Source organism: Idiotropiscis lumnitzeri, chromosome 4, assembly GCF_059441095.1.
Source record: "Idiotropiscis lumnitzeri isolate Australia: NSW breed Sydney's pygmy pipehorse chromosome 4, RoL_Ilum_1.0, whole genome shotgun sequence".
Classification (NCBI taxonomy): Eukaryota; Metazoa; Chordata; class Actinopteri; order Syngnathiformes; family Syngnathidae; genus Idiotropiscis; species Idiotropiscis lumnitzeri.
This window is the reverse complement of record NC_142394.1, coordinates 10,556,615-10,700,793: the sequence shown is the minus strand read 5'-3', so window position 1 is coordinate 10,700,793 and position 144,179 is coordinate 10,556,615. Positions and strand designations below refer to the sequence as shown.

General features: G+C 40.0%; 6 protein-coding genes across 9 annotated transcripts in view; 5 read left to right on the top strand and 1 right to left on the bottom strand.

The window, feature by feature from the left end:
• LOC148338068 (neuronal acetylcholine receptor subunit alpha-7-like) overlaps nt 1-24,157 on the top strand; it is a 26,614-nt gene extending 2,457 nt beyond the window's left edge. Inside the window, exons 2-9 of the mRNA XM_088292726.1 lie at nt 5,733-5,872; nt 7,696-7,740; nt 8,205-8,314; nt 15,401-15,648; nt 16,409-16,603; nt 18,151-18,237; nt 20,452-20,561; nt 22,299-24,157. Coding sequence (XP_088148852.1) covers nt 5,733-5,872; nt 7,696-7,740; nt 8,205-8,314; nt 15,401-15,648; nt 16,409-16,603; nt 18,151-18,237; nt 20,452-20,561; nt 22,299-22,895 — 1,532 coding nt within the window. The 3' untranslated portion in view covers nt 22,896-24,157. The remainder of the gene's footprint in view (nt 1-5,732; nt 5,873-7,695; nt 7,741-8,204; nt 8,315-15,400; nt 15,649-16,408; nt 16,604-18,150; nt 18,238-20,451; nt 20,562-22,298) is intronic.
• A 7,595-nt stretch (nt 24,158-31,752) lies between these two features.
• Nucleotides 31,753-35,354, bottom strand: LOC148338067 (uncharacterized). Of its 3 annotated transcripts, none has more exons than XM_088294242.1 (5): nt 34,936-35,354; nt 34,661-34,859; nt 34,518-34,589; nt 33,588-33,718; nt 31,753-32,198 (listed from the first exon to the last, which is right to left on the bottom strand). In XM_088294242.1, exons 1-5 carry the CDS (start codon nt 34,981-34,983, stop codon nt 31,908-31,910), a joined length of 741 nt encoding a protein of 246 aa, XP_088150368.1. In that variant the 5' UTR covers nt 34,984-35,354; the 3' UTR covers nt 31,753-31,907. The 3 variants fall into 3 exon arrangements, with proteins under 3 accessions (XP_088150368.1, XP_088150367.1, XP_088150371.1); XM_088294241.1 differs by having other exon boundaries at nt 34,518-34,617; nt 34,689-34,859; XM_088294245.1 differs by having other exon boundaries at nt 34,518-34,617; nt 34,689-34,859; nt 35,125-35,354.
• A 1,832-nt stretch (nt 35,355-37,186) lies between these two features.
• On the top strand, nt 37,187-46,728 carry polr2g (RNA polymerase II subunit G). Its single transcript, XM_088294414.1, has 8 exons — nt 37,187-38,730; nt 38,916-39,025; nt 41,470-41,629; nt 43,560-43,610; nt 43,695-43,760; nt 45,694-45,765; nt 45,880-45,913; nt 46,428-46,728. The coding sequence occupies exons 1-8, from the start codon at nt 38,719-38,721 to the stop codon at nt 46,439-46,441; spliced, it is 519 nt and encodes a 172-aa protein (XP_088150540.1). The 5' UTR covers nt 37,187-38,718; the 3' UTR covers nt 46,442-46,728.
• Nucleotides 46,729-47,064: 336 nt separating this feature from the next.
• Nucleotides 47,065-58,159, top strand: eef1g (eukaryotic translation elongation factor 1 gamma). 2 transcript variants are annotated; one of them, XM_088294050.1, is made up of 10 exons: nt 47,065-47,358; nt 48,589-48,747; nt 48,889-48,952; nt 52,064-52,206; nt 53,414-53,557; nt 53,645-53,774; nt 54,386-54,587; nt 54,928-55,100; nt 56,995-57,119; nt 57,829-58,159. In XM_088294050.1, exons 1-10 carry the CDS (start codon nt 47,320-47,322, stop codon nt 57,985-57,987), a joined length of 1,338 nt encoding a protein of 445 aa, XP_088150176.1. In that variant the 5' UTR covers nt 47,065-47,319; the 3' UTR covers nt 57,988-58,159. The 2 variants fall into 2 exon arrangements, with proteins under 2 accessions (XP_088150176.1, XP_088150177.1); XM_088294051.1 differs by lacking the exon at nt 47,065-47,358 and adding an exon at nt 47,689-47,808.
• Nucleotides 58,160-74,437: 16,278 nt separating this feature from the next.
• ahnak (AHNAK nucleoprotein) lies at nt 74,438-105,093 on the top strand. Its single transcript, XM_088293331.1, has 6 exons — nt 74,438-74,619; nt 81,102-81,165; nt 86,392-86,451; nt 86,534-86,690; nt 86,798-87,015; nt 87,313-105,093. The coding sequence occupies exons 4-6, from the start codon at nt 86,534-86,536 to the stop codon at nt 104,272-104,274; spliced, it is 17,337 nt and encodes a 5,778-aa protein (XP_088149457.1). The 5' UTR covers nt 74,438-74,619; nt 81,102-81,165; nt 86,392-86,451; the 3' UTR covers nt 104,275-105,093.
• A 9,393-nt stretch (nt 105,094-114,486) lies between these two features.
• On the top strand, nt 114,487-142,146 carry klhl4 (kelch-like family member 4). Its single transcript, XM_088294732.1, has 11 exons — nt 114,487-115,417; nt 125,207-125,374; nt 126,916-127,052; nt 127,485-127,681; nt 132,903-133,115; nt 134,081-134,267; nt 134,338-134,562; nt 137,583-137,745; nt 139,611-139,823; nt 141,074-141,245; nt 141,478-142,146. Exons 1-11 carry the CDS (start codon nt 114,966-114,968, stop codon nt 141,535-141,537), a joined length of 2,187 nt encoding a protein of 728 aa, XP_088150858.1. The 5' UTR covers nt 114,487-114,965; the 3' UTR covers nt 141,538-142,146.
• The last annotated feature ends 2,033 nt before the right edge of the window (nt 142,147-144,179 follow it).

Here is a 144,179-nt window from a genome sequence, read left to right as displayed (position 1 = left end):
TCCCGGATTAGGATTAAACGCCAAATGGTTTTAGGGCTCTGATCCCTTACCATAGATTATAAAACTCTCCTATATGATTCGATCGAGCTCGAGGGCCATTAAGACACTTGTCCATATGTTCTGCTCGTCACGTGTTTCAATGCCCAACATTCTTCCTGAGTTAAATATTCTTAAATGGGGAGTTAACCCAAAAATGTCTTTACAATACTATGTTTTATGCCACTGCGCTAGTCTAAATGTTTTCTGAACCATGCTTGGTCGTTACGTGAGCTGCAAGCAAACTGTGATGTCACTTTTAGTCGTCAGCATGTGGCAAAATGGCTGCTCAATGAGATGGAAAAAAAACTGGAGTATTTTTCTGTTTAACTCATATTCAACCAACGCAATATTAATCAGAATGCCGTGTTTGGACTAGTGGGGCTGCATTGAACATAATATTGTATAGACATTTTGGGGGTTGACTTCCAACTTTAAATAATAATAGAACACTACCAGAAATACATTTAAAATCTTGACTCCGGAAAATAATTGTCATATCTTACTTTGCTGATGCAATTTGAACAAATGTATTGTATTTGTAATTATGATTTTCAGGGGCAGTAGTAAGTATTAAGCAAGAAGCAGTAACCAGATATTTGAAGGTTTTAATGGGGCGACACCTTCATATAATAGATTGCCCCAAAACCTTGCCTTCAACTCTGACTTTTTTGAAAATTATTTTTTATCGATCACTTGTGGATTATCTAACAGGATGACCTCCTGGGTTTTAGCTCTCAGCTCACCTGGGAGCATCACTGCAGAACTCCCCCGATCTTCTTTTGACCTCATTTTTCCAACAGTGTTCCCAATAGAGGGTCCAGTGCATATATTTTACCTTAATTGGTCAAGGTATTTAAGTGCAAATGAGAGGTTATTTTAGGTTCCTCTCTGTTTCTGCGACAAAAGTGTGTCACAATTATTTGGTAAAAAACAAAAGCTGCTTTAGGAGTTTGTTTTTCAGACCTTTTTCACACGGGATTGTAATATTTGCATTACTTTTTTTTACACACTTACACACAAGCCAACACATTTTTGCAACAAAGTAGCTTTAGATGTGTAGAGTTGTCATTTTGTTGACTCACCAGCAGCCCCTGAAGGAGGGGTGGGCTGTCAGCGCTTATCTGTGCAGAACCCGTCCCGCTTGCAGGTCTAGAATACTGCCCCAAAACACTGAGGGATCAATGCTCTTTCATGTTTCTCAAATGTGACATCATGTTTTGGGTTGATCCGAACAAACCCGTTTCGTGTTTGTATGCTTTTGTCTCCTAAGAGCATCCGACTTTGTGTCTTTAATTAAAGTTGATTTAACCTAATGCAACTAATTGGATGACTCTTTTTTTAGTCTGTTTTTCGTGCAGATTGTTTACCACTTTGTTAATTTGTCATGATTCATGTGACCCTCGTGAGTTCCAAGCTTTGCTTTACTTATACAGTGCGTTTTTTTTGCAGATATACACAATTTAGGTGCGTCAAAGCCTGAGTAGATGGAGTATATGTACATATGATGAAGAGTAGTTGTAGGTTGTAGAGAGGGGTTTAAGTGTTTCAAGAACTGTGTTGGATCAGAAACGCTTCTTCTAGAATGTAATTCAGACTATATTTTTCCACACCATGTTGCAATGAATTCCTAAACAACAGGCTTAAATTACACCGCAATAATTTACATCAGCTAATTTACAATCAGCAAGTAAATGTGTAGGAGTCAGACGCTGACGCCTGAGCCGGTTTAGCGCAACTAAGCGGAGACAAATACATCAGACAAAACTGTGTCTTTGCGTGTGTTCATGAGATATGAGTGTGTGAGAGGCTGTGAAAGGGAAAAAGGGTCCCTGTGGCAGTCTGTTTTTGAATAGGACGGTTCTGATGAGTGTGGCTCAAAGTCAGACACGCCGAGCTGTTTGACAGCAGCAGAGAATAATGGACAGATTAACCCCAAACAAATGCGCGTACATTCAGGAAGGCACACACCCCACACACACAATAAAAGATCCTGCTAAATTTATTCCACCCATTTTTGGGGGGGTGATGTGGACTAATTGGAAACGGTGCCAATGATGTTTTTCTAGGCTTGTTGTTCCTTTCAATCCAAAACCCAATTGGCTGCGGAATTTATTCCACAAAAAAAGCAAGTGGATTCAGGACAGCCAGAAAGACGAGGAGAGGAGAGAAGGAGATCAAAAGAGAGGATGCTCGTACAAAATATACTAAAAATTAGGTTGCATAAATTAGAGCTTCATGAGCAACAGTAATGGTGTATAGAGCATTGGGTTGGGACAAAAACAGATGGGGAGATTAGGGAAGATAAAATCAAGCTTCTGATTTTTCCAATTTAAATTTTCTTGTGGCATTTAAAAGCTTTATGATTCCAACGATGCTTATCATGTGCAATATAGGTGGTCTGTTATCTGCTGTAGTCAAGAAAATTGAGAAGCATAATGAAATGACACTAAAAGTCATTGTGCACCGAAAGACTTTATTTGCATGTATTTTTTCATTTATAAGTACAAGTGTGTATGTATTAATTAATCTGTTTTTGAATAAAAGTGGGGCCATGTCATCCATTACAGTGTTTTACTTTTAACCCCAAGTAGGAGTACCACCAAAAATTCTACATACCACCACTATGACCACTGATAAAATGCAGCAGCGTCGTCTGCATGTGAAAATGATACGAGCACTAAAATTCACCCCATGAACAGCCAGCTCAGAATTGTTTTAATGCATTTTTATATTCCTACATTCAGCACATCTTAATGACAGCTATTATTTATGGGTGGGCAGTCAGACTACGTCTTTGACGGAAGGAGGCAAGCATTGTTATATTGTTTCCTGGCTTGTTTCGTCATACTCTGTTGTCCTCTAATGAATCACAGCGAAAACGGTGAACAATCATCACCAATATTCATATGCACATCCCTACTCATGTCCACTTCAACTTGGAAAATTAGAAAAGCAATCAGCACATTATTTTTTATTTTATTGACTTTAAATATGACCTTCAGCGAGGAAATGCCATTGTAACTTCCACAAAATTGAAAATATTTTCCAGATCATGTTTATAGGTTGAAGTTGACAATATCGTAGTTGTTTTCTGATCTCCCCGAAACAAATTGATAAAATACAAAATGCAAACTAACTCAACATGGCATGTAGATGCAGGAGAAAGGAGCATGCGAAGTGTAACAATATGATATGTTGTTGTTATCAATCACGCCAATCTTGCACTGTCATGGGCAGTTGAAGCCGAAATGAAGCTGCATATTTTAATTAATGCCGACGAGTTGGGCCTGAGCAAAGAAGGTGGAATTAGTTTTATTATGAAGACCAATACTTTAACATGGTGGCGGCGGGGGAGGATTTTGCCCCAGTTTTTTTTTTTTTTTTTTGTGAGAAGTTACTTCAACCAGCGTTTTAACTTTATGTTTGTTTCACAGTTGACAAGAAAACGCAAGTAAGGCCCTTCGTTTATCTGTTCGGGGAGAGTGGCAGAGAGCTGCTTGATACGCTAGAGGACATGACTGAGCGGTTCGACACCTACTGCAGAGAGAGATATAAATTCTTAAAAAGAAACCAAGGAACCAGTGAGTCAATTGACAGCTCTGTTACAGAAGTGAAGCTACTAAAACATGTAACTATTCCACTTTGAGAGGCTCCCTCATTCGAGACAGAATTGTGTGCGGCATTAATAACGCCAACATACGTGAAAGACTGCTGAGGGAAAAGGCCTTGACTTTGGATTTGTGCCTTCAACACTGCAGAGAAGCGGAGTTGTCCCGGGAAAACTGCAGGGCCAAAGCAGGGCAAGTGGAGGAAGTTCACGCGGCATACGGAGTTTCCCGCCAGCATCAAAGAGACTAAGAAAAAATATGTTGGACTGCAAGTACTGCGGTAGGACACATGAGAGAATCAAACAAGAAATGTAAAAAAGTGTGGTAAGGACAACCACTTTGCGGCGAAATGTAAACGCTCGACCAGAAGTCAAGAGAAAGACACTTGTTCACTGTGTAGCAGACTGCGAAAGTGAAGCGAAGGGATGTGACACAAATTGAACATATAGGCTCTAAAAAGGAAAAGTGAAGCTGAGGGAGCCTAGATAGGTGCTAAAAAGAGCAAGGGATGAAATAACTACAAATCCAATACTTCCTTCTACTGCAGGAATTTCTGTAATGAGACTCCTCTTTCTGTTTTTCCTATCAGCTTCATTAATGAGATGATTCAGTTAAAAAAAGAAATGAACTGAGATGCCTTCCTTCCTGCCTGGCCGCACATGGTTTGTGTCTTCAAGCCTTGAACTTTGTGATTATTTTATCCCTCGTGAGCACAATTTCACGAGGCAGGCATCATCAGAGGCACCAATACCCCCCACTACTGGTCTGCATTGATTTTTTTTCCATGTTTGTGTGAACCACAGTTCCCACTGTGACAAAACACACATGCTCATTATTCGGTGTCTGAATACACAGTACAAAAGAAACAAACACAGATTTATGAATTTTCTTGCACTCTTTGTTTCTCCCGAGTCTTTGTGCCGCCATTAAATAACCTGCAGTTTAGTATTTCTTGTACAATGATACAGGATAACAAAAACTGTAAAAATGTGTGTTACATCTTATGATCTTATTCTCAGCAGGCTCCTGGACATAGAAGCAGAATGCCTGGGGGCTACCGTTTGCTTTGAGGCACAGTGGCCTTGTTGTTTAGCAACCGAAGTAATGATCTGAGAAGATGCGATGATTGGCTTGACAAAATGATTTGGGAAATGTTTTGACGATTATGAATTTGGGCAGCGCAGAAGAGTTGTTGTTTGTCTGTCTGCCTCATAGCCAACAAATTCTAGGTTTTGAATCTTGGCATAGGTGTGAAGCACATCCCTCTCATGCTTTCATCCATCTAGTTCATTCTTCAAACAGACCCCTGTAGAAATAGAAATGGAAAGTAAACCTGTACAAGAAACGGAGCTTGGTGTGGACCCTTTATGAGGGGGAAAAAACAAACAGCTCATTGTAAATGTTGAAATACTGTGTAGAAATACTGCTCAGACTGGTAGAAAGTGAAAGTCACATTGCTCAGAATGGTAAAGTCAATACGCTTTAGCTCTTATTATCTTTGGAAGCGGTGTTTTTTAGTCATGAGTCCCTTAGCACACACATGGTTATGCTCCAATGTTCTGAAATTCCTTTCATTTTGTTTTACTTATTCCATTCATTAACTCTGAATGCAGGATCTGCAGCTCTGCTTATTATTACTTTATTATTACTGCAAATTATTTCTGCCACCCAAAAATTAACATTAAATCTATATGTTTCATTGATGAGTAATTTAAGACTTTTTCTCAAAAGCCAATCTCTATTATGGCGTGCTGAGTTCCTTGTCGCAGCTTGCTTTGTTTTGCATGACCTCAAACGCTAACCTGCCATAACGTTTCCCATTTTGGCATTAATGGGCCGATCAACACCCTGCCAGGCTGGAGGCATACTCCTTTACTCTTCACAGAGCTGAGATTGACTTGATCTCTTTGTGATCAAGCTGGGGAGAAGTGCGATTTGGATGACAGCTGAATGGAAGAATTGATGGATGGACGAGATGAACTGTACTGTGCTCCTGTCTCAGTGCCACTGTAAAAAAAAATGCTTTACTGTATTATGGAAATGAGCCACTTTGTGTAACTTTGCTCTTGCTACTTTGGTCCCTAGGATCTCTTCAAGGAGAGTACCAGAGGAGACTTTACAAGGAGTTGCTTGCTAACTACAACCGACTGGAAAGACCGGTGGTCAATGACTCAGCTGCCATCCTGGTGGAACTGGGCTTCACTCTTCTGCAGATAATAGATGTGGTGAGCAGGCTGTGCAGTTCATGTTAATAAGTTGTACAAGGATGCAAGAACTTGTTCTGTGCATGTTCTCAAAAAAATCAGCCTTAAAATTTCAATATTATACTCTAATATGTTTTTGTAGTTATTTGAAGCCCCTAATCAATAGCTAACACACATGTGTGAAGAGTGAAGTGACCGTTGCCGCTCACGTCAGTTTACCCACAACGTTAATTTTCCGGCCACCATATTCCAGGGTACGGACACAAAAGGAAAACGTCAAGAAAAATCGTATCCATTGTTACCATTATCATCATTGGTTTACCCATGTCTAGTTTGGTGAACAAGGTCCATATTAGGACACCTGTCCATTGACAAATTCCAACGTGTAGTTTATGGAGGACTGAAAGTGTCAAAAGGAAATAAATAAATAGACCACAATTAATTAAATATGGAATTAAATAAATAAATGTGTCATTAATTAATTTTAAAAAATCTATATAATTGTGTATGTTTTTAATTAATTATTCATGTGTTTAATTAATTATTTATGTATTTCAATAAATATTCATGTATTTTATTAATTATTTCATGGTCCTGCGTTCCAGTGTTTCATTAATTAATTTTCTCTGTCAAACAAAGATTTTTTTTTTCTCTGAGGGGCAATAATATTGAATTTATTTTCATTTTTTTAGTGTAATGCGTTTATGCCTGAAGCTGTATGCGTCCATGTGACATAATGTGCTGCCCTGTGGTGCTTATATAGCACTGTTAAATGCTGGCGGAAGTAATGCAGCGCTGCTGTTTGACTTTACACATTTGCTGATGCAAAAACACACACATGCATCCACGTACGTGCGCACACATGCATGAACACACGCATACTGTATGTTCATGCATCACTGATTAGTGAGCTCTTAGAATCCTCCATTAAAGTCTAATTTAATTCAAAGTTCTTGGAATTTTCGATTTGCTGTTCAGACTTTCAGAGCTTCTTGCAAAAAAAAAAGAATAATAGCCGTTCTTTTCTTGTTTTTCAAATGAAATAGAAAAAGCAGTTTTTCTTTTGTGGAGTTTTTTTCAACCCCGACTGAGCTTCTTTTATTTAGGAAATTGCATTGGTTATTTTGCTCACCATTATCTTCTACTAGGTGGCTAGACTCTTGATTTTATTTTATTTTTTTGCATTAGTTCCTATAAGTTTAAAAACAAATTGTGAAATTGACAGCTATGTTGATTTTATTTGTGCATTAGTGCATAGTGTGAGAAAGTGCCACGCAGTAAAAAATTAGATACAGTGGCAGTCTGCACTGTCAGAAAAAAGCCTACTGTAGGCGTCTGTTTTTATTCTTCAAGGTATAATTTGTTTGTGACATAGTCAACAGAATTGCCCTCCTTCTTATACAATACAATTAATCTTATTTTGAGTTAAAAATTAAAGTATGCTCAGAATTTCTGTTTTTGATAGGATAAGATTTTTGTTGTCGTTCTCGAAAGTGGACTGATTATATTTGTGTTGAATCCAATTCAAAATAACATTATAATTTATATTGACTTTGGATCAACATTTTTTTCCTATTTTCTGACATGCTACAGACCAAACGAGTAACTGAATCATAGTTAATTTATGTTTGGGCATTTTCGGCAGTGTCCATTTGAAATAATGTCCCATTTTTCAATACAGGGATGGAAATTAAAATGTGTTTTTAGTCGATTTTGAAGGAATAAAACAATGTTGAATGAACACAATTTGAAAGTGTGAAATTTGACCGATTCATAGGATGATATATATATCTATTTTTGTGTGTAAAAGTGCATTTTTATTTTTGATATCTTTCTGGCATTAGGATGAGAAGAACCAAGTGTTGATGACCAATGCCTGGCTGCAGCTGGTGAGTCACTGGCAAGCTTTTCTTTTGTCCGTCCATCCAGAGGAACATCACAAATACTTCAGTTTGTCCATAAATTGGAGCATCACACATTTCAAAGTGTCTTGACTGTTTAATTATTATTTCCAATAAAAATGAGCCTCAGGGAGTTACGCAGTTCTCATCCCAATAGGCTTTACAATCAGTCGAAGTCTTAAATACAAAAAGTTACAATATCAGTGTATAAAATAAAAGCAACAGAGCATACATTTTCAGCTTTAAGAAAAGCATGTGAGCATTAAAAAAACAGTATTTGGAATTTTTATAACCCCTCACAAGATTGTGTACTGTCAGCATCTTTTCCAGAATGAAAGATCACAAAAACACTCCCTTAGAAAGATATGACCCTTCCTATTTGCTTAAGTAAGCATTTCTACAACAGTGCAGATAAATGTCATATAGCACTTGAATATCTCACTGTCTCTCAGTACTGGACTGATATATACCTGAGCTGGAATCCAGAAAGCTACCCTGGTGTCCAGAACCTTCGATTCCCTTCAGACCAGATCTGGACTCCAGACATCCTTCTCTACAACAGGTTTGAGTTCTTGCTTGCTCCTGCAGGCTCATTTACATGCTGCAGCGTCATGGATGCTTATGTTCAAAGTTCTGCGTTAAACAGGCTCATTTAAACCGTTCATCATTGCTGTGCTGTGCTGCGTCTCTTTTCATGGGTGTTACATGACAATATTGCAAACACCAATGATTGTAAAGCATAATGTATATGACAGTGAATTGAAGTCGTACAGTGCCATAATTACCCCCAGCATAAAATTAAAGGAGGAAACGTATGAAGAACCTCTTAATGTTGATTATACTGTGTGAAAATGGACTTGTTTTCGGTCAATGATGACTCGAGCTGCCGTTGAACTTTTGCGTAGACACAACCAGGGTACTGAAGATTAATGTGTGGACATGTTTGTCCAAATCCCTCTGAGACGTTCATTAAATCCTCTAATCCTAAATGGATTTTCAGGCCATAATAGGCTGACTTCGTAATTATCCTAATGTATTGTTCAAATTCTCTTAAATTGTTCTTCCTTGTTCCCCTCCACAGCATCTTTATCTTGTTTAAAATCAAGGGGATTGAAGCAAAAACAAATATCTGATGCAAATTTCTATCTTTACGAAGTGTTTTCCAATCTGAAGGGATTTGTTTTTTCAAATTGATGTGAATGTGAACATCTTGTGTTTTCTCTGTTGTAAAAATTGGTGGTTTTTTTTTCCAATTGCAGTCTAATCCATTTTATCCTGCATGATTTTACTAGGCATAATCGCTATGTAGAAATAGAAATATCTATGAAATAATCTCACTCATTAAGAATGTGTATTTTATTCGGATCATTCTGGATAAGATTATTAAAAAGTGTTAATGTTCAGAATTGTAGTTTCTCATCTGAGAGAAATCAGGACCAAGGTTTGATATTTTATGTTGTCTTCCCTCCCGTGACAAAAAACTCAGCAGACAAACCAGCTCAAACGCCTCACAATGTATATTATTAAAACTTCCGAACGATTATTGCTTTAACATTGAACAATAAACCTGAAATCCAGAATGCTTTCACACACAATAAAAAAAGAAATTACCTTTAGGTCTGTAATCAGTCATTTTAATTCACCAACACTGTCACGACAGTGTATTTAAAGACCAGGTTGATTTCACACTTGCATGCAAAAAGAGCATGAGGACGAAACAAAGGTTTGGATGTATTAACCCAAATATTCAAAGCATAGCTTTTAGACCTGCCGGATTAGCCATCCTAATCCTGCTGCTCTTTTTCCCTATCTCAAGCCTTTTTCCCCTCAACCTCCCTTTCCTGCCTCATTCCCTCGATCATCCATTCAAATTCAACACTTCTACGCGCATTCACCATTTCTCTTTCATAACTCACCTTCTTGTCATTATTCATTCTATTATATGTTATCATCAATCATAACCTCCCCAGAACATTTGTTCAGTATGAATGTTCAGATTTTCATCCACTTTGTTGACTTCCAGGTTTACCAACTCTTCTGCTTGGAAATGTGTGAAAATATTTTGATTTTTTTTTACTTATTTTCTTTGAATAGCAAATTTTACATGACAATAATTTTTATTATTATTATTATCATGTTTTTTTTATTAGCATGGCCTCCACCAAGGAGAATGTGATTTTATTGTTTTCTTTTATTTGTTGATTAATCATCAATCATGAGTATAGAAAGACTATTGTTTATATTTTGCTCATGGCTCAATTTTGCTTGATTCCTAAGGAGGAATTTAAACAGTGCAGGGTTCAGCCATATCATGTAATGCCATTTCAGATATCCTCTACAGTGGTGCTTTTGATGAGCTGGTCATTCGATAAAGTTCAGGTGTGCAGTGTGTTGAGGGCACGAGGTGCGATAAAAATCAGGCAGGTAATTGTTGCACTAGTGGCACCATGGCCATAACACACACCATTACTCAGTATGCCATCAGAGAGAATTCAGTTGTCATTTTAAATGGTGGATGTGCTCATTCGCATGCCGCTCAGATGGGAGAACGTTTAAGTCATATCCCATATGAAATTGTTCCTGATGAGCCATCCACCTCCTGTCATCACATTTTTAGATCAATGAGCCGGCTAGACAACCCTCAACCAAATACTTACACGGTTCTAAACAAACATAATCGTAAACCAGTTTATTTGTCTGGCACTGTGAAAGCTTAATATTGTGTCCTGACTAGTTTTCAATTGTCTTCTTGGTATACATTTCCAGTGATTTGGAACAACCACCACATCCAGTCTCTTAATGTGTTAATAACTGATTTTCATGAGATGTCAAAGAAATGCATTACTGACCATAGTAACTCTTTGAAGGCTTCACATTTCAAGAACTCAAGTGATGAGTGATAATTTGAATGTGAGGTGGCTCCCATCCCTCAACCAATTACTGTTGCCTCTTTAGTGTCCAACTGTTTATACTAGTGTTGAAATGGAACAGCCCCTCTATTGCATCAAATACTTTTATGGCATGCAACTCATAACAGGTCTTTGGCAAACTCCCAGTTATGCTTGGCAATGTGAGATTTCTCTTTCATGATCACTGCACCGCGTCTTTCTCATAAGTGACCTATGGAGAGAATGCAAAATGTTGGTTGGTACCGGTGAGAACAACAAACCATCCCAACAATAGATATGTCTTTTGGATTAAAGTTGAAACTTCTTTAGTAGCTAAGGAGAGAACATCAACTACTTAAAACATCATGATAATGCCGAATATAAGTCTAGCACAAAGTGGATTCTAGCTGTGTGCATGGGGGGTGTGTTCTTTCATTTGGTATTTTTTTAGATGGGCGAAGTTAAAAATCGGCATTCACGCAGACGTGGGCGTGAACACAGTTGATTTGATTGCCGGACAATCAAAGCGGCTCCTCTCATTCCCTTTAAATTTAGCGGAGGTGAGAGGTGCCAGAGCAGAAACAGACTCGCTGAAGTCCATGCAACGGATTGCCACGCGCAACAGCAACTGCAAGAAGGTCTCCACTTTCGGATGATGTAAAGGCGGCCCTTGGAGACCATTTTTCTACAAGTCGCCCGTCTGTGTGTGCCAACCCCGCCTCCACAGACGCACACACCAGGTGTGTCGCAGTCAGGGGTGTCCTTTTAAAATTATGTTAAAGATATTAATGTATTCAGCAAACTTATTTTTACAATGATTCAGAGGGTTCAACAGTGTGCCGTAATGTCATAATTCTGAATTAAATCTGATTAAATCCACCACACATATCACCAGAGCACAGAATCTGTCTGTCTGTGCTCCAATAAAACCCATTAAAATTGGTTACACAACCTGCGCCACAACTTAGACCTGCTTTAAGATGGCTTTGCTTAGCTGCCTTGGAACAAAAAAAAAAATGCGCCAGTTTTTACACTGAGCCCATGTGCACCTGTCAACAAAAATAGTTTTTTCTTTCCAGTGTGACAGGCAGACTCTGTTGACCAATCAGTGAACAGCTATGTGTTTAGCTCCAAACTGCTCGATAATACAAGTGTAGCACTGGACCTGGCCATCCTAAAAAGGCTACTGAAACGTAGGACTGTTGGGTTGGATATTTTCAAAGTGTTCAAAAATATTTGATCCAAATTTTCTGATGCTATGAGGGTTAGGACATCTGACATTGTGGTGTGGTGTCTAGCCGGGAAAACTGCACTGCTAATTGAGCTGATGGTGCACTGAGAAAAGGGTTCGAGCCGCCATGTGTGAGGAAACAAGTCAAGTACATGAGAAACTCTACTCAATGGAGGTGGGAGCGAGAGGCTTTTATTAATTTTTATTTTTCAGTAGTTGAAATGCTTTCTTCTTAGTGGGGAGTCGTAACAGATAATAACTGAGAAGCACTTTCAGTTCACCCCGGTTTGGAGCTGTGACTACTGACACAAGCCTGATCGAGGAAGGTAACGCACTGCTGTATGGCCAACATAAGAGTGAGGCACTTTTTCTTCTCACAATGAGTGGAAACCTTTGTACAAAATAAACACAACAAGCAGCACAGTTTTTTTCTTTTTTTTTTTTGCTGTTTACCTCCAACAATGCTGTGCAATAGAACCGCACCCTCCTTTGGCGATTAACTGGACATGAATGGACTCCTTGGTTCTGGCTCATGACCCATAACAGATTTTTTTTGTACCTCTCATCTGCACTTCTTGCATTTGCCAGACAAGATGGCCCATGTGGGAGTTTACAAAACGAACACACAGACTGAAAATGACTACTTCACCGTATATGGTCTCCTTTCTTGACTTCTTTCCTTTATTGAAGGAAGAAGACCACCTCACTTGACTGATGATCCATCTGTTGCATGATGGACGCCAAGCTCAAGTTTGATTAAGTGAGCTCTCTCAGGAAGGTGCAGAAAATTTGTAAATGCATTCAGAGTACCATATGAATCTGTTGTTGTTGTTTTATTATGCATTTAGTATATTACACAAATGGACTAACCGGAAAAATATTATTTAACTGAAAAATGTTGATAGTAAACTGTTAAGAGAATTATTTTATAGTCCATATCAACAAATGTGCAGCACAGACCCTAACGAGGACAAGTAGTGCACAAAATGGAAATTAGATGTACGTACTCATTTGAATTATTAACCAGAAAAAGGTATACACTTGAAAGATAATTCATCCTGCTGGGAACTTAACACATTTAAACATAATACTGGAAGAGCTTTAAGTTCACATTTTTTTACAATGAAAAATGTGTGATGCACAGTTTCAGTCATGCAACTTCATAATAAAAGTACAAAATACATGGTCAAAAATTAAAATTATATTAGACCCCGTGAAAACGCATTTGCGTCTGACAAATCCTAGAATTTTCCGTGATCCAACTAGGAACTATTAACAATGAATGAACACATGCAAGCACGCATGAAATTAATTTTTTATCATTTGGCATATTCACGCAAAACATGCTGCAACAGTTATGTAATGCAACATTATTTCAGCTAAATGATCCCACGCTGTATGTTTCCACATTTCTTACAGTTGATGACTGAAGGAAGATGCGTGAAAAAATCAATTTGACGCGTTTCATTTGCTGTATATGCTCTCCGCATACGATAAATATGCCCATCTTTAAACTCGAGGATCACTGGGCTGTACTATTTGCCTGTAGACTTCTTGGACCTTTGCACTAACCACTGAGCCCAGACACAACGCCTGATGTTAGGATTTCATGACTGACTACTTCATTTCTAAACTGTGAAAGCATGAACTTGAATTATCTTTATTGCATAGGTGTGTGGCATAGCTCTGCAGGGGTGTTGAGGGTGTCATACTGGATGGTCTACACTTCACAGTGGTGATCTGCGATCACCCTGGCCAACATTACACTACTACTTTTTTCAGAGGCTGACAATTTTCTTTTGGATTAAGGCCGGAGGGACGAGGTCGGAAGGTTACTCAGATTGCGGCCAGAGGGCCGAGGACTGACCGGCAATTAAGGGTCAAGCGCCCAGCTGTGCTATTTCTTCTTCTGCAATGCCAATGCTCTGGCTAGCTGATTTTAAAGGGAAGGAAAGGGCCGTTGTCCAGCGCGCTATGACTCCCACAACAGCGCAAATGTCACTTTCTAATCGCCGCCGTCTACGAAAATACCAAATGAAAGAAAACTCTCCCCATGCGCACAGCTAGACTGTGCTTTACTAAACATGCCCCGAGCACAAAAACATGGCCCACGTAGTGATTGTGCAGTCTCAGTGTGCAGGAAATCAGGCCTTGTGAGTCATAAAAGAGTGGACAGTACATGTCTGACTTTGCATCTTAAACGTCCTCCTCTGAGGTGATCGTAAAATCACAGGTGCTTTTCAATCCAGATGATTTATTGACCGTAATGTTTTCTGTCACCTGTACTATCCTATACAAAGCTGCTATTTTTAGGTTTGAGACAACATTTATGTTTAAAGTTGTCTTTACTACAGTACGTATGCTCTCCGACACAGCACATTGCCTGGATTGCAAGAGTGTTGACACCTTTGGTTTAAATAAGTCTTTGAATGATAAAAGCTTGAATAATTTATGACGGGCTTTGCTTCTGCCGCCCCTTCTTTTCTATCTCCTAAACCTGCCTGAAGCCACAGCTGATAGTGGCACACGTAGGAGAATAATAAATCAAAAACACATTTATATGACTCATTTTGACTGGAGGCAGGATCAAAGAAAAGAGTGTCCATCCAGATATTTTCCCCAGATACAGGTCATATGTTCTTTTGTCGGGGCTTTGAATGAAGTTTAAGCCGGGTCCACACAAATGGATATTATCTCTCAAGTTTGGGTTTAGATTGTGGTTGCAATGGAGCTATTGTCTGTGCTTTCATGTATTTCACATTAACAGCTAACAGTAGATGGGAGTCTTAGAGTTATGGGAAAAGGCTTGTCAGCTGTGTGTTGAACCATTCTCAAACGTTGGTTTTTGACTAATCTTTTTTTTTTTTTGGGTTAAACACACCTTTTATTTCTTCCCCCCAAAAATATTTTTGGAGACACCAGCAATATACTCAAACACAGTAGGAGAGGCATGGCTCAGGCGTAGAGCTTCTGTCTCCTAATTTGGAGTTTGAGCATTCGATCCGCGACCACATCGAGTAACCTATGTGCTATGTCAAAAAAAAAAAAGAAGTAAAAACTGCCTTCCCTTGAACGACTTTTCATTAATTCAATAAACTAGTACTCAAAAACTGTTCCTGCACAAATTAATTTGAGAAAGTCTGAGTGAAAAAACGTGACTTTTTTTTCTAGTAGATTCTTTCATTTTTTTTACAGTAGTTGACATCTTTACCACTTCCTAGTTCAATACTATAAATGCCGGACTAAAATATCAAACGTATCAATGTTTAAGTCTGAGGATTGATCTTGGTGTCAGAGTCATCGATGGCTTAAACAGTATCAATCCCCAGCGGCCTTCTAGCAGGAATAATGGTCATCTTGTCACAACACACTCGGTGCTCTTTTGTATCTTGGAGACACTACTTCATGTTAGGCAAAGCCTACGTATCGTCGTCAGGAGTTTAGCAATCAATTAAATGAAGCGCTTATTTTGATGTATCCATGGAGTCTACATTGTACAGATAAATGTCTCTTGTTCCTCTCTTTCCAGTGCGGATGATCGCTTTGATGCCACCTTCCACACCAATGTTCTGGTGAATGCGTCGGGTTACTGCCAATACATCCCGCCTGGCATCTTGAAGAGTACTTGCTACATCGATGTGCGTTGGTTCCCCTTCGATGTCCAGAAGTGTGACTTAAAGTTTGGCTCCTGGACACACAATGGCTGGCTGCTGGACCTCCAGATGCTGGATGTGGACACATCCACCTACATACCCAATGGCGAGTGGGATCTTGTGGGTAAGTAATTAGCAGATCAGCAATCTAGTTTGTTCCCACTTTTGAGTCTGTATCTAGAATGCATATTTTGGGGCTGTGAAATGAATCCCGACTCGAGAGAAATGAAGCTCAATTGACCCCCAGTTCTGCAATTGCCGCGAAGGTACTGGAAATGAGGGCTTGTGGATGTATTGTAATATTTTTTATTTTTATCCACTATTACAATAATAACAACCTTTCTAAGGGAACTGTTTGAGACATCATATTAATTTGGTCTGAATCATTAAAAGAGCGGAACAGTGGTTTGCTCGTTAGCACGTCAGCCTCACAGTACAGAGGTGAAGTGTTCGATTCCGGCTCCGGCCTTCCTGGGTGGAGTTTGCATGTCCTTCGAGTGCATGCCTGGGTTTTCTCAGGGTACTCCGGTTTCCTCCCACAATTCAAAAACACGCATGATCGGTTGTTTGAACACTCTAAATTGTCAGATAGGAACAATCGTCATGGCCTACTGTTTGACTTAATGAAAGGCATGCAGTTTGTAAGATCAAACAGAAACATCTCAAAGATTATTAGCTTCTATGATGATATATCCCTATGTTTGACTTCATTCCAGTGTTTCATCAGTCAGGCTGTTGCAATGCAGGCAATGTGATATATTTCCGAAACTGTGTGACCCATCTCTCCATTCATCCTTCTTCCGCCCATATGGCTGTTTACACAGACAGATGGGAGGATTGTATTCATGTTTTTTTGTACCCTCGCATCTCCCTATGTCCCTCAGGTGTCCCAGTGAAGCGCAATGAGCTGTACTACGACTGTTGCAAGGAGCCCTACCCTGACGTGACCTTCACAGTCACCATGCGCCGCAGAACGCTTTATTACGGCCTCAATTTGCTCATTCCCTGCGTGCTGATATCTGGCTTGGCTCTCTTGGTCTTCCTCCTGCCTGCTGACTCAGGAGAAAAGATCTCTCTCGGTGAGATGATGCGCAGATGTAAACAATTAAGGATTTTTGCGTTGGCATGCCTTTGTAGATGTAACCTTGTCTTTTATGGGAAGACTCTACAAGATTTAGGAGTGTATCGCTGGGAATTTCGGTCCACATTTGTGAGCGTGTAACTGTTTTGTGTATTTCACTCAATTCTATGAACCTACCTATAAATACAAAAAGAAATACTTGGAAACATATTTCACTTTACCTGGGCACCAATCTATTTTTGTAATGTAGACGGGACTGAAATCATATGAATACATTTAAATGTACTGTGCTAAAAGAAAAAAAACTAAAATAAACACTTGAATTAATTTAAAATTTTGTTTTTATTTAACCTTAGTGCAACATTTTTTTTGCCTCTCAACTATGCATAATATATTCTATACATACAAAATATGTGTAGACATGTGCCTGAACTGCCTCCCCCTGAAAAATGTAATCATATTTTAGCACTGTACCTTAGTCTGACAATATAAGTAGGTTTATGTTGTACTTTTAGGTGTTACTGTTTAGGGCCTGTGACAAATGGGTCATGTGTGCTTCCTTTTTAGATACTTGTTTATCACCGCTGTGCTGCTATGAAAGGAATGTTTACACTGTGTTAAGTATTTTTTCTCTAATTATTGCATATTAAATCTACTGGGCCGTCCCACTTGAGATCAAATTTGTGTGAGTGTGAGTGTAGCCGCTGAAGGAAGAGTTTGACATTCGATGACAGTCGATTTTAAAATTGTAATATTAATTTATAAAATCAATAATTATTATTATAATTGATTTGAAAAACAAATAATGAATATGAATGAAAGAAAATAAATGGCACTGGACCTTGAGGACTAAAAGCTCACACGCATATGGGAATGGAGTTTAAGTTATGATACTTTATCAGCGTCAAGATGAGAGTCTGTTTAATGGCGCAAACATTGCATTTCTGGGGTATTTTGATAAATGATTTGTAATAACAGTGCAACTCTTATTACATAGTAGTAATTCTGGGATAGAAACTTCTACCTCACAAAGGCAGAATTATTAAATAATCCTTCTCATTTAGAACATCGAAATGAGCTTTCAGTCCATATTTGCACAAATCAGAGTGGGAATATAGGTCTCTTTTTTTTTACCCTGCTTTTTTGGGGAAGGAATGCTGACAGTAGTGAATATTTCCAGCCTGTAGCATTGCATGTAGCATGCAATACTCTGTGAGCACGTGTATGCAAAAATTCTCATAAATCATGTAGCGAGTCATGAATACATGCATGTAAAATCGCTCGAAATAATTGAATTTCTGAGTGGAGTTCAATCAGCCCTTTGGTTTTTGATGGATATCCAACATGTGGATGAGCAGTCACCAGTTAACTTGAATTTGACAGATTTCTGGAGCGCCCTTGAGTGTTCCACCTGACAAATTACTGTGGTTTTGAGATGATAAGTGATTACTTCCATATGTAATTACAGGAATAATTTAACACAACAGTGATTCCACTCACACAAATCATTTTATTATATTCTGCCTTGTCTCTGTTTTTTCTAAGGAATCACCGTGCTGCTTTCTCTAACGGTCTTCATGCTACTGGTGGCTGAGATCATGCCGGCCACCTCTGACTCAGTTCCGCTCATCGGTGAGTTCTATTGATGTGTGCCTATGTTTCATATTCCTCCACAAAATCACCCTCAGGAAGAGAACCTGACACATCCTAAAGTTGAATTATGTTGTTGAGCTTTTTAGATTAGTGTGAATGCTGTCGCAATGGCAAACCAAAGTGACTGTAATATAAATTCTGTCAGTCAACACACTGACATGAATGACCACATCATAATATCAACTTGACTGTCCTTTTGATTGTTGTTTGACTATTATTTTTTTAATTTGAGGCAAATTGATGCACTTAAAATATTTTCTGATACAGACTAATAAACAATGTTTATAGGGTTATTCTTGTAAGTTGAACTATAGCTTCCTTTTTTTTCTTTTATTTTAACAGGGATTCGGTGTTATGCAGAACTGACTATTTTATAGACAAATACTATTATTTATAGTTGTGGCTGAGAGTGGGTGGTGGCACGAATTGTTTCTACTGGGGATGTAACAGAAAATAATTGAGAAGCACTGCATTATTGCATGCTTCCTGACCTCTAGCTATGGTCACCTGGTGAAGGATGAATTCCAAGGGTGATTCAGTTAGCATAACCCAGGGATGTCCAAACATCATTGCCGTACAGCCCCAGAAGGGGTTTTATGGTAAAATTGTGCGACCCAGGTGAAAGGTGTCAGCACCACCAAGAAACTCTTAAATGGGGAGGAAGAATAAATAAAGGATGAATGGAAGATGAAAAGGACAAGGTAGGAAATCAGATGTTTTTGTGTTAAGAAACTACAGTATATCCTATAATAATCACACTGGACTATCACATCAATTGTATTGGTTTTAAGTTCTAAACACACAAATCAGACATGTTAAAAAAAAAAAAAGAGTCAGCCTTGAACTGACCAAGTCCTTTCAAAGATTTCTACCCATCTGAGTAATTCAGGTGCACTCCTCAGCCAATGAATGAAATCCAATACAACAGCCTTATCAGTGTAATCTAATTTTTAGAACTTAGAAACTTTCCATCAGGAATAATAGTCCTCAAAGGGAATTCCCAATACATTGTAAATGTGTTTGATTATAGATTAGTATACAACACGGAAGGTAAATGTATTTCACACTGTGCAGCATCATATTACGGTGTAGTTAAAATAACCAGATTTCACGGATATTTTGTATCAATGCACAACCCACATATTTACGGTAATGCTATTACTGGGTGGCACGGTGGACGACTGGTTAGCACGATGGCCTCACAGTGAGAGACAGCATCGGGCGTGGGTTCGATCCCGGCTCCGGCCATCCTGTGTGGAGTTTGCATGTTCTCCCCGTGCTTGCGTGGGTTTCCTCCGGGTACTCCGGTTTCCTCCCACATTCCAAAAACATGCATGACAGGCCGATTGAACACTCTAGATTGCCCCTAGGTATGAGTGTGAGCGCGGATGGTTGTTTGTCGTGCCCTGCAATTGGCTGGAAACCAGTTCAGGGTGTCCCCCGCCTACTGCCCGAAGATAGCTGGGATAGGCTCCAGCACCCCCCGCGACCCTAGTGAGGAGAAGCGGTACAGAAGATGGATGGATGGATGCTATTACTGGGATATTTTTTTCCATTGTAAGTGACATTAAGTTAACCTACTGCCCAAAGACAGCTGGAATAGTCTCTCGCACGCCCCCGACCTTCGTGAGGACATGCCGTTGGGATTGTGGAATGGATATATTTATACAGATAAATGGCTACCCAGCCGAACATAACATTTATTTCATATGACTGGAGGACAAGCCCAACTGTCCTCATAATTAAAATGATTCATCTTTACCACATTGTGACTGAATGTGGCTGTTAATTATTTTCAACACCGCTGCCTGAAATAGATGATACGTCTTTTATGATTAGCCTTGAATCACCAGAAAGTAATTTTTTCCCTCACATTTATTTTCTTATGAGTAGAAACCACTGCTGCCTCCCTCAATTACTTTCCTAATCTTTTGACCTCTGGGCTTTAATAAAACCAACATGGATGTTTTTGGAAGTGAGAGGAACCCAGCGTACTTGGAGAAAACCCACACAGGTCACAGGAAGAACATGGAAACCACACAGGAAGTTCAGAACCAAGATTTGAACGTTTGACCTGGGAACTGTGACACAGTTCAAACCACTAGTCCACGGTGCTGCTACTTTATGCAACCGGTCAACTAAACATACCCATGCGAAGCACTTTGATGCTCATGTTTGATTTGTGTCTTTCAGCTCAGTACTTTGCCAGCACCATGATGATCGTGGGAATGTCCGTAGTGGTGACGGTCATCGTTCTCCAGTTTCATCACCATGACCCTCAAGGAGGCAAGATGCCCAAGTGGGTGAGTGATGGAACTCTGTTTTTATTTTTTCGTGATTAGGTGTAGGACTTAAGAATGTCCTTGTCACGTTCCAGTATGTATTTTGTATTTTATACAGAATAGCAATAAATTTGGGAAATAATTGTTTGTACATAATTGTGTACACTCAATCAATTCAATTGTATTTTTAAAGCACCAAATCACGACAGTAGTTGTCCCATGACACTTGACAGATAGATCATATCAAAGACCACACTCCCTAAAAGAGTTGTATGAAATTCAATATTAACTAGAGAATGACCTCTAAATTCCAATGCAATTCTTGAATTTGAATTTGAATTGAGGTGTCAAACAGGAAGCAGCATTGCAAATGAGATTTGAATTGCAGGAAGGCGGGTCACCAGATTGGTTGTGTCATCACACTTGCGCCCGTATTTCTTGGTCACCCGGGTGAATAGAGGGGCGGAGCTTTAAACTGATCACCACATAGTGGTGTGTTGTTTCCGATGATGGGGGAAGAGGGTGGTAGGACCTTCTGGGAAAATCAGTCACAATCCCCTGCCAGTAGGAGTTTCATCTCCCACCTCCGGCAGAATTTTACCCACATCAAGAGGGGAAGTGGGGAAATTGAGTCAGAGTGGACCATATTCTGTGCCTCTATTGTTGAGGAGGCCCACTGGAGCTGTGGCCGTAAGGTGGTCAGTGCCTGTTGTTGCGGTTATCCCCAAACCTGATGATGGACACTCGTGGTAAGGGATGCCGTCAAGTTAAAGAAGGAATCCACCTTTTTGGCCTGTGGTACTCCTGAGGCAGCTGATGGGTACCAGCTGGCCAAGCGGAACAAATCTTCAGCGGTTGCCATGGCCATGGGAAAAGTTCTGTGAGGCTGTGGAAAATGATTTCCGCATGACATTTTGGTCCGCCATCCGGAGTTTCAGAAGAGGAAAGCAGTCCACCATTAACACTGTGTGCAACGGGGACGGGTCTTGCTGACCTCAAGTCAGGACGTTGTGAGTCAGTGGAGAAAATACCTCTTGAATTCCACTTACACACCTTCCTTTGGGGCTTCTATCTCTGGAGTTCAAGTCACAAAGGTGATTAAAAAGCTCCATGGTGGCAAGGCTCTGGTGGGTGGATGACATCTGAGTTCCTAAAGTCTCTGGATGTTTTGGGGCTGTCCTTGTTGACACGCCTCTGCAACATCGGGAAGGAATCAGGGACAGTGCCTCTGGATTGGCAGACTGGGGTGGTTGTCCTTTAATTCTTTTTTTTTCTTCTTTTTTTTAAGATCACTTTTTGCAGATGATGCGGTCCTGTTAGCCAGAACGCAGATTTGAACCCACGACCTCTGCGCTGTGCGGCAGATGTGCTAACCAGTCACCCACCACGCGTCATCAAATTATGTTCAAATGAACTTTTTCAGTATATGAAAATGATTGCTTCCTGTTTTTCCAAGCCTCATTTTTGTCATTAGCAAGAATTCTTTCACCACATAAATCTGGCGTCATCATCAAAATCTTTGATAGTTTACATAAAAATCCATCTCAATAATAGTTTGGCAAATTTGATTGCTCGATTTTTACGAAGAAGCACCATTTGGATGCGGCTCGGTGAAAATGGATTTTTATTTTTTAGTTGTCAAAATGGAACTGCTCCATGAGTTGGAGTGATAGTGATTGGTTGCTGTAGAAACATAGTGAATGAGTTAAAAACTGGCCACCGAAAACGTAAACACAATTACCCATGCTACATTTTCAGGTTCGGGTGGTCCTGTTGAACTGGTGTGCTTGGTTTCTACGCATGAAGCAACCGGGCGATGAGCGCAGACGTCCCGGCTACAAACACCGCCATATTACCCAGCACCAGTCCAGCACCAACTCTATTGAGATGGGCCCCATTCCAAGCCTCTCCATTCCTCTCTCCCAAACTTCCTGCCCACCGTGCACCTCAGGCACCTCCAATGGTTCAATGAGCCTCTACTTTGGCAGCTACCACCCAGTGGAGAGTCCACACTGCCCACCTTCCAGCGACTCTGGTGTAGCACTGGGGGGTCGTGCTCATTGCTCCCCCGGTGAAGAGGCTGAGCCCGCCGGCGTTTGCAGTAATGTTTTGGGAATGGGAGTCAGAATCCCGCCACCAGAGATTCAGCGCATCTTGGAGGAGGTGACCTACATTGCCCAACGCTTCCGGGATCAGGATGATGCTGAGGCCATTAGCAGTGAGTGGAAGTTTGCAGCAGCAGTTGTGGACCGTCTGTGCCTGGTGGCCTTCTCGCTCTTCTCCATTATTTGTACCTTCACCATCCTCATGTCAGCGCCCAATTTCATAGAGGCTGTCTCCAAGGACTTCACATAGTTGGATGGAGAAAAAAATCATTTATGGCTCTTCGTGGGCTATTAATGCAAATAATGCTTGTAATGTATTGTATTTTTCTTATGTAAATATAATTATTTTATGTCTCAGCTCTTGCTAACTTCTATGTGCATAGAATGTTTCAAACACATCCATATAAGCTCACTTGCCATCAGGATTTACATCCAGTGGATACAAAAAGTCAACACCCCCACACTTTTGTTCAAATGACTAGTTATTGTGAGATTAAAAAAAAATAAGATACACAACTAAACTGGGAAAACAATCCTTTTTAGTGGAGAAACAAAAATAAACGACTGAAATATGTGCTTGTATAAGTGTACACACCCTCTTATGTTTATAATTGTATAGAGATGTACATTTTGAAAATGAATATTACTGTTACTAACAATCACACTTCACATCTAAGTCTCTTTATTTTAAGTGATCACATGAACTGTATTCAAATCCTTTGTGAACGTTTAGTGTATTGTGCAATAATGCTTTGTGCGGACTGATTGGAGTGGACCAATAACACAGATGCAAAGGTGTCATTCAAATGTAGTTTATGTTTAACATCCTAAACCATATGCTTGGAAACTACAGTAAACTACTATGAAAAAAATAGCTCAGAGTTGCTTGTCTTAAAATGTTCATTGACGATGAAGGTTTTTGTGTCTTGTGAAGCTGGCCATATGGTCTCAAAAGAGTTTGTGGTGGAAAAGTAAACCATGTAAAAATGAAAAAATAATTACAGAAAATATTTGAAGGGATTTAATATACCCTAAGCCTAAACTCACAAAGCTAACTGCTTTGAAATCCGGGAAAATAATAGCGTATCTGCGGGATACCTATATGTTGTAGCAAGATTGTTTTGGGGGTGCATAGCTTTGTACTGTACACAAGAGAATTCACAGCATTCACGCAGGCTCTTGCAATGCCCATTTTGCTGCAAATTATTCAAGTACACATAAAGTACTTTCGTTTCAGTCTGATATTCCAACACAATTCTCATGATGTCACCCTCTGACATCAAGGATGATTACAAAAGGCTTGAAAATATGAGAAAAATTTAAAATCATTCACGTCAGTGCAAAATAGTAAACATTTATAAAAGCTGTCTGTCAATATAGGTTTTGTGGGTGTTTATATACATAACAGGTGACCTGAGTTTTCATCTTTGGTGTAGTCATTTTCCTCTGTGTCCTTTTAAGTGTATATTTTCAACCTTAGCCATAATAAAAGTATATTTATTCTCTGTATAAGTATCTCTTTTTAGAACTTCGAGGTGATAATCATTGAAAGTGGATCAGAGTAAATATTGATATTTTAGGTTTAGAATTGTGCCCCAGCTTTCTTTCTGTAAGTAAACTGATGGCCAAATGCTGAATTTTCTATGCTCACCCAAATGCAAATATCGCTATCCTGAAATAATGAAAAATTGGATGGCTGACCATTTTAAAGCTTCATACATTCAGGAAACAAATAAGCACAAATTATGTTTCAATACATGAATATAGCAAACCACATTAGCTTCAGTGAGCATGGACGTTTTTGAAATACCACGTAAAGTAATCATCAATATATTTAACATGCCACATTATATTGGAATAACTGGTGTGCTAATTAATTTCCACACAATTTGCTTTGTATGAGACCAAAATGGGAATAGCAGAGAAAATAAAATATCCCACAAGTAATGTGGAACATGGATTTTTTTAATTCCCATTTTTTATTTATTTGTTTTTTTTTTTCTTAAACTCCCAAATAAAATGGGATTTCTGATTGCCAGTTAAAATTTTATTGAATCGTGTGTATTCTTAGCAATATTATATCATTATACTTGGTCTGAGTTTTAAATTGAAACGATTATTTTTCTACTGCCGCGATTAGCTGGCAACCAGTCAGGGGTGTACCACGCCTCCTGTCCGTTGACAGCTGGTATAGGCGGCAGCACCCCTGCGACTCTTGAGAGCTTAAGCAGCTCAGATAATGGAGGGATGGATGGGATTCTACTTTTATAATTGCTCATTTTTTACTTCTGCATAGTGTCACTATTAAAAAAAGACTTGTTTTAGTTGAAGTTGGGCATTGTGTAAGATTTTAAACAAAAAGTGTAATGGATGCAGCATAGAATTAATAAATAACAAGTAATAAGTGAATGGCAGATTAGTTTTCAATGATAATAGAAAACTAATAATATTTGTTTTGACCTGACATCTGTTATGTTAAATCTCAGTCAAACGAGAGAACGATTGAATTGGCGCATCAACTTTTACAGTACATTAGTTTGAAGCTTGTCAGATAACAGAGAATACCAGACAGATAAGAGTGTTAAGAGTGAAAAGGAGAGATTATGTTAAGAGTGAAAGAATAAAATCATAATGAGGTAGTTGGGAAACATGTACTCTGACACTGTTTTGGTTAGGGTGTCACTTTTAGTTACAGTCAATGAACGCTAATGTGAGTGGATCCAACTAAGCACATCACACATAAACACGGCACATATGTTTCGAATGATTTGCGATGTACTTGATCATCAACCTCATTGCTCGTTTTGCCTCAGGTCACCTAATTGTCCATTGACTATGGCAACCCCTCCCCCAACTGGAACTGGAGCGTAGATTTCCACTGATAGCTTGGAAGCAAATGTAGACTGGATGGGATTTCCACCTGATTTAACGCCACACTGTTTTTATACACAGATGTGGAATAGAAAAAAATACTTGTATTCATTGTACAGTCCTATTCTGGGACATTGTGTTCGGTGAGTTCAGGCCCATAGCCTATATGGACAAAAGTGTCATACTGTATAACCGATTGGGTTTTTATGCTATTGTTCCCAGTAAATATCAATTCCTCATCCTTTCATGACATTTTGTAGGATTCCTTGCTTCCAACTGGTGTGATGAAAAAAAAACAGACAACAAAGTATGAAGACTTTGGTGAAAAAAAAAAAATTAAAAAATGAGAAAATTGTGGGTGGAGGCACGGTAGCCGACTGGTTAACAAGATAGCTTCACAGTTCAGAGGCGCAGGGTTCAATTCCGGCTCCGGCCTTTCCGTGTGGAGTTTGTATGATCTCCCTGTGCCTGCATATGTTTTCTCCAGGTACTCCGGTTTCCTCCTACATTCCAAAGACATGCATGGCAGGTTTATTGAACACTCTAAATTGTCCCTAGGTACGAGTGTGAGCGCGGATGGTTGTTTGTCTTTGTGTGCCATGCAACCAGTCCAGGGTGTAACTCGCCTACTGCCCGAAGATAGCTCGGATAGGCTCCAGCACTACCCCACAACCCTTGTGAGGAGAAGCAGTACAGATAATGGATGGATGGATGGAAAACTCTGGGTTGAAATAGAAATTGGCAAACATTTATACACGCACACTGCAATCTCATTTGAAATGTCTTCACAGAAAATTTGAAGCGAGGCTCCCCAATTAACAAAAATTAGTCCCCACCATTTCCAAAAACTTCTTCAAAAGTTGCTAATACACTGCAGGGGATGCACTGTGATTTTGGAACATTTGTAATTTTCTGGGAATGAACATATCTTCAAAACTGTCCTTCTGTCCCGGGGGGAGCACTGCCCTCACTTTTTGAACAGTCCTGGGTTCATTTCAGGTCGGTAAAACAGACATTCTTCCAGAATAATCATTCCTTGAGATAAATCTTTTAATTTGGGCTAGCTCATGCAGCACAACCATTATGCATTCATATGCCATCTTCAGTACAATATGTCACCCTATATGAACCATATTTGAAGTAGCCTGCCAATTTTGTGTTGCACATAACACAGCCAAATGCTGGTTTGTCGTAGTTATTACAGAAATTAAATCATTATATATAATAATATATCATTAATACGTTTAAAATGGCCCACATGGACAGTTTGACTTTAGGATTATGTTTTTACAAGTCTTTATATTGATGGCAATACAGAGGTTTGTTCCAACAATTTCTGTATCCTATTAGAAGACTGCGGATCTTTACAGTACATATAGTGGGCCTTACAGTACACATTAGGCAGCATATCAAATAAACATTCCATTTAGTGTAGAATGCTTTTGAACATATTCAAATGCATCATTATCTCTCCTTGTGATGCAAAGTGCTGATTTCCCCTTTCCAACAATTTGGGCGGTTGTGGGGCCATTAGATTGTGGCGCCATGCGCCATGCACACCATTACCTTTGTGATATATTGACAAAAAACAAGCGAATACTAGAAGTGAGATTGTATGATTTGGGAAGATAAATCACACCAGACACTGTAAAAATATGTTCATGAAAACCCTAACCTGAAATCAAGCCCAAGTCATCATACACACTCAGACACACAGGTGATTACTTTCTTATAATCTGCAGTTTAATCAAATACTGCTGTGAAGCTGAACACATTTGTCATGAGAAACATGGTCTTTCATCACCTTGTAATTACTCAAAAAACCGAGAATTAAATAGAACCTTCCAGGCCCATTACACGTGACATGATTATAAATAGGCAGAGAGAAAACTGGGGAGGTCTACAGTCATAGATGCAGCTCAGAAAAAGTGCAAACATCTTTTGGAAGTTTTTGTGGGAACTTTTCCCTCCTGCAGACTTGCATTGTTTGACAATAAGATGCTGGTCATACGGGAACGATTGTAACACATGGGACTCCCTCAATGTCATCAACATTGCAAACTTCCTGAGAGGATGCATTTTCTCTGCGTCTGTAACACCTTCAAGTGGCTAGAGTATATGATGACAACATATGTTGTTGACTTTCGTCCTTGTTTGTTTTGAGTGTCAGTCGTGAAACAGGGCCTTGTGTGGTGTGACAGCAAGGTAGGGTGTAAAAGCAGGCAGGGAGGCTGCAGCCTTGAGACGCTCCTCATAAACAGTTTCTGTGGATATAAACACTGTCGTGCAGACTGCGCGCAGCAGGGGTGTGGGTGAAAGCAGATTGTGTGTTCACGTCGTGTCAAATGGTCTGACTGCTGAGCTCAGTGTGAAGCTGATGTTAACTTCATGGGGTAAAAAGTTACAAAACAAAGCAGACACTTTTGGAGGCAATTAAGCTTCAATCATAATTCTTGAGCAACAAAACTGCACTCTAATGGAATAGAGTTGTCACCACGCACATCATTAGGTATAGGATCGTTTTGTGCATCTAATGAACTGGCGAAAGTGAATTACATTTTTTTTTGTTTGTTTGCATTTGAATCCCATTGCGGACAAACAGGCCAAAGTCTTAACCATCATGGCCCAATAAGGCTATTACCTCTGATTTGATTTGTGTATTATTCATTTCAATCAATATAAACCACTTGAAACATACAGTAGAATGGTGTTTCCTGCAATTTTTACTCAGCAGATTTTCTCAATTGATAAAACACTAAATCCTATTGTCTGAACCAAATGCTCAACGGCCTGAACTCACAGATTGAATCAGTGACTCTTTGGGCAAAATCTTAAGCACTTATGGCAAATAGTCTTTCACTTAACGTGTTAGTGCTTTTCCAGCCATTAAGGCACTCAAAGTGCTTCCACTGACTTTGCATTCTCTTTCTGCTGACACAGCATCAGGAGCAACTGGGGTTTCCATATCTTGCTCAAATCCATTTTGGCAAGGTCACAAGGGCCAGAAATCAAACCCACAACCTTTGGGTTGGGAGACCTCCACTCTACCACAGAGCCGTCACCTGTTCAGTCACAATTTAGCAACACAAAAACCAAACCGGTTTGTTTGTTGTTGAAAACTTTGAATTCAGTCGGTTGCATTTGTGGTGTTCATCCATCCGCCCATTTTCCAAACCGCTTATCCTTACTAGCGTCATCATCCATAATTCCAAGATTTCCAGACTTTGTTGTAATGCAGCTAGCATTTGCTTGACTGGGATATACAAATGGAAAGTCATTCAATTTAGCACTATCATATATCATGTACCCCCCTCAAACAACAGTATGTGCTTTGAAGAGCCATTAACTTGAATTATAGATAAGTACATAATAGCCTTGTAATTAGGATTTTTGCACTTCATATGCCATCATGTGCAGCATATACAAACTTTATGAAACATTCAGTATGTCTCGTTTCAGAGGCCAAATCAGTCCATATTTTATTTATGATCATGTCTCAACTGATTGTGCTGTCCAATTTCCACTTAAATTGATGAATTTATTATATCAAAGCAAGAATACAATTGACTGAACGGAGGTTGGTTAACCAAAGTTAGGTGTTTCGCCAAGCGCCACTGATTTAGGCTAAGAAACACATTTTGTGCCCCCAATGTAAATTGAAAGAACCGGTCCTACTGTCTAGGGCAGGGGTTGGCAAACTTTTTGATTGCTGGGCCACAATGGGTTCTAAAATTTGACTGAGGGGCCGGACCTCAGTGTTTTGGTAACCTCACCTCATTGGAGAAAAAAAAATTCATCTAATTTTAAATGATAATGAACAAAAGCCTTCCAACAAATATATGTCCCTGACACATCACCGTATTTAAAAAATAAAACATTAACGAGGTTTATTTATTTCATTTTTTTTTTAAGTTCGGCGGGCCGGATTCAAGCCTTTAATGGGCCGCATGTGGCCCCTGGGCCATAGTTTGCCCACACCTCGTCTAGGGTGACTTCAAATCCCGCCACCCCTCACTCCACAATGCAGTGTCCTTGGCCCACAGTTTAAGGAGAAATTTGTGGATGCGCTTTAGCAAGCACAATTTGTCGAAGACTTTCCAGTGTCCTACATCCTAATATTTCAATAAGATGCTATCTGATTAATACCATCATGGCATATTTATTGCTGTCATAAATTACTGTTTCGTTCAGTATAGCACAACAACTTGAATGCCAATGTGATACATCACCAAATGAAAGATCATTCGAGACGTTGGCTCAATTCAGACTGTTTTTTCACTTTTCAGTTCCACTTCAACATAGTACAGTGTTAAACTGCTAAAACCAAGCACTGAGACAAACCGAGATCTGATAACAAACGACAACAATGGAGATCAACTGGCAAGGCGGCAAATTCAATCCAAGAGGTCAGGAACAAAATTTTAAAAATCAATACACAGTAATAACTGGAAGTTCCTTTTTTTTGCAAAAAGAAAAGCGTCAGCAGAGGATATAAAGCCATGTCGAGATGAGTAAATATCATGTAATGCAAAAGGGAGAAAAGTGTCCCAACATCCACCTGTAACATTGTCATTCATCAGTTTGTTGAGCTCGGAAGGATGCTCGAAAAAGAATTTCCAGAGACACAAGCAGCAAGAGGGAGTGAAATGATATTCATATTCATGGCACACACAAGCAAAATGAGCAAAACATCTGAGTCTGCCAAAAAGTGGTCTCGCCAGTCTTCAAGGACAAAGAAACTTCTGAGATTGGTTTGAGTCATCCACTCAATCTTCACGTCAAACTAATGTGCTGTGAATGTGTCGAAATTGCGTGCATTGATGCCAAATCTTAAACAATATCACTGCGTAAAAACAACCTTCCTTGTCTAATATCAATGCCATCCACCCCAGGGTGCTCAGAGACACTGAAAATCAGGCCATATTATGAGAGGGAAAAAATAAACCGACAAAACAAGACACAAATAGAACACATCCATGCACATATAAGCAAAAATAGTAAAACCCTAAATCGTTCTCTCTGAGCAAATATGAGTGGGCACATGACCCGTAATCCACAGTGATGAAGTAATCTGAGTGAATGTGCATTTGGATTATCAATCTGGGCCCCTCTAATCTGAAATGAGAGCATGTGGAAGAGCCTCTGCATTTCTGTCAGAATGCAGCAGTAATCCATAGATGATCATGCCTAGGAATAGTGTAGTTTTCCCAATCTTTGAATCCAAGTTATCAGTTAGAATGTAACCCAACATGTTTCTACAGACAAGTCATCATTAGCTCCTCCTAGAAAACAACTGCCTGAGAAAAAAAAATGAACCAATGGTGCCCTATACAGAATATGACAGTTGACAATTAACAACAATAAAGTAAAATATTTGTGATAGTATTTTTAATGACATTTAAGAATGTACAGTCTGACCCAACACCAACACATTATATTAAGACCTTTGCAACCTAAAGCGACAGGACCTGTGAACATGTGTACTCATATTTTATCCACAGCCTCAATAAGTCACTTTATTATCCTCTTTATCAACCTCCAAATTCGACTCATTTTGGCATCAGGTTATATGAGACTCACGAGAATTAACTAGCCACATGCAATATCCACTTATAGTTAAGCAAAGATAAAGTTGTATTGATTCATCCCTCAGTGTAAAAAGCAGCAATAAGAAATGGATGAATGCTTCCTTCTGAAAGCAATTCATCTCATCTTGATCGATCTCATTAAGTGCATGCAATGTGGAGTAAAATTATTTTCTATATTGTGTTCAATTTAAAATAAATGGATTGATGGATATTGACTTATATTAGAAAGCAGTAGTTTTCCTTATCTTAGTAAACAGGACTGGCATCTCTATTTCAATAAACATGCTCTCGTGTTTGAAATAACTTACATATATATATATGCGTGTGTGTGTGGGTGTGTGCGTGCGTGCGTGCGTGTATGTGTAAATTATATTCACACTGTAATTTTAAATCACTCCAACAATGTGATGTTCTGGTGCCACCTAGTGCTGACAAAAATAAATATGTTGCAGTACAGTGACAAGGAGATATCTGTACTTTATATTTTATTCAGCACAGTTCACTGGAAAAACCTGCATGAAAAAACAAATCCACACATTTTAAATGTTTTTTAGGTAAAGTTCATAACTTTCATATGCTCATATGAATTTATATAATGTGGCACAGCACCAAAATAAGAAAAGGAACTCAAGACTATGCATCATGAAATCAAGAATAAACCAAAGCTTTAATGTTTTTCATCCCAAACAATGATAGCCAAAAGTGATAATTTCACCATTGTATTCCAAGTATGGATCATAGCCCTAATTGATTTACATTTCCGTAAAAACTATAAATCGCCTAAATTAAAATAGTCTCTTAAATCACTTGCTCTCTTTTCCCTCCTTATCTTTGCTCTTGTCCCGTGGTATGCGGCCCATGTTGTAAAACTCCTTGTTTGGTCGCATGTCAGTGAGGTGGGCGAGCCGGTTCGACATGGCGAAGAAGGCGGCGATGGCGGCAATGTCCCAGGCGTCCTCGTTGTCAAAGCCCACTTCCTCTAAGGACTTAAAGTGCTGCTCAGTGATGGTGTCTGCGCGGCACACGGCCATCGCAAAGTCCAACATGGCGCGCTCTCGCGGTTGCAGCTCTGCATTCTCATAGTTGACCACCACCTGAGGGAGAAGTCAGAGGGACATCATGAGGATATTCTCATGTGACGCAATATCAGCAGAAAACTTATTTTAGAGTGAAACATGCTTTATAATTACAATATATGAATTGGGATTTATCAGGTAAATATTAACAACAATGGCATTTATATTCCCCCTTCTAACACACCCTGAGAGAAACAAATTTGGACAGAGCTAAGAGAAGTATGTACACTACGGTTTCTGACTCTGCTCCTTACAAAGTAGAGTCTAGGGCTGGGCGATAAACCGAAAATTTACCGTTACCGAAATTTATTACAATGACCGAAATCATTTTGCCCATGTCGGTAAATTCGGTGTTTAAAAAAAAAAGAAAAGCCTTTTCTGTCTGCGGCAATGTTCATGCCCCTTTAAGACCGCTACAGCGCCTCTAGTCACGTGACTCCACCCGTCTGATCGAGAAAGAAAACAGACGTCGCTGTCGTAGCCGGCGATTCAAATCCAGAAGCTTTTTCACCACCCACAACACAACCATGCTGTGCTGAAAGTTCAAAGTGAGAAGCAAGGTTCCACAAGTGACAACAGCCCATTAACGGAGGCGACACCATACGAGAGAACGTCTCAGAGGTGGACGCGATAGCCTAGCACATAGCTAAAGATAAAGCTCCTCTAGTTACAGTGGCGCGCACAGGATTTAAACGCGTCATGAAAGCCGTATTTCCCGATATGGAATACATCGGGCCGGGAGCTTAGACATGTCAAGCATTTTGCATCTACATCCGACTTGTGGTCGGGTCGCAACATGGATCCCAGATTGAGCCTGACTGTGCATTACATAGACGACAAGTGGTGACTGCGCACCAGAGTACTCGAGACAGCACATTTTCCCCGATGATGCACACTTGTTTATTTGGCTTGCGTTGACATTTCCTTTCATTTTATTTAGCATTTTTTTGTTTGGCATTATTTACATCATGACAGCATCTTGGCGCAATCTATTTGCAGAAAAAGATTTTGCAAGAGGTACCCTTTTTCTTTGTGACATTGTTCAAGTCATGCAAAGCAAGGTATTTGGAATGTTTATACAAATGATTTTTGTACTTTTATTTTTCATAGAAAGTAATGTGTACCAATTGGTCAATTAAAAAGAAACGGTCAATATGCATTTCCTGCATTTATTTTGATTTTCGTCCACGGGGAGGGGGGGGGGGATTTATCGTACATTTATCGTTATTGAGGTAAAATTGCTCAATTTCTCGCGATATTGATTTGAGGTCATATCGCCCAGCCCTAGTAGAGTCCATCTAATTGTCAATGTTTGATTTTGTGTTCCATAATATACAAATAGATCTGTCTTAAAAAATAATAATAACACTTCAATTATCACAAACAATAGACTGCTACTGGTGCTACCTGGTCTGAGAGGGTCGGGTTCTTTGAGTAGATGCGGTGAAGTGCACTGTGAGAAACCACACAGTAAAGACACTTATTATGGATGCTGGTGGCCACCACAATTAGCTCACGATCTGCCTTGGTTAGACCACCTGGAAGACAAAACAATCTCAGTATAATACTGATCAAAACAAAATGTGACTGCATTAGAATCATAAGTGTGCAATTCAGAGATATAGGAGGGCAACATACTTTAGTTTTTTCCCCCGCCTGATTTTGTACATTGTAATTAGTTTTAAGGTATATATCTGATACCTAAAGAAAGGTATGTACAGTATCTGTTTTTCTCAATCACAACCAAAAATTTAGATTTTCTTTAATTAAAAAAGAAAACAGTAGAACCACATATTTTGGGACAGTGACAATTGTGCACCAACTGTGTGACCACTGGTTGATTTCATGGATAAAATAATATTTCTAATTTAACAAAAGATAGTCGTAATAGAATGAAGTTAAAAGTGCAAAAAACATTTTGTTTACAGAAAAATGCATGCAAACTAATCATAAGAAGCTTCATCATGCAACAAGATAATGAAGAAATCAAAAAAAGAACAAAAGAAACACTGCCAAAACAACAAAAGACTTAATCAGGGGGACAAAATGTAAGGTCTTAGACTGACCAAGTCAAACACCAGACCTTAACCCAATAGAGTCTGCATTTTATCTCCTGATGAAGAGACTGAAGGGACCCCCCCCTCCAGGGAACTCCCCCCCCCCCCCCAAAAACAAAACAAGAACTGAAACAGAGTGCAGTAAATCCAAGACGTAGTTGTAAGGCAAATCTTGTATACTATCTGTATACAAGACTAGTTAGTACATTTTCACTTAATGTCCACTTTATATCGTGTATATGCAAATACTGTATTTCCCATTATTAGAACATGCACACACCTGTCTCCTTGCTCATGAGTTCATTGTAGTAAGAGAAGAAAGCTCGAAACTCTGCAGGTCTGTGAGAGAGGGCTTTGAAGACATTTGGTAAGAATCCGCCCTGTAAACAAACGTGTTACAGTGAAAAGAAATAATGCACTTACATAACGTGGCGCGGGTTTTTTTGTCTACCTTGGACTCTACTTCATCCATAAGTTCTACTATATCATAAGGCAAGTCTTTTTTGTAAGGAACTGGATAGCGGCTGATTCTCTCGGGAGGATCACTTGAGAAAGGTCTTGCCCCGGTGGTGGTCTCCTCCGCTCGCTTGGCCAAAAGCATACAGCCCAACCGCGGAGATTTCTGGACGCAATCAAGCACGGTTACAAGAAACACCGAAATATTACACGTGGAACAGATTATTTGACTGACAACCTACAATATGACTGGATACCAGTAAGAGCCTTCGGACGAAGATACTCGCCATTAGATCCTGTTTTTATTTATACCAAGCAAATAGAATGAGGGGGTTGACGAAGGCAGATCGACTTTCCACTCAGTCGCTAGTCAACAGTTTCAGTACATATATTTTAATGTTGGTCGATGCAATATGCCTTACAGTCCATACCTCTAAAAGTGTTACTTTTTTCAAGAGTCAACCCAGCCAATCGCAGTAGCGTGTTATGGGTACGCCTGTGGTTTCGCACGCTCATGCTGGTGAAACAAAGGTGCGGACTAAAAAAAACTAATTAAAAAACAGAGGGGTGTTCTAAACATTTAATTTATTTGAATGTACGTGAACACTCTGACATTACTGTTTTATTTTGTTTTCCCCTTGACACTATCATAGTTCCAGTTTGTCCATTTCTGTAATTGTTTTTGTCTCAATAAAGATATGGGGGTCAAAGGGGCGGTCTCGCCGTGCGTCACTTGCATATCGTGCGCTGTGTTTACGTCTTTCAGTCTTGCTTTACGGTACTTGCTGGCGGCGTCAAATGTTTTTTTTTAACATATCTTTATTTAGAGACAGCCATGATACAAGAACAACAGCACTGGGTAGACAAAGTTAAGAAAATTACACTACGAAAACATAAAGAGTTCATAAATAGTAATACAGAGTCTTCTGTCCTTTCACATTTGCGGATTGTTTAATCGTTTTAATAGATCGTTTGACTTAATTTACAAACAAAAAGTAGGACTCTGGTTTATACATCTACATTCATATGTCCTTTAGTCAATAATATAATAAGATTGATTATGTAAAATGTTTTTATTCACAGCTGGGTAGTCATTAAAGCCAAACTATACCCCCGCCCCTCCCAAAAAAAAAATAAAGGGAAAGACGTGGCTCTGAAATAGCGAAAATAAATTTAGAAATTTCTAACATTTCACCGAAATTGCGCAATTCTGAAGCTAATTCAACACACCTCGGGAGATTCTTCCCAAAAAGAGCAAATAGTGTCAATTTACCCCAAATCGTGGAATACTTCAAGGCTGTCCGGCCTTACCATATGTTTTTATTTGGTGTACTCAACTCCTCACCTGTTATGTAAAGAAAAGTGCTCTTCAAGGGATATCTATTGCAGGCAGAGAAATCTTAGTTTGTCACCCTGCGGATGACAATACCTTGTTCCTGAAGAATTCCAGCCAAGTCTCGGTTGCCATTAAAACTGTAGAAGTATTCTCAGCTGCTTCTGGTCTTTACCTGAATTTAAACAAATGTGAACTAGTTTCTATTCATGATTGTACTGAGATATATATTCTTTTGAATTATACAGAATTTCTTAACATATTTAATGTCCCTGTTACTCCAAAGGAGTTTGATGTGGTCATGGATGCTATTCCTTCTGGAATCTTGGCTCTCTTAAAAGGGGAACAAAGTACAGCCTGTTTGAGGTTTGGACCCAAAGATGACTTCTATAGGCAAGATCTGTTTGTCTATGTCGGAAGCAACAATCATAATGTACATTCCTTGTTTCAAAAAGATATATCTTCAATGCCAAATGTTATTTCTTACTGGTCTGGTTCTGTTGATGTTAAACTGGGAAAAAATTGGTCCCTTCCATATAAATACCTTCTGACAAATAAAGTAAGGGAAATGTCTTTTAAGATTTTTCACAGGTACTATCCCACCAACCATTATATTCTTAAATTCAAGAATGACATTTGAGTTAATTGTTTATTTTGCATGATGTCTCCTGAAACATTGATTCACCTGTTCTGGCAATGTCCGTAACCCATTAAAATTGGGAAAGATATATCAAAATTTATCATTGATAATATTGACTCTGCCTTTATTTTTTGTTGGAAAAAACGTACTGTTTGGTTTCTTCAATAACTATGGTAAAACAGCGAAGCGACTATTTATTATAAATGTGATCATTATTCTAGCAAGATTCCATATCCACAAATCCGAAAATTAGTCACTCAAAACCTCTCCGTGATTTTTTAGGCTGAAACAGACAATACATAAATTCTCTTCTTGACTCTAAAAAGATGAAAGCGATTAAAACTGTTGCTTTATGTTTTTGTTGATTTTTTGTTTTTAATCCCCCTGGCTCTTCTTTTTGTCTTTTCTATGTGTATTATGTACGTGTTAAAACTGTGTTTGGTTTGTTAATGTTAATAAAGTTAAAAAAAAAAAGTTCGTGTAGGACGTGTGAGCGTGTGTGCGCAATAGCGCATGCGCGAAAAGAGTGCAGTGGAGGAGAAGTGCAGTTGTGTTGGCGTGACGAGCGAGGAAAGAGACGAGTATAAAGGATAGGTTGAGAGTATATAAAATAAAGCGAGGCTACAGTTACACCTATATCTCCCGGCTGATTTTAAGGGCTCCACCTTACGACGAGGTGCGCCGGCCGCGATCCCAGCGCAACTCCGGCCTTGGAGACGGATCTTCCCTGCGCCCCCCGCCCACGGTCAGGAGAGACGAAGCAGGAACGGATGACAATTTGGAATAGGAGCAACGTCTTTCTGGAAAAGACTTTGAATTATTGTTACTTTTAGGATAAAAACAAATCCTCCCAATTTCACTTTTGTTGGATAAGTGGGTAATAAATTAAGGCTGAAGTTTCATGGTAACACCAACATAGATAGCACAAACAACATATCAAATTCAGTAACAGAAATAATTACACGATATTTTGATACAAACTCTCGGTTCAAATCAAACAACTCACCAACCAAAAGAATGTTATGCGAAAACCAAGTGGGGGAAAATAAAGATTTACGTTTGTACACGATATCATAGTTGTTCCGTATATATTATCCATGTAGCTACAAATTGTGTTTATAAATTAAAGACCAGTAAAGAAGCACCTGTTTATGAAAATGAGAGAGTTTAATGGGGAGCTTTAGGATATTATAATTCCAAAATAAAAGGAAGTTGAGACCACCTAGTTTGGAAAAAAATATATTTCGGATAAAATTCTAGACTGAGAATGGGTTCTTTAAAAAAAATAGCCAATTTATTTTAAAGATATTGTTTACAGAACTCCCAAAGAACTCCCAAAAATGTAGGCCACCCCTGTCATAGTGGTTCATTATTACTAACTTTTAATATAATGAGTTCTGTTCTGTTGTCAAGTGAAATACGTTCGCATTTCCGAACGATCTTCTGGACAATTCATAAATAACCCATTTCCAGTCTGGAATTTTAACCCCATTTTTTTTCTAAATTTGGCAGTCTCAACTTCCTTTTATTTTGTAATTACGGTATGTTTGTAAATTAAATTAAACAATATATTAAAAGTATTGGAACAATCCACAAATGCGAATGGATAGAAAACCATGTGTACACATTTTCGTAGTGTAATTTTCTTTGTCGAACTTTGTCTCCCCCTAGCTGTAGTTGTATAAATGTCGTTTCTAAGTAAAGGGAAGTTAAAAAAAAGATCTTCTTCCGGGTCACACTCTACTTTCATTTTCAACAAAATGCAGTTTATCAAAATAACATATATGTCACCCTAAAAACACCGAAGAAAATGTCCTATTCTTGTTTGGTTGCATTTTTTTCCTCACCTGCTGTCCCAGTAAATGAGTTTATTCCGAGATATGTTGCCACCTAAAAGGCACTACGCTGGGGAAGCACATCCGCAAAACCTCTACGGTTGATACTTAGGAGCAGTATCGCACACAATTTTTCAGGTGGCACAGTAATTATCTGTTGTCGTTTATGTAACTAAATTACTTGCATCCAGAACAGACTGAACACGAAAGGGACGAAATGTTTTACCATGTAAGTGTGGTTCTTATTCTCGTCACAGTATCTCGGCAGTTTGAAAGGCTCATATAATGGTGGCCTTTGTGCTACACAGCTCACGATGCGAAACGTCCAGAGCATTGTCAAATATAGTGACAAAATGCTCTACAGCAAGCCAGAGTCAAATTTGATTCATTTGTGATGCTCTTTTATGTTCGCAGATATCTTTGGAACATGAAATCTTACTTCACCCCAGGTATTTTGGTCCCAATCTGTTAAATACCGTGAAACAGAAGCTTTTTACTGAAGTGGAGGGCACGTGTACTGGAAAGTAAGTATTTGAACTGCATTCTGTAGACCTGTAAAAACCGACGGACCTCGCCGACACGCGTGCGGTCTGATAAGGGGCCCACGCATGTGTTTACGGTGGAATCCCGGTATAATTCCCCCAAAGCCTCATGCGGCTCAGTTGACCCGTCCGAGTTTCAAGCGGCGCAGTTCCACGCCACAGAAGCTACAGCAGCGCTATTAAACATGGTTTATTAACATCCCCCGAAAGTATAATTTGACATTTTTACCTCTGATACTTTATCAATCATGCTTTGACTGCGTTTCAATAAGTCCGCGCTTGCTCAAAACATTAAGAATTCTATAGATTTTGATTAAGGATGCGTATTTGCTCGATATCTCTTGTGGTTTATGGGTAAAGACAAAGATGCATATTTTCCACTGCGCTTATCCTCACAATGGTTTCGGGTGAGTTTATCCAGAATGACTTTGAGTGAAAGGTGGGTTTACTCGTGACTGGTGATGGCAGAGTTCAAATACACAAAGAACCATTCACACGTCAAGTCAACCCTATGGGCAATTTACGGTTATCAATTAAACTAAGTAGCATGTTTTTGGAAATTGGAGGTAGATAAATTGGAGAAAACCCACCCCATGTGAGCACAGGGGGGGGGGGCATGCACGCTAGGCAGGAAGACCTGAGCTGAGTCCATACCAACTTTGAGACAAACATGCGAACCAATGAGATAGTGTGCTGCACTAAATGAAAAACTGAACTTTTTCATTGCTTGAAAGATTGCATGGTGGCCTAGTGGTTATCTTGCCTTCCTCAAAAATCTGGGTTTTGGCTTAAAAATATGTGTTCTGCATTAGAGCTGGGCTGATAATTCAATATCAATATGTATTGCGATAGGTGATCGATAGCAATAGAAAATGGTATTGATAAATTATCAATCTAATAAAATAAAACAACGGAGCAGAAGGACCCTCAGCCTTTTGACCGATCATGGCCCAATTAAGTAAATGTAACACTTACGTTATCAAATATCAACATTTTGTACTAAGTACATTGCAAATTATGTTTAACTAAAAGTGCATTTGATCTACACTAAACAGAGTGTTAGACTTTATGTTTGTGTTGCCCTCATTTTGGAGGTTTGTTACATTTAAAAATAAGAAAAATCTGGATTCATTCTTTTTTCCCCTCTGATTTTTACTTTCAATAGTCCCAAAAAATAATTCAATATATATTGATATCGACCAATATGACTTTACTATATATGACGATAATTGTATCGCAATAGATTTTTCAGCCATATCGCCCAGCCCTATTCTGCATTACTTTGTGAAGTTTGCATGTTGACCAAATTGTCCATAGTTGTGAATGTGCATTGAATGGATGGCTACTAGCCAATTACAGAGCATCAACAGATAAACAAGCATGCCTCTCGCCCAAAGTCAGTCGTGTTTGGCTCCTCACCCTCATGAGAGGGAAAAAAACACATTAATGACTCATAGAAAAGAAACCCATCCCTTATCTGAGACGCAGAGGCAATGCCGTTTTTTGGACTTAAGTGTCAGACACAACTTAACTACTACTAGCTTCATGTAAGACAATACTTGGTGTGAGCTGGAAGCTCTTGTTTGCACTGACTTTTTTTCCACACTTTCTTAAAGAGACAGCGTACCACTAAACTGAATCTTAAAGGGGGACTGCACCAAACAGCCTCTTAAATCATAACAACTGAAATTGCCACGATAGTTTTTTTGTGTGGAGCATTTCAGAAATGTTAACGTGAGCTGAAAACATCCCCCTGCTGTCTCTCATTTGGCCTATGCTACGCTAGCACCACTTTGCTCCTGCTTTGCACTTGCCTTTCAGATGTGCTATTTTAAGACACAAAATCATCCAGCACAATTTGTCTCAGGTTTGATAAATCATATTGCACATATTAAATTAATTATCATATTTTCCGGACTATAAGCCGCTACCTTTTTCCAAGATTTTGAACCATGCGGCTAATACAGCGGTGCGGCTTTCCTGTGGATTTTTATTTCACCGGTAGGGGCACTGTATAGTTCAGAAAATACACTAAATAAATCTCAATTTTTTTTTTCTCTTGCGTCTGTTCTATTTTAATTAGCAAAGATGATGCCATGTCAAAAGGCACTCTTTTAAGAATCTATTTATGTGACTTTATGTGCATTCACAGTACAAAATTGTTCTGTACATGCAGTAAACAACTTGTTTGAACATAGAAAACTGCGGCTTATAGTCTGGTGCGGCTCTTTTTTTTCTCTTATTTTCCAATCATTGCTTCAAGATAGTACCAATCACAATCAATGCTTAGCACAACATACTTGGACTTACTGGTCACCATTCAGTTGCCAGACAATTATAAATAGGACATTGAGTGTAAATTGATTCAGCTACAAAATAGTCCCACTACACTACCAAAGGACCATTTACTTATTCTTCTCTTTCAGGTATGGTTTTGTCATCGCAGTCACTACCATTGACAATATTGGGGCAGGAGTAATCCAGCCAGGCAGAGGGTTTGTTTTGTATCCAGTCAAGTACAAGGCAATTGTGTTCCGGCCATTTAAAGGGGAGGTTGTCGATGCTGTTGTGACTCAGGTTAACAAGGTGAGATTTATTATGTTATTGTGCAGTGTAAAAACACAACAGTAACACAAAGCAATGAAAATCTTAATTTGCTAATCTTCCTCCTCCTCCTATGCAAATAAAAGTAAAAAACAAATAGAAATAATGAATGATGAATAACCTTTTTTTTTAAATGACTAATTAAAAAGGGCAGTGTATGCAAGTTCAGTAGTTTAGTTGTGAATGTATTGTGTGAACAAATGATTCCGCTATTCGAGTGGAACAGGTTGCTGAAGTTTTTGCACAGCGTAAAAGGTCAAGAGTGAGCCTGATTACAAAAAACATTACATTGTTGTTCACAGCTCTGAATTGTGATGGCATTTGTTCAGGACTTTAATGGCGTTTGGGTAGAACGTTTTTTAAGCCTTGTTGTTCTGTTGCGACACTCTTGTAGCATCTGCCAGATGGTGTAAAAGTGAGAATATTTCATGGGTAATAATGTTCACTCGCATCTTTCATTAGATTGTAACATTTTCCGACACCATCATCTTGGCCGTGGAAGAATGTACCAGCTCTATACTCTAGGCAGTGTCCACGAGGGTGCGTGGAGGTTAGCCCAAATAGTCTACATGTGTTTTGTGGACTTGGGCAAGGCATTTGACCATTGTCACTTGGGGAATTCGGTGCAGGTTGCTCCAGAAGTCAAGGGTATCATACCTCTTGATATGGGTAACAGGCTGTTCAGTCAGTCACCTTATGACCAGTGTCAGTTTGACCCCCGTTGCCAGCAGGAAGTCAGCTTTGTTTCCAGTTAAGTTGGACTCCACCTTGGCATCCTTTGTCACAGATTTTCTAGATGCATGCAAGGAATAGAGGAGGCTGTGTTTGATGGCCTCAGTATTGCATCTCTGCTTTTTGTTGATGTGGTTCTGTTGGCTTCATCAAGCTGCGATCACCAACTCTCACTGGAGCTGTTCGCAGCCGAGTGTGAAGTGGCTAGGTTGAAAATCATCCATCCAGTAGGCGGGGTACACCCTGAAGTGGTTGCCAGCCAATCGCAGGGCACACATTGACAAACAACCATCCGCACTCACACTCATCCCTAGTGGGAATTTAGAGTGTCCAATCAGCCTGCCATGCATGTTTTGGAATGTGGGAGGAAACCCACGCAGGCACGGGGAAAACATGCAAACTTCACACAGGAAGTCTGTAGCCGGAATTGAACCCAGGGCCTCTGCACTGTGAGCCCATCGTGCTAACCAGTCGCCCACCGTGCCGCCAGGTTGAAAATCAGCACTTACAAATCTGAGACCATGGTTCTCAGTTGGAAAAGCGTGGCAAGTGTAACTAATGAGGGAAGGATGGAGCAGGTGATCAACAGGCGGTGCAGTGTCTGGAGTAGCGACTATATTGGTTAGTTGTGGTCAAGAAGGAGCTGAGCTCAAATTCAAACTGCTCAATTTACCGATCAATCTACGTTCTCACCCTGAACTATAGTCAGGAGATATGGCTCCCCCTTAGAGATAGGGTGAGAAACTTGGTCATTTGGGAGGGGGTCAGAATATAGTCACTGCTCTTCCGCTTCTGGATGAGGTGACTAAGGCATCTAATCAACATGTCTCCTGGATATCTCCTTGATGAGGTTATTCTGGGGACTTCCCAGGACTGGCTGGAGAGACTGTCTCCTGGTTGGCCTGGAAATGCCTCAGGCTCCCTGTGGAAGATCTGGAAGAAATGGTTGGGGATGAGAGGGATGTCCCTTGTGACCCTACAACAGATAAGCAGAAGAAAATGTTGTCACTGCATTATTAAGATGGCTATGTAGATTTAGGGTTTTGTTTTCAAATGAATTGGTTTGCTGAAGTGTATGAATAAAATGTTGGCAGGGTGTTTTGTGTTTGTATACATCACATGCTCAAGTTTAGTTTCTCTTAGTCATGTGTGAAGTGTTTGTTTTGTTCTGCTTCTGCAGGTCGGTTTGTTCACAGAAATTGGACCCATGTCATGTTTCATCTCCCGTCACGTGAGTCAGCTTCCACTTTTACGTACCGCCGTTTGCCCACCAAACATTCTCCCATCCACTCTTAACAGCTGTTTCTTTTTGCAGTCCATCCCTTCAGAAATGGAGTTTGATCCCAATTCCAACCCACCATGCTATAAGACTGTCGATGAGGTAAAATATATACTGTATGTTGTGATGAAGAGAAAAGGAAAACTGCTACATGTGGACAAACAAGTTTTTATTTATTTATTTACAGGCTGTCATTTGTGACATCTCAGCAACTAGTTTTGTGGTTTTTACCTGAACTGTTGTGTAATTGGTCAGGAGGATTTAGGAACACTGGACAACAGACGAGTATTGTATTTTCATAACCATGAGGCAGACCTAAAAATCCTACATTTTCTCCAAAATCGCTCATGTGTGGACCGAGTTCCAAATATCTACAACAGTTGTGGGACTTTCATGAGCGCTCTGCTCGAGTGATTGGGAGCATTTCGCAAGCAGACCGCGTTGCACCTTTCTGGGCGTTCCGGCCGACCGAGGGCTTTTTTAAAAAAAAATGTATTTATTATTTTTTTTTTTTATTATACGCCCCGTAGGTAGGAGACGCACATGCAGTCGGTGTAAAAACAGGTGCAGCTTCATTTTTGTGCCGGGGCAAGTCTAGTTTACTGTGGTTGTAAATTTGGTCGACCACATTTCACGGCGATAGGTGTATTCTATTGCATTTGGCAATTTGTTGACCAAAGTTAGACACGATTTTAGACCAGCTAAAAGCAGGTCTAAGTTTTGTTGAAGGTGATGTAATGCTATTTAGATGGATCTGATTGAAGCACAAGTAAACAAATTCTGAGCTCCATGGAAGTCTTTGTATTTCAGTCATATGACTAGAGCATTGGATAATCTCTCAGAATCATTGTAGATATCAAATCGTAGAGTAATTATGATCATTATCATCTTAAAATATTTTTTAATAGCACCCCTCTGACGCACACAGCACAACTATGGGTAGAGGGGTTGTGGTGGGAGTGATTGTCACACGTATATAAGATCAGGGGTTGAAGGTGTTTTCCAAGTACCTATCCACCGCGGCAACTTACATCATCTGCAAGTGGAGATCTTCCTTGAGTTTCTTTTAAATGTACTTTGCGTGTGCCAGTCTCCAGCATCTATATGCCTTGTAGATTGTGTGCCTATCTGGTGCGCTGAATTTAATCGGAGTGATGTTTAGTTGGTTAGAAGTCGGCAATGTTCCTTCCCCAACGCATACGTCTACCTACGCCAGTGGTGGAAAATATTAAAGAAAGAAAACTTGACTCACGCTTACAGTTAGAAACAATTTGGCGCCGGCAATGAAAATAAGGCCCTTTAGTTCATTTGACTTTTTTTCTGCTCTTTAGTGAAGTATAAGAGATGTGGAAAGTCTGTTTCTTTTAGCATTTGTTAGGTCACTGTTTTTTATGAAATGTGCACGCGTGTGATGTGTTTGCAAGGTCCACTTCCTTTTCACGTGGAGAATTTCTTTTTCTGACATGTAGCCCAGTATGGTGTAAGTAGCATCATTAAGACACAACAGTGTCAAGAATATTTGCTTAAAACAATAAAATGTCATGTTTAAACATTAAATATCTTATCTCTTGTAGTGTATTAAATTAATTATTTTATATACATTCTACTCATCCTAACTTAAATGGCATTTGGGTTGTGTCTTGCTGTGTCTTAATAATGCTACTTATACCTTAGCGGGCTATTTAAAAGAAATTCTGCAAGTGAAAAGGTGGGGGTTTCTTTTTTGTGATAATGCGCACTTTAAACAGGCTTTATTTTGTTTCTGTTGCAAAGGTTTTTGTTATAAGTTAATTGAAAGTTGTCTTTTTTTTGTTCTTTGTAGTAATTATTGTGTGTTTGTATTTGTTGGTTTTAGTTTTCAAAGTGGATATAGCGTTTCTCAAGAGAAAAATAAATTCAGCAGTCAAAGAAAACCACCTGTGTCTGCATAAGTGCTACCAACCTATGCCATGTCACTTTCCGACTTGGGAATCTCTCAGTCAAAAGTTTTCAAGCTATTTGAAGTTATATCCATTTTTGTTTGCTTGTTTTCAAGGACATTGTGATCCAGCAAGATGATGAAATCAGATTAAAGATTGTAGGAACAAGAGTCGACAAAAATGACATTGTACGTATTTTTATTATTATTATTATTAATTTTAATTGCAATGTAAACCATACCAGACCATGTGATATTTGCATATCCGTATAAAGCTAGTAAGCAAAATGTTATGTTTTTCAGTTTGCCATTGGATCTCTCATGGATGACTATCTGGGTGAGTGTTACTCTACATTGTCATTTTAATAGAATCCCTAAATTTCAGTGAATATAAAGTATGTGTTTGTGTATTTTTTTATTTATTTGAATTATTGTACATTATACATCTTTATCGATGTAGCGTTTTCACAACAGTTGTAGCTGTAACAAAGTGCTTTACATTATGATCTACTGTATTAAAGTAAGAGCACTAGTAATAGTTGTATTAGTTAAGTTCTTCTCGTTTCTTTATCGGTACTTCAGCAAAGTTGCTTCACCAATGGTAGTAGTAGTAATAATAATAATAATGATACATTCAATTTGCAAGCGCTTTTCAAGACCCTCAAGGACACTGTACATAAATAAAAGCAGCTGCTCAATGATTTAGAAAATAAAATAATAATAAAAGATAATAAAAATAAGGAAATAAATAAAATAGAATAGAGAAGAGGAATTAAAATGACATGGTGCTGTCAGAGAGCGTGGTACTATTACATTAATAATGAATACAAGTCTCTTGCTTCTTTTCTTAGGTCTTGTGAGCTGATCTGTATTGGAGGCAAACTTTGTCATCTTGGTGTCATCTCTCATTTTAAGGGGCGATTGAGCCTCATTAAAATGTTAAGTGTTTTTTTGTATTATGTATGGTTTAATCAGTTTTTTAGCATTTTGTGTTGATTTTATATTATTGGCAAGGTATACTGGTATTATTTACTACTTATTTCTGTGATACATCACTTGTTTTCAGGAGTACTCTCGATTGTTTAGCTGTGTATTACATGACTCATTTTTTGTAAAATAACCCACGGGCCATAATAAAGTCATTTTGTTATATTTGTGAGTTTTGTTTTCATTATAATGTACATTTTTGTTTTTGTTTTTGTGACAATCGTATTTTGTACATAAATGATTGTGCGTTGCGCTTTTTCAATAGTTGCATGTTGAATTTGACTGTGCATTGCTTATGCCAGGCAGGTGCAGCTCTGGTCCTCAAGGGCTGCAGTCCTGCCTCTCTGTCATCTCTCCCTGCTGCAGCGCACCAGATTCAAATGATCAGATCATCAGTGAGCTCTGGAGAAGTATGATAACAATCATAATAACGATCCTCATCATTTGATTCAGGTGTGTTGCAGCAGGGAGAGATTCGAAGGACTGAGTTTAAACACCCCTGGTTTAGGCACTGTCGCACGTTTTAAAATATTCTGAAACATCTTGTTTTTCTTATTTCAGTATATGCTTTCTAAGCAACTAAGCAACAATAGTTTGCCTGTCTTGTGATCATTGCACCTCAAGAAGTGGAAAAGGAAGGAAAGTCTTTTTACCCCCCCTTCATCTGAGACAACTTCCACTCTTCTGATGATGAAGTGTCTGTGAGAATTTCTATTTATTTATGAAGAGCATCATTTGTTAGGCCCAAGGACATGGATGATGGGCCTGAGAGTGTTCCGTAGCTCATCTCTTAGGGTTTGTCTAAAAGTTGCCTGTAAGGCCCACCGTGTGTCAATTCTTCCAAACCAAAATAAATCTCAGAATCCATCCATGGACGGTGGCACAGTATTATAGAAAAGGTTAATTCCTAAGCATAATTCAAATGTCTTAAAATGTAAAAATGAAGAATAATGTCGGATGTTAGTCAACATGTAGGCTATGGGCTTATTTAAAATCTTAATGTAAAATGTGCGAAAAAATATTCCAACAAAACGTGAATAAGGGGCAATTACAATCAGAACTTTAAACGAATTTTTTTTTCAGTAAATTGTTTCAACCCCCAGTTTTGTTATGTTTGTTATTTGCGTCAACAAATTATAGTTCGAAAGTAAAACCCCTCTCATACGCACACGTCTTGTAGCGTAAATACGTCATCAGGGTGCGCCGTCGTTCTTTCTTTCTCTCGTCCTGAAGATGGCGGCAGGGGTGAGTAAAATGGAGAGTGTCTCCAAAATTTTTCATTCATGTGGCATTCATCTTCTCGATCTGACCTAAATCTTCTCAATCATAGTTGTTACACGGCATCATTGAACGCCGTCCCCGTTCTATGTTATTTACGTCACGGTATCAAAGTGTATTTGCCACGGATAATTAATTGAGGAGGCACTGTACGACTGTAACGTATGTTACCTCTGTGCTACACTGACGTTGCAGTTAGCTTATGACGCCCATCTCCCGGTCCAGGCTTGTGCCACGTTAGTTGCTTATATGTTGCGAAAACAAAGGTGTGCTTATTTCTCCGTTAAACCTACGTTTGTTTGAAACTGGTATTTTCAACGCGCACCCATATTTAGTCGGGCTTTTTTTTTTTTTAAATATACGTTTTTGTGCGTGATTGATAGCTAGTACCCATCACACCTGAAGACACGAGGATGCAAGGCGTTGAGTAAGCGTTTTTGTACGTTTTTGTTGTAAATGTACCTGGAAAAACTTAAATGATGACCCGCCCTACTTGCTGGTTAAATAGTTTAGCGTAAAGTGATGGTAGAACTTGATTTTGTGTGCTGATTGACACGGAAGCTCGCCACAACGTTACAATGCTTAAATTCAGACTGACGAGGAAATGCAAATATGTTCAGATTGTTTAGCAAATTATTGTTCGGGTAAAGAACAAAGTAAATCAAACTTAAAAACAACATTTGATGTTTATTTCAGCTTTGTCAAATAAGGTCAAATAATGCTTATCTGTTTGCCCTATCTTTCCAGACTCTGTACACATATCCAGAGAACTGGAGGGCCTTCAAGGCTCAGATTGCTGCCCAGTACAGCGGTGCTGCCCTGAAAGTGGCCAGCAGCGCCCCTGCCTTTACCTTCGGGCAGACGAACCGCACCCCTGCCTTCCTTAACAACTTCCCCCAGGGCAAGGTTTGTTATGATACTTGGGGAAACGCTTGAGATTAGTGTGGTGCAGGTTAAATGGTGGTTTGATGAATTGCCTGGGCCATTTCTATGTAGTCAAATTGGTCCTGTGTTTTTAAAATGTTCCTTTAACCGATTGCTTGTTAGGTACCTGCCTACCAGGGTGATGACGGTTTCTGTCTGTTTGAGAGCAACGCCATTGCTCATTACTGTGAGTATCTTGATGTTGTTTTCTTTTGAACTAAAGCAGTTATCATGGCCCGCACTCCTTAAAACATCAACAAAAAAACTTTAATGGACACGCACCACTTAAAAAGTAAATGTATTTGAAGATTTATACTAACGTATAATGAAAAGCTCATTGATATACTAAACAACGAAACATTATCTAGACAAGCCCATGTCTTCGTTATGAAGTAGTCTCTTAGTTGATATTTAACCCTCTTTTGATATCTTGTGCTTTACTCTTGGCAACTGAAGAATATATAGCTTGTCGCCATTTCCACATGTTTTGTAATTGTAAAATTTTCCGCTAGATCTCAACAGTACCGACGTTTTCTGGGAGGGTTAAGACTCATCAAACCTGCATAATTACTAGGGCTGTTAAGATTAGTCAACTAGTCACGCCGACGATGTCGGCGATCAAAATAGTCGACAAATGTTGGCAGTTTGTTTTTGTAGTGAAACATCCTCACCTGCGGCGCGCATGTGCAGTATTGTTAATCAGGGTTGTCCGTGATGTTAAAAAAATTATGGGAAATGCAGTGTCATGGCTTGCCAGTGTTGGCAACAAAGTCTTAAGTTGGGGCGTGTTTAACTCAAAATAGCAGTGGAGCACTTGAGCACTCAAGTAAAAAATGAAAAATGCATACATTATACATTTATTTATATGGTTTGAACAGCTTCACTACCATCATACTGAAATCTAAGGTTGAGAAGCAGCTACGATTGACCAATTGTATGTTGATAATTAACTCTGAATGATGAACATTTCCGCAGTGTAACTTATGAGAAAAGGTCGACACCAACAAATGATCACCGTGCGCGTCGCAAAATACATAATGTCTGGTGGTGAATTGTGCGCCCTAAAAATCCTACCGACTGATGTGCAAGAATACACTAAAGAGATGGTGCAAGCAACTAGCGTGAAATAATTTTTATTTAATGTGCGTTACAGATAAAAAGGAACCCATGCTTGACACGTAGATAACTTGGACGTATTTTTGAAGCAAACCCATTGAACTTCCGATACAACTTACTAAAGTTGTTCTGGTGGAAGTATACAGTAAATTACAATAGTACATCTCGAATGGCACCCTGCGCAAATGAGGTAACGAACCTTACCTATTTTTTTCTGGCGATGTATTATCAAATTACATACAGTGCAGGACTCGATTAAATAGTATTGTTGCCTTAACATTCCACCATTTTATTGGAAACAACAGTTTTTGAATCAATTGCATGAGTGTGGTGTTGTCACAAAGAGGAAGTGACCGTGATGGATATTTTTCACCACTTAAATTTCACACCCAAATGGCAGCGCAAATACCAGTCAAGTTGTTCATATAATCTCTATAATGCAATATTGTAAGCAGTGAGATCTGGTGATAGTAGAGAGAAGTAAATAATGACTTGGTAATGTCAGTTAGCGTTTGACCCGCCTGTTGGACTAAACTTTCTCAGAACATCCCATTTACAAGTATTTGATTTTTTTTTTTATTTATAGTATCATAGTATTAGTGTAAATTAGCATCATGTATAGTTTTTGGTTCCAACACATTTACAGCTAAAAAAAATTAATAAGACGCCAGTCTAGCCTTCAATTTAGTTTGCTCCTTATTTCTAAACATGTCGAGAATGCTGGTATAAGTGCAAATTTTAAAGAAAGTTGAATGTACCATCATATTAATTTTTATCTATTTCTACATGCGTTCAAGAATTCAAGCGGCAAGCTATTGTTGGTTACAAGATTTCCTGCTTGCTCGTGAGATATATGCCGAAATTTACTTATGAACCAATTCGTCCAGTGGTCCTCAACCACCGGTACCGGTCCACCGGACACTTTGGACCGGAAAGAAAAAAAAAACTGAAACAAACTTGGAGCACCTCGGGTTTACTTATTGTTCAAAGCTGAAAAACATTTCATTTTGAAATTGACAGTCTTCTCTCCGTTCCATCCTTCTGTGATAGACTCTTGAAACGTCAAGATGGTAATTGTCTCAGTCGCATTACGCTCATATAAAATCCAGAAGGAGCAAAATGAGTTTTTTAATAATTAAAAAAAAATAAAGAACTCATCCGAATCCCGCTATGCCCAATATGCGGTGTACGTCTTATTCTGGTGAGTTATACATGTTCATATACTTGTTTTGTGGTTCCTTTATGTTGGCACATTTTAGTAGGGCGCTGCTAATTTAGTTACATTAAAATGTTGCTTCAAGTTTTATATCTACAAAATAAAGCCACTTTTTGTATTGCTTGTTTTTGCACGTTTTAGTTGTTCAGTTGTGTTATAGTGTCCATGTTAAGGCACATAAAAATACACAGTAGATTTGCGTTTATTTTTATAGCATTTTATTAGTGAATGGAAACCCTGCCCCCGCATTTGCTTTCCACAAAAGCAATAGACTTGTATAAACCGGTCCGCTGCAGAAAAAAGGTTGGGGACCACAGAATTTGTAAATAATCGCGACTAGCAAAATTGTATGTGGCACTCCTAATAACTTCACAGACAAATGCCTATTTTTAAACGCACATGCAATTACTGAAATGAAACTTATCAACAGACCTACAACAAATGCCAAACTGTTGACATGCATATTGGCATTGCCTCATTCATAGACATGGGGCACCACTGCGGATGAGCGCATTATTGGCGCCCCACAAGTGTAGGGTTGATTGTAATCAAGTAATAAAAGCGAAGCGCTTCCACATCAGTGAACCAAAACCATCAAGGCGTTTAATCAATTGTATGCTACCTTTAAATTGCTCTGTTAATTACTTTAATCAAATATAGACTTGCAGTATAGCTAGGTACAGTATGTGCAGTTTCTTGTTGGCACATCACAAGTATCATCCCCTGTCTTTGGGCAAGGCAGTGCTCAGCCATGGCATGTTGTCTTAATCTGACGGGGGAAGAGTAAATGGGTCATATTCATCCCAGTCATCTCTGTTTCCGTGAGTTAAAAAGGCTGGTTCATGCTGTGGTCACATTTGCTGATTGGATGGGGAATAGAATAATAAGTGGTGGTCGAGAAAGTATTCGGTATGCAGTATAGACTTGTTCATCGTCTCACAATAGCTTTTCCACCCTCAATTACAGTGGGCAATGATGTCCTTCGTGGTGCCACACCCCAAGCTTCAGCTCAGGTCCTCCAGTGGGTGAGCTTTGCTGACTCAGAGATTGTCCCTCCAGCCAGCACATGGGTCTTCCCCACTCTGGGAATCATGCAGTTCAACAAGCAGGTGCGTAGCATGTTCAAAAAGTACCATTACAGAGTCTCCCTCCATTGCTCTGTTCAGCTTGTCTTGCAATGTTTTGTGTGTGAGTTAGCATAATGTTAGGTTGGCGAAAATTGAGATGATAATTCAACTCTGTTCTACAAAAAAATATTCTCACTTCACAGAACAATTATGGATAGACTGTGCTTGTGAACAGTAGCTCTTGTTTGTATTTTAAATAGCTTTAAACATCTGCAAAACATTGGTATTCTATGTAATATAGTGAGTTATAATAATAAAGAACTTCAAATTATGTCTAGACTTAAGTTGATTTTTGAGAACTGATTTGCTACATTGTTTTTCACCCCTTCCTCCTTTTGTGGCCATTGACAATCTTGTTTGTCTCTCCTATTTTAGGCAGTATAAATACGCGATGATGCAGATTTGCACTTTTCTCAATTGGCAAAATAATTTAACTGTAAAATGTGTAGCCTTTATAAGCACTTGGTTAAAACATACTTATATTGGGTGGTGCATTTAAATTTTAAAGTTAGAAATAGGGTTGTCTACATGACTGGAAAATGGGGCCCATCACATGATTTTTGGATGATCTGTATTGGCTGAAAAATATGTTTTTTTTTTTTAAATCACATTAATTTCTATAGGCAATCAAATATTTTTTTCCCTACATGATTTGAACCTATGCTGATTTACAGTCAAGTACAAAAGTATCATCTTGGATACCTTTATTCAAATAATAAAACATTTTTAGATAATTTGAATATGGTCTTCCTTTTCTTCATTGCATTACAAATGTATTGGATTGGGACTCAAGATCTAAATCTTGTGACTTGGACTCAGCATCATACCCCCAAAAATGTGATGGGATTTGAATAATCTAAACATGAACTGGTTGAATTGGCTTCATCGTTTTAGGCAGTCCCTCATCATTGGGCAAGGCTGTGTCCTTTCCATGGCACAATGTCTTAATCTGCCAGGGGTAGATGAAATGTTTTGTCCATATTCATCCCAGTCATCTCTTGATTCAGTGAGTTAAAGGCTGGTTCATGCGGTGGTCACAGGTGATTTGATGGCACTTTATGTTCTTAAAGACAATCTCCTTCACTGATTGCTCGATCATTTTAATAGATTCATCTTTTTTTCTTTTTTTTTTTTTTTTTTTTTTTAGTAATTGTCCTGCATAATCATTCTTCCGTCTGGGTGTGCCCAGGCCACAGAGCAGGCAAAGGAGGATGTGAAGAAGGTGCTCGGGGTGCTCAATCAACACCTGAATACTCGTACCTTCCTGGTTGGGGAGAGGATCAGCCTTGCAGACATCACTGTGGCCTGCTCCATGCTGTGGCTGTACAAGCAGGTTAGCCATATACAATCGATCAGAACAGCTTGTAATGCCCATTTTGTATATTGTAGGATCTTATCGCCCCTTTTTCACCTTGTTTAGGTTCTTGAACCATCTTTCCGTCAGCCTTATCCCAACGTGACCCGTTGGTTCGTCACGTGTGTTAACCAGCCCCAGTTCAAGACTGTCCTTGGGGAGGTCAAGCTGTGTGAAAAAATGGCTCAGTTTGATGGTGCGTCACTTCCTCCCTGGTACCACATTTACAGATGTTAATTTCAGATGAAATCTGGATAAGTACACAATCATTTCAATTGGTCAACTATTTTAATTGGTAAAGAAATGTAAGCTCTTGCTACTTTAGGTTAATATATTATCCGACGATGGCTCCTACTAAATTTGGAAATATGTACAGATGTAACTTTTCTTTTTTTAATTAAAGGCAGACAATTTTAAGGCACACATTTTTCATAAAAATGTAATAATTGGTTGACTGTGTGAACTTAATGTCTGTCAGGAATCATTTTAATTTACGTTATGTTAATTGCATGGGACCACGGATGCAATGAGTTTTGGTGTTTTCCTGGTCCAAGATTACAGTGCCAGTGAAATACAAATTGTGTCATTTGTTAAATATAGGTATGATTGCTATTCATTCAGGTCTGATAATACTTAACCTGGCCGAATAAATGTGCCCGTGTGCTACCTCAAGACTGAACACTCAAACTATGCCCGACTTAATTTAATTTTCATTTTATCATGGCCTGCTAATGAACCCAAGGTGTATTAGCAAAGTTTATTGGTCTCTTTGTCAGAAAACGTTACCCGTTTTGTTTTTCCCTGTAGCGAAGAAGTTTGCTGAGATGCAGCCCAAGAAAGATGCACCTCCCAAGAAAGAGAAGGTTGCAAAAGAGGCGGCCAAGCCTCAGGAGAAGAAAGAGAAGAAAAAAGAGGAGAAGAAGCCTGAACCAGAAGAGATGGATGACTGTGATGCCGCCTTGGCTGCCGAGCCAAAAACCAAGGACCCCTTTGCAGAGCTACCCAAGAGGTAGAGAGTACAACTTGAATCTTTACTTGGGTCCAACCAATGTATTGACATGGTTGTGTACTGTGTTGATAGTTTGGAAATGTGCTTGTCCCCTGTCAATGGGCAAGGTGGTGTCTGGTTGTGACACAAAATCTTAATCTGATGGGGGAAGAGAAAACATTAGTCCATAATAGTTCATCCCAGTCGCCTCTGGTTCAGTGAGTTAAAGGCTGGTTCATGCTGTGGTCACACTTGAAATCTCAACATCAAGATGCACACTAGACATGCAAAGCACTTGACATTGGAAAAAAGTCAGAATAATCTGCATTTAAATATTACTAACGTGTCTTGTTGGTTCCAGCACGTTTGTCATGGACGAGTTTAAGAGGAAGTACTCCAATGAGGACACCTTAAAAGTAGCCATTCCCTATTTCTGGGAAAACTTTGATACAGAAGGGTACTCAATCTGGTATGCAGAGTACAAATATCCAACAGAGCTTCAAGAGGTCTTCAAAAGCTGCAACCTTATCTCAGGTGAGCTGAACCGAACTAACAAATTGTTTTGTTTTTTGCTGCTCTTTTTTCTACCCGCGGAGCAACGTTAATTTAGAAACTTTTAGATTTATTTCAGAATAATCCATGTAATTTATAGTTAAAACATTACATACCGTATTTTTCCGGCCATAGAACGCGCTGCATCAAAGGGCGCAACACCAGTCGAAGGTGCTATTTCCGTATTTAATGCATATACTAGGCGCGCCGCACTACAAGGCGCGAGCTCGCGCTAGCTGGAGCCAGCTCACCAGGATTCAATCCCTTAAGGGATCGCTGCCAGAGGTATCACCCCAAGTCAATGTCAGATGTCCTTAAACTATAAGGAAGCACTGCCAATAACATTGACTCTAATCAATAGGTGTCATGGCAATAAGTCTACTAGACAACATCAGGGGAGGGACTTCACTGGTCAGCACACTCCTTAGAGTCACTGTTTCAAATCAAAACCAAAAAAACTCAGCATACAAGCAAACAATGAAACAAAGAAATAAGATCAACACAAAACGTGCATCTCTCATGCCATCTATATACCCAAAAGAAATAAAAATAACACAAAAAGATTATAGCAATGGCTTCTTGGGAGCCACTCAGCCTTAGCCAATCACATGGCTGTTTAGAGAGATGTGCATGTTGTGCTTTGGGCTTTTTGCAGTGTGTTGTCTAAACCTGGGACGTTTCTTGCTTGCAATAACATAAATGATAAGACAGACTACAACATTGTGGACAGCTGCCCTTTTGTCCAGCTTTCTCCTACACCATCACCCAAACACCATAGTCACATAATGTATAAGTCACAGTCAATTCGAAGCATAGATGACTCAGACTTTGACCAGCAGGGTGTGCTAACATGCACTCCGAATAGCCCAATGAGTAAAAGGGTTGATGGTCGAGAGTGATGCTCAGTCCATATAATGGGCGCGTCCCTTTACAAGGCTCCTCGTTTGTTTTGGGGTAGATTTTGGGACTTTAAAGTGCGCCCTATGGTCTGGAAAATACTGTAATATGTATTCTGTATAATTCCGTTTAAATGTACTTTTACCATAAAAGAAAATGTACACTATTTTCACGACTATAAGGCGCATGTATTGAAAGGCTTAGACTCAATTACCGGTGATATTTCCGTATTTAACGCATACATATGGCACACCATATTATTGGGCGCAAGCATGTCAAAACGTACGTTATCTTAAATAGGTAGCAGGAGAAAAACTGAGTTTGGTTGTACTTTACTTTAGTATTTAATGCACCAGGTTAACCTCGTCATTGTCGGTCAGTCTTGTGACTGTGCGGCCCCTCACAAATGTGTTTTGGAACAGCTTTGTTGATTTTTGGTAGCTACTATGAAATGGCAAAAAAGTGTGACAAGGCAAGCCGAAATCTCCAACACGTCAAGCTTGCTGTCATGTCTTGCTTTTATGAGGACGAAGCATCACCCTCTCATCTAAACCAACTTCCATCACTTTAGTTATGCTCATTGGAGTTTTTGTTTTAACCCAAAAGCATTCATCAAGGGTAAATTGTTTTTATTTTCGATCGCTACTGTGACCTCTTGATACTCTCCAGTTTGTACACATCCATAACTCTTACCCAACATCCCTCCCCCACTACAATGCACTTCTGCAGCATCAACCAGGAGGATCTCTTGCACACCCTTCACCTCCTGCTCGATTTTTACATGATTTACAATGCAGACAAGGCTGATTCTCAGTCACAGGCTGTGCAAGTGCCTGCTGCATGCTATGACGCAATAAAGGGCTAAGACGTTTAAATACGTCTTTGTGAGGCTGAGACTACGTTTTTGAAAACGTATGTGTATATATACGTCTTATGGGTTGAATGAATTAAGTAATGATAACCCCGTTGTCGCCTTCAGGGATGTTCCAGCGCCTTGACAAACTCCGAAAGAATGCCTTTGCTAGTGTTCTTTTGTTTGGTACTGGCAACAACAGCTGCATCTCTGGAATCTGGATCTTCAGAGGCCAAAACCTGGCATTCACTGTGAGTGCTCCTAATTCTGCAGAATCTGTTGCTGTCATTGTCCTGTCATGTTTTGTTATTGTATGACACTTCAACTCATCTGTGAATTTCAGGGAGCGTTGAAAATGTCAACAAACCTGCAAAGCTTCTCAGAATCACCTTTATATTTAAACGTGAATACAGTTCAGCGAAATAAAAGGACTTCTATAAGTACAATACTGTCAATCACATTAAATTGCCACATACATTAACTCACTGCACGCCTCGGTATGTGAGCTTTGTTGGCACTCCAGTGTCCTCCCCTGTCAGTGAGCATGGCAGTGCCCAGCCATGGCATGTAGTCTTAATCTGACTTGGGGAAGAGTAAATTGAGATCATAATCATCCCAGTCGTCTCTGAATCAGTGAGTTAAAAAGGCTGGTTCATGCTGTGGTCACATTTGAACACAAAGATTGAAATGGAACTGAGTGTCCAGGTTAAGAATGCTAAACAATGCGTATATCAAATGAGTGGCCTGAAAGAACATGAGGCTTGGTTAACTTTTTCAGAAACTTAGTGCAGTGGCTTCCTTGTTTCCCCCCCCCCCCCTCACCCCAAAAGCTGTTGTGCATAGTTATGCTGTTGGACCAACCAGCTCATCTGAAACTGTAGTGCAAAACAAGATTTGCAAAACCCGAGGCTAGATCACTGTCATTCAAAAGCTCGCTTTGTTTTTCTTTCCCCTCCCCAGCTTTCTCCCGACTGGCAAATCGACTATGAGTCATATGACTGGCGCAAGCTGGATCCAAACAGTGAGGAGTGCAAAACCATGGTGAAGGAATACTTCGCTTGGGAGGGAGAATTCAAGCATGTAGGCAAAAATGTCAACCAGGGCAAAATCTTTAAATGAGAGGACAGTGGGACAGTTTGAATGAAAGCACTTTGCTTCTGCTTACGACGCTTCCCATCCTACAGACTTCGAGCAGCCAGGTTGTAACAACTGAAACTGATGATGTTTTGGATTTCTGTGGCCCCAAACTTGTTTTGTCGTCACCTTCAAAATAAAAGTGTTTTCCACAATGCTTTTGGAGTTTGATTTGTTGTCTGACTTTAAACCAGACACCCTGGCTTCATCCTTGCTAGTGCGGTCCTGTTCACCCATTTGCTTGCACTTGTGAAGCCTGTTTGGATATGAGGTGGAACGTCTTGCAACCCAACCAGAACTGTCAGTTTGCAAATGATGCAAAGGTCGTGAGCATTAACCAATATTCACAATTCAAATAGTGTTGTATTTAATGGCAATGCTTGGATTGGAGAGATTTCTATGTTGATGAGAATTTTCAATTTCTGTTTGTCATTCTGTATCCAAAATGTGCTCTATGGTATGTATGCAGGGCAACTTTGCACAAACTAACCGCTTGCCACTCCGCGGTTAGTTTTGCGTCCAATGCGTTGTGGGGATATCAAAAAGTACTCATAGAAAAATACAAATGCAGCCGATGTTATCCACAGCACTCATACAGGGCTTGGTTCCCAGGCGCAAGATTGACCAATAAGAGCAGGAATGGATTTATCTTGTGAGCTAATTGGCTTTGATGACCCAGAATCGTCACTTGTTGAAGCTTGCCAGTCTCGCAAAACAATTTACACATGATGCTCTACTTTTCGTCATTCACCTGAAACGCATGCTCTTTACGCTATGCAAATATTACGATTTTAAGTCTGCCGATGTTTTACGGAGGTTCAATTTGCAGTTTTGCCAGTCAGACATTCGTCAGTGGCCAGGGAATGCTCGTCATTTTTTCTAGCCGCATCAAACTAATTTGGACGTTCTAAGCATTGCAAGTACGATTTCCAATAGTTTGTAGTCGGTCCCTTTCTTGGCACTTGCAGTAACGTGGATGGAGCGGAGTTATGGATAGAATTTGGTGCTGTTTTTTCTAAGTGAGAAGATTCTTCAAAACATTTAACATGATTAAATTTGAGAAAAGGGTTTGTTAGCGAATCAGAACACTATGTTGTGCATAGTCATACGCCGCATGCGTATATATATATATATATATGTGTATATATATATATATAAAATCCATACAATAAGAGCATCTTACATTTTCTTAAAAAAACTATTTGAAAAACTGACTTAAAGTTTAAGTTTGACCCGAGTTTGAGTTGTATATCTATTTTAAGAATACTCTCGTTAGTTTTTTTTTTTTTTTTTACGCAAATGTTCTAGATTCTTAGACACATAGCAGCTCTCTAACAACGAAAATGCTTTTGTTTGGCATTCTACTGTATTCTTCGGGAATTAAGTCATTCACAGGACGACTAGTCGCTAGTTGCCATTGTATTGCATTGTTGATTGTCCGGTGAGCTGCTCAACTGCTATTGTTGTACTATTCGGCAAAATTCCTTGTAACCAAAATAAAAAGGGGCACGTAAATGGACCAAATTTGTTCTGGCAAAGAGGGAATTTCAAGCCAGTGTCGACGAGAGTTTTTTGCCACAAGCACTTCGAAGGCAGGTGTGATAATCCATTTTTGAAAAACGTGTTAAGTGTGTTGTGACAGTTTGTGTGCGTGACTTACGGCTGCCGAGTGCACAAATGAGCCGAGGAAAACGAGCGGGAGGGTGTTAAGTAGGGAGTTGAACACTCTTAAATACCTTATCAATGAAAAAGTAGGAAACCGACCCACTGTCACGTGTGGTCTCTGGACACGTAGAATAAATGGACCTGATCTCACCGTACGTCATTTACAGCACGGCAGAGCATCACATTTAAAACAGTAACGCAAAGCTAATAACCCCAGCCTATATATCCCACCAAGTTTTCTTCTTACCAAAGAATGAATGTATTTTTCTTAACATTTCGGTAGTTTCATGTCTTGGTTGTCCCCAAGCGGCAGGAGCGGACCACTACATCCGTTTTTTTTTTTTTGCTAATTTAATCCTCCACTATTTATTAGAATTAGAATTAGAATTAGAAATGTAAATTATTAGAAACTACAGCACTTTTAAATTACAGATTGCACTTTAATACTTGGATTTACCGCATAGGCACTTTAGACTTTCAATGTAATATGAATGTGAAAATTACTGAAATATCCAAAGGGTGTCTTGTTAATATGTCTTGGCAGGTAACAAAAAAAAAAACAGTCAAGGGAATGTCAAATGGTTGTTTCCTAACTTCTATACATTTATGCGTTTTTTGTACCAGTGTCCATTTATGTGCATTGTTTCTTTTAAATAAACAATACAATGAAGTGAATATTTACTTTAAAACATGTGTCCCCAAATCTGTTCCCCCAGATATTTCAGATTAGGAGTCACTCTGCTCCAAGTACTAAAAAATGGTCTGGAGGCCTGGTATGGGCTCGACGTTTTCTGCACCTCTCACTTCTTCCTGCAGGGGGCAACGAATAATCACTTTTGAAAAGCCATTTGGGTGGCTCTTTGTTATCAGACGAAACAAGTTTTGTAATTTGATTAGGAGGATGGAAATGTTTGCAATTCATTAGTTTGCTTTGGTGTTGCCATCGGCTTACACTTGAACAATATAAAAACTGAGTGTCTGCTGTTCCAAGATATTTTTTGCTGTCTTTTGTCTACAGTGAGCTCCTGAGCTGGTTTGAGCCACAGCTCCCTGGAACTTTGAACAGGATAAAGACTAGGGTTCATTTCAAAGAGGAAAGTCTCTCAATCATGACTTCTTATAATTAGTGGTAAAACTTATGGTCAGACAGTAACTTGATCTACTGAAAGAAACAAAACTGAGTTCAAATTTGAACCACACCCAAGTCATGTGAGACTCAGTACAACTTGAGAGAGGGAATACAGAAATACTTTTCCTATACAAATGACTAACTCATGATTAAAGCAAACTTCAGAATTTTTTATGTAACCAATGAAATCCGTCCGATTGCGTCCCCACCCTCCCTATGCACACAAACACACACACACTTCTCAGAGTGACACACTTTGACAGACACACACTCTCACTCACAAAACCCATATGACAGATGATAAAAGAATCCCACAATGACTCAAATGCGTCATTTTTTCCTGCCCACTACGAGCAAATCCACTCCAGTGTTGAACCAGGGAGACCATTTTAGTTTGCTCTGCGTGCTTATGGAAATGGAGAAAATGGAAATGTTCCCACAGCAGTGAACACATGACTCACCCATCCTGTAGATCACTGTGGACAAGAGAGGAGGGCCGCTGTAACTTGAGCAAATAACTTCGCCCATCGCATTGTAGTGGCTGCAACAATACTGGTGGCAAATGGGTGTTGTTACAAGCGCCTTCCCATCGTGCAAGGAAACGTGAAATCAACACAAGCATGCATTTTTTATGGTTTTTGGCTGATTTGCTACACAGTAATAGAAAATAGCCCCACACGATATCCTGGTTCCCATGTTTAGTCACTTCAGACTTTATTAAAGTGAGCCATGAACTAACTGTTCTCTTGGGCCAATAGCAACATTTTCCCTTCCATCTTTGCCAGCCTTTCGCCCCTAACTCTTTATAACCTCTGTTTTTTCCCCTCTTTCCTCTCTCAGCACATTTTGTCCGCGCAAGTGACTTATGGCATGGGGTGTGTTTTCCGCCCTAAAATCAGTTGCAGTGTGGGGCTCCTGAGGAAGGAGGCGCATAGACACTGCCTGGGCTGTCTCGTAACTTCAGGTCCTTACAAGGCTGTCGCCCCCACCCCCGTGCGAACTTAAGAAATGGTCATGGTCATGTGCCGAGCATCTGCTTTTACAGGACACACTGTGAAACCTCTCAGGTCGAACACACTCCAGTCTGGGACACCGATTGGCCTCTGATTTTAAGATTGTACCAATAGCATCTAATGAGAGCCGAAATAAATACAAGGTTCATATTATGAGCATCTTTTTAAATGCACATTTTTTTACTTGAATAGGTTAAAATAGTAATACTGTAAACCATGGTGTGTTTTGACTTTTGTATAAGGTTACATCGCTGGCAGCAGAACGCTGAATCCCTTTGTCAAATAAAACGGTAAACACTTTTTTTTGGGGGGGGACAAAGTGCACAACAGCGAGCAAAGCAAGCAAATTATCATAAGCAGTTGAATCAATCGTCTCCTTGCCCTCTATCAGGGATGTCAAACTTGTTTTCATTGCGGTCCACATCATAGTTACAGTGCGGTTGCCCTCAGGGGGGCAGTTAAATCGGTTAAACCCAAATGTATATTTGCTAGGGATGGAACAGTTCACCAGAAATCTCCGTTTGTTACATACCTTATTTGTGAAGTCATGGTTTGATTCTCATTTAGTACAGTAAGGGCACAAAAAGCAAAACAATCTGCTTATCTTTAGTGTAAATAGGAAATGATTTATTGGCTTTTAAAATGAAACATCTTGAAGCGTTAATTTTTAGGAAAGTGCAACAACAATAATTGATCTTTTTAGGAAAAGAAGGATGCAGAGAAGTGTAACGATAACATTTTCAACAGTATGAATTTATGCTATAAAACAAGGGTGTCAAATTAATTTAATTTCAGGGGTCACAGTCACCCAAATTTCATCCCAAGTCGACAGGACCAGCACATTGATGGCGTAAGTTCCAAGGTTTTATTTAGTTGTATGGGTAATAAGAATTTGTGGGAGGTCACTCACATTTATTGATTGTATGTTATTGCAAATCTTGTTTCCTATGTGAGCAATTTGAAATTTCTCATAAAAAAATAATTGCAATTTTAACATTGTTATGAATTTGTGTTTGTATTTACACGTGCAATTTACAGATCTCAGTCGATCCACAGTACTCTATTTAGCTTGTATTAAACAACTTATCTAGAAATTGTTTTACATTTGCATACATACAGCTCGGTTATCGAGAGGTTGAGCTGCACTGCGGATAAAGCGTGTGGCAATAGTGCAAGGTCATTAGACCTCTTGTTCATTTCTTAATGTAGTCTGTGAAGGAGGCCTAATCATTGCCCCGTGAGGCAATGATTGCCTGCCCCTGCTTCTCATTATGATTTTTATGGCATATAGCTATTGGAACGGATGGCAAAAAAAAATGCAAATTGTGGCAATTTTTTGTGGAGATCTTGACCTGGCCTGCAGGCCTTGAGTTTGATGCCTATAATCTGTATCTTCACTTTGCTCAGTCGTTCCCTTGCAGTTTATGGTCATCTGCTGGCTCATCGCCACATCATCTCCAATCTGTTCAGCACTGCAATATGCTCCATTATCACAAACTGCAGACTTACTGCTTTGAATGAAAGTCCATTCATTGCAACATACTTATAGTGGTTATTTTATTCTACTAGTCATTTCTTATTAATGCCCCAAAAGTTAAATAAAAACGACAAGAACAAAAACTGACTACATCAGAAGGATGGCCTCCTAGTAAGCACGTCTTCCTCACAGTTTGAAGGTTTGGCGCTCATATCTCTGCTCTTACCATAGATGAAAATAAGTCCATTGGGATAAAATCTAAACCAGCCTCAGAAAGTAAATACATTGCAGATGCTGTTAGTATAGAAGCCGTTTTTTTGCATCAGCTTATTATGATCAAAGATGAGAGACTTATAATTAGACAAGGAATGTGCAAGTTTTTTTTTTTCTTTTCAAAAGCTGAAGCCACGGCTGCTGGCCTTAAATAGACATGGCCGTCCCCTTTTGACATGTTTAAGGGCTCTGCTGTAGCCTTTATGGCCCATAGAAGTCAGTTGTAGGAATGTCTGCAAGTGGACAAAAACAGCTCTTAGCTTCCACACACGCACATGGCCGCCCTCTGAGTTTTATAGAGGCTTCCTTTACACTCCAGTTTGGGGTTGGGCTTAAAAATCCCTCTAAGCACACAAACATGCTCAACTTCAGGGGCAATTAAGACAGGAAAATGGATCCTTACTCAGCATTTGAGGGCTTAACCCCCTGACGTGGAGCCGTAGATATTTCAATGGTTAAGCAATGACAACTCAGGACTTGGATAGAAAATAGTACAGGATTGTGTAACTGTATCCTAGGCAAGAAAGCGACCTCCAGATTTTTTTTTTGGGGGGGGAGGCGGCGGGCTTTCTCCTCCTTTGTTCGCTCAAAGCTACACATTTCTCCATGGCACTTAAATGCAGCATAGCAATTCGGTACCGGAATGCAATGAGGGAGGTCAGAGATGATTCTGCCAAGGGGTGAAAAAAAAAAAAGACAAAGCCCCATGAGTGTTGCGAAATACAAAACGACACAGTATCGTTACCAAAGTTACGTAACAAAACGAGGTGTTTATTTCTCGGGCAGCTTGTGTTGCCTTGCAGCTTGAGTGTACATGATGGGAAGGGAGGGGAGGCAGAGGTACGGTGGAGGGAAAACAGGCAGCCCCTGCTTTTCTGGATGTGAAACCCCAGAGTCGCCCCGAGCTCATATTACTCGAATCTGAAGGTGGAGCATGATGACTTCTACTGTCACAGGAAAGTAAAATGAAGGCGCTCTCTGATGGCCACATTATTGACAAGTATTGATGTTGGCCGTGATCATAAAGTGTCATGACAACGGCTATAGTATAACAATACTACACTGAGAACACATCCCGTGCAAACAATAGCTTCCCAGACAGTTTGTGGCTTGGGCGTGTACAAAATGTTCAGTCTTCAACTTGGCCGCCCGTTCTAAGTTCTGCCTTGAGATTGACTCACGCTCAGTCCTGGGTATAAACCCCGCCTCTCGTTCAAAGTCAGCCAGGATCGGCTCATTTAGTCACAACCCTAGTGAGGACAAGTGCTATAGATAATGGGTGGATGTATGGTTGCCAATTCTCCTCATTAACCAGAAGTACAAAGCAAAGGGTGTCAGATTATTTTCCCGTGGCAGTAGCTGAGGCCTGGTCATATGCTTTTGAAAAAACAAGTACTACAACCCTCACTTGTAAATGCGTCACTTGTGCTTCATGTATGGACTTGCAGGTGGTTACATCCCACCCAAAGGAAAAAGAGTTGGGGTGTTGAAACATTGACAGTTATGAGTGGAATGCACAGCTCGGAAGATGTCTGCGTCTTGTGTTGAAGAGCAACAGATGGGAGGTGTTCCTCAAGGTGAAGCAAATTCTTGCAAAAGTCCAAATCGCTCACCCATGAATTAAGGCTTCAAAGGTGTGAACTGTGAGTGGTTTGAGTGGTTTATCAGGCATTGTGGATGAAGAGTGGGTTAATTAGTTAAGAACGTACTCACACGTTTTATAACTGTGTTTATCTGTGGAGATACAATACTGTCTGAAAGCTGATCTATTAAATTGGGTAAACAGTGGGATAGTGAAGGAGGTTTTTCAGTAACTTCATTACTGTGCAATCAATGTGGCGGCAGAAGCAAGGCTTAACTTGCAATGGGAGGAGTGTGTCTGTGTGAGTGTGTGTGTGTCACCTCAAAGACAAAAACAAAACAACAAAAAAAAAAAAACAGTACAAGGCGGAACAAAGTTCCTTATTACGAACTGCTTTGTGGCGTGTAATATTTATCCATACACACAATGGGCATTGCTATGGAAACAACCCAGCTAGTACCTGCCCCCTTGCTTATTTTGTTGCTATAGCAGCCATCCCAGAATAATCTTTTCACCCCCTCCCTGTTCTTCCCTCGTGTTTGTGAGTCATAACTGGCTGTTGAAACCACAATTCAGTATGTCTCCTTTTCCTCGCATTCTTTGCAGTGCCCAAGGACCAACTTCTTGAATCATCTCTGCACGTGTTTGTGTGTGGGGGATTTCCAGAAAGTTACATGACAGATACACAACAGTGATACGTTTCCATGGTGATGTGTGAGACGTAACCTGTCCGACCCAGGAGATCTAACAACTCCTCATTCGAGTTCTACACGTTGTCGATCACTGATTTGGCCTGAGTTGTAAACCAATCATGTACTAGAGTTTGGGATTTGAGCTTTTCTTGGTTTTCAGGAGCTCCATGTGTCTTTGCTCCATTTGCTGAGTCACTGCGCTTCAGGGCAAAGGAGCTCAAAAACACATGTAAATGTCTTGCATACAACGCAACAAAGATTGTTGCGGGAGACAAATTGAATTAAGCATTTTTTTGTCTTGCTAAACTGTTACATTATGAGACTGTTTACAATTTAGCAAAGAAGATCTGTACATAACTACTTATTGGTGCTTCATGAATTGTTAAATTAATATGAACAAATCTACACACAGTGAGGGTCTGTTTCCGTAATTGGGTTCTTATTATTAAGAACATTATGTTCTATTTATGTGTCCTAAACTGTTTTGAGAGGATGGTGCATATGAGATTGTGAAGTTTGAATGAGTTGAGATTCATAAAAAGGTCTGTTGCATTAGTAGTGTCATCCTGTCAAAAAAAAAAAAAAATCATTATGAAATGTGTCACATGCTGTTGCATTTATTCCACATAGATGAAATTGATTAATTTAGACCACATTTACGCCACTTATTCATATGTCGGTGTCCTTCTAAGCAGCGCTTGGCTGCAACTCTTTGTCACTGCACTGACAATGTTGTATTGTCAATGAACATCTTAAAGAGCCGTTGTTGTTCCTGCACTCAATTCAGTTTGCAGAGTGAATGAGCACTTTCTCCAAGTATTGTTGAATGCAAAAGTGATTCTTTCAAGACTAAATTGCTCTTCATCGCAGCTCAAAAGCAGCAAACAGGACACGTGTTGCTGTGAGGCAAAACTTTAAATGGGAGTGTTGTTTGTGTTAATCACAAATTTGCTTTGGGGAGGTGCCAAAGGATCATTCTACTTTCACTTTGCATAGATTTGATTAATTAAAATTACAGTTGACATCTAGACATAATCTATTTCAACATGTTTTGACACAAGCGGACTATCGGTTACCTGTCAAAATTGCAAAACATATACAAGTCATAGCACGTCCTAAAAAAGATAAAAAAAAGGGGTTATTGTTTTTATACCAGCCCTTGTAATTGGCTGGTAACCAACTAGATCAGGGAGCCAGCTCTGTCACGAACCTCATGAGAACAAATGCTTGTGAATATTCTCGTTCATCCATTTCATAAACCTTGTAATCAATGGGTGGCCCACTCATTTGATAAGTATTTTTGTATTACTTCTTTTTGTCTCTCTCTTTTGAAGCTCATGCTCCAGCAAGTAAGCGCAATGACTCATAAACGGGCTTTTTGCCTCGTGCATGTCAGCTGTTTGCTCTGATTTTGCAGGAATTGCCACTTAAATGTGTGTACACATGACTCATTGTTCTTGATTAAATGATTTTTTTCCATTTTTGGTACGTAATGTCCCGATAGTTGTTGTGTTGATTTGCACAACGTGGGGTTAATTTCATATGCAAACTCAGAAATAACTTAAATAACACTTTTTCCAATCAATGACTTCATGTGAAGAGCAAATTTCTAATTTGGAGGAGCAATTTTTGGAAGGGACCCCCCAAAAAAGGCTTATTAAACAACACAAATACAACAATGTAATGAATGAACAACTGGTTTGCTATTTTATAAATGTTTTTTTTTTTAATTTCTTAAATTCACATTTGAAATAGCAGAAAACTGTATTTTCTTGTCTGTAAACGTTTTAAGTGGTGCAATTTTAAACAGAAATGGAGTTTTACATTTAAAATGTGTACTTATAAACGACTGAACATTTATTGTGCGGCTCTGAAAAGACTAAATCAAAACTCCGGACTAGATTCTGTAAATCCCACTATTGGTATTTCATGCTCTCTATTCAATATACAATATCAATATACTTTTAATCTTCTAGGCCAAACAAAGCAAATTCATATCTAAGCTGTATTGGCATTTTGCATTTTCGTATTTGCCTCATGCAAAAAAAAGAAAAGTTAATTTGGTACATGGTTGACAGAGCGGAAAGAAAAATGTGGCAACAACAGAACATTTCCTAGTGAAATGTGCACCATGTCGTTTCATCGTCACACACGGATCATGGTATCCCCCAAAGACATCCACGGACATTCATTTGACCTTGCCTTGTGTCCTACCTGGCATCTTTGCTGCACCTTACTAATATAACGTTATCCCTGCTGAGGTCTTGGTCTCTGTTAATTATGGCTAGCTTTGTGGCTTGTTTATTACCATGGTGAAAAGTACAGCTATACACTAACTCGTTACATTCGTATTGCTCCAGAGAAAAATAACAGCAAAGGTCAGATTTGTCCAACAGGTTGATAATGAGTTATTTGGCAGAAAGTTGCATTTTTTTAACATACCTACCATACATGTAACCTAAGTATTGGTTGCCGTGGTGCAAGAAATGCTCAAGGAGTTTGCGTGTATCCTCAGAATTGCCTGCTATTTTTCTATCCAAAGTTGGATACTCTTCTCTTTAACATGGTTCCTTGTCAGACTTCTGGGAAAAGTGTATTTGATCACAGAGCACTTATGTCCAGTGTTTCATGATTATATAAGGTTAACTTAGCAAATAATATGTCTTATCGGTCTGCTGTTCGTTACTCCTCGTTATCCCCTCATGAGAACGATACTTGAAAGAAGTGTTGCATATTCGCCACCATGGAGGCTGATTGCTGACTTAAACGCAAGAGCGCAATGTCTTTAGCTACACTAGCTAGCTAGGCAGCTGAAGCTTGTTGCTTGCTGCACCATAAGTAGCACTGATCTTGACTCGCCTTGCGGCTACCCACGTGTATGTGACGTAAGCGCGTTATACTACAAACGTCCAGCTCAAAGAAACATTTTGAGACAGGCTTTTCCGTTCAGTTGTCTAGAAAAAGTGCGATTCAAAACCACCTTGAAAGACAAGAAACACATTGTTGTTGAAACCTTCAACATTCGGCCAAATCTTTGAGGCTAGAACCAAACTAGCTCCAAATTGTAATTGTCATTGGATATTATGCTTTAATAGTTGTACACACAAAGAGAATATTGTTCACAAGGTGAAAATCTTGAGTTCAATAAGAGTGCAAACTTGATCTGCATGTCAGCTGGCTCTCATGCCTGATTTAACATTTTAACAACTGATATCAATGGAATTATGTATCAGCTTGGCATGCAGTATCAACTTTCTGCAATGGAATGGTCGGAATTCTCTTCATCTTTATGCTTCTGGCAGATATATAGATAAATGACGCTCAAGCTCGTGTGTGCACAAATAGTCCCTCCCCGATCTGATCTTGATGTTCTCTCCTCTGCTGTCTGAGTTATCCTGTTTTCATTGTCGCCTAGAGTGTGAGCGACTCACAGTGTATTTGAGCCAAGTTATTTGCTCTGCTTCAGGATGGCCGACACACCTGCGACCATGCAGGAAAAACACCCATTTCCACATATCCTAGTAGTGAGCTCAAGTGACCTGCCCTGAAATAGTGATAGGCAGCAGGGATTTGGTTGATTAAAATATGATCCTAATCTGAAAATGTGATGGAAAAGTCCTCAATTGTGATACACAAATCCCCAATTGTGCAATAGTTTGGCTTTATTTGATTGTTTATCTGCTGATCGGATCATCTCAGTCCCTCTGCTGAATGATTTCAGTGGGTGGGGATCAATAAAGGCTTGCTTAGATTTGACTCTCCATTTTAACACATATTCTTGTGAAACAGTAAACACAAACCCTTGATGCAATACATGACTTGTTCTGTGAGCATGGATATCTAAAAAGTTGCAAAGCATCTTGTCACACAAAAGAACATGCATGTGACACAAAAGTTGTCTATCTGGAAGCCAAGCTAGCTCAAAGCTGCCAAACAGTTCTTCAAAGGGCCACGCCTCACGAGTGAAATGGTTACCGGTAAACATGCACAGAGCTGTGCAAACAGGTGCAGTAGCAGAACACATCGGGAAAGTAGCACAACAACAAACCATGCTTCTCGTGTGCAGCAACACAAAATGCAACATGGACTTTTCTTCTGGACAAATGACCGCTCCGTAATATGATGCAATGGAGTCTGTATTTGGGGAGTGGTTCTTCTTGAATATAATGCATAGTAATGCGTTAGGATCAGCATTTGAACAAGCGTGGACCCTTCATAGCCTATCAGGACAAATTATGGCGCCAGTAATTGATTCATTGCTGTTGTTGTTTTTAATGTGTTTAACAGTATGGGAGAGTCCCCCTCTAAATGTTCTGATCTTCTACTGTATTTCGATTTTGAGCAGCACAACAAGAGAAGCCATGACAGAGAACTTCAAGAATGTAGCTCAATTAGTCATCATGTTAAGATCACACGTCGACTTGAGAGTGAACCAATATTGCCAGCAGTGGGTGCAGCCATGTAGTGGACTTTTTTTTCTTTTTGACACAATTAATCTACATATTGCATTTTGCGAGGAGAATTTTCTGAAAACGTTGTCAGAAGTTCCAGGTCTGGTGTCACAATAGACATATCTCAAACCTAAAGTTTTCTCTTAAATGTCGGCAACACCGTCGACCAACACGTCTACAAAAAGATCACGTGGCATTTGCTTTGTTAATTACTCCAAAAGATGCAAGAGTTTTGCAGGATAACTCGTAGCTCCTTCGTCATGACAACACACCTGCTTACAATGCCCTGAGCATCTGACACTTCCTAGCTGGGAAGAACATTGCCATGCTCAAGCCATCTCCATACTCCACCACGACCTGGCTCTTTGCGATTTGTTGTTCCTCTTTTCCAAGCTCAATTGGGTCTTCAAGGCGACTCGTTGTAAAGACATGCTAGAGCTGCGATCGGATTCAAGAAGAATCCTTCCATGAGTGCATGAAGGTGTGGCAGAGAATGTTAGGAGCGCGCAACTTCAGGGGGCCTACTTCAAAAGAGGAAAACTTCTCTGGCAGACCTTGTACACTCAAATCTTAAATAATGGCAAAATAAAGTATTGACATTGCAAAATATAGTGACGCATGTCCTTCTTATTAGCAGATACAATTTGCCATTTTCTGAAGCCTTTTGGTGTTTGTTCTGCTGCCTTTTTGAATTGCCTGTGGCCTTTTCCCCATCTCAGTCCCAACGTTATTCATCTCGGGCAACATGCTCGCTCAGTCAGTCATAGAACCTCCTTTCGGTCAAAGTCCTGCAGATTTGAAATGTTTATTTACAACACAGCTGTGGTCCAAGGAGTAGAGAAACTAGAAGTGTGGCTTATCTAAACTCACTCTGCAGCTTTTATCTCAGTTTGCACACTGTCCCTAGAATAACAAAATCTGCATTCTTGTGATGGCTGGTGTTGCAGCAGCGTAATATTAAAGCGAGCGTACATGTGCATATGAGTGTCGTTGTGCCACTCCTTGTTGTGTTGCAACAAAGACACAGTCACTTCCTGGCTGTAAAAAATGGGTGTGACTCTTGGACACGAGGTGTTTCAAGGACAACGCGCGTTTAATGTGCGGCGTACAGTCTTACATGTAAACTGCGCGGTAATAAACACTTAAGTAACTGAACTTTTCATCCAGGGTTTTTATTTAAAACCCTCGAGCTCTTACTTGGCATGCTGTTACATGGCCATGATTCCAACATGATTTTAAAACAACGCGGCTTCTTTGACGCTTATTTCATTGCTACTTGCTTGTCTTGCCAAACTGAGTCACGCATATACTTTAATAATCCAAGCTTAGTTTTCTTTGTTTCCTCACAAACAGCAAAGGGAAGAACATTTTAAAGATGAGTTTGAGCATGCTGGAGTTGCTTGGACTGGGTGTGACACAACGCCTCATCCAAAATGTCAGTGTCTCGAGGATTGATGTCCAATGATGGTGAGAGCAAATGGGAAACATGTGGGGGACCGTGCATGCTTTTCAATGGTCTCATAAAATTTGCACCTGTTTAAAGATATGTAATTATCTTTTCTAAAAAAAAAAATACAGTGGAAGAAAGTTCAGTGCTGTGCAATGTTCCTTCTAGAAAATATATAATGACAACATCGGAATAAAACATGATTTCGTGAAACTTAATGTAATTCCATGCAATTTCCAAACAAAGCACTTGCGTAATTTAACGTCTCTATTGTAACATGTTTATGTGTCAATACGATGCCCATTTTCTTTTGCCATCTTGTGCAAATGTGAAACGAAGCATTTTAAAACTATCTCCTTTGAACTCGTGACACAAGAAATTATATTAAATTGAATTTAGAATCCAACAAAGTGTAGCCACTATATATTGACTACAGCCATAAATGTGTTAGAATCCATGCAAGGAAGCCAAAGCTACTTTAGCTAAAAAGAGGTAGGGTACGTCACATGTTTGGCATCAGCCTAAAAACAGCCAACAATCTGAGTTATTGCAGACTAAAAAAACATTTCTTAAGTAAGATGTAATCCACCCAGCCATTTTCCGTAGTGCTTATTGCAGGGGTCCCTCACCTTTTTCGTGACATTGACCGGTTTCACATAAATATACATTTTGACAAATCAGCATTAAAAACAAAATATATCAACAAATGCTTAAATATACATTATTATGCTTACCATTACGGTGAATGTGGCTGTTATATAACGGGAGCAGACACCATCTTGGGGTAATCTTTTTTTCTTTAAAAAAAAAAACTCCAAGGGCTTGTCTTCATGTGCTGAAGCAGTTTTGATTGCTTTATTGCTTCATTTGCAGACCTGTCGCGACACATTACGGTTTGGTGCATATGATTCAACTATCAATAATCCTCCGCCTTAAGCAGGAGTGCCGATATTGTCCCTTAAATAAAGATTTCTTTGAATTGTCAGGTTAGTATTTCACTTGTTCAACGTCAGCTCTCCAAAGATGTTTTGCTGTTTTTTAAGAGAATTTTCGCCAGCTTGTGATCTCACATTTTCCTCTCATTTCGCAGATCATTTTACAAAGGCACAAGCGATGCACCTGATTTTCAAAATTAAACCTTTGTCAGACCCTCGGCTGTTCAGCTATTCCCTCACATTCAGACCTATAATTTATTTAGAGCAGTGGCGTCGTGGCCCGTGGGCCATTTGCGGCCTGCAGGATATTTTTCAGACCCTTACTTAACGTAAAAGTTAAACAGTAGCGTGACCTTCACCTTTTCTTGCCACGTCATTGCTTTAGGCGTTTTGCGTATGTTTTTTTTGTTTGTTTGTTTTTGTTTTTAGTCACTTACGGGTAACCATAGCTCAGGTTCATGACAGCTTTCAGCGAAACATACTTTGGAATTGACACTAGGAGGAATGCAAATGATACCCCGTCATGCCTCTTTCAAAATTTGTATGAAGAGAAAGAATGGTGACAAGAACAGCCGAGTTCTAAGAAAAACAGGAGCTAGAATGGCGCTGGGGCACACATACAAGTCATTAATGCACAGAGAAAGTTGCGGTTCTCAGATCATCTGATCAAAATCAGATGTCATTAGTCAACTATTCATACGAAGAACCATGTAAAGTATGTAATGTACCAAGGAACTGAGAGAGAGGACCGGGCCAATTAAAAAAAAAAAAGCCACTCAATTGGATTTAGATTTTACTTTTTCACACAGTTCATTTCATACACGGTTTCTCAATGTGATTGAGGAGTGAACCGGCAACCTCCAGATTTGGAGACAGCTGATATATACTAGAGCGATGACCCTGCAACTTGGGTTGAATATATTGCTGGTATCTCCAAAAACAGGCCAAAAACTACATCGCGTTGGAGGTAGGATGCCGAAGTGTGCACCTGGCACCAATAGTATACTAACGGACCGTAGCAGGCTCAGGTGTAGAGTGGCCATCTCCCAACCTTGCGGTTATGAGTTCGATCCTCTACCGCATTGCACCCCTTTGTGTATGAAGTGTGTGTACAAAAACATAAAGTGGGTTCAACCTTGGAGTGAATTTTTTTTAAATTTAATGAACTTGTAAAACATACTCAAAAACTCTTTTTGTAAAATTTACTTTGAATTTCTGGTTGAAAAAACGTTACTAGGATTTTTCCAGTAAATATCACATTTTTTACAGTGTGCAGGTCTTGGACTGTGGGAGCAAGCCCGAATACCCGGGAAAAAAAATGTCTGCAAGCAAAGGCACTCTCCACACAGGAAGGCCGGAGCTGAGGTATGAACCTTAAGTCAGACATGCTGCCCCATATGTCATAGTGGACAAAATATTGGGCCGTATACTTCTCTAAATCGTTGAAGGGAAGTGTAGTTTTAATTTTGCTGTATAAATGTTCTATATGTCACTTAATATACTGCAATAGTAAAGTTATTTTATCATACCCTTACAGTTGACCTTTGCTTTCTTTTTTTTTTGCTGTGTGTCTTCAGAGGTCTCCCATGTGGAGCAGTAGTTCGTCCCATGCCTGTGCAGGACCACTCCCTCGGAATGGTCTCCTCCCCTCTGCAAACCAGGAGTCCAACCCAGCACCCTATGCGAGCACTCTGCTCAGCCCAGAGGAGCAGCCACACGGGGAAAAAAAGTTAAAATCAACTCAGCAGAGAGAGGAGGGAGGGAGAGAGAGCGGTGGGGGGGAAGAAAACGCCCTGGAAACTTTGCTTGATCGAAAAGTTGGAGAAGTCATAAAATCTCACCAGACAAAGTTGAGAGGCGCTCTTCTTGGGCTGGGGAGAAGGGAAAGACGACAACGTTTTCAAGGATGCTCAAGCTTGTGTGAGGCTTCTCGGGCGCAACGTGTGCGCACAGGTATGGATACATTTTTATACGATACATACTTCTTATTCTTCCTCTCATTTGAGCTTTTCCTCAAGTATATGATGCAATAATTAACTTAAAGTGACAAACTTGACAGTCCAGCAAACCTGTCATAATTCAGATGGTATTTGCGTTGAGTGTTTTTATCACTAGTGAAATTTCTTTTGGTGTTGCAAAGCTTTTTTCTTTTCTTGGGGGAGACTTAAAATGGTTTGATAATTCCTTTTTTAAGTTAAAATGGAAGAGTTTCAAAAAGTGGGTGTGTACCTGCAGGCTTCACATGAATGTAAAAGACTGGATTGCGCACTTCGCTTTTCCTTGAACTGCGCAACAGCGTGAGTCAATGGCGTTTAATGCATAAAAGCTAAACTCGGTGGTAATTACTGCCTTGTGTTTGCATTGGGATTTTTTTTTTTTGGCAAACACTCAGATAAATTGAAATTATGTCCAAATGTAACACGTGACTCGGTAGTTTTCAAGCAGCATAACTGTTCAATAGAGGAATGGCTGTTAAAATAAGAGTCAAGTTGCCGGTGTTGATCTTGTCACCTAGGGTCGTCTGTCACCTTTTGCAAAAGCTTTTCAAAGCCAAAGCGTGCAAGGGATGTGGACGTTTAAAAAGTAAAGCTACGCAGCCATGCGCGCCTGTAGCCACCAACTAGTCTGGGTGTGGATTCCTCTCCTTCGCCTCCTTCCACCCCCTCCTTTTTCTCTCTGCCTGTGTTCTTCCCCTCACAGAGGCACACCCTTTTTACAGTTGAAATCTCCATGCTTCAACATTTATGGCAAATTCACCCAAAAATAACAAAAAGTATCATGTTGGCTGCAGAAAGGATATAAATGCTCGATTTCGATTTGAAGTGTAGTTTTACTTGTGACTTTGCATTTGAGGGCATATTTGGTTTGCTCGAAATAAATAATAAATAAAAATGGTCTTCCTTACATGATTTTTTTTTTTAGAACTTGGTTTATGAACCTTAAAGGGGGTTTCATAACTTTACGGAAATTGAGTGAAAGTTTGAAGAAAACGTTTTTTTCAACCGCAAAGCTAAATTCTACACACATTTTGTTTCGCCAGACTTTCCCTCTTTCCCCCGTTTCCATGTGGGTCTCATAACTTTGGTTCTTGGACTGGGGTACAGGGCAGTAGAGATGAGGGGAGAAGGGAAACGAGAGTACGAAGGAGGGAGTTTGTGAGGGGGGGATGGGCGGAGCAGGGGTGAGGAGGGGAGTAATGGAATGCAGTGGTTTGGAAAGACAAGCTAATTGAAACCAGGTTTAAGGCATGAAGGGGGAACTAAGACTGCACATTTGTGACCAAGATGCTTTTTCTGTGTCTAGAAGTTTGCTAAAAGATAACAGCTTTTCAACTTTGTTTCTAAATAGATTCTTTCTCATCTGGACCAAATTCACTGAAAATGAATAAAACTAGGGTGAAAAGCAAATGATAGCAAGAAGTCACTCATCTCTTGTTGAATTGTAGTAATGAGTAAAATGGCAACGTGTGCAGTTGCCTGGCCACCGCAGCGCTCTCCTGCCACACCCAAAAAACATTTTGCTGCACTGTTGCTCTTGTCCGCGTACTCTTTGCTCTCCGTGTTGTCTGCTGCTTGTAATTGTCTGGTGTTTCTCAAATTGCTACCGTCAAGGTGATTGACTGTGACATAGGCCACTCGCACGGCCTAATGATTCTCGTGGGGTGGGGTGGGCGAAGGGTCTCATGTAGTGTACTTTGACAACAGCACTCTCGGAATATCATAATTCGTGTTTTACTTGGTGATAATGTGCTGTGGAGTATTGTATAACACGTTACTCCGAGTGAACAGTTGTGCGGGTACATGCGCGACACAAAAATGAAATGAAACGCTTAGAACTGGTTGTGAAAGACTCCCCAGTGAACAGGGCCTCGTTCTGGCTCCAGGCAAATACTGCTTGTTTAAATACTCGTGTCGCTTAGCAATGAATTGACACAGAGACCACATTATGGTGTCATGTGAAGTCATTGAAGACATTTTCATGGAACGCTCACTCTTTTGAATCAAGTCATGCGATTTTGATCCCGTCACAATTTTTTTCGGGCCTTTTCCAATAATGTTCAAAACACAAGATAGAAGGGAACTTAGAAGACAGACCGATGCCATGACTTTTATCAATACTAATCTTCAAAACACAGGAAAGCCTGGAATTTAAATATTTTTTTATTCTTAACATTATTATTATTATTATTACTATTCTTGTTAAATGTAATTAAATTCCTTGTTCCATGAGGACCGAAAAAATGAAACATCTAGCATTTCTAACAAAAGGGAACGCACCATATTTAAATGGATGATCACAATGAAGGCCTTTACACACCGATGTGACGTCGGCTGTGGCGTCGGCCAAGAAATCGGCACGTCGGACCGGAAAATGACCGAAGAACTCACTGTGAAATCGATGCCAAATAAGGTCGATGGCGATTGTCAATGCGTAGCCTTTGACGGTGATGTCGGTCTTTTTTGAATGAGAGTGATTACTTCATCTTCCCGCTCTTCTGTCCAACCAGCTGTTGTGTCCAGAGAGATGTGATAATGAGCAAAGTTCATTTATTTCTTGAGAAATACCTTTAATTTTCACAGTTTTTTTCACTTTCATCACTTCCTGTTCTTGTCCACTGCACTAATTCATTAGCTAACAGCCAATCATAGTGTTCATTTAACCCGACAGCTCGAGCCGATTCTACGGAGTTGAATAGGCCGAACACGTCCCAAAGACGCACCAACGACGGCGCCGACTTTTCAACTTTGCTCGCTGCACCAAACAGACGCCGTGTACTGACTTTCCGATGGCTGATGGCGGATTGGTGTGTTGAGGCCTTTCCACAAAGTTTTTGTGTATTCATGCTCACAAACAAACAACGTCACTATCATCCTTAAGGCAGTGTTAACCAGCCAGAAGAGCAAGAAATCCATGGCAGTTTTTGGGGCACCACCTGCTCTGTATTATTTTCTTCTTGCATGGCCATACCTCCCAAAAGGAGCAGTATGAGCCAGGCGGAACGGAAAGAAAGTGGTCTCTAGCGCACTTCCTCTTCCTTTTCCTCTCTTGGGTCTGTTGGATTGTTGATAGGCGAGCCAACCAGTGTGGAGAGGCCGCCACAATGTGCTTGGATCGATATAGCGGCTAAACTGAACGAAGATGGCAGCTATTGCAACATGACTTGCGTTGTTTTTGTTTTAATTTAACCCTGCAGTTGACATCTATTCAGAGGCCGCGGTTTAACTCAGAGTCTTCCAAGAACTGTGTCAAGACACACTTGTACAGTGTGAGGATATGAAACAATAGCAGGTTTTCACATACTAAAATGTCTTTGTGAGGGGAGTTTAAACATTCTCTAGCAGCGTATAAACATGTAACCATAGTGTGTGAGGTTTTGTTTTTAAAAGCCATCCGAGGCAATCCACCCTGCAGCCACTCCCTTCTCGTCCATCCAGTGCTCGAGTTTGAAATGTCTCATAGTGTCCGCATTGTGCGTTTGTCTACCTTGTTGTTGTATTTGCCGTACATATAAAGCCTTGCAAGCCAAATCGTCTCTCACGAGGGAAGACTGCAGGGTGTGTTAAATGTAACGCTGCCTTTGTTTCTAAGTTTGTTTTTTTTAATGCTAGCCAAATTCAAAATCTACTTTCCGTATTTTCACTAAATGTCGGAGTTATGGAAAAAAGCAGATGCAGGATTTTTTTTTAACTTTTATCAGCAACAGCAAACGTTCACGGCATGACGCGCAGGTGTTAGGCCAGCTTTTTCCCCATGCAATCTATAACACAATTCACTTCAACTTTTCTTTTCTCCGATGTTTTCCAGGTCTAGTTTGTCTGACACTTTTGGAGTGAAGGAAGTCTAATATCTATAAATATAGTGTACATTTTGAAACTATGCTTGCAATTCTGCCCTCTTCACCTTCAGCTCTCCAGCTCTATGAATGGACTTGCACTCGTTCTTGTTCTCATGGCAGCTGTGATGGACAGGAACATATCCTGACTTAATTAAGAAGTGTGTAATGCTGCTATGGATCATGTGCAACAGCCTCACATGCTATCTTGTTTTTCTTGTGGCACAGTTTCTGTCGTTGTAACGTAAGTGTGTGTGTGTGTGGGGGGGGGGTGAAGAAATGTGCCACTCTTGATTTTTAATTTCATTCCGGACTTCTTTTGGCTTTATAGTGCAAAACAGTTATTTTCTTACATCCTAATATTGGATAAATGGCAAGAATGGACTCCATCCAATAAAAGCAACGGTTGTTGACAAAGCCTTGGTGTTTTGGAGGAAACGTTCCCTCTCAAACATTAACCTCAGGAGAGGAAATTTAATCAGAGGTCCTCCCACCTCACATATCCAGTAATACAAGAGAAAACAATGAAAACCTGCCCTGCATGTGACTTTACTCTACCTTTAATTTTGTCTGTTGAAGTTCCTTGTGTCTATCGCCATTTTTTTTCCCTTCCAGTTTTCCGACGTCTCCCAAACTCACAACAGTTTTAATTAGCGGGTAAGCTGGCTTCAGTGGGCAGGCTTTGGACTTGCGGTTTGGTTTAAGGATGCAGTACTGAATGTTAACTGTGGAGCACAGAAGAGAACGACTTATCTTGACATGCATTCCTTTTCTATGTGTCACACATGCATACCCTATCTGCATGTTTGAAGGCATCGCATACTGAGGCCTTCTCCTCTGAGTTGCACAGTGTGAGAACAGGGAGTCCATTCTGCTTGACAATAATTTGCTACCTCCTTTCTTCCGTCTCTTCTTTGTGGCCTTTATTTTCACACTTTGCCAAACCTTATTAAGTGCGTACCTCACTTACACTTGAGCCGTAACCACAGTCACACGGGTGCTTTTTTGGTGTTCATCAAAGTGATTACATTTGGCCATCAAATTGACGTGACCTGACTTGAATGCCAGATTTATTTGACCTACTGGGGTTGACTGTTAAAGCGAGATTCACTACATTTTTTTTTTTTTGCGTGAACCACTGTGGCACAGTGTTTGAAATTGTGCGCCTGATAGAATGTAACGTGTCTGAATGTGTGTGGTGTTCTTGTTTATGAAGCAGAATCTGCACATTAGGGGTGTGGTGGACTCACTGTAGGAGGTGGGAGCGGGCACTCATAGGGTGCAGGGCTCAGAATGGAACCTGAGTGAGGCAGAAAGAGAACATTTCTGTGGAGTTAGTCAGTGTGGGGAGAGGCTGGGCTCCCTTCCAGCTGGCTCGACGGCTCTATCAAGGAATGCGTGCGACTGGAGGACTGGGTGGGGCCATGCTCTGAGCTTCTCCCTCTGCGAGCATAGCAGACGTGAAGTAATGTGAGTGGACCTGTGGACTCCAGGGGCAGTGTTTTCTTCAGTTAATGTGTTTTCATTTGTTCACCCACCGTTGGTGTCCAGTCGTGGCTGTGTGGTCTCCTTATAGGTTTCAAGGGTGTAGAAAGTGGTATTTTTGACATGTTAATCAACGCAAACTCTCCACAACCGAGTCATACAGCGAGCTCACACACGGACCAAATTTTGTTTTCTGTAAATTAGGTGAATACACCAGTAATTTTGTTTGGATCATTTAGTTGAATTGCTGCTTGAACAGCACCCTGATGATTATGACACTGCAACAAGAGTGCGAGACGCAAAGTGTGCACAGCTGCCGTACCGCAGGTCTCCTTATGCAAACAAAAGGACAACTGCTATTGGGTGGCATTTATCTCAGCAATGTCCCTTCTATTTTAGAAGAGGGTCCATTCAAAAATACAAATTAGGCAGACTAAGGAGTTATTTAATATTTCCCTCCAAGTTAACTGACTGTTGATAATGAACTCGGATGGATGAGTAAGGGAGACGTTAATGATGAAGCTGTGCAGCCTGTCGCAGTAGAAATTTTCCGAGGGGCATGTTCCCACTGGTAGATGCCTGCCTTTAGACACATTGAGTCTGGTTCTGTTTGTACTTTGCTCTAACAAAGACAAGGCTTTGTTTCCAAATGTGCCAGTGGGATGAAGCAACAATCTGCGCTAGTCATGTAAGAGCCTGGGCAAGTCATAGCAAGAATAATAACATCGCAAGAAAAGTCAGTAAATGGAAATAAGAATTGGGATGTGCAAATATTTATACATGATAAAATGACAATAAAAATATTTTTGAATTAAACAAATCCAATGTTAACAATATGATAAAAAGTTGACGTCATGGAGAGTCAACCTTTCACTCCTGAACTGGAACTACTTAGCCGATTTTCATCATTGTCATCTCTTTTGAAACTTGTGTACAATAAATTGCACAACATTGTCACTGCTTCTACACTTTCGCTGTAGTAGCCAGCAAGCCAAGCAGCTGACTCAAAGGCAGTCTTAATTTTAACTTTAACATTTGATTGTTTACTGCAATCCACTTGCAATGTGGTCATATCAAGTTCAATATATTCTCAGCCTGTCTGCTTTTCTGTCACCAGAAGTCAAGATAACAAGAACCAACACATTGGACTGAAGCCCTTGGCCGTGCTTGAGCTAACCAAGGTACAAAATTTAATTGTCCTTGACTTGAATGTCAAAACGGAATCCTCTGTGTATATCTGTTACTGGTCAGGGAAGGAAAACTAAACTTCTGATCCCACCCTCCCACTTCTGAACTCAAAGGCCATCTTGTCAGTGTGACCTCAGAACAGCCCTCCATTATGCAGACAGAGAGCAAAAAGTGCTGGAATGTTTGTTGCAAAGCCTCCTTTGACTCAAGATCATGCCTCGGCTGTTGTAACTTGAACGGAAATCTGATACTTTTGCACCCTGTTTCCTCCTCTTTGCACCCCCTTTCTTCCTCCCCCAGCCACCACCTGTTGCGCTCCTCGAGCCCCCTTTCCGCTTCTTATGAAACAAGTCCATAAGAGCCCGCCAGGCAGGCCCATTTTGAGTCAGCAGGGTCAGATGATTCATTCCCGTTGAGCGTAAAAAAAAGCAGCGTAGAAACCACTGTGCAGTCCCTGTAGGCCAATGTAAGAGCAGAGAGACGCATCCATATGTTCTTTGGTCATAGTCTAGTAAATAAAGGCTTTTGTCTGGCTCACTGTCCTGCTCTGTATTACTCTAAACGCATTCCAACCACAACATGTGTGATAGATGGAGTGTTTTAGCTTTTCTGTGCTTTAATTTCTATCCCCTTTAAAGAGTTTTATTGGAAACCTGTTTGTGCATCCTCATAATATTTCATAAACACGACACAAAGAATGGCACGCTGACGTAGAAAGAGGAAGAACAGATAATGACTGTCATGGTGAGCGACTGCGTGCCTGTCTTATGACGGACAGAAGCTTACTCATTGAAGATCAGTCTGCATGGAATTATATGATTCTTTCTCCTTAATTGATTCAGATTATATGAGAGTGGATATAAAAAGTCTAGGCGGCACACCACAACTGGTTAGCACAATGGTCTCGCAGTGCAGAGGTCGTGGGTTCGATTCCGGCTCCAGCCTTCCTGCGTGGAGTTTGCATGTTCTTCCCGTGCCTGCGTGGGTTTCCTCCCACATTCCAAAAACATGCATGACAGGTTGATTGGATTCTCTATATTACCCCTAGGTTTGAGTGTGAGCACGGACGGTTGTTCGTCGGTGTGTGCCCTGCGATCGGCTGGCAACCAGTTCACGGTGTACCCTGTCTACTGCCCGATGATAGCTGGGATAGGCTCCAGCACCCCCCATGACCCTTGTGAGGAGAAGCGGTACAGATAATGGATGGATGGATGGATATAAAGTCTACACACCCCCGTTGAAATGCTAGGTTTTGTAGATTTCAAAAAAGAGAGCGCAAGGTAAATAATTTCCACAACATTTCCACAATTACTGCCTACAATCTGTACAATTCAATTGATTAAAAATAGGAGTGGAAGTAAAACTGAACAAGCTAAATAAGTCCACAGCCTTTTAAAACTAGCATCAGCTTGTACTCTCAAAAAACCAATTACACTCTGACTCAGACTAAGATGCTCTGGTTGCTTTTCTTGACTTTTTGAACAGGGTCCTGAAGGTTTTATGCTAACACTTGCCTATGTTCACATTACTCTGCACCTTGACTAAAGCCCCCGGTTACAGCTGAAGACAAACAGCTCCGAAGCATGATGCTGCTTTTGTAAGACAGAATCTCAACCTTGGTTTCATCGGACCATAAAATCTCACGACGGCATCTGCAAAATTATGTTATGGTCTGGTTATGGTTGGAAACATTTTGGCCATAATTCCAAAAGGGACACAACCCTGCTGATCATCAAAAGAAAACCATACCTACAGTGTAGCTTGGCGGCGAGAGCATTATGTTTTGGGCGTGTTTTTCTTTAGCTGGGACAGAATCATGAACAGTTCCAAGTACCAGTCAGTGTTAGCACAAAACCCTCAGGCTTCTGCCAGAAAGCAAAAAAAAAGTCCCCCAAATGCTTAATAGAACAGCTGAAATTTATTTGTGGATAGTCAAAGCCACATGACTTGCTATTAGGTGTGTGACAAATCCCAATCGAGTTTCAGTTTGTATCTGATTAGTTAAATCTGACCACAGCCATTACCCATTTATCAACGGGTGTGCACGGTTGTGCAACCACATTTTTTAATTGTTTATTTTATGTACGCTCTCAAAAAGATATGAAATAAAATTGAGTTGCTCAGGGTAAATAGATTGTATTAATGATGGGAAAAAAAGTTAAAATGATTTGTCTTGGTATCATCACTGTATATCACAAAAAAAACTGGCTTTTAAACAGGGGTGTGTAGACTTGACAAATGTATATAGCTACAGAACTGGATCTGTTTTGGGAGCACATGCAAGATCACCAAAGAGAGAGAAATGTAATACTTGAGATGGAAGGACTTGGAATACCCTTGAGGGCCACCTCTCACCAACCTCTGAGCTCACTCTTGTGATAACCATGTGTTATATTTGCATTATTGCTCTCTTGTTTTCTTCCACTCCCTCCCCAGTTAACACATAAGGTGACGTTCTTCCAGCGATTCCTCAGCTATCTCTCCCACTTTTCATCTTTTTCCCATCGTTTCCTGCCCTCTCTTTTTTCGCACTAAAGTTTGTTTCCTCCCAGCCCCGTTGCTGTGAGCCATAACCGCCCCGCCCCACCTGCCTGCTGTGAAATATATAGTAAAGGTGTGACAACAGTGCAGCACAAATATTTTACTCTAGGGGAAGAAGCGATTCCATGAAATTTGTCAAAGAGAAGAGTAAAACAAACATTAATAATTACCCTCACAGGCCACACGACATTGGGGCACCCGTGCACAATCTAATGAGATCCAATATAAACATTTGAGCATAAATCTTATTGAAATCCAATGAATAATAATGCTAAATTTTGACTGACATAAAGATTAAAAATTTATTCTATTTATTCTTTGCACTATATCTCACAAACAGTATGATGAAATTCGGTTTTCATAATTGATTGAATTTTGAATGCAGTTGAGGCAAAATAGAGAGCAATAGTAGGCAGCAACCAGCTGATGAGCAGTTAATGGAGCTTTTTCAGACAGTTCGTTCAGTCTGTTCAATTAATGACAGAAGACTGTATTGCCATGATGCAATGTCAGGAATGTAGAAGCAAAACATCACGGGGTCATGTGACATGTTTGTCTGCAATTTTTTCCTTAGTGTGTAACGAGTGCCTAAAGTGAAGAGGTTGAGGTTTTGCATGGAGAATTCTCTGATTCTTCCAAACACAGCCACGATGGGATTTTTGGACTGTCAAAATGAGTCTAATATGATCCACTTTGGGGTTCTTAAGTTGTGTTCTCAAGCAATGTAATGACAGTGTCTGTCAAATAACACGAGCTGTAATGCCTGAGGTCGGAATAGATTCATATTCTACGCGTCAGTCGAGGCAACATAACACAATAATTGAGCAAAAACGAAGACGGAGGATCGCGTTGTCATTTTCATAATATCCCTTTACCCTGCATCTGGAGCCACATTGACCCAAGCTCTCACTATTCAGACCTGTGAAAATATATTTTGGAGAGCAGATTTAATAATGTCTCAAAGCATTGAATGCATTTTCCATAACTCTTTAGTCAGAATGGACCAATCTTAAAGTGGACGTGTTTATTAGCGTATTGCATGTTACATAACATGCTCAGCAGTGTCCAGGATGCTAGAGCGATGCTGGAATCCAACCCCTTGGTAATTGAGTTTAAGTCCAATGAAATTCTGCTTGTTAAAGTTATCACATTTTGATGTGTGTGTAATTATTAGTGCTGTCTTTGTTTAGTTTTAATTCATATTAATGGAGCGGGAAAAGCTCATGGCCGCTGTGTTCTTTCTTTACATTTGCCTCAGATTTCTCTTGTTATTTGTTGCTTGGTGTCTTGGTGTGAGATTCACTGTTTGAGCCCGGAATATGCATAGTTATTTACTAGTTTACATAGTGGACTGGATGGTAACACTGAATCGAGTGTTACCTTAACTTTATTTTAATATCTTTAAAAAAAAAATGTGTCTTTATCAACTTTGCTAATATTGTGAGTCATCAATCCCTTAAAGCTCCAACATGGATGATTTTTTTTCATTCATTATCTTCTGTATTGAATTCCTGTTGATGTCATTGTAAGGCTGTTAAGTTAATGTGTTTTTTTAAATAATTGTTTAATTAATTAATAATGTCCATCACATTACCATCGGACTAGAATAGGTAGCATGCTTGACTTTGTGCTATAAAAAGTTTTTTTTTTTTTAATAATGAAAAGGATTTCATTCATTCATTCATTGTTTCATTCCTTTTCTGAGTCACCTATCCACGCTATTAATAATCATGTATTGGCCACCAAAGTTTGAAATTGTTCTGATAATATATAACATAACAGCAATGTTGCTGAGGCTTACTGTGAGGGTGCACACAGTAATATTACACGCTGTACTGTTGTCAATTTGTCAGTTTATTCCACATGGGGCCTCCCAAAGTAGTTGTTGTAAACATGTTTGTCGGAAGGAACCATTTAAATTTTGGGAATTACCTTTTGAAATAGGGATCATCTGTACACATTCTCAGGTTTTTTATTGATTATTGTCTCTATAATGGTATTATAGAAAATATTCAGTGATATGGTAATAAGTATGCTCGGCTCATTAAGGAATTACTATGTGTGGTCTATACTACTTGTTCATTCAGCACATCTCTTATAATTCAGAAAAAATATGGTTTCTTGGCTTTTCAGAAACCTCATTCAGTCGACAGACTCTTAGCGTTTATTGTTTCACATCCCATACAGAACTATTAGATGGATGCTATCTTCTGCATACATCTGAACTTTTATTCACTTTGATAAACAATGGAATGTGTTTAGTCCTAGTTTCTTCACTCATAAATACGGTTTTTGTGAGGCTATTAGAATGCATTTAGATTTATATAAAGTCACGCAAAGAAACACGAGTTGGAATAATATGCTGAAGATGGGATAGTAGCACTTGGCAGAATCAATGCTCTTTCTTTCTCTCAACTTTCATTTTGGAAGTAGGTTTGAGGCGTCATCTTTGGCTGCCTTTGCAAAAGATATGCTTCAAGACCAATACGCGAGAGCTAGTATTGTCCGAAAGGACTTTACCGCCCCCTCGTGTTAATCGTTGGTAACTTCAATTCAGATATTTGGGTTTACTGAATAAAGAATCGAAACGTGAGAGAAAACCCGTTTGTCTGAAATGGAGTAAAATACTTTTAGTGTTTGTGCATTTGCGATATATTAATAATATTTTCCTTATGCAGGAAAACCAGGAAGTGACGTTCTTTCCCACCAGGGTTTGAGCGAGCGAGAAACAAAACAAGGTATCTCAGATAGTTCTGTACATGGTAGACAAATTAAAACTTTCCAGCTCACGCATAGACAAATGTGTGTCTGTATTTACAGATGGCTGATGAAGAGGAAACAAGGGAAGTGCTCTTTCCAGACTGGGAGGGCCCAGATAAAACTGGCCTGACTATTGAACAAACACGTGAAGGAGAGATCTTCGTAAAAGAAGTGAAAGGAGAGTCACCGGCAGCGCGATCTGGGAAAGTATATGAAGGTAGTTTTTCTCTTAATCTGTTCATTTGCTTTTATCGTAAAATAAAATAATAATCACAATTTATTGATGATATTTCTTACCGAAACTCATGCACCTTTATTTAACAGGTGACCAGATTGTGGGTGCAACAATCTATTTTGACAACATGAGCTCAGAAGAAACATCTGAGCTTCTGAAGACACTGAACCGTCACAAGGTTGGATTGAAACTACAAAATAAAGACAAATCCCCATGCTGCTCTCCCCTGAGCACACCATGTCGCTCTCCATTGGGTACTTTGACATGGGAGGGGAAGTTAGGAAGCGTCAGTCCAGAAATCCTTCTTGTAAGTCTTTTTTTTTTTTTTATCCAGATTTTTATCTACCGATGAATCCATGAAATTACGTGATTGAATCACATGATGTTGATGGATGCATGGTTATTATTGAAATTTCACATATTCAAAAATTTCCCAAATATATTCTGTGCATTAGCTGAACATTGAAAAAAAAACTAACACCCAACAAGTCTACATGGTGTTGTGTTTACAGCCCACGGTGTTGGTGAAAAATGTAGCGCTTGAAAATCATGCTTACATTAGGACTATTCCAATGCTGTATGCCTTCTATTTTTCTCCGAACAGAGTGGGGATGATGAGGACTATAAAAGGATTTACACAAGGAAGATCAAACCGAGGCTCAAGTCTGAAGACCTTGCAGAAGGGGTAGATGTGCGCACGGAGCGGCATAGCAGCACAAGTAGCGACGGCAGCACAATTACAACTGTTACCCGCCGTATCACCACCTACACTGTGGATATGCCGAGTGGCATAAGTGAGCAACTTGAGCTTTCAAGTCCAGGTTTCGAAGGGCAAAGGCAAGAGTCAGGAGATGGCTCTTCAGGCATAAGGATTTCACATGGCAGCCCTTCAGGTAAAGTGGTATCTGAAGGAGGAGTTTTTGACTTGGGCAATGTTTCTTTCAAGCTAAAGGAAAGTTCAAACACTGGTAGTAGGCAAGTTTCAATAGGAGGGACAGGAGGTAGTGAGGTATTTACTACAGATAATGACAACGGAGGGTCAATCTGTGTGTCTGTACCAGAAAAAGGAAAGCAGATTTTTGTGACATCCATAGAAAAAACACAAGAGGGTGAGGGAACAAAGGTGGAGTTACCTGAAATTACTGTTCACCACCCACATGCAAAGGCATTGGGCCCAAGTGATATTCCAAACGTTTTGCGAAGCGGTGGTATTACAGATGCTGAAAGTGAATTGAAATGTCCTTCTGCAAATACTAATGTCAGCATTGAAACAAAAAAGTTTCACATTCACCGCCCAGACATAACTGTTGAGCAGAAAGAAGGGGATTTCAAAATGCCTAAAGTAAATACATCATCACCTGTGAGAAAAGGTTCAAATTTTGATGTAAAAACTCAGGAAATTGAGACGAATCAGACAGGCCCACAAATAAAAGGAAAAGTGAAAGTGTCAACTCCAAAGATAGATGGGAACGTAAAAATACCAGATGTGGTAGTCCAGGGGCCAGAGGTAAACAGTGAAGGACTAAAAGGAGAAGCCGCGAAGATTAGTAAATATATTCCCAAATCTGACATCTCAGGTCAGATTAAGGGACCAGAAGTGAAACTGCCAAACATCACAGGAACGAAAATCTCAATGACTGAGGTGGATTTAAATCTGAAAGGCCCGAAAGGCGAAGGCAATGTGGATATGTTTGTACCACATATCGAGGGCAGTAGTAAAGTGCCTGAAGTGGACATCAAAGCTCCAAAAATTGACATCAAAGAACACAAAACTGGATTTAAAATGCCAAAAATCAGTAAACCAGATTTTGGCTTCAAAGGTGCAAAACTAGAAGGTCCTGACGTTGAGATCAACCTTCCCAAGACTCACGTTGACATAAAGGTCCCTGAAATTGATGTCAGTGTCCCAAAAAGTGACATAGACATCAAAGGTCCAGATTTAGATGTTGAAGTACCAGATGTTGAATTTGGCAGTGCAGATTGGAAGATCAAGGGAACAAAAGTGAAGATGCCAAACATTTCAGGCCCAAATATTAACATGCCAAATTTAAATTTAAAAGGTCCTAATGTCAAAGGTGAAGTTGATGTGTCAATACCAAACATCAAAGGAGAAATTAAAGGACGGGAAGTGGACATTAAAGGACCAAAAATCAAAGGTTCCAACACTGGATTTGAAATGCCAAAAATAGGTATGCCCGAATTTGGCTTTAAAGGTCCAAACATGCAGGGTCCTGACCTTGACATCAACCTTCCCAAGGTCAATGTTGATGTCAAGGTCCCTGAAGTTGATGTCAGTCTCCCCAAAACTGGTGTGGACATCAAGGGTCCGGACTTTGAGGTTGAAGTACCAGATGTTGACATTGCTAGTCAAGGCTGGAAGATCAAGGGACCAAAACTGAAGATGCCAAAAATCACAGGCCCAAATCTAAACATGCCGGACGTGGATTTAAATCTAAAAGGTCCTAAACTCAAAGGTGAAGTTGATGTGTCAGCACCAAACATTGGGGGAGACATAAAAGTTCCAGAAGTGGACGTTAAAGGGCCAAACGTTGACATCAAGGGCCCCAAAGCAGGATTTGAAATGCCAAAAATTAGTATGCCAGAATTTGGCTTCAAAGGTCCCAAACTGGAAGGTCCTGACATTGACATCAACCTTCCAAAGGCCAATATTGATGTCAAGGTCCCTGAAGTGGATGTCAGTCTCCCCAAAGCTGATGTAGACATCAAGGGTCCAGATTTTGATGTTGAAGTACCAGATATTGACATTGGCAGTCCAGGTTGGAAGATCAAGGGACCAAAACTAAAGATGCCAAAAATCTCAGGCCCAAATATAAACATGCCAGACGTGGATTTAAATCTCAAAGGTCATAAAGTCAAAGGTGACATTGATGTGTCTGCACCGAATATCGAGGGAGATATAAAAGTGCCAGAAGTGGACATCAAAGGGCCAAACGTTGACATCAGGGGCCCCAAAGCTGGATTTGAAATGCCAAAAATAAAAATGCCAGAATTTGGTTTTAGAGGTCCAAAACTGGAAGGTCCTGACATTGACATCAACCTCCCAACCGCCAATGTAGATGTCAAGGTCCCTGAAGTGGATGTCAGTCTCCCCAAAGCAGATGTAGACATCAAGGGTCCAGATTTCAATGTTGAAGTACCAGATGTTGACATTGGCAGTCCAGGTTGGAAGATTAAGGGACCAAAACTGAAAATGCCAAAAATCACCGGCTCAAATACAAACATGTCAGAGGTGGATTTAAATCTAAAAGGTCCTAAACTCAAAGGTGAAGTTGATGTGTCCGCACCCAATATTGAGGGAGATATAAAAGTGCCAGTAGTTGACATTAAAGGGCCCAACATTGATGTTAAGGGTCCCAAAGCAGGATTTCAAATGCCAAAAATCAAAATGCCAGAATTTGGTTTTAAAGGTCCAAAACTGGAAGGTCCTGACATTGACATAAACCTTCCAACCGCCAATGTAAATGTCAAGGTCCCTGAAGTGGATGTCAGTCTCCCCAAAACTGATGTAGACATCAAGGGTCCAGATTTCAATGTTGAAGTACCAGATGTTGACATTGGCAGTCCAGGTTGGAAGATTAAAGGACCAAAACTGAAAATGCCAAAAATCACAGGCCCAAGTATAAACATGCCAGACGTGAATTTAAATCTAAAAGGTCCTAAACTCAAAGGGGATTTTGATGTGTCAGCACCAAATATTGAGGGCGATATAAAAGTGCCAGAAGTGGACAGTAAAGGACCAAATTTTGACATTAAGGGCCCCAAAGCTGGCTTTCACATGCCAAAAATCAGTATGCCAGAATTAGGCTTCAAAGGTCAAAAACTGGAAGGTCCTGACATTGACATAAACCTTCCAACAGCCAATGTTGATGTCAATGTCCCTGAAGTGGATGTCAGTCTCCCCAAAACTGATGTAGACATCAAGGGTCCAGATTTCAATGTTGAAGTACCAGATGTTGACATTGGCAGTCCAGGTTGGAAGATCAAGGGACCAAAACTGAAGATGCCAAAAATCTCAGGCCCAAATATAAACATGCCAAATTTGGATTTCAAACTAAAAGGTCCTCATGGCAAAGGTGATTTAGATGTGTCAGCACCAAATATTGAGGGAGATATAAAAGTGCCAGACGTTGACATTAAAGGAACAAACGTAGACATTAAGGGCCCCAAAGCTGGATTTCAAATGCCAAAAATCAGAATGCCAGAATTTGGTTTTAAAGGTCCAAAACTGGAAGGTCCTGACATTAACATTAACCCTCCAACGGCCAATGTTGATGTCAAAGTCCCTGAAGTGGATGTCAGTCTTCCCAAAACTGATGTAGACATCAAGGGTCCAGATTTAGATGTTGAAGTACCTAATGTTGACATTGATAGTCAAGGCTGGAAGATCAAGGGACCAAAACTGAAGATGCCAAAAATCTCGGGCCCAAATATAAACATGCCAGACGTGGATTTAAATCTAAAAGGTCCTAAACTCAAAGGTGAAGTTGATGTGTCAGCACCAAATATTGAGGGAGACATAAAAATGCCAGAAGTTGACATTAAAGGGCCAAACATTGAGATCAAGGGCCCTAAAGCAGGATTTCAAATGCCAAAAATCAAAATGCCAGAATTTGGTTTTAAAGGTCCAAAACTGGAAGGTCCTGACATTGACATCAACCTTCCAACGGCCAATGTTGATGTCAAGGTCCCTGAAGTGGATGTCAGTCTCCCCAAAGCTGATGTAGACGTCAAGGGTCCAGATTTCGAGGTTGAAGTACCAGATGTGGACATTGGCAGTCCAGGATGGAAGATAAAGGGACCAAAACTGAAGATGCCAAAAATCTCCGGCCCAAATATAAACATGCCCGATTTGGATTTCAATCTCAAAGGTCCGAAAGTCAAAGGTGATTTTGATGTGTCGGCACCAAATATTAAGGGAGATATAGAAGTACCAGAAGTCAACATTAAAGGGCCAAACGCAGACATTAAGGGCCCCAAAGCAGGATTTCACATGCCAAAAATCAGTTTGCCGGAATTTGGCTTCAAAGGTCCCAAACTGGAAGGTCCTGATATTGACATCAATCTTCCAAAGGCCAATGTTGATGTCAAGGTCCCTGAAGTGGATGTCAGTCTCCCCAAAGCGGATGTAGACATCAAGGGTCAAGATTTTGAGGTTGAAGTACCAGATGTTGACATTGGCAGTCCAGGTTGGAAGATCAAGGCACCAAAACTAAAGATGCCAAAAATCTCAGGCCCAAATATTAGCATGCCAAACGTGGATTTCAATCTAAAAGGTCCTGGAGTCAAAGGTGAAGTTGATGTGCCTTCACCGAATATCGAGGGAGATATAAAGGTGCCAGAAGTTGACATTAAAGGGCCAAACGTTGAGATCAAGGGCCCTAAAGCAGGATTTCAAATGCCAAAAATCAAAATGCCAGAATTTGGTTTTAAAGGTCCAAAACTGGAAGGTCCTGACATTGACATCAACCTTCCAACGGCCAATGTTGATGTCAAGGTCCCTGAAGTGGATGTCAGTCTCCCCAAAGCTGATGTAGACGTCAAGGGTCCAGATTTCGAGGTTGAAGTACCAGATGTGGACATTGGCAGTCCAGGATGGAAGATAAAGGGACCAAAACTGAAGATGCCAAAAATCTCCGGCCCAAATATAAACATGCCCGATTTGGATTTCAATCTCAAAGGTCCGAAAGTCAAAGGTGATTTTGATGTGTCGGCACCAAATATTAAGGGAGATATAGAAGTACCAGAAGTCAACATTAAAGGGCCAAACGCAGACATTAAGGGCCCCAAAGCAGGATTTCACATGCCAAAAATCAGTTTGCCGGAATTTGGCTTCAAAGGTCCCAAACTGGAAGGTCCTGATATTGACATCAATCTTCCAAAGGCCAATGTTGATGTCAAGGCCCCTGAAGTGGATGTCAGTCTCCCCAAAGCGGATGTAGACATCAAGGGTCAAGATTTTGAGGTTGAAGTACCAGATGTTGACATTGGCAGTCCAGGTTGGAAGATCAAGGCACCAAAACTAAAGATGCCAAAAATCTCAGGCCCAAATATTAGCATGCCAAACGTGGATTTCAATCTAAAAGGTCCTGGAGTCAAAGGTGAAGTTGATGTGCCTTCACCGAATATCGAGGGAGATATAAAGGTGCCAAAAGTGGACATTAAAGGGCCAAACCTGGACATTAAGGGCCCCAAAGCAGGATTTGAAATGCCAAAAATCAATATGCCACAATTTGGCTTCAAAGGTCCCAAACTGGAAGGTCCTGACATTGACATCAACCTTCCAACAGCCAATCTTGATGTCAAGGTCCCTGAAGTGGATGTCAGTCTCCCCAAAGCTGATGTAGACATCAAGGGTCAAGATTTTGAGGTTGAAGTACCAGATGTTGACATTGGCAGTCCAGGTTGGAAGATCAAGGCACCAAAACTAAAGATGCCAAAAATCTCAGGCCCAAATATTAACATGCCAAACGTGGATTTCAATCTAAAAGGTCCTAGAGTTAAAGGTGAAGTTGATGTGCCTTCACCGAATATCGAGGGAGATATAAAGGTGCCAAAAGTGGACATTAAAGGGCCAAACGTGGACATTAAGGGCCCCAAAGCGGGATTTGAAATGCCAAAAATCAGTATGCCAGAATTTGGCTTCAAAGGTCCCAAACTTGAAGGTCCTGACATTGACATCAACCTTCCAACTGCCAATCTTGATGTCAAGGTCCATGAAGTGGATGTCAGTCTCCCCAAAGCTGATGTAGACGTCAAGGGTCCAGATTTTGAGGTTGAAGTACCAGACGTTAACATTGGCAGTCCAGGTTGGAAGATCAAAGCACCAAAACTAAAGATGCCAAAAATCTCAGGCCCAAATATAAACATGCCCGATTTGGATTTCAATCTCAAAGGTCCGAAAGTCAAAGGTGATTTTGATGTGTCTGCACCAAATATTAAGGGAGATATAGAAGTACCAGAAGTCAACATTAAAGGGCCAAACGCAGACATTAAGGGCCCCAAAGCAGGATTTCAAATGCCAAAAATCAGAATGCCGGAATTTGGCTTCAAAGGTCCCAAACTGGAAGGTCCTGACATTGACATCAATCTTCCAAAGGCCAATGTTGATGTCAAGGTCCCTGAAGTGGATGTCAGTCTCCCCAAAGCTGATGTAGACATCAAGGGTCAAGATTTTGAGGTTGAAGTACCAGATGTTGACATTGGCAGTCCAGGTTGGAAGATCAAGGCACCAAAACTAAAGATGCCAAAAATCTCAGGCCCAAATATTAACATGCCAAACGTGGATTTCCATCTAAAAGGTCCTAGAGTTAAAGGTGAAGTTGATGTGCCTTCACCGAATATCGAGGGAGATATAAAGGTGCCGAAAGTGGACATTAAAGGGCCAAACGTGGACATTAAGGGCCCCAAAGCGGGATTTGAAATGCCAAAAATCAGTATGCCAGAATTTGGCTTCAAAGGTCCCAAACTTGAAGGTCCTGACATTGACATCAACCTTCCAACTGCCAATCTTGATGTCAAGGTCCCTGAAGTGGATGTCAGTCTCCCCAAAGCTGATGTAGACGTCAAGGGTCCAGATTTTGAGGTTGAAGTACCAGACGTTAACATTGGCAGTCCAGGTTGGAAGATCAAGGCACCAAAACTAAAGATGCCAAAAATCTCAGGCCCAAATATAAACATGCCCGATTTGGATTTCAATCTCAAAGGTCCGAAAGTCAAAGGTGATTTTGATGTGTCGGCACCAAATATTAAGGGAGATATAGAAGTGCCAGAAGTCAACATTAAAGGGCCAAACGCAGACATTAAGGGCCCCAAAGCAGGATTTCAAATGCCAAAAATCAGTATGCCGGAATTTGGCTTCAAAGGTCCTAAACTGGAAGGTCCTGACATTGACATCAATCTTCCAAAGGCCAATGTTGATGTCAAGGTCCCTGAAGTGGATGTCAGTCTCCCCAAAGCTGATGTAGACATCAAGGGTCAAGATTTTGAGGTTGAAGTACCAGATGTTGACATTGGCAGTCCAGGTTGGAAGATCAAGGCACCAAAACTAAAGATGCCAAAAATCTCAGGCCCAAATATTAACATGCCAAACGTGGATTTCAATCTAAAAGGTCCTAGAGTTAAAGGTGAAGTTGATGTGCCTTCACTGAATATCGAGGGAGATATAAAGGTGCCAAAAGTGGACATTAAAGGGCCAAACGTGGACATTAAGGGCCCCAAAGCGGGATTTGAAATGCCAAAAATCAGTATGCCAGAATTTGGCTTCAAAGGTCCCAAACTGGAAGGTCCTGACATTGACATCAACCTTCCAACAGCCAATCTTGATGTCAAGGTCCCTGAAGTGGATGTCAGTCTCCCCAAAGCTGATGTAGACGTCAAGGGTCCAGATTTTGAGGTTGAAGTACCAGACGTTAACATTGGCAGTCCAGGTTGGAAGATCAAGGGACCAAAATTGAAGATGCCAAAAATCTCAGGCCCAAATATAAACATGCCAAGTTTGGATTTCAAAGTAAAAGGACCTAAAGGCAAATGTGATTTTGATGTGTCTGCACCAAATATTGAGGGAGATATAAAATTGCCAGAACTTGACATTAAAGGGCAAAACGTGGACATTAAGGGCGCCAAAGCAGGATTTCAAATGCCAAAAATCAGTATGCCGGAATTTGGCTTCAAAGGTCCCAAACTGGAAGGTCCAGACATTGACATCAACCTTCCCAAGGCAAATGTTGATGTCAAGGTCCCTGAAGTGGATATCAATCTCTCCAAACCTGATGTAGATGTCAAAGGTCCAGATTTCAATGTTGAAGTACCAGATGTTAACATTGGCAGTCCAGGTTGGAAGATCAAGGGACCAAAACTGAAGATGCCAAAAATCTCAGGCCCAAATATAAACATGCCAGACGTGGATTTCAATCTCAAAGGTCCTATAGTCAAAGGTGAAGTTGATGTGCCTGCACCGAATATCGAGGGAGATATAAAGATTCCAGAAGTGGATATTAAAGGGCCAAACGTTGACATTAAGGGCCCCAAAGCTGGATTTCAAATGCCAAAAATCAGAATGCCAGAATTTGGTTTTAAGGGTCCAAAACTGGAAGGTCCTGACATTGACATCAACCTTCCAACGGCCAATGTCGATGTCAAGGTCCCTGAAGTGGATATCAATCTCCCCAAAGCTGATGTAGACATCAAGGGTCCAGATTTTGAGGTTGAAGTACCAGATGTTGACATTGGCAGTCCAGGTTGGAAGATCAAGGCACCAAAACTAAAGATGCCAAAAATCTCAGGCCCAAATATAAACATGCCACATGTGGATTTCAATCTAAAAGGTCCTAAAGTCAAAGGTGAAGTTGATGTCTCAGCCCCAAATATTGAGGGAGATATAAACCTGCCAGAGGTTGACATTAAAGGTCCCAATTTTGACATTAAGAGCCCTAAAGCCGGATTTCAAATGCCAAAAATAAGAATGCCAGAATTTGGCTTCAAAGGTCCCAAACTGGAAGGTCCTGACATTGACATCAACCTTCCAACGGCCAATGTTGATGTCAAGGTCCCTGAAGTCGATGTCGGTCTCCCCAAAGCTGATGTAGACATCAAAGGTCCAGATTTCAATGTTGAAGTCCCAGATGTTGACATAGGCAGTCCAGGTTGGAAGATCAAAGGACCAAAACTGAAGATGCCAAAAATTTCAGGCCCAAATATAAACATGCCAGACGTGGATTTCAATCTAAAAGGTCCGAAAGTCAAAGGTGAAGTTGATGTGTCAGCACCAAATATTGAGGGAGACATAAAAGTCCCTGAAGTTGACATTAAAGGTCCAAATGTTGACATTAAGGGCCCTAAAGCAGGATTTCAAATGCCAAAAATCAGCATGCCAGAATTTGGCTTCAAAGGTCCCAAACTGGAAGGTCCTGACATTGACATCAACCTTCCAACGGCAAATGTTGATGTCAAGGTCCCTGAAGTCGATGTCAGTCTCCCCAAAGCTGATGTAGACATCAAGGGTCCAGATTTTGATGTTGAAGTTCCAGATATTGACATTGGCAGTCCAGGTTGGAAGATCAAGGGACCAAAACTAAAGATGCCAAAAATCTCAGGACCCAATATAAACTTGCCACATGTGGATTTAAATCTAAAAGGTCCAAAAGTCAAAGGCGAAGTTGATGTGTCAGCCCCAAATATTGAGGGAGATATAAACGTGCCAGAAGTTGACATTAAAGGTCCAAATGTTGACATTAAGGGCCCTAAAGCAGGATTTCAGATGCCAAAAATAAGAATGCCAGAATTTGGTTTCAAAGGTCCAAAACTGGAAGGTCCTGACACTGACATCAACATTCCAACGGCCAATGTTGATGTCAAGGTCCCTGAAGTCGATGTTAGTCTCCCCAAAGCTGATGTAGACATCAAGGGTCCAGATTTCAATGTTGAAGTACCAGATATTGACATTGGCAGTCCAGGTTGGAAGATCAAGGGACCCAAACTGAAGATGCCAAAAATCTCAGGACCCAATATAAACTTGCCACATGTGGATTTAAATCTAAAAGGTCCAAAAGTCAAAGGCGAAGTTGATGTGTCAGCCCCAAATATTGAGGGAGATATAAACGTGCCAGAAGTTGACATTAAAGGTCCAAATGTTGACATTAAGGGCCCTAAAGCAGGATTTCAGATGCCAAAAATAAGAATGCCAGAATTTGGTTTCAAAGGTCCAAAACTGGAAGGTCCTGATATTGACGTCAACATTCCAACAGCCAATGTTGATGTCAAGGTCCCTGAAGTGGATGTCAGTCTCCCCAAAACTGATGTTGACATCAAGGGTCCAGATTTCAATGTAGCAGTACCAGATGTTGACATTGGCAGTCCAGGTTGGAAGATCAAGGGACCAAAACTAAAGATGCCAAAAATCTCAGGCCCAAATATAAACATGCCAGACGTGGATTTAAATCTAAGAGGTCCTAAAATCAAAGGTGAAGTTGATGTGTCAGCACCCAATATTGAGGGAGGTATCAAAGTTCCGGAAGTTGACATTAAAGGGCCAAACGTGGACATTAAGGGCCCCAAGGCAGGATTTCAAATGCCAAAAATCAGAATGCCAGAATTTGGTTTTAAAGGTCCAAAACTGAAAGGTGCTGACGTTGACATCAACCTTCCAACGGCCAATGTTAACGTCAAGGTCCCTGAAGTGGATGTCAGTCTCGCCAAAACTGATGTGGACATCAAGGGTCCAGATTTCAATGTTGAAGTACCAAATGTTGACATTGAAAGTCCAGGTTGGAAGATCAAGGCACCAAAACTAAAGATGCCAAAAATCTCAGGCCCAAATATTAACATGCCAGACGTGGATTTAAATCTTAAAGGTCCTAAACTCAAAGGTGAAGTTGATATGTCAGCACCCAATATTGAGGGAGATATAAAAGTAACAGAAATGGACATTAAGGGGCCAAAGGTTGACATTAAGGGCCCCAAAGCTGGATTTGAAATGCCAAAAATCAATATGCCAGAATTTGGTTTTAAAGGTCCAAAACTGGAAGGTCCTGACATTGACATCAACCTTCCAACAGCCAATGTTGATGTCAAGGTCCCTGAATTGGATGTCAGTCTCCCCAAAGCTGATGTAGACATTAAGGGTCCAGATTTCGAGGTTGAAGTACCAGACGTTAACATCGGGAGTCCCGGTTGGAAGATAAAGGGACCAAAACTGAAGATGCCAAAAATCTCAGGCCCAAATATAAACATGCCAAATTTGGATTTCAAACTGAAAGGACCTAAAGTCAAAGGTGAGGTTGATGTGTCAGCACCAAATATTGAGGGAGAATTTCCAGAAGTTGACCTTAAAGGGCCAAACATTGACATTAAGGGCTCCAAAGCTGGATTTGAAATGCCAAAAATGAGTATGCCAGAATTTGGTATTACAGGTCCAAAACTGGAGGGTCCTGACATTGACATCAACCTTCCAAAGGCCAACGTTGATGTCAAGGTCCCCGAAGTCGATGTCAGTCTCCCCAAAGCTGATGTAGATGTCAAAGGTCCAGATTTCGATGTTGAAGTACCAGACGTGGACATTGGCAGACCAGGTTGGAAGATTAAGGGACCAAAACTGAAAATGCCAAAAATCTCTGGCCCAAATATAAACATGCCAAACATGGATTTCAATATAAAAGGTCCTAAAGTCAAAGGTGAAGTTGATGTGTCAGTACCAAATATTAAGGGCGATATAAAAGTGCCAGAAGTGGACATTAAAGGACCGAACGTAGACATTCAGGGCCCCAAAGCAGGATTTCAAATGCCAAAAATCAGTATGCCAGAATTTGGCTTCAAAGGTCCCAAACTGGAAGGTCCTGACATTGACATCAACCTTCCAACAGCCAATCTTGATGTCAAGGTCCCTGAAGTGGATGTCAGTCTCCCCAAAACTGATGTAGATATCAAGGGTCCAAATTTCAATGTTGAAGTACCAGATGTTGACATAGGCAGTCCAGGTTGGAAGATCAAGGGACCAAAATTGAAGATGCCAAAAATTCCAGGGCCAAATATAAATATGCCCGATTTGGATTTCAATCTAAAAGGTCCTAAAGGCAAAGGTGATTTTGATGTGTCAGCACCAAATGTTGAGGGAGATATAAAATTGCCAGAACTTGACATTAAAGGGCCAAACGTGGACATTAAGGGCCCCAAAGCAGGATTTCAAATGCCAAAAATCAAAATGCCAGAATTTGGTTTTAAAGGTCCGAAACTGGAAGGTCCTGACATTGACATCAACCTTCCAACCGCCAATGTAGATGTTAAGGTCCCTGAAGTGGATGTCAGTCTCCCCAAAGCTGACGTAGACATCAAGGGTCCAGATTTCAATGTTGAAGTACCAGATGTTGACATTGGCAGTCCAGGTTGGAAAATTAAGGGACCAAAACTGAAAATGCCAAAAATCACCGGCCCAAATATAAACATGCCAGACGTGGATTTAAATCTAAAAAGTCCTAAACTCAAAGGTGAAGTTGATGTGTCCGCACCCAATATTGAGGGAGATATAAAAGTGCCAGAAGTTGACATTAAAGGGCCCAACATTGATGTTAAGGGTCCCAAAGCAGGATTTCAAATGCCAAAAATCAAAATGCCAGAATTTGGTTTTAAAGGTCCAAAACTGGAAGGTCCTGACATTGACATCAACCTTCCAACAGCCAATGTTGATGTCAAGGTCCCTGAAGTAGATGTCAGTCTCCCCAAAGCAGATGTAGACATCAAGGGTCCAGATTTCAATGTTGAAGTACCAGAAGTTGACATTGAAAGCCCCGGTTGGAAGATCAAGGGACCAAAATTGAAGATGCCAAAAATCTCAGGCCCAAATATAAACATGCCCGATTTTGATTTCAATCTCAAAGGTCCTAAAGTCAAAGGTGAAGTTAATGTGTCAGCACCGAATATTGAGGGAGATATAAAAGTGCCAGAAGTGGACATTAAAGGACCAAACGCTGATGTCAAAGGGCCGGGATTTGAATTGCCTAAAATGAAAATGCCACAATTTGGGTTCAAAGTACCAAAGCTTGAAGGTGATCTCCAAGTTCCTGGGATTGATGTTCAAGCCCCTGAAGTTGATGTCAGTCTTCCCAAAGCTGACTTGGACATTAAAGGTGCAAAATTGGATTTAGAAGGCCCAGATCTTGACATTGATAGCCCCAGTGCAAAGATCAAGGGTCCAAAATTCAAGATGCCCAAACTATCAGGACCAAACATTAACATGCCAAGTCTGGATTTAACTCTGAAAGGGCCTAATCTTAAAAGTGATGTCGATGTGTCAGTCCCAAACATTGAGGGGGGTGTAAATCCACCAGAAATGAAAATTAAAGGTTCCAAAATTGACATTCAAGGGCCGAAGAGTGGATTTGTGTTACCACAGTTAGAAATGCCAGAATTTGGCCTCAAAGGTCACAATTTTGAGGGTCCTGAAGTTGACATAAACCTTCCCACATTACAAGGTGATGGCAAAGGAAACATTCATTTGCCAAAAGCTGAGATTGATGTGGAAGATGTTACAGTTGATGTTTCAGGATTCAGCACTAAGAAGACTAAATTCAAAATTCCCAAGTTCGGTTTCAGGGGCCCAAGGACAAAAAACCCAGAAATTGATGTGAAACAGACACAAGGACATATCAACATCAAAGGGAAGACTGGTAGTATTGAAGGAATGGATGTAGACGTGGATGTAACAGGCCCCAAAATAAAAGGACCCAAATTTAAGAAACCAAAATTTGGTTTCAAGCTTCCTAAAGTTGAAATTCCAGGAGCTGATCTCAATCTGACTAAGGGCAGTGGAGACATACAATATCCAGATGTCGACATTGAAGGACCTGAAGTAAAAAGTGGGGATCTGAATATAAAAAGCAAAGGAACAAAGCTCAAAATGCCATCTCTTCCAGGAACAAAATTTTCTCTTCCTGATGTTGAGTTTAATCTTGAAAGTCCAAAAGTCAAAATTGACACAGACATGTCACTTCCAAAGGCTGACATAGATATAAAAGTACCAGATGTAAAAGGTCCGAAATTCAACCTTCCCAGTGCTGATATTGATGTGAACGTCCCTGAGGTTGATATTCATGGGCCGAATGTTGATTTGAGTCTACCCAAAGGTAATGTGGCAATTAGGGGACCCAAATTAGATATTGAAGGACCAGATGTTGATATTGCCAGTCCCAGTGGGAAGATCAAGGGATCCAAATTCAGGATGCCAAAATTCTCTGGACCAGACATCACCATGCCAAATGTCAATTTGAATCTGCAAGGCCCAAAACTCAAAGGTGATATAGATGTGGGACAACCACATGTTGAAGGTGATGTGAAAATACCAGATATTGAACTAAAAGGTGTCAAAGCTGATATTAAGGGGCCCAATAGTGGATTTGGGTTATCTAAAATGAAAATGCCAGACTTTGGCTTACAAGGTACAACACTTGAGGGTCCTGATGTTGACATAAGCATGCCCAAGACTAATATTGATGTACCTGGGGTTGATATTAAAGGCCCAAAAGTTGATTTCAGTCTACCGAGAGCTGATTTGTCCATTAAAGGCACTGAATTGGATTTTGAAGGGCCGAATATTGACATTGACAGTACCAGTGGTAAGATCAAGGGACCAAAAATCCAAATGCCAGGATTTGACATTAAAGGCCCAAAACTGGAGGGGCCAGACATTGACATGAACCTTCCCAAAGCCAACATTGACATCAAAGTCCCTGAGATTGAACTTCAAGACCCAAAATTTGATGTCAGTCTCTCCCGAGCTGATTTCAACATTAAGGGTCCAAAACTCGACTTTGAAGGACCATCTCTTGACATTGACAGTTCAAATGGTAAAATCAAGGGACCAACGTTCAAGATGCCAAAACTGTCAGGTCCAAATATCAACATGCCAAGTGTGGATTTCAACCTAGAAGGACCTAAAGTTGAAGGTGATGTAGATGTCTCAGTACCAAATATTGAGGGAGACATCAAAGCACCAGAAATTGATATCAAAGGCCCCAAAATTGATATTCAAGGCCACAGGACTGGATTTGAAATCCCCAAATTCAAACTGCCAGGATTTGGTATTAAAAGTACAAACCTGGAGGGACCTGACATTGACATAAAACTTCCCAAGTCCAATATTGACGTCAAAGTCCCAGAGGTTGAACTTCAAGACCCAAAACTTGATATCAGTCTCCCCAAGGCTGATTTGAACATTAAGGGCCCAAAATTGGAAAGTGCAATACCAGATGTTAACATTGATAATCCAAGTGGAAAGATGAAGGGACTTAAATTCAAGATGCCAAAAATGTCTGGATCAAACATCTCCATGCCTGATTTCAATATGAAAGGTCCAAAAGTCAAAGGTGATGTAGCTTTGTCAGTACCTGAATTTGAGGGACAGATAAAAGGCCCAACAATGGATATCAATGATTCAAATGTTGACATTAAGGGTTCTATGGGTGGATTTGAAATTCCTCGGTTAAAAATGCCACAGTTTGGTTTCAAAGGTCCAAAACTGGAGGGCCTTGACATTGATGTCAACAGTCCCAAAGCTAATATTGATGTCAAAGTCCCAGAGGTTGGCGTTCAAGGTCCAGAATTTGATGTTAGTCTCCCAAAAGGTGATATTAAAGGCCCAAAATTTACTGTTGAAGGACCAGACATGGACATTGGTGGTCACAGTGGTAAGATTAAGGGACCAAAATTAAAGATGCCAAAAAGCTCAAGCCCAAACATCTCCATGCCAAAAGTTAATTTAAATTTGGCAAGTTCTGATATAGATGTGTCAGCACCAAGTTTTGATGGAGTAACCAAAGCGCCAGAATTTGATATCAACGATCCAAAATTTAAGGGTCCAACGGGTGGATTTGAAAGCTCAAACATGAAAGGTGATTTGTCATATCCTGATATAGATGTCAGCATAAAGGGGAAGAAGGGTAAATTTAAACTCCCTAAGGTAACAGGAAAGGCAAAGACACCAGATTTTGACACAGAAACAGGAGCCATTGATGTAACAGCGGGAACATATAATATTAATGTCCAAAGATCAAAAGTGAAAAAGCCCATTTTTGGTAAACTTCAATTTCCTGATGTAGAACTTGATATCAAATCCCCAAAAGTCAAAGGTGATGGATCTTTAGCTGAGGAGTTGAAATCCCCCACTGCAGAGTTACAAGGTTCAGTTACAAGCAGTCCAAATGTTAGTTACGAAGGTTTAGATGTGAAGTTAAAGACTCCCCAGCTCAAAATGCCAGACATTGACATTTCTCCAGCAGGCGGCACTTTTAGAGGCCTTCAGTATCCTGAAGGTACAGTGACATTTCCCAAGCTGAAGGTGCCAAAATTTGGTTTTATTCTGCCCCAGATTTTGGGCCATGAGGGTGATGAAAAGCCTCCAACGAGCGCTGCAGCTCATGGGCAGCTGCACTTCTCACAGGATATTGCAGTTTCCAATCCAGAAATAAGGCAGAGTGAAGGAAAAATAAAGGTGAAGATTCCAAATTTTTTTGGCAAATCAAAAGCAAAGGGCAGGAGCGCAGGGGACCTTCGGGGAACAGAGGTAAAACTGAGTGCCAGTGGAAAAGGAGAGGGCTCTAAAGATTTCAGTGTACATAGTGGAGAAGGAAAATTACAATTTGAGGCTGATGCTGAACTCAATGTTTCACCCAAAAGCAAGTCAGCGTCACTGGATCTTTTCAAGAGGTCAAGACATCGATCTTCCTCTTTGAGCGATGAGGGTGGCGTTGTAGTTGTTTCCCCTTCAGGACACCTTGAAGCAGAGGGCAGTGATATTTCATTAGGTCTAAGTGGACCAAAGGTCAAAGGAAAGAAAGGCAAGTTGAAGTTTGGCACCTTTGGAGGTTTTGGTTCCAAGTCAAAGGGCTCGTATGAAGTGACATATGGTGAAGGCAGTGAAGCAGGAGCGGAGGGTAGTGCAGGTGTGTCATTGGCCACCCCAAAATCAAGATTGTCCTCATCGTCCAGCAGTGATAGTGGGTCAAAGGGTGCTCTCAAGTTCCCCAAAATTGAACTGTCTGTATCGCCCAAAAATGATTAAATTGTTGCGGACCGGAACTCAAATACCTTCTCTCCATACAGATATACCACATAGCAGACATACACTATTTTCAAAACTCCGTTTGCATATAAAGAGAGAAAATGCAGTCATCTCATTTTTAAACTTACCAGTGATAGACAGAAAGGAGAGGGATACTTTAAGGCCCCACCAAACTGTAAATAAAATGTATTGTAATAAATATTGTTTTCCTGTACATAGTCAAGATTTATTGAGAATATACCATCTCACAGAGTTTTCCACTAACAATATATTGCCGCTATTATTTTGTCCTGCTTCATTCAATTAAATGTTGTTCATGAATGGGTGTGGTCAAATTTTATGCAGGGTCTGTTTCGCTGAATAGTCAAAGTGCCATAGTTATTTTGAAGGAAAATGTAGTTTATACAGCTGAACACAAATATAAACCAGTTCCAGTTTTAGTTTGAAGCTTTGATTTTTGTATAATCAGACATATTTGCATCTTAAAGCTGGGCCAGAACAACAGACTCACTTTGGTGATGTTTTATAGATCAGAATTGCACAGACAAGTCACTATGTTTAGAAACTCTTTTTTTTTCAGCGCACCTTGCCATCCTTGACAGACTGTCCACATTTACTCTTCACCTGTTTTTATTTTCTTGATTGTACAGCTTTCCTGGTCATCTTTTGCACCATTCATACAGCATGAAATGTCCCAAATAACAACTGTCATTGATGATGTATTTAGAAAATCCGATAAGCACGGACAGAGTATGAATTCTTCGTTTTTCCTTTTGTGTGCATTCTGTCTGATAAACTAATTAAAATGTATAGAATGTTCGTTGTTTCATGATGACTATGTTTCTTTATTTTCTCCATTTGTTTTTTATTGGTGTGTAAGTCAACAGACTGCTGCAATGTGTCACTAATGGAGTGTACTTGGAGTAGTCACCACTATGATGGTTTGAAAGCACAAGTTTAGTTTTACGTGATCATGATAAAATGTGTTTGTTACAAAAAATTCCAGTTGGATAAATTACTAAAAAATGTAAACAAAGAATCATTAATTGTTGCAGCAACTTGCAACCGTAAATATTGCAAATTACAATTCATGCGTTAACAAACAACACATAAATAATCCATCCATCCATTATCTGAGCCACTTTTTCCTCACAAGGACTGTGGGTGAGCTGGAGCCTATCCCAGCTATTGTCGGGCAGTAGGCGGGTTCCCTCTGAACTGGTTGACAGTCAATTGCAGGTCACACAAAGACAAATAACCACTCACACTCACACTTATGGCCAATTTGTAGTGTCCCATTAACCTACCATGCATGTCTTTGGAATGTGGGAGGAAACTGGAGTACCTGGAGAAAACCCAAGCAGCCATGGGGAGAACATGCAAACGCCACACAGGAAGGCCGGAGCTGGAATCCATCTCACAACCTCTGCACTGTGAGGCCATCATGCCCTCTGACAAAAAAAAATCTCACACACTCATTTTTTTTTGCTGCGTTTTTTAAAAGAAAATCTTTGATTTCCTTTTATCAGGTTGGCAAGATTATTTGGATTGGAAATTGCCAGGATGCCTTTTTTCAAGCACTTTTCACTGCTCTCAAACAACAATGCTCTTCTATGGCATTGGTGTCCTATAATTTGTAATTGCGCCACCCAGTGGCAGAATTGAGATACCCATCTACAGTGAACAATATTAGGCACTCCTGATATGACTAATTAGAGCCAAAACAAATAGTGTATAATAATGCTCACTTTTGGGGCATTAATACAGTGGCCTTGAAGTGCAAAACATGACAACAAATTGAAAAATCATGGCAACAATTAACGAAACGCAACAATAAATTAAAATCACAACAGTAATTAATTAATCACAACAACAGATAACTATAACTTGCACTCAGGGTACAATTGTGGGCAAATATGTAATTATCCCAATTCATACCCTGTTTAAGGGGTACAGTGCTGTTCCTTTGAGAGTACTTTTTCAGTGACAAATCATTGGACCCTCAAAGCAATAAATTTAGCCAAAACTGAGCTCACAAGATCAAACATTAAATTGAAATATATTTTTAAAAATAAACATTTAATAACATGCATTTTCAACCTTTTTTTTATCTTTATGAATATTTTCAACAATTACAGTCAACATGCACAAAGATTGACGTTCTAACATAACCCTTAACTTATATATACTGGTATATATATATAAAAAAAAAAACCCCTGAAAGAACAGAATTGACTATTTTGGACCTCAGACCCCATTTTGCAGTCTATTAAACGTTTGGTCAAGTCCATATAACATTTGTTATTTTTTTTCACAATATATTTCAGATTTTTTTCCAAATTTAGTTTCAATTCAAGCCATGTTATAGTAACGACATCCAGAAGACAAATCTCAATCCTAGGGGGATCTGTGCAGCCAGACTCAGCTCTTTGAACCCAGACTCCTGGTGGGTAACTTGCATTGACGGGAATGCCCTGGACTGCTACAGTACAAAAGAAACCTCTCCCCCCCAAAAATTTAAAAAAGTAAAATTTCAATCAACTGCAAATGCACCTAAGGTCCACAAATAGTGACTAGTGCTATAAGGCATGTAGCCTAAGATATGTCGGATAGAAATAAACATTTTATCATCATGCTACACATCAAGGGCTCAATAGTCAATTTCTTGGCCTGCTTGTTAAAAAAAAAAAAAAAGTACATTAGTGTCGTGTAGTGTAAGTGAAGGGGATAAATGAACCAAAAACAAAGCAAAATGCCAAATGCAGGTTGGCCGACTTGGACTACACCACTTTCCCCTCCCAATGGGATGGGAGGGGATGGGAATGGGATGAACTGAGAAGGGCATTACAATGTGTTACATTGTGATTGTACCAAAGGTCATGCGTATGTTCGATTGATAAATTTCCACTATCTGTAAGTCTTACAACATGAAACATCTCAGCAACTACACACACCGTAAAAAAAGAGATGATTTTAACTGCTATATTATATTTTAATAATCAAATAATTTATTCTTATTATTCATTTTACTACGTAGCCCAACTGAATTAGACTGACCCAATCTATCATAGTTATATGACAACATTCATTGTGTTTTTTGAGTAAAATAAGTTAGCCAACATGTGCCTGGACGATAATGTCATTTTAAAAATAATTAAAACAAAAACAACTGTGTACAACAACGACAGCCGTGTCATTTACTCCACATGATGATGCAGGCGTGCTGGAGCTACTCCTAGCTGTCTTCGGACAGTAGGCAGGCTACACCCTCTACTGGTTGCCAGCCAATAACAGGATACTTCCTATGAGTGAAATTGTCAAGGCTGTTTGGTCACTTTTGCAAAGAAAATACTTCATTGTGTGATTTCAGGCACCATTCTTGCTCGCCAATCTTGGAGTGTCCTTTGTTTCTCCAATGTCAATGTGGTAAATGATTGTTTGAAAAAAAATTAAAATGTTTACCATGCAGGCAAGGACTGTATGATGTGCCAAATACATAGAGGGTCTAAACGAGTTCATCAATATCTGCTCCTGAACCTGTTGCTTGACATGGAAGTTCATACTTGTCAATCACAATAAAAATGGTGTGACTGCTGCTTCTTGTGGGGAACGATGCTGCTGTTTAGTAACAAATATCTGGCAATACTTCAGGCTCCAAATTAATATTGGCCCCCCCGTTTATGCTCCATGTCCATTGAAGAACTCGAAGAAAATTATTTTAATGTTTTTAAACAAATCTACTTCATCTTTCTTAAAAAAAAAAAAAAAAGGAGAAAGAGAAATAACAATAATGTTATCATTTGTGATCATGTTCAAAAGCATTCAAGAAATGCTTTAATGGCTGTTGAGGAAAATCTTTAGAAAAATACCTGTTGAATATTAATTTGGAACACAGGATTGGTCCGATAATTTCAAATCGAGCAGGGTATTGAGGTGATAAAAAGGAAAATTCAAATAAATGATGAATGTGGTGAAGTGATCTACAGCTTGTGATGACATCTTCCATTGCTGCGCAGATTATAACATATTGTATGTACTTATAACAGGAAGACAGTTGCTTTGATTTCAAATCCGAAAAACCCAAATTCACAATATGCACATGTCCTAACTGGCGCTCGCAGAGTGCTTATATTAGAGATCATTTTACGATTATTTTATTTGTGATTCTTAAATCTTTAAATGGTCTTGCCTCACCTTACCTCTCTGAACTCCTCCATCCCTACGTACCTGTGGACCAGACGCTAATGGAGGTACTGAGGATTAAGCGGAATCTCAAAGGGGATAAAGGTTTTTCCATTGACGGCCGCTCTCTTTGGAATTTCCTTCCGCTCAACATTAGGCAAGCCGTCTGTTTTTAAAACTCATCTTACAACACATTTTATTTCTTTGGCTTTCGACTCCGGATGAGAGTCGGCATTGTTTTAGTGTTTTGTTGTATTTGCTGTCTTTATGTTAGTAATCTAGTGTTTTTACTGTCTTCTTTTTTTTTTATATGTCTGCTTTTTACTTCATATATAGAGCTTTGTATGCAACTACGGCTTTTTTAACATGCTCCATAAATAAAGTTGGGTTGAGTTGATTTGTGCAGTGAAAGAAGAATTTCTCCTCCAATATGGGACAGCCCTGTCCTGACTTGAAGGCAACTGTTTATTCAGTACAGAGGAAGGAAGGAACTCCTTCCTTTGAAAGAGGAAAGTACCCCCCTTTCCTTTTTGTAGAGGCAAGCATTTGTGTGCAGAAAGAGACAGAAGACAAAGAGTCCCACGCAGTTGTGATGGTATTGCAACTAACTAACTAACTAACTTTGAATCCATTGTCAGGTAAGATAATATATTACTCAATATTAATTTGAGGGTTGCTAGAACATGTGAAGCAGCATCTGGTGGGCCAAACATTGTTACTTTTTGTGGTTATGTAAATGTATCGCAGCAGTGACTATAAAAGTGGCTGAACTTGAATGTCTGGCATATCGACTGGATGGCCAATATCACCGACAGTCATCAGAAAAATTCTCAGACCACCCTTGTTTCATCAGTTTGTTTTTCCTTTGAAATGCGTGCCTCATCGAAAGGTATATTTGCATGGAGAAATGTAATGTTGACGAGTTCAATTTAGGATCTGATATCTTGCCATTTTCAATGGTTTTCTCTAACGTTCAAATCACTGACGTTATTTCATTAATAGCTATTATGGCCTTGTACGACCAAAAACAGCGCTTTGACGGAAATTGCAGAAAATAACATCTTTCCATGTCTGTCAATCAACACTACTGTGTATGTATTTGTGGAGAATCATTTTGAAGTCTTACTGCCATCGATAGTGTTCTGCCTGGAAAAGTCACCAGAATAAAAAAAATATATAATTGAAATAACCAGATCTCACTCGATCAATAATCCAACAAGGCATATTAGTAGAAACTGCATGTGATCCCGTGGGAAGTACATATGGGATGGTAATGGCTTTTAGTACACTTGTCTAACATCTGACATCATGTGTCTCGTGGAGTGCAGCCAGATGGTGTCCTTGACTTGAAGAGGTGACCCGGTGGAATGACCCGCTTGTACATATGAGATCATATCTCATTCAAATTGACTTGTGTTGTCATAATATAACGAGACAAAATGGTTTATTTGTTCCAAGTATTTCCCAGAGCTGTAATACGACGTGAATGCATTTATGGGACAAGTTGACATTGTATCAAAGTAATGGAAGCGTTTGGATGCATGGCTCAGTGACAGAGTGTTCGTTTCCCAACCAATAGGTTGTTGGTTTCATTCCCTGGCAATGTCAAAGTGTCCTTGAGCAAGATACTGAACCCCCCTCCTCCAGTTGCTCCTGATGCTGTGTCATCAGCAGGTAGATGCGACATCAGTGTGAAGCGCTTTAAGTGCCTTAAGTGAAAACCTATTGACTATGAATTGTCACTGTTTATTGGTTGTCTTGTCTGCCTCATGTAACATTTTATGTACCTGCTTGGTGAATTGTTTCACATTACCCTTTCATTCGCTGATATGTTCTAATCAGAGTCTTTTCCTCTGGCTGCAGAAGCTACTGCTTGCCACAATGTGGTCGAATTCAATCTGTTATCCGCTCAACCTCAGCAGAGGTCTGTGCTCTACTGAGTGCTTTTCTAGTTACCTATACTTCAAAATAGGTGATAAAACATATACCCGATCAGACTGAAATAGCCAAAGCTGCCAACACAATGTGCTCGATTTGAGTGCAAGTGCAATAAAAGGTAGTCAAGATGGGCAAAGTAATTAATTCGGCCAGTAAAAGCAAGTTAATTACCCTTTAATGGCTGCGATTAAAGTTTTTTTTGGAAGGTACCTATAATCCGTATCACCTATTTTCATGCCATTAATTGCACTTAATGAGCATGGCACCGCATTGCATCCCATAATACACAACCGTAAGAATAGTTTTATGGCTTTATGATATCATAGCTGTATTTTGTTGCTAAGCAGTCAGTATCAAAAGGTGAACATGTTGTAAGATGAGCTCCACTTGCACAGCAAAAAAAAAAAAAATCTTGTTTATGACAAAAGGAAAGAAAAGAAACCCTGCAGGGATTTAACCATTCTTGGATACACACATTCGTGGCATGCATTTCAACCCTTTCAAATATAAGGGCTCATTTGGGAACATATTTTGTATGCGGGTCCCTTTGGGCTCGAAAACAACATTGCACTACAGTCCATAAAACATTTTTTTATGAGTCGGCATTGAACTCATTAATAATGTATTGTTTTGACCTATGACCGTGTATAATTTTTTTTTTCCCACCAGCACTAGCGCTTCACTTGCAACACTGAAGCCTGTATTATATCTGCTTAAATTTCTTTGTTATCGATTTTGTATATACTTGTATTTTTCAGTACGCTGTATATGAAAAACAAACAATAAAATGTTTTTAGATTGTTTGCTGTGACACTCAATCATATATATTTTTCTTCTTTGAGTTTTATGATAGCATTTCGATTTGCGAGCACATTACAACAACAACAAAAAAAATGTATGGCCGATTCAGAGCAGGGAACTGTGGATTTTCTTGGTCCAACAAGTTGACCTTCTGTCCCCAAATTGCTCCAATGACACTGACTCTGCCTTAAGATTCTATGATTTGCAAGCATCACATTAAATCGCACTCCTATCCAGCATAAAACCGCGAGGGAACCTGCAGGAGTTGTGTCGCATCTATAGATTGTTACGATATGATATGATATGATGTACAAGTAAACCAGCCCAGTCCTCATTTTTATCTATCTTTGGGACTTTGGCATGGCAACAACATTTCTCAGTATACACATACTATTGTGTTTCCACTCTTCTGTATTTGTTTATTTTTTGGGGTAAAGTGAACGCAGTGCGTTTTTAGCAAATTATTTGTAATCAGGAAATAGATGCAATCAGTAGACTGTGAATAGAATATAATTTATTTATAGATATCAACGTTCGTGTAATTACTACATTAAATTACTTTGGCATGGAGGGCCTAATCCGATGCCAGGTGGACACATGAGTTGGTTACAGATAACCTCCCACTGACAATGCCCACACACTCTTCCCAACATGAGGTGGGAGGAAGCGGAGGCGGACGAGAGCTTTTGAGGTGCCAAATCGAAGCGCTTTGAGTGCAACTTGGCCCTTTCATCTCTGCAACTGGAGCCTGTTTTTATGGTTCACAACAAAAAGACAGTTCTCATTTTCATCATTGAAGTTAAGTAACCTGCACACGTACTCCTCCTGAAATAAGATAAAGATGTTCATAAGCACATCAAGAGCAGAAAATGAATTGGCCATTATACAATTACAATGAACTCTCAATCAGACCGAGTTCTCGCTTCTGCATTCAAGGGATCATATATATGTGTGTGTGTGTGTGTGTATATATATATATATATATATATATATATATATATTGGCCCTCTGGAGGGGAAATCAAATTTACAAAAAGTATACAAATGCAACAATAATTACACAGGTAGGGATTTCCACTCATGGCGAGAAGGAATTCAGGAGTTTAAATTACCATCTCAAAGCAAAGCATGCGTTTGTTGTGTATATGTATGAATAAAATAGGGCATATTTTGGACGGAGGTCGAATTGCAATTAATCACGATTAATTAAGTTTTAAGCTGTGATTAAGTCGATTAAAAATGTTTAATCATTTGACAGCCCTAATTTTGTATAAATTAATTCATTCTGAAATGATAAGTATAAAAACACAGCTGAGGTGCAAATACCAAGAGAATTGTTTCATAATGTGTGTGATTGCTGTTTGTAAATGTTATTACTTTTTCAAAATCAAACTAATTTTATTTAACACTTACCTGCTTTATTTAAAGTGTGTAGAATTTTTTGGGGGACAGCCTGTATAAATATTTCTATCTGTCAAGTCAATTTGGGTTTGAAGCACTTTCCAGTTGAGTTGATATTTCTCTCATAGAAACTGTAGAAATGTACACTTTTCTTGACACATAGGATACAGTACACTGGACTCGATCGTGTCAATAGAATGCCCGCATTCGTTTTCATGGATTTCAAGGTGCAACTTTTGGAGCACTGCTGGATTGTGATCCGTAGCTTATGCAAAAGCATGGTCTGTTCTTCAAAGATAAAAGAGTGCTCTGAAGCTTTGACAGGCTGCTCACTGACCTTGAGGGTTCATCAGTTTATTTATTTATTTCTGCTGTTCTCATGAGGAGGTATCCAAGACAGTGAAGGGGAATATTTATCTGCATGGTTACCTTTATGGCAAAAACCCACCACCTTCCTTGCCTTCACCACACCAACCCCACTGCCCCATGGGATTTTGTTTGATGTGAGAGTCACAACAAATGTGTACAGATGCATGAAGCTATTTGGTTTGATGTGGTGATTAGATATGTAAATAGGAATTGAATTAAATATGATACAATACACACAGTGTAGAGGTACAGGGTTTGATACTGGCTCCGGCCTTCCTGTGTGGAGTTCTGTCCGTGCCTGTGTGGGTTTTCTCCAGGTATTCCGGTTTCCTCCCACATTTCAAAGACATGCATGGTATGTTGAGTGGACACTCTAAATTGCCCCTAGGTGCATTTGTGAATGCAGATGTTTGTTTGTCTTTGTTTGGCCTGCGTTCAGCTGGCAACCAGTTGAGGGTGAAACCCGCCTACTGCCCGAAGACAGCTGGGATAGGCTCCAGCATGGCCGCGACCCTCGTGAGGAGAAAGATAATGGATGGATGTATAATATAAACATTAAATACTTTCGGTATCTTCCCATTACAGAAAAAAAAACATTATAGGTCACTGAAATAACTTTTTTAAAATTAACTAATGAAGGGAAATTTTTCAATGAAACAATTTCTGCAACATGGTGCCCTAAAGGTGTAACCGGAGAGCACTGATATTCTCCCTCAATACATGGATGGCCGAGTGGTCTAAGGCGCCGCGTTCATCAGGACCCAGTCTCCCCAGGAGGCCTGGGTTCGAATCTCGAATTTTTGGCATGCCAGGATGGCCGAGTGGTCTAAGGCGCCGCGTTCCGGACGCAGTCTCCCCAGGAGGCCTGGGTTCGAATCTCGAATTTCCCCATTGTGGGACTAATAAAGGCATTATTATGTCACGGCCAAAACCACTGAAAACAATCCGCATCTGGTCCACACGATGCATAATAAACTTTAAGTGCCACACTCACAAAAAGATACAATTTAAAGTGAAAAAATAATCAGAGCTTGAGTAGCAGAATGCCAACTCAAAGGCAAAATCCTAATCAACATCTATAAAAAGACACAAAAATGAAGCCTTTTTAACGCATCCACCAAATATGAGAAACCTGCAGCAATTAACAGATGTGGTGCACAAAGCTCATTAAGAACGACAGAAATTGTTTTATCGCTGTGATTGACCAACCAATGTTGGGGTGGGTACGTTGGTACTATGTGGTAATAAAAAATATAAAATGACATAAAATGACATTAACATGTTAGATGTACAGCACAAGAAACACTTTACTTTGTAAAGGTGTGACCTCATCATCCCTGTTCCATGATACCCCACCTCCCTTGCAGTGAGAGCAGACAGCCCTTTTTATCTCTCTCTCTCTTACACACACACACACACACACACGTGCACGTGCACGCACATACACCGAGCAGAGACAGAGGTGACTGGGTAGGGGTGGGGACATTTTCACATTTTCTCAAACGTACTGTCTACAAGTGTGCGTGTGCTTGCATAAGTGTCTGTGCGTGTGTGTGTGTGCGTGTGTGTAGGATAGAAAAGCAGGGAGAGAAAGCGAGAGAAAGAGGGTAGAGAGAGAAAGACGGGTGGCAAAGGGGAGGGAGTGTGGATCATGCATGTGCATTAACTCGGCTCCAGCGGCGCAGCAGCAGCAAACAGCAGCCGCAGCCCCAGCAGCAGCAGCACAGGAGGCAACGAGAGGGAGGAAGGCAAAGGAGGAGAGTTGCAGGGAGGCTGCTGAGAATAAAAGCTGCAGAGGACCGCTCTCCATCACTAAAAGAACAATAGAGGTGTAACAGAGGAGGGAGGTGGGGGGTGGTCATGAGTGTAGTGAGACAATAACGGAGTAGAAGAGGCACCCTGTATTCAGTGAGGACTGAAACCGAGGCTCCTGTCTTGTCTGCTCTCCATGTTTTTGGGCACTCACCGTACTGTTGCCCTCGTCTCCAAAGCCAGGGGAGAATGTCGGGGAAGAAGGAATTTGATGTGAAGCAGATCCTCAGGCTCCGCTGGCGCTGGTTCAGCCACTCGTCCCAAGGTTCGGCAGGAAGCGGCGGCGTTGGCGGTGTGGGAGGTTACATTCAGCAGGATGGCACCGACCACAGGGGGACCCCCATCCAAGGCCGGTTCAAGAGCCATTCTCGGGAAAGAGGTGGAGGAGGGCTGCGGAAGTCCAGCAGCCCGGCCCACAGTATCCTGGCGCCGACTCCGGGACCCACGCCTGTTTGTGTCAGAGCGGGTCAGCAGTCATGGCAGCAGCTACAGCAACACACCGTGCCGGGCCTTCAGGTCAACGAGGACACGTCCAAGAGCGCTCCCTCACCCTGCACCCCCAGGAAGGAGGACACCAACACAGGCAAAGAAGATGTGAAGATCAGCACGGAGGACCCAGCAGAGGTTGAGGCCAGAGAGAGGTACGACTGTCGACCTCATTGACCATGTATTCATGTGGTGCAACTTTAGTCACTTTCATACAATCACTCAACAACACGAGGTACACTTGCACAATCTAATGCATGTCAATCTAAAAGCAGATATAAAAAAAAATCCACTGTTACTGAGATTAAGAAACATGTTTGTAATTGTCGTAGTTTGGTTTAGAACTGCACTGTCTCACATTGAAAGGTGAAATATTTTCTGTCTTGTGGAGCCAAATAAGGTCACCAATACTTGACACACCTCTCCGTATGGAACAGTACAGCTCTATACTACGGCAAACTACAACCACAATCGTAAACACTTAGGCAGCAGAAGCTACAGGAAGCCTTGAAGCCTGTTTGCTTGGAGTCACAGGTTCAAGACCTGCTGTGCAGAGAAAAAATATGGAAATTGGGAACGGTTGTTGGAGGGAGGCCAGTTTACTTTGTGAGGCTCCCCTGAGCAACTCCAGCCTCTTCATTTTGACATCGCTCCACAAACTACCCTAAGTATGTTAAAGAAAATGCCTTCCTTAAAGTGATGATCAAAACAATGCACCAATGTATCCCAACTAGAATTCTTTTTTGGGGGGAGCATAGCACTTATCTTATTTTGATTAACTGAGGAGTGTATGCTGTGCATGATATCTTTACTTTGAAGTGTTTGGCACAAGTAAGTCTCATGAATAAGGCAAGCCATTGCTGACCTCAGGACTCACTTTCATGCTCCACAGCTTGTTGGACAGGGTAAATCATTGACGCATTATTTCAATTATTCAGTAGAAATGAAACCTCAACTTGGGTCCATCCTGAGCCCATTCGCTGTCCTCCAATTTGTCATGTTTTCACACTGACAGTGTCAGACTTTCATGGGGTTAATGTGTTAGGCGTGAAAAAGCTGTGACATCACTTAACAGCCAAGGCCCTTTTAAACAGAAAGCTCCATTATCATATGAATTACCCTGATGCCCATTATGTCACTTTACAAGGCAAATGTCATCACAACACCGTTTGATTTATCCCAAGAAAAAGTGTTTTGCAAACCTTCGTTCCAATTGGTCTGTGTACAGTTTCATATTTTTACAAAGCGTTTGCCTGTGAAATGAGCTGATCTTTGAACGCTAAAAAGAAAAGCGCTTTCATATCAAGGATGAAGCCGCCCTTAAATCTTGTCTGCGACTTTTTGTAGGTGACCGGCGTTATGCTTGTTTCGTGTACCTGGTGAGAAACCAAACAGTTAAATACACTTGGTTGCTTAGTTTTTTTAAGTGAATAAACTGAATGCAAACAATGTGTCAAGCAGGGTTCACCAAAAGTTGGGGATAACAAGGACGGACTGGGAATTATTCTAAATTAGCATGCCGTTTTGGAATAACTTCAACATTTTGCTCTTCATAATTGGCAGATATCCATATTTGGCGGGGGGTCCCGATGTGTGAAGAGTGCATGCATAAGAAATGTGCTCACAGTGGGAAAAAAAAATGTGTGTAACTCACTGGCTCTCAGGGGGACCATGAGTTCACGTTGGTCATGTAAAATACAGCAGCACCATCATATTTGACAACGACGTTGAAATATTAAAAGGGTTGCACTCTGTGGGATCATAAAACATGCCCTTGGCCTTCCTGCACTTGGTTTTAGTAACATGCATTTATGGGCTTCATAACCGTGCAAAGTAATCTGATATAAAAAGTCAATTTAATGAGAAAGCCTTTCTTTGCGCCCATGAAATTGATAAACGTCATCACAGATTTTCACTATTATGTGTTCAATGTAAACTAGAATAACGCTCAGTAGTGTGCAGACTTATTCCAAGGTCCAAAATGTCCCATACCAACTTCATATGCACACCGTCTGAATTTGCCTACATTTTTCATGAGATTCATGAAATAAATGATTGACTGTACAAATGATGGAAAATCATATCTTTCAGTTAACATTTTTTGAGTGATAATGCAAAAAAAAAAAAAACTGTCTAGACAGTTCATGTGTAAACCTAGAATAATGATGAATGAATAAATGACCACAAAGTGAGGAATGAAGGAAGCAACCGAAAGCTCGCACTTGGGCCACACAATTAATAGAGGTGGAACTGGTTGTGTGGATTGTAAGGTACCAGACGGAGACAAAGATGTCTCTCGTGATGTTTTCTTCTTATGTCCTTGCGAGTGAGGTCGGTGCGAGTGAGCTGTATTTAAAAATAAACAAAAAATTAAAATGAAAAAGAAGTTACCAGACAAGGAAACAGTTAGCCATGCACCTTCAATTTTATTTTACTTTTCTTCTGCTTGTTTTCTTCTTCTCTTCTTTCTTTTCTTCCTCTTCTTTTTCCTCCACTATGACTGCTACTAATCTGTGCTGGCAGTCTAGATACTCTGTCCTCTGTGGCCCCATGCTACCTCTCACAGGTCAGGCAGTTTTGGTACTCTGGCCACGGGATTGGATGGAAATGGACTAACAATGCAGCTAACTGTCGTCAGAAGAAGTGAAGCCACCGGCGGCCATCTTAAATTGCCATTCACTAAACCCACCTAACTTGAGTACATTGATTTCTCCTTAGCGTTTTCACGTTATTTTCTGTCTCTACGGTGAAAATGCCACCATGTATGGCATACAGTTGTACTAATAAGTCTGGGTGAATCGTTGGATGCACATTGCATCTGTGAATGGTTGCTGCAAACAGTGAAAGTTCATTCGTTGTAAGGCACTCATTACTCCATACTGGCATACAACACACACTGACAACAGTGTTTTCAGTGAAAAAAAAAACCAAGCCGTCAGTAACAGAGGCAAGGTAAGATGGCTGCCCTTTTTGTAAATGGTGATTTGCTGTATGAAGAAAAATATTCACATCTGTTTGATCCTGTGTGGAAGAATACTTGTTCAAATTGTTAAGTCATGAATTTACCGTGTGTATCAGCTAATAACGTTTTTCAGTTAATTTTCACTGATCACAGCCAAGCCTGATTTCCTCCAGAGCTGTTTTTTCAAGAAATCAACTAAATCAGTGTGAACCTTCCCTATGCCAGGCAAGGGGAGAAAAACTGGGCAGACCTTGTCCCACCTTGGTGATTTATGTGGAAAACTATCTAGGTGCTGTCCGACCGCACAGGCACATGCCGTCCCCAAAATCCTGAGAGAATTTTTGGCCAACATTTTGTGACATTAAACTGAAGCGCATTTGGATTTTGCTTCATGACAGCAATTGAAAACAGCAAGTTAACTTCTGAATGGCTTAAATATGAACACCAACAAGACTTGCGTTCGTTTAAAAAAAAAAAAAAAAAAAGAACAAATGCAACCTCTCAATTTCCCAATGTAAAGTTCTACATGAATAGCGGGAACTGACATCTAGATGTGGCGTCCATGTGGAGAGTTGTGAGGCGAAGTAGGCCAGTGACTGTGTGACACATTGGAAGCGAAACAGATGTCAGTGAGATGCGCACATTCATTTACTCCACCAGCCTGATGCCCCTATTATGTCTCACATCATAAATCCTTGACACATGATTTGTCACAATCCCTCAGGTTAAATCTACAAATGACTTGTGCCGGATGTGACTAAGTAGAATAGTGTTCACTGTCTCGCTCTTCTTGGAAAGTATCTCAGCCGTGTTAGAATTTATTTTTTTTCACAAAATGTCCAGCCAGAGTTTCATTTATTGTCATTGTTGCGTTTGACTGCAAGCGAAGCCTGTGAAACTTCTCAAGCTTCTCTTTTGTTACATTGGCACCCTCCAAATTAACGTTAAAAAAGACTTAAAATATTTTGAGACCAGCTTTTATCAATCAATCAATAAGTTCAATCAATCAATCAATCACTACTGATGAGTGTGCAATATGTACTAATTTCCTTAGCTTCTGAGCATGTTTCCTTTGCCTCTATTTTTTCCATCTTAAGCATAGTCCAATATTAGATATGAAAGAGATGTTGACTGTCTTCTGGAGTATCTTTACACATGCCGCAAAAGAATCTTCACCAATAAGTCAGAGACCACATCAGTGATGGCGTAGTGGAAACGTCGCTTGTCATTGGTGCAAGCAGTCCGAGTGCAGCTACAACTGAGGGATGGTTGGGAATGTGAGTGTGAATGAGTGCTTGTCACTAGATGCGACTGACTGTTGTCGGACTTTTGCTCAAATTCAAATGGGCTCGGCTCCATTTTACCATGACCCTGAACAGGATATGTGGTATCAACAGTGTGCCGTCGGGGCCTTCAAGGCCTTATGTGCTGGCCCAAAAACTAACAGAAGCACAGACCTACGTTTACAACTTAATGAGATGTTAATCATTTTTTTTTTGCCACCGTCGTTTGTCTTCATTTCCTGGCATGTGTCTTGGCTGCGTAACTTCCAGTCATTTGCGGCTAATTAGTTTCATTTAAAGGGAGAATTTCCATCACCCAAAGAAGCCAGAAGTGTGAGGAAACAGTTCATTAGGCCATTTCAACTAACAAACATTGACTCATTCATTCTGTGCTCTCGGCCTACTCCTATTCATGCTCTATTAGGTACATAATAACTTTAACAATTAGAAGTTTGCCCCTCAGCCTGCTGTGCAAGTCTAGAGTTGCCAAATCAAATTCAGTAGAGTATGTGGAGTAAGTCACAACCAATCTCACTTTCTTCTACCCGTGTGTCTAATGCAGCCACATATCTATTTGTTCTGTCCTCATCCAAACAGACTCCATAGTTGGTACAGAATATATAGCTCACGTTAACCTGAATGGAATGGAAACCCTGACCTCTTGCACATAAACACTAAGAGAGGTTGGACTCAGCGGTTGTTAGTTTGAATGATATCTCAATTCCCTCTCCGCCGCCTTGGAAAAGAAATACCGCCGCCTCTCCCATGTCAGCAGCAGTAAGTCAGATATTTGTTGGAGGCCTTATAACGCCACAAGCATCGCCATGTGCGGCACGTGCTACAAAGGTGGCAAATGACCAAATAAAGTGGAGTTGTCATCTCGGAATGACATCTTTGTGGATAAGGTGCATTCAGGGGCACTTTGCAATATATTCTGAACATTGTTTTTATCAGAAGGTCATCTTGGACAGAAGAATCTGATTCTGCAGAGAAGAAATACAGCAATCGTATATATATGCTGGACACATTCCCTCTTTTCTGTATAAATCAGCATCTGTTCTTTTTCCATCCTTGCAAATTGAGCTAATTCAAAGAAAATAATCCCTTACACAGCTTTTCATGAATTTTACATGGATGCTATTAAGGAAGGCCATGACTCAGTTCTGCAGTATCCCGAGGCACTCATTTCCAGTCATTTGCATTGAAAATAATCACTGAGCCAAAGTTCACTGTAATAAACCGGTAAAACAAATAAATGGCTGGCTTGTAATTAATGGATATCATTTCATTGAAAAGTTTTGTTAAATGCTGGTTTGTAACTACAATAGCCTAATGATTAACACTAAATAAACACGTACATTTCTTACGTTAGTGCAGCACATTAGCAACAAGAAATACAATTTGACGTTCACTAATGGCGACATCACTTATGAATCATACTTCAAATGACTCTCTTTTACTATAGGAGTCAACCCTGCATGAGATCAACCACTACTATGTGTGACAAGTTTTCGCAAAAAATCTGCATGTTTTCACCATAAAGACTCCTCTAACACATCTAGGACTCGTTTATTAGCATCAGAAGGCAGGACGTCACAGCCACACAGATGTGTGAACAACAAATAATTTCAAATGGTTTAAATAACATTTAGAGCATGTTAATTAGGCATCAACTTGATTTCTCACGCACTGAGTTGACTTTAGGAAGTGGTTCAAGTTCAGTTTTATTTTTAACACCAGCTGACGCTGCTTTATATACTTAGAAAATCTGCTTGGATATGTATGAATTGTTGTATTAGATTCTGTAAATGCCTGGAGATCTGTCTTTGATGAAGAGCGAGTTATAATAAAATGCATGACTCTATTTAATATGAATATATTACACTAAAAAGTAAGACACTAATAATTCTATCAATTAATCTACTTAAAAAAAAACCTGGAACTTCATAAACTTCTGAAGTACAGTTGAGTAAATATTTTTTACGTGTACGTTTGAAAATATGTTTGTGTCTTTGTGTGGTCTTAGTCTGTAAAAGCATGTTTGTATCACATAATCAGTGTGTGTTAAAAAATTACAGCGTAATTTTAGCCACTGAAAATCGAGAATTTAAGACCATTTCTCCGCACTCATTATTGCGGCCTCCCAGTTTGGATCACATGACTATGACTTTTTCCCCCACTCACACAACTCCAGCATGCATGACTGCCAGTGCAGTGAGGTGGAAGAAGTTCATGAAATATATGCCGTATAAAACTGCATGAGGCTTTTGGAAACTCAATCCAATCTCTGTCTCCAAGCCCTCAGTGGCAAATAATCATGGCTTGACTTTGCGGCCTGCGAAGCAGCGGATGCTTCACTGAGATCTCCTGGAACATGACTGAGTCTTATTTCCTTACCCAGCAGGTCTAATCTGGGCCGAATCTTCCAATCTGGGGATCAGTCTGACGGTCGCAGCACAGGAATGACATGAGTTGTGTTAAATCTGCTCTCCATAGATTAGATATCGCTGTGCGTCATCACCTGAGAAAGCTTCATAGCAGAGACATGAAGGCTATGAAGCGGTTTGTGATGAAGTCAGAAGGGAAGATGGAAAGATGGTTTAAAGCCATACAAATCACTTCCAGGATCACCTTTGTGCATTACCGTACGATTGCATTCATTTATACTGAGGGGTGTTGAATGTTCGACCATGCTCTGGAGTTACGTAACCCCAATATTATGAAACCTTTGGATATTGCACAATCACAATCAAATATGTCATACATGAAATGCATGTACAGGATAGCATTAAAGCACCACAATGGAGCTCAACTTACATATTTAGTCCCCCTTCTCTATTCTAAAAATGTGATGATTGCGATATAATTCGTCATGGATTATTTCCTTCTATCATCTTTCTGGTGCACAAAGTGTGCTTCAAATAAAGCAGTTTTAAAAAAAAAAAAAGTTGTAACATTTTGCCTAATTAGACTAATTTACATTGCCTCAAGTGAACGGTGTCTTTTCGTGGACACCAAAAAAAGACTTTTCCAGGCCCCCAATAGCCTCTGCGACGCTAGTCAAGTTGTTCGTTATTTGCGACGTATTGCAGTGGGCCACAGTCATTTCCCTGAGACGGGGGTTGTTGCGATGCTTTAGTGCCTCAATAAAGAATGGGGCCGTATACCTTTGATGATTCCACCCACTCCTGCAAGTGAAATATAAACCTCAGAGAAATTTACCATCCTCTGAAATGCGATGCCAACGCAATTAGTGTCGGAGAGATGAGCACGCATGAAAAATCCTTTTTAGCAGGCCTTAGAGCCGATACAAAAGTGCGTCTCAGTTTTATGGCCCCATTGTTATTCTGTCTTATTTGGTGGTCCCATCCAAAATGAAGCAGTCATTAGGGGATTATCATGGCACCACAATTTTATGCTTTGACCTGGAGAGACTGGAGTAAATTGTTAAAAAGTTCCACACACAGATTTTCACGACTTCAACAAACAATTCAGAGATTAAAGTCAGGCGATCGATTGAACTTTATAATCTTGTGTTAATCAGGCTAATATAAGCAACTTCCCCCTCCATTCTCCCAGCATAATCAAATTTTCTGTAAGTCAAATACTTTGTGCTGCCAACCGAATAGGTGATTTACTCGCCATTTTTTGCAACGTATCAATCTTTTCTAAATTAGGTTGTGGCAGTTTAATAAGAATCAATCGTCAATTAAATCGACAAAAACCATACCATCTGTATGTAAATAAGGCTCATCTTTGTTCACACCAGTAAACAAATTTAATAATGCGTTTATGATGTATATGATTTTGCTCATGTTAAATCATCAATTGAATTGCTGCTTTGTTAGTTATCTTGGATTAAAACATCTCTAATTTACACACACTTTTGCAAATTGAAGGCATATGGGGAATATGAAAAGCCATTTCATTTTGGTGCAGTGTTGGATAAAGGTGTGGATCATACTTTTTTCCCACTGTTGGCTGTTTATTTTGCTTACATTGGTGCAGTTACTCACCAGTAATCCAGAGGCATGTCAGTCTGAGATGATTGCTGGTTGCCACGCAGATGTTAGAGCAGGCCTGTTGGTTCTATCAAACTTTTACTTCCTGATGAATGTTAGACTGGTTAGCTTTCTGTACCGTGAAGTTAAAATGTTACTTAAAATTTTGCCTTTACAGTTAATAAAGGTTTTCTGAACACTGGTATGAATTATTCAAATACAGGTAATCACACCAGTACAATTTGAAATTCCAACAAGTGAACTAATTAAGTTTGATAGTCACAGTACCTTAAAACTATTTTTGTCACGGCGACGATGACATTTTTATAGGAAATCAGTACTGTGAAAGTGTACTTAATAAAGTGTCTATTACTACATGTATGAACAACAAAGTGATGTCGCTTTTCAGGGCCCATGACGAACAGGAGCCCGGGAAAATAATAATTTTAAGATGCAGTATTGACGTGGAGGGGGCGACTCTGCGTATGAGTGACAAAGTGTGGCCTTAAATAGCACAGATTTTTTCCCCTCAAGTATCAGTCTGAACACAGCAGAACACTGTCCTGATGACAGTGAAATCCTTTTGTGACATGATATGGTTGTTCTTGTGCAGTGATATAAACAAGCCCAAATGTCAGACTGGAGCAGCTCTGTGAAGGGCACCGAGCGACCCGGTTGCATTGTTCGCTACGCGTCCGAGGGATTACTGGGATGCTGGTGAAACAGCGTGTAATCTCGCAGCCTTCTGAGACAGCGATGCGGCTTTCTCACAATGCAGCGATGAACAGGCGTCTTGGCTTGTTAAGTCTTCCTGTGATTGGCACACATTTGTGTGCACACAGATAACACAGGCGTGATCTGAAGGGGAGGCTGTGTATGGATTGTGTCGTGTTCGTCCCACCGGACCGGGCTACTTAGTTATCCACTTATTCACGGAGTTTAGCCCACAACAGTTTTAATTTCAGCTTGGAAGGATGCAGAAGCACCTCAGAGGACAGCTGATTTATGAGGGCCACATGTCCAAATATGCACTGTTGTCCCCCTCCTCCATCATTCCAATGCTTGCGTCTTTTTGTTTTGGATAGCAAATGACACATGAGAATGGACAGATACCGCGGCTATCAAGTTAAATACATTTTACAAAATGGTTTTAAAGAGAAGTCTTTGTCAGCACTTAATTATTTGAAATTGAAATTTAGTTCTTGAAACCTTTAGGGGTTGATGTCATGTCAGCGCACCGAAAACACATTTACCTCACCTTACTGAGGTTTTGGGTTTGAATCTGAGCTTGGGCCTTCCAGTGGAGACTTTGCATTTACTGTATTCAATGAGCTTGAGCTGGTTTTCTCAGGGAACTCCAGCTTCCTACCACATTAAAAAAACATGCATGTTAGGTTGATTGAAGATTGTAAATTATCATTAATTAGTGTGAATATGAGTGTGATTGGTTGTTTCGTCTGTATATGCTCTGCAATTATCTGACAACCAGCTCAATTGTTTGGCCAAAGTCAACTGGGATAGGCTGAGGACAAGCACTCGAGAAAATGGTCATCTAGCATCAAAGTGATTTAAAGTGAAATTATTCTACAAACAACACAGGACGGCTGTAACTTTCATTGGGAAACAAAAGGACTGACAGAAAACTAATGATGCTGAGAGTCCATAATCCCTTTTCCTCTTTCATCTTGTCTTCTTCAGGTTGGCTCTGAGCGCCTTCACTAAAATGAACACCAACTCCTCTGACGAATTCTTCCAGGCCACAAATCACGCTGAGCAAACCTTCCGAAAGATGGAGAGCTACTTGCAGCATAAGCAATTGTGTGATGTGCTCCTCATAGCAGGCGATCACAAGATACCAGCTCACAGGTTTGCGCTCCTCTCGGCTTTGATTTACCATTTCATTATATTTGATGTGAAATGCGCAAAACGTCATTAAGCTTTCCAGTGTGAATGTTCGGCTTTGCTCGGGTTTTACCGGGATGCCTTGTTGAGAAGTAATCAAATAATCCTGAGACAGACACAGTTGGGCCTACCGATGAGCAAATACATTGTTCACCAGTGCGCAAACAAATAAAAGCCACCGCTGATAGCTAATTACACCTCTGCCCTCTCACATCGACATGTTACATTTGAGACGCTGACGCACACTGGGATCCAAAGCACGGGTGTGTCATTATGTGGACATCTTGCCCTCGGGTGGCGTGCGGAATGGAACACAATTTGAAACTTTTGATGAGAATCAATGTGCTTCTATATGTGTTGAATGCCATTATAGAGGAAATGACTTATGGATGATAGCGCATGAAGGCTAGGGAAACGAAAGGCAACGAAACACAAAATGCAAAGTTTGATTTGATGATATACTCTAGTGTCACTGTGTGTGTGTATATATATATATATATATATTATTTTTAGTTTATTTTTTATTGTAACATTTCCAAACATATTATGATTATTATTTTTATTATTATTCATCCATTATCTTTGTCGCTTACCTCACTAGCGGCGTGGGGGGGTGCTGGAGCCTATCCCAGCTGGCTTCGGGGAGTAGGCGGGGTACACCCTGAATTGGTTTCCAGCCAATCAAAGGGCACACAAAGACGAACAACCATCCGTGCTCACACTCATACCTAGGGGTAAATTAAAGCGTCCAATCAACCTGCCATGCATGTTTTGGGAATGAAAAACCGGAGTACCCAGAGGAAACCCACGCAGGCATGGGGAGAACATGCAAACTCCACTCAGGAAGGCCGGAGTGGGAATCAAACCCACGACCTCCGTATTGTGAGGCCATCGTGCTAACCGGTCGGACCACCGTGCCGCCCCATATTGTTCGCGACTTCAATCGGACAATCTATATCTAGCTATCCCTCACACTCAGTTACACACTTACGGATAATCAACAGTGAACGTGTTGCTAATTTGTTGACACACTTTTGCAAAAGAAAACCGCCAAAATAGGCATTACATAACGCATTCTCTCATAGTATCAATCAAATTTGAGCAGATGAATCTAAAATATAAATAGTGCTTTTGTTGGAGCGCATGTGGACCCAGTAAAGTGACTGGACGGTTCCAGTTCCATATTTGTGAAGAGTTTAACACCTTCTTTGGCAAGAAAATCCTTTTGTGTTTCTCTTCGCACTTATTTCAATAAAGAAAGGTTGTCCATTTTTGCAAGCCGCTTGCACTATTTCTTCCACACTTCTAAAACCAACTATTGCTGCCACTCGATCGCCTTTGCATATTGTTCAGGTTTTAATTTTGAATTTACTTTCTATCATAGTTAAAATCACACTAAAATATTCTTACTAATTTTTGAATGCACAAACAATATTCACTCAGTAGGTTAGTATGCTACAAAGCACTTGCTTGCTGACCCGCGGTTGTTTTTGTCTTTGCATCAGACTTGTTCTGAGCGCCGTCTCCGACTACTTTGCCGCAATGTTCACAAGCGATGTGAGAGAGGCCAAACAGGAGGAGATCAAGATGGAGGGGGTGGATCCGGATGCCCTGACCGCCCTTGTTCATTTTGCCTACACTGGTGAGTGCTCGTAAAGTCATTCACAAGCTCTTGCAAGTCGTTATGAGACCTCTGGAATGTGACCGTGATTAAAATGAATCTATTGCTGAGGTGAATGAGTGGCCATCCTCATGACTTCATATTACTTTGCCAGCACAATTCCCCTGCTGCATGTGAAGAAGCATTTCCTTTTTTCCACGTACTAAAAATTAAAAACAGGATGTTACAATGATAATTTGTTCAGCTTTTATGATGGGGTTTAAAAAAGCAGTTTGGGGTTTATTACGTCAATGAATGTTAACGCCTAGGAAAAGAATTTATGCTCATTTTTATCTGTTCTGTGATAGGATGGCAGAAATTACGAGTGAACTATTTCGCCATTACAGTTTCTGCCGGCGCAGCTACATTTAGTCGTTGGATGAAAAATATAGCTTGCACACTCTGACATTGCAGGTGTCCTTGAGCTGAAAGAAGAGACCATCGAGAGTTTATTGGCGGCAGCTTGCCTCTTGCAGCTCTCACAAGTCATCCAAGTTTGCTGCAAGTTCCTAATGAAGCAGCTTCATCCCTCCAACTGCCTGGGAATATGTTCCTTTGCTGACGCCCAGGGCTGCGTGGACCTTCTTAATGTGGCTCACAACTACACCATGGTAGGGAAACATGAAAAGAATGAAATGTACAACCACGCAACATATATATTATATATAATTTGTATCGCCTTTGCCATTGAAATGATAATTATGCTCTGTGTTGATTGACAGGTAGAAATTGATTGAATGTTCACTATTGGGGTAACGGTTTGCAAAGCTGTCTTATAATTAATCTCTCCTCTAGCAGTTGGGTCTACTTGTTAGAAACAGCTCTCAATATAAAACAGAGCCGTTATAAACCACTGCAAATTATAACCACAATAAGAAACATTGTTAAATGAATACGATTCTGGCTAATTTCATAAATTTACTTGGATGGGCATTTTTTCCAGGGACGGACGGAACGATCCGTCCGGAATGGACAACGTAAGCACGGACGGAAGTGGGCTTTCGTCAGTCATTTTATTCATCCCTAAACAGGTCAAGTACGGCAATCGGAGCAGAATGACATCTTGTAATGCAGTTGCGTGGACTGACCCTTGAACTGTGAGCGAAAAAGAAAGAGAGAGCGAGACAAATCGACAGAGAGAGAGAGAGAGAGATAAAGAAAGAGAAGGGAAAAATATGGACACGATATTCGCGGCTTTGTGAAGAAGCAATTGAGAGCCAAAAAAAGTATCTTAAGTCGCGACCAACCCCGGTGCACTGCTAACAGTAGAAGAATTGATTTGCTTTCCATCTCAGTAATATAATGTCACGTAATTGTTTCGGATTAGTGATGAAATGTGGGTTTCATGAGACCTTCTGCATTGCTGCATGGAATCGTACATCCTAAGCCTTAACACGAAAAAATTGTGCATGCACAAATACAACACATCCAAACAAATATGTTGAAAATGAGAAAAATGAGAATTTGAAAGTGCTTATGAAAATATGCAATTGAAAATGTTCAAACTATGGTCAACTTAAGTAATGGCTCCTTTTCTGAATGAATTGTATTGTGATCAATTTTCCATTTTGCAGATAAATACATTTATGACGTACACACCTCCTTCGCACCTAAAAGTCCTTCCCAGTGAGAGTTATAGCGATAGGCACTTTATTTTCTTCCTCACTGTAATTCTGCCACAGTCTCTGTTTGACAGCTCAGTGTCAAGCAGCTCCTTAGGCAGGTTGGCCATGGAGACTTAGAGGCGAAGGACATTATATCAAGGTGAAAAAACATCAGAGCAAAGGCAGGCCAAATTGGTTGAATGCTGTTGGGGCAAAAAATAGTTGCATCTGACAGGTGATTAAGCGAGTCTCTCATAAATCATACATGGCGTGAAACCAGATTTAAATAGAACTGCATGTCTGAAGGACATTATCCAACCCGGTATGGTACTTTAAAAATTTAGCACCGTATAACACACCGTAGAATATCATATGAAGGAAATAAATGAAAATAAAAACACTTTTCATTTTTTTCTCTTACTTCCAATGCTTACATTTAATACCAGGTAGTAACTTTTGATACCTTCAACAAATATCAAGTACTTTAAAACTTTTGGTGATATAATATTTTTCAAGGTGATTTGTATAACTAACAGAATTATATTGTGTTCCGTTTTCTACTTTACTATACATGCAACGTTTGTATTTTATTGCATAATGGGCCAGGTGGGCAAACCATTCCCTTATTGGTTTGATTCTGCTTCTAACATCCTTTAGATCTTTAATGATAAAAAACGCAAATTGAACCAAACTGTTGTTTTTTTCTTCTTGGCAGTTTTAGTTTGTACTCAGGCATTAAGAATAATATGCAAATGTTCCCCAATTAAAAATTAGATAAATAAAATGAATCTATTTTATTAAAATAGATAAAGGAGACTTATTTCTCATCTCTCACATTCTAATGGTTTCACACAGAATGAGGGGACTCGACAACAACGAGGCAATAGAACTCTGCACCTCCAGCATGTGAAATTTGTCACATGAGCTCTTGTAGTTTTTAATTAAAGCAAGAGCATTTTATTTATTTATTCATTCATTATTGTTATTTATTTATTTATTCTTATCCTTGTGTCTTACATTCCCATTCGGAAGTATTGGAATGGCAAGGTCATTTTGGGTTTCAGATCAAAAGATGAATATGAGACAAAAGTTGCAAATTTCGGGTTATTTACTTCTAGATGTGTTAAACAACTCACCTTCTGTATCAAAAAGAATAGAAACAGACATTATTATAAATCAACTTAAAGTCAATAGCATTTCATTTTTGGTGGCGTAACTTACTTGCAAAAAGTGCAAGAAGCCTGCAACCCACTGACCTCACCAGATTTTACATCCTTCATTTGAAATTCTTTTCCGGGCTTTTACCGCAGCCTCTTTCAGTTCTGGGGGTTTCTCTCTTCAGTCTCCTCTTCAGGTGGTAAAATGGAGGCTCCATTGGGTTAAGGTGGGGTGATTGACCATCAGTTTTAGATCTTTCACTTTTTTTCCCCTTGATGAAGTCTTTGGCAGTGTGTTTTAGGTCATTATCTTGATACATGACGATGCTTCTCTCAATTAGTTTGGATGCATTTTTTGGGAAATTGCCTGACAAAATAGTTTTGTCAACTTCTGAATTAATTCTACTGCTACCATTATGAGTTACATATCAATAAAGACAAAGGAGCTTGTTCCAGAAGCCCAAGCCATGACATTATGTCCGCCATCTTCACAGATAATCTTGTGTGTTTTGCATCATTAGTAGATCATTTTTTTCCCACACTTTGGCCTTTCCATCAATTTGGTTGAGGTTAGTCTTGGTCTCATCAGTCCATGAAACTGAGTTCCAAAATGTGTGCCTCATCTCTCCACTTGCAATACAACAGTTGTAACAAAGACAGCTGTGGTTGTGGTTTAAGTGAACAAGAAGTTGAACAGAAATAATTGTAAATTATAGTATTAACACTCCTACACAAAGTACTTCTGTCAATTCACTAGCCTTTGCATATCAAGCAGTTTTTTAAATAAATGTCATGGTGTGCTGCACATTCCTTTATTGTCGTCAGATAATGTCAAGACGTAAACACTAATATTCTCTGTGACCGTCTTGTATTTTGAGGGTAGTGGCATTCAAATTGCCTGTCATAACCTGCATAGAAATAAAATGAAGATGTCTCCGTTATTTATATAATCTCATTTTGTGCAGAGAAATGGTTAACAAGCACATTTGAATAGAAATGGAAAAGTTTGATGCTTTCACTTGATCTAATTTAGTTCAACAGCTGCCAGTAAGAGATACCATGTAGCTGCACATTGATTAGTGCACCAGCTCAACCTGGCAAAATGGGATTTCTGTTACATTTCAGAGAGAAATATTTGCATTGGATTAAGATTCATACACATGCTTGTCAGATAAGGTCTCGGCTGGCCATGCAGGAGTGACACGGCGGGGGTAAGCGTTATCTCCTAAAGGACATCTGCTCAGCCTGTTTACAAAGCCCACTTCCGGGATCGGGAGGTTAATCTAATCATCAAACTGCTCAGGATGGCTGAACTTCCTGTTCAATCGCTTCGGTAATGAGCAAAAAGATCACCGGGCTTCCTTGAAGCCTGTCCTCTACTTCAGCAGTGGAGAGAGTTTTGTTTTAATAAGCTTGTTTTTCCCAACCGATCTCATTTTAGAAAAACTGTTACGATTTGGCGAATTGTTTGACAGCAGGCATTTATAAGCACATCGAAGACATGACATAAATTAAACCTTTTGTGAGTGGTCTGCCCAAATGGCGAGCGAAGTACCGCTTTTAAACCACAGCCGATAAAAATGCTTGCAAAAGAATACAACACTGCCATCACGGTTTATTTACTCCTAGTCACAAATAAAAGATTAGAACACGTCAATGTTAAGAATAATAGGTGATAAAAAAGTGGGGGATCAAAATTGAAACTTGTTGTATAGTTTGTGGCAAAAGGCCATGCAGGCTCTCTCTCTCCTTATATTGGCATCCTAAAGCAGCGTTCAAGCGGAAAACAAACCATAAAAAAATAACAGCATGAAAATTAATGATTCTATCGACACCATTATGCAGATCCATGCTAAAATATACGTCTTACTTATTTTTAGTATTTTTTTCCCCCCAAATCATTTTAGCTTATTCCTGCTAGTCACTTTATCAATTTTGAAAAAAAGGAAGCAAGAGGCGCTACAATATGGATTACTTTTACACAGTAATGTGTAAACTAACTAAATGGAAAAACAAAAAAACTAACTCTGGAAAGGAAATGAAACTTATTCCACAATTCCTCATTTACAGGGCTTCAATTGATTATTATCCTCTTGTTTTACCCACTAGTGAGTTTGCAAGCGTTTGAAATCACATCCTTTCAGATCGTTATGAAACAAACACTTTTTAGCTTTCAATCTTCTTGTCAGCCTGGTAATTACAACTCACTGCTCCGAAAACAACGTCAAAGAACCTCTCCATCAAAGTGTAACCACAGCTGATCAATGCACATCCCTCTTTTCATTAAGGCTTGTGGTATTTAGCTCGACAAATCCTACTCTGGTAATGGAGCCGAGCGATGCACTGTAATCTGAACGTTCTTGATCAATAGTGCGCTTGTTTTAGCTCATTGTTGAGAATCCACTCAAGGCATTTTAATAATAAATGCTTTGTTCACAAAGAAAACATGTTAAATCCTCCAGGCTGGACTCACACGTGGTGATGGGATAATGCAGGGGCGTGTACACGGGGCCTTTTATATCTCATCGTCTCTAATAGAAGTGCCCTGAGATAGTGTCCTTGGAAAGGTTGCCGTGCGGTGTTGTAACACGGCCCGGGCTGCAGACCAATAAAAGGAAGATCAATCTTTAGGAGGGCAATAGTGAAGAGCTTCCACACCAAAAGTTGCAGCGGCGTGATAATAATGCAGGGCCTTTCTGTTGCTCGTTAAAAAGGCTGATAAAAGACTTAATGGTCTCATGTACAGTATGATCAGCAGCAAAAATGCTTTGTAAGCTGGTGAACGTTTTTGGGGGAGATGTTTTCAGCTTGGGCTGCTCGCGGCCGCCGTCATTTTATTTAACAGGTGACAGTTATATCGGCGCCTTTGGAATTTGACGCAATGGAGCATAAGTCATTGCTGTTATCAGCTATGAAGAAGACTATAGAAGACCTCACGCTCCTCTTTTGTGCTTTCATGCCATTGCTCTCCTTGCTGCAGTAGTAAAAATAGACACACAGTCCCATACATCAGCGTAAGTTCTGGTCTAATGACTGATGATTATCTGTCCCCTTGGCTTCTCTTCAACCAGGAAAACTTTCTGGAGGTCATTCAGAACCAGGAGTTTCTTCTGTTACCTACGGCTGAGATAGTCAAGCTGCTGTCCAGTGATGACATCAACGTTCCTGATGAGGAGACCATCTTCCAGGCTCTGATGATGTGGGTGAGACACGATGTCCAGCATCGACAACAGGAACTCGGAGTGCTTCTGTCTTACATACGCCTGCCGCTTCTTCCACCGCAGGTGAACACATCAAGTCTTTTTACTTGTTGCCAAATGAGAATGCTTTAAGTTTCTTTTCTGTGGATGTTTTTTTTGTTTTTTTGTTTTTTTGTTTGATTTTTTTGCAGGACCTTTCCTGAATGTTTCTAAATGAAAATCTAATATTAGGTACAGTGCATGAGTCTAACAAATTCTGGCCAACAATGTTGCTATTGAAAAATAAGAATTCCAAATATTGGAAAAATGATGCATTGCAGTTTGACAGCCGCAAACCCGAATCATAATAATATGCAGTATCAATATTGGAAACATTTCAAATCCTGTTTAGAAGGCCATTCGCTCTGCCTGATGTTATCAGATCCTGTACAAGAGTCGGTAATGTGTGCTTTTATTGTGATTTTCCTGCTTTGAGATTTAATATCATGCATTTTTCCAACCACACCTTGATCAACTCTTGGTTTTAAATGTTCTTTATAAATACATTGGATTGGGTTATAGACATGACTTCACTCTTTTCATGACTGGCGTCAATCCTGCATGGCACTTGGCATATCTCCGTGAGGTTTTCCCACTTATGATCATTTATGGTGTATCATGTAATGATACAGAGATTTTGGTGCAGGATGTTAAAATATTCATGAATGAAATACGTCGCATTAGACAAGATGTCTACCCTGGACTGAGCAGGTGAGGTGGTTAGCTGTACATGACTACATCAGGCCGCCCAAAGTTCACTGACACTGGCTCAATCAGGCTAATAAAAATGTCATGTTATGAAATCAACATGCTTTTAGTCGTAAATATATTACAATAATAATACATCGTAGTGATAGGAAATACCATTTATGCTAAAATCCACAACATTTTTATATACCCAAAGCTACATTTTTTACGCAGCTAATAAAATATTTTTCATAGACTGAATGGGTTGCAAATGTGTGGCTTCAGATTTAGTGTATCTATGTTCTTAATTTCTTGAACCACAGCTTATTGCTGACCTGGAAAACAACAAGATGTTCTCCGACGATCTGGAATGCCAAAAACTGTTGATGGAGGCCATGAAGTACCATCTTCTGCCTGAGCGGCGTCCCATGTTTCAGAGTCCAAGAACCAAACCCAGAAAGTCCACAGTGGGGGCACTTTATGCCGTTGGAGGGATGGATGCTACCAAAGGTGACCCATTTGCACCAAATAGCCTCGCATAGCAAAGCAATCAATTCACACTGGGACTTGTGCCTTTTAGGCGCAACCACCATTGAGAAGTATGACCTGCGCACCAATACTTGGGTCCCACTTGGAGTTATGGACGGATGCCGGCTGCAGTTTGGAGTGGCAGTGATAGACAACAAGTTGTATGTGGTTGGGGGAAGAGATGGGCTCAAGACCTCCAACATGGTGGAGTGTTACAATCCAGTCAACAAAGTGTGGTCCACCATGCCCCCCATGTCAACACACCGACATGGACTTGGTAAGCAGAGTTGGGGGTAACGCGTTATAAAAGTAACGTGGTCTGGTAATATATTACATTTCGGCAGTAATCAACTTACTGGGTAAGCTCGGACGTGAAGCAAATGTCACAATCAGAGTTACTTGACTCCTTGTGAACGTAATGCACCAAAGTTGAACCGGTTGTCTTTTTGCAATCACATGATGATTGGCATCCTTAATGACTGAAAAGTTATTGTTTGCAACACCAATCACAGTCATAGTTTCATAGAATAAAATGGAAAACATATACTCCAAATAGAAGCAGGAATAAAGCTAAGTAAAAAGCAGCGAATAAATTACAAAGAATTGAGTCATTATGCTTTTTGGATGTGATTCTAATGAATTGTGTGCTATCAAGTGCAGAATGTAAAACAGTGGTCATTCTGTTTGGCTGTTCGGAACTCCAGTAGGAATATATATATATATATGTATATATATATATAATTTAATGCGTTGCAGCTACCAAATTCAAAATAATAATCATTTTGATCAACGTGAATATTAGATATCCTTTTGGTGTATTCTGTTAAATTCCAGGATGAAAATGATTTTCAAACCATTGAATTCTGTTTCTACGAACGTTTTACACGTGTCCTAACTTCTTTGGAATTAGAGTTTGTATTTTTAATTGATAAATAATCATTTTCAGACAAATTAGGTGAAACTGGATAAATTCCCACTGCACTGTGAGGTATTAATCAACTTAAGACCATTTCCTTTTTTGGCATTTCATCTTCATGAGAGCATCTATCAGCATTCAGTTTCAGCAGACAGAGACCGAAAATGTTATTTCAAAATACATGCATATTTTTCACGTCATGTATTTATTTGTTCAGCCAGGCAAGACAGTTTGACAGCAATACAGGATATTTACTGGATGTATGCTCCAAGTGGTAACTGCTGGCATGCCGTGAACCTGAAATTACACCTATCTTTTGAGATACACCTTTGATATTTTCTATTTCCCCGATCAAAGCACGGTGGGCGGTGCTGTCCCTGCTCTTCCTCAAACCTCCCTGCCCGACAAATCTCATATCAAAAGCGTTTTGATTCGCAGTTGAAAGAGGTCTGCGTAACAGAACATGGAGATCTTGTCAAAGCTCTGTGAGGCCTGGGGTTTCAGCGAGCCCGGCCGAGCAAGAGCACACTTTACACATCACCTGGGTGTTTCTTTGATGTTTCGTTCAGCCTCAAATACCTGCCTGCTCTGATTGTGCCATGCTTATTTGGAGTCCAAATATATTTGCGCTGTGTGCTTCCCAGTGTCCCCACAGCTTGCTGTGAGCTTTACGGTTGAAGATGAGAAAAAGTTTATTTTGATTTCCTAAACCACACTAAGAGAGCTTCAACCCTCAGAATTGCTTCTCTGTGACAGTGTTGATGTAATTCCGACCTCTGTAAGTGCAACATTGTCCTCTGGTTCCCACAAATGAATTCAACTCTCACTATTGAACTCTAATATAGAAATGTGAGCTGTTGTAAAACTGGCTTCCTCTGTGATTTGGGACCAAAGAAAAACAAGGCTGTTTCATTGTCTTCATGTTTTAAAAGATTTGCCCAGTTGTGGCTCACAATTTATGAGTTGTTCAGGTTTCCTCTGTGCTTTATGGTGGACTTTATGTGCCAAGCAAGCATCATTGATGCGAGAGGCGCTACTACCGAATGAAATGTTATCATTATATTTGTAGCAATAGCAGTCATTAAATAATTTGTAGTATGCGCATGTGTGTGTTGGGGTGTGTGTGTGTGTGTCAAATTCAATGTGTCTATTTCAACTGGCGTTGAAATAAACAATTGTAATTGCGCTGACTGTGATAGTAATAGCAATTGTAGAAATAATTACTGTGGTAATTGTGGTAATAATAAGAAAAGAGTACTAAGTAATATTAGCTTTATGATGAGCAGTATTGATGGTGACATTAGTAATAATGCAGTAGTAATTAAAATAAAAATACAAATGGCAGTAGTTGTATTAAATAGTAATTATATTATCTTACAGTAATATTAATAATCATTTGGGCGACACGGTGATGTTCAGACTTTTCATAGGTACAGGATTCGAGCCGCTTCCTGTGTGGCGCTTGCATGTTCTTCCCGTGCCTGTGTGGGTTTCCTCCGGGTACTCCAGTTTCCTCCTACATTCCAAAAACATGCAGTTTAGTTGAACACTCTAAATTGTCCCTCTGTGTTATCGTGAAACTGAAATTTTGTTCATCTATTTGTGAACTGCGACTGGCTGGAAACCACACTTTTGGGTGTACTCCACCTACTGCCCGAAGACAGCTAGGATAGACTCCAGCACACCTGCAACTCTCGTGAAGATAAGCAGTTTGGATAACGGATGAATGGATAGTAATAATATGATTTGTGATAATAACAATAGTAACAATAGCATTAGTACTTAGTAATAACAATGAAAATGTCAGTAATTGTATTAAACACTAAGTTACATTTTTACCACAGTATTATGAAAGGCATGGATAGGGTAAAAGTTAGAGCTAGAAATAGTAAAAACATTATAAGTAATAGGAGTGTTAATATTACTTCACTATACGTTAATAGTTGTAAGTTTATTATTAGCAATAGAAATAGCAATAGCAAATCTGTTTTAGCATCAATAGTTGTGGTGCTAGCTCACTCCAAAAAGATGTTATACATGTGCATCAGCCCTTTCCCAAATGGCCATTCCATAATTAATATCAGTATTATTACAAGATTACTTTGAGATTATTCTAAACATTTTTTTAGACTTAAGGAAGATTAATAATGCAGTATATTGTGACTTTACTACGTTTAATGTATCCGATATTAATCAAATACCAAACACAAGGTATACATGCAGTGATAAATATATACACTAAAAAAGTTTGCATTTCTAAGAAGTTGGCCTTTGCAATACAGTGGAAGTCTGTATTGCAAGTACAAAGTACTTGCATGTTATCATCATGCACAGCTCTCAAGTTATTAACCATAGCATCTGTCTTGGCTCATTATGGTCAGGTATTGCTGTGCTGGAGGGCCCCATGTATGCTGTCGGCGGTCATGATGGTTGGAGCTATCTCAACACAGTGGAGCGCTGGGATCCGCAGGCCCGACAGTGGAACTACGTTGCCAGTATGTCAACACCACGGAGCACCATGGGAGTCACCGCACTCAATGGGAAGTAAGTTGCTTGGCCTTTTCTGACCCTTGCTGATTTATGCAATATATAAGGAAAAACTTCCTGACCATCTGCTGCTTTGTTTCGAGCCTTGGGACAAAATTCTGGGAAAATATAAGGGGGGGGGGGGAATAAACTGGCAGTCAATTGAAAAAAAAAGTAAAGAAAACAAAAATTACCACATTGTGCGCGATGGAGCAGTACTCATAAATTATTAATGGTGCAGCTTAAAAAGCTACTTGGTTGCAAGAGTTGTATTAACTATTTCGTTCCTGCAAAGATAATAATAATACATTGATTGACATTCATTTATCAACTCTCCTGTAGTATCAAATAAAAGAACGCGTTATTAAAGTGAGTGAGTGAGTGGGACTGGTTTTCTTCAGCCTGACCTGGGGCCTTCGTCAAGGTGAAGAGAATTATGAAGTTTTAAATAGGACCGGCGCAAAAGCCTAGCAGAACAATTACAATTTAGAGTTTATCAGGCCCATTTTAAAGGGTGGCAGGTGTGTGCTGACTCCCATTTTAACTAGAAAGTGGTTGTTAAATTCTGAACTCTGCCTGGTTTTAGTGTGGACACATGTCCAATCACAATCAACGATTTTTAATTTACCTTCTTGAAAATATTTTTTTTTTCAACTGAGGTATGCCGGTTATAGGCCACCGTAATGGTCTTGGTCTGATTGTTTTAAATCACAAATACATGGCATTTCAACTAGGGTGTATAGACTTATTATATCCACTGTAAGTATGTGACTCTTGAGCGTATGTTCTACATGTGTGAGCCGAAAGTTTCATTGAGAGGTTCTAGCCATATTAGCATGTAGTCAGTAAATCACAATTGTTATCATAAAACCTACCTTTAAGTTTGTTAATGAAACCATTAAATAAGCAAATAAGAATTGTATAATAATATTTGACTGAGCGAGCTGGTTTGCAGTATCGTTCAGTGCTGAACAAATGAAGCTTCGTGATACAATTCTTGGTTGAAAGATGCATTGGAAATGTAATACATTTTCAATGCGCTAGCCTTTATCTTTAAACAAAGGGCATGATTAAAAAATACCACAAGTGCTTCATGAAGCTTCATTTTTCCATTGCTAATGTAGTCTACTCTCAGGTAATTGGAATGTGCGTGCGTAGTGGTTCCACCACCTTATGTGAAATATTGAACATATTAGATGTATGATATTTTAACGCTATCCTCGCAATTCAGTCCAAGTCAGCACATTGTGGGCTGTCTGTCTCCACTCTGTGAAAGGGACTGTAACAAGAACGCTCTCAGCCTAAATATATTTGTGCAGTTATTTCTGAATGTAGGTCAAAAAAGACAACAAGGAAACTATTTTCCAAGCCTCTACTGTCTTGCTGCTGGGCCTGTGAGCTCCTTGCTCTTCAGGCACTCGTGATGATTCCGACAGGAAACACACACACAATGGATGCATCTTCTCAACAATGGGATCGCTGATTTGAATCATTCCTGCCACTTTTTGTGATATCAGTGATGGGACTTGCGTTTGGTGCCTGGGAGTCAGTGGAGACTTTACCAATTTAATCCACGTCTCCCCACTATCACGTTCCAGCTATAGAAGCCATCAATATGATGCCAAAAAACCATATAAGAGCACGCAGATGCGTCTCGTAGATTATCTGGAGCTGTTCAGAATCAATGTTTGTCAAATACCATGATAAAAACATCTAAAACATCATACTCACCAGAAATACTGATTATTAAATGTTGGAGTTTCAGATCGCTGTGGCCATGTTTTGCATTTTGAACTTGACTTGCTCTGAACAATCGATAGATAGATAGATTTTTTTTTTTCAGTATTTGAGATTATAGCTCCTTTTTTCTTTGAAATTCCCAGATTGTTTGCAGTCGGTGGCCGGGATGGCAGCTCATGTCTGAGGTCAATGGAGTGCTTCGATCCTCACACCAACAAGTGGAGCATGTGCGCCCCGATGGCCAAGAGGCGAGGGGGAGTGGGTGTAGCCACATACAACAACTTCCTGTACGCTGTTGGCGGACACGACGCCCCGGCCTCCAACCACTGTTCCAGGCTCTCAGATTGTGTTGAAAGGTGGGAGATATTATTTTCCTCTGGGGAATATGCACAAAGAAATGTTACACAAGCAGATTTGGGATTTCCTCCAAGTGTGCGGGTGGAATTCAGTCATGGGTGTGGACACTGATGACTTTCACACTGGAACAAAAGTAATTTGTTTCCCCAGACTGACGCTCCTGATGCTTCCTTTATTTCAAGGGGTCTAGCACCATCTGGTGGTCTCATAGACATGTACGTGACAGAACTGTACTGTAGAGTAGGGTAGGAATTCTTTTCAAAGCTACTTTTACAAAAATGTGCAAACTGTCATATTTGATGATAATTATGTGTAGGACATTAGATAAAAAAAATACATCTGAGGTGTTACTAAATAAATGGATGTTATATGTGTTTGGGGTCCATCCAAAAAAAAAAATGTTTTTTAATTATTCATTTGGCTTGGATGACTACAATCTATTTAGGCATGTATGCAGTTTTTTTTTATTTGTTAATTTTTAATTGTAACGACTTTGCGCTTTGAAAATCCATTAATCATCTTGATGATTAATTGTAATGAAATGCTTGAGTGGTCTCCACAGATTGGGAAAGTAATTAAAAGCTGAGGTGTTTCTAATTCAGCACTATTTTATGGATCAAATATTTACAGTCTGAGTCACTTCAACCAATTTATAAAATACTTTAAATGTGAAATTGCATTTTGCAGTTGACTAAAGTTGAAAAACTACACACACAACAAAAGCAGAGTGTTGCTTTAATTAACGGATTACTGTATTTTTATTATTGCACCCATAACATGAAATCTAGTACAAGTTTGGCACTATGTAAGTCAACAACAAATCTCATGCGATGACTTTTAACACCACAAAACCAACCGTCATTATCCTCTTAAAAAAAGTTCAAGACAATTTCAGAAAGTGAATTGTTGTTTTCCAATTAAGGCAAAGGGATGAATTAAGATTTAGAAAATTCTCTTCAGTCACTGATAGTGTATTTTCCCCCAACTTTGCTACAGACAGTACGTGTTTAGTTCCTACTAAGAAAATATGTGAATATGAGTGTGAGTGATTGATCAGCAGCTGACCAGCCACTCGTGGTACCCTCACCACATTTTGACAATCACCACATTAGACAATGACATTATATAATTAAAGAAAGCTTGTTGAAATATTGCGTACTTAATCCCCAGGATTTTTGGTACTGTGGTCATATTAGTATTTCATCTCTCTTCGTCTGTCTTAATCAAACACAAATTGGACTCCTTTCAGGTATGACCCCAAGACGGACACATGGACTACTGTGTCCTCTCTCAGCGTTCCTCGGGACGCGGTGGGCGTTTGCCTGCTTGGTGACAGGCTGTATGCCGTGGGCGGATATGATGGGCAATCCTACCTGAACACTGTTGAGTCATACGATGCGCAGAACAATGACTGGACCGAGGTACTTTGTCAAATAATACATATCCATATTGTCGCCGTAACGATAGCCATACCAAGCTCTGTCCCAACAATTCTGCTAAAAGTAGAATGCACTCTTTACCGATGCAAGTCAAATGACTATTGTTTTCGTTTGTTTTTACTTTTCCTAATTGTTCATCAAGCTTGAGGCATAGAGGGACTATTTAAAATCCTCAAATGAGAAACTGCATGTTAACCTATTTTTCGTTCTGCAGGAGGTCCCGCTAAACATTGGCAGGGCAGGTGCTTGCGTGGTGGTGGTGAAACTGCCTTGAGCGCTTTTTGTCCCACGCCTGCTTGATATAAACAAATGAAGAAGAGCGGACCACCGAAACAACAAGGATGCATCCTCTGAGAGTCACTTGTTTTTATTCTTTCAGCTTCCCAGATTTTTGAGAGGGAAGAAAACATAACCAGGCCTCTCCCCCATCATTGGCGCATACGCGGGCCCACCGGGGAGGACCCGCTCCCAAACTGGAATGTGCATTCTTGACATTCTCAAACGATCGACAGTTTTCATACTCTTGGCCAAGCTGGAGCAGCTTGCCAAGAGGTTTGATGTATTGCTTTGTTATTCTGGTTTTACAAAAAAGCTTTGTGTTCGACTACATTTTGGTCACATCTGAACTACAGATTTATAAACAGACATTTTCTCATGATTGTTGTCCAAACAACATATTTTTGGGCTACTTTTTTCCCTTTATAGCAACTCAAACAAACACATCACTGTGAATAATGAGAACACAGAAAGTAATCAGCCTTTTGGTGGCTAATGTATTAAAAAACGTTTTTTCTTATCGAGCTTGTAGCATTGCAGAACACCAAAGTAATTTGTTTGTCCTTGGAAGTCTGGCGGATTGAATAAAGGTTTACAGAATTGTGAATTACACAGGATATATCATATTGATATTTCACATTGCTACAATTATGCTGATAGAGTCCTGTTTGAAACTGCGCTCAGATTAATGCGGTTGTTCTTATTTCTTTTATGCGCGCAAGGCTTATACCAAGTTTACTGTGTTCTGTACATGCCTTCTCGGGTCGCATAGATTGTTAGTGCTTATTGTCCAAGTTTATGACCTAATAACCAAGGCCTATTGTCAAACGTGACGGTTTTATTACTGTATTTTATATCTTCGACTCACAAGAATTAAATAACAATAAGTTGAGAAGAATTTCTAACAATTATTATAATATGCTTCCTAGAATGAATGTTACTTTCTATGTTTTTAATCTTGATTTTGTACAGCATGTTGGCTTCTGCATATAATCATTTCAGTACACTGCATGTTCAAAATCTGTTTCTCGATGGATGTCGGAAGATTTCGAGGAAGCAAATGAAACATTTTCAACCAAACAGCCTCAGAAGCTATTATGTCGGCACTGTCACTTTTGTTCCTGGTGCAGCAATTTATAAACTAAGCATGAGTGTCTCATCAACAGACTGAGGACCAACTCCACCTGTTTATCTCCTTCCCCCCGCTCATTATTTACCCTCCAAATTGATTTCAAAGCACCTCCACAAACGACCACCTCAAGATTGGAAATACAAAATATTGTCTGAAGTGTCAACAAAGAATATGTAAATGTTTGATACAAGAACTTATAAAATACACAAACTATCAACATGTAGAACAAAAAAAAAGAAGTGTCACAATCCATGACAACCTGCTTTGTAAACTAGTGTGTGCATTTTCCATTTTTATTTATTTAATGCCAACATGAATTAAGGACTATAATGTTGATGAATACATCACAGCATATTATAAGAATCCCTCAGCTTTAAAATATGGCCACTAAGCACAGTGAGAAAAAAAGGCCAATCTAAAGGGACATTAATGAAAGTGCTATGATATTGTTGCTTTACATTTTTTTTTGTTATTGTGAAGGCTGAGGAATTGATCCCATTCATTATTTGAGTTTGACTTTTTACTAAAGCAAGTGTCAAACTCAATTATGTTACAGACAACATTATATTTATGGTTGCCCTAACAGGACTGTTACAACTGTGAAACCGATTCAACATTTAATCACCTCATAGAATTACATATACACACAAAATTGATGAAGATCTAGTTGTAACATCAGAAGTCTAGTACGATAGTTTCATCTATTGCGCAAGTAAAAGTTTGGTACCCACGCTTAAAACGCTTGCAATATCTCAACCAATTTTTTATTGCATACTGTATGCTAATTACACATTTTAATTTGAATAAGGCCTTGAGTTTGACACCTGTGCTTTAAAAATAGTAACATTATAAACATTATATAATAAAGGTAACACAGTTTAATATAGTCCACAGTTTTCTAGACTAAGACTAGAAAATTGTGTGTCTCCTCTCAATTCTGAAATTTGGATTCAAGGTGATAGAACTGAAGACAAGGTGCTCTATTTTTGTAGACAGCTCACGTGTGTGTTAGTGTAACAACTGTTTTGATGTCACAGAAGGACATGAAGAATTGGAGTAGAAGGCGGTCTCGACTTCACAGTCGTGGTCTGTGATCACCCTGGCCAACTTTACATCATCCACCCGTGGAGGTCTGCTTGCAGTTACTTAGGAAAGCACTTTGCGTGCAAGGACTCCACGAGTTCATTTATTCTTGAGCCAGGTCAAAGACTGCGCGCGCTTCTCCTGCACTGAATTTAAATGGAATGAGAAGAGCTGCTTCCATTGGCCAAGACAGACGTCTGTGTTTAATATCACACCGTTGCCAAGGCCCCTTTCTACCTGCGCCCGTCGCCCATCTATGAAAATACCAAAAGAAAACTACATGCGCACAGTTAGACCTGCGCTTTGCACCCACCTTGCGCTAGGAATAAAAAGAGAAATATACAATATAATTTTGCTCATTATCATTATCTCATCCGCCAAGGGCATTCTGAGAATCAATTATTTGTGACCCAATGATATCACTG

Bases quoted from the DNA above. Each gene is read 5' to 3' on its own strand.
- ahnak (XM_088293331.1), top strand. From the start codon at position 86,534: ATGGCTGATGAAGAGGAAACAAGGGAAGTGCTCTTTCCAGACTGGGAG. The intron at 86,691-86,797 runs GTAGTTTTTCTC...TTTATTTAACAG, and splicing joins ATCTGGGAAAGTATATGAAG to GTGACCAGATTGTGGGTGCA. The intron at 87,016-87,312 runs GTAAGTCTTTTT...TTCTCCGAACAG, and splicing joins TCAGTCCAGAAATCCTTCTT to AGTGGGGATGATGAGGACTA.
- klhl4 (XM_088294732.1), top strand. From the start codon at position 114,966: ATGTCGGGGAAGAAGGAATTTGATGTGAAGCAGATCCTCAGGCTCCGC. The intron at 127,053-127,484 runs GTGAGTGCTCGT...CTGACATTGCAG, and splicing joins TGTTCATTTTGCCTACACTG to GTGTCCTTGAGCTGAAAGAA. The intron at 133,116-134,080 runs GTGAACACATCA...CTTGAACCACAG, and splicing joins TGCCGCTTCTTCCACCGCAG to CTTATTGCTGACCTGGAAAA.
- LOC148338067 (XM_088294242.1), bottom strand. From the start codon at position 34,983: ATGGCGAGTATCTTCGTCCGAAGGCTCTTACTGGTATCCAGTCATATT. The intron at 34,590-34,660 runs GTAAGTGCATTA...ATGTCTTCAAAG, and splicing joins AAAAACCCGCGCCACGTTAT to CCCTCTCTCACAGACCTGCA. The intron at 33,719-34,517 runs GTGTGTGCATGT...TTTGTCTTCCAG, and splicing joins ACTCATGAGCAAGGAGACAG to GTGGTCTAACCAAGGCAGAT.
- eef1g (XM_088294050.1), top strand. From the start codon at position 47,320: ATGATGGGCCTGAGAGTGTTCCGTAGCTCATCTCTTAGG. The intron at 48,953-52,063 runs GTGAGTATCTTG...CCTCAATTACAG, and splicing joins CAACGCCATTGCTCATTACT to TGGGCAATGATGTCCTTCGT. The intron at 53,775-54,385 runs GTGCGTCACTTC...TTTTCCCTGTAG, and splicing joins AAAAATGGCTCAGTTTGATG to CGAAGAAGTTTGCTGAGATG.
- polr2g (XM_088294414.1), top strand. The intron at 39,026-41,469 runs GTAAGTATTTGA...CTTCTCTTTCAG, and splicing joins GAGGGCACGTGTACTGGAAA to GTATGGTTTTGTCATCGCAG. The intron at 43,611-43,694 runs GTGAGTCAGCTT...TTCTTTTTGCAG, and splicing joins CATGTTTCATCTCCCGTCAC to TCCATCCCTTCAGAAATGGA.